The 115,824-nt window shown below is 40.7% G+C and overlaps 2 protein-coding genes across 9 annotated transcripts; one reads left to right on the plus strand and one right to left on the minus strand.

Moving 5' to 3' along the window:
• Positions 1 to 42,455: 42,455 nt before the first annotated feature.
• TMEM114 (transmembrane protein 114) lies at positions 42,456 to 89,557 on the minus strand. 3 transcript variants are annotated; one of them, XR_008579366.1, is made up of 8 exons: positions 89,323 to 89,557; positions 88,116 to 88,196; positions 78,629 to 78,766; positions 74,580 to 74,819; positions 72,003 to 72,052; positions 66,992 to 67,043; positions 62,176 to 62,272; positions 42,456 to 42,517 (listed from the first exon to the last, which is right to left on the minus strand). XR_008579366.1 is itself a non-coding variant. In XM_054842703.1 (4 exons), the coding sequence occupies exons 1-4, from the start codon at positions 89,504 to 89,506 to the stop codon at positions 74,587 to 74,589; spliced, it is 636 nt and encodes a 211-aa protein (XP_054698678.1). In that variant the 5' UTR covers positions 89,507 to 89,551; the 3' UTR covers positions 73,333 to 74,586. The 3 variants fall into 3 exon arrangements, 1 of the variants encoding a protein (XP_054698678.1); XR_008579367.1 differs by lacking the exon at positions 66,992 to 67,043 and having other exon boundaries at positions 89,323 to 89,551; XM_054842703.1 differs by lacking the exons at positions 42,456 to 42,517; positions 62,176 to 62,272; positions 66,992 to 67,043; positions 72,003 to 72,052 and having other exon boundaries at positions 73,333 to 74,819; positions 89,323 to 89,551.
• Positions 89,558 to 99,230: 9,673 nt separating this feature from the next.
• On the plus strand, positions 99,231 to 112,986 carry METTL22 (methyltransferase 22, Kin17 lysine). 6 transcript variants are annotated; one of them, XM_054842697.1, is made up of 12 exons: positions 99,231 to 99,305; positions 100,205 to 100,249; positions 100,804 to 101,154; positions 103,752 to 104,102; positions 104,493 to 104,533; positions 104,601 to 104,760; positions 105,103 to 105,174; positions 105,748 to 105,801; positions 107,003 to 107,083; positions 108,087 to 108,189; positions 109,000 to 109,168; positions 110,714 to 112,986. In XM_054842697.1, exons 3-12 carry the CDS (start codon positions 100,932 to 100,934, stop codon positions 110,753 to 110,755), a joined length of 1,296 nt encoding a protein of 431 aa, XP_054698672.1. In that variant the 5' UTR covers positions 99,231 to 99,305; positions 100,205 to 100,249; positions 100,804 to 100,931; the 3' UTR covers positions 110,756 to 112,986. The 6 variants fall into 6 exon arrangements, with proteins under 6 accessions (XP_054698672.1, XP_054698673.1, XP_054698669.1 ...); XM_054842698.1 differs by having other exon boundaries at positions 99,232 to 99,305; positions 104,616 to 104,760; XM_054842694.1 differs by having other exon boundaries at positions 99,261 to 99,696.
• The last annotated feature ends 2,838 nt before the right edge of the window (positions 112,987 to 115,824 follow it).

Below are 115,824 nucleotides of genomic sequence, written 5' to 3' on the forward strand. Positions count from 1 at the left end.
ATTAGCAGCTTGCAAAGGATTTGATCTGAAAGCCCAGCTGATGCTCAGATGGAGCAAAAAGGCCATGCTTTCGGGGGGTGCTGGCTTGCACAGCCTCCTCCCTCACTGCACACCCCACTGGTGCTGAAGTGCTGGTGCCAGAGCTCATCCCCAATCAATGCGTGTCTGGTTGCAGCTCACTGCTGCAGGGTGTAGAAAAAAACTCCCCATCTTTTTGCCGTTCTATTATTCTCTTTTTCTTTGCTCCCTTTTAAGAGAGAGCCGAATTTTCCCCACAATAGTAATATCTGGCTCTTCATGTAAGAGAACAGCTGTATTTACTTGACTTAAGAGTATCTTTACTGACAGATTTATCCTTTGCATCATAAAATGCCTATTTGGGCTTTAAAAAGTGCACTGACTGCTTCTTTGAAGCTTGCAGCAATAGGCTGTTCTCATTTGAAAGACGTATTATTACCCCAAAACTAAACATATTATTTTACACATCCCAGCTACCCTGAATTTTTTGTGCCTAAGGGCCTCTGAGCAAAAGGTGTCATTTGGAGCACACAGCAGAGAAAACTCAGTTATGTAGATATTACATTTTTCTGTTCCTTCTGTTCCAGAAGAGCTGTATTCGCATCTCTCACCAGGAAGCTGCTGGGTTTTTCCTATCTGATGGCTAAGTTGTATCTGTGTATATGGTATTGTTACTTTTGGCAGGCACATACTTCACATTCTTAGCATGAAGAACGAGAGCTGGCAGCCAATCGCATTAACTAGCCCCTCATGTTTTGTTTTTTGCCATAAGCCAAGTCCTCGGGGAAAGCGTGTGTCAGGGTGATGCATCGCAAGGCTGTCGGGGAACACATCCAGGCGGCGTGCGGAGCCGGGCAGCCCTGAGCTGAGAGGGCTGCGGGGCCAAGGGACGCAGGGAGACAAGGGGAGGGCGGTTCGAGGCTGGGCAGGCCTGGGCAAAGGCAGCTTGGCTGAAGCTTTGTGCTGCCTGACGGCCAAATGCTGGGCCAGAGCGCTGGGGAGGTGTGCGGTCAATATTGTCCTTACCTTAATCCTGTGCCCTGCTGCCACCAGCGTGACAGCACCGCTGCAGCATGCGGGCAGCCCTGCCAGGAAAGCCTGCAGCCCGAGGCACAGGGGACACCACACAGACACCCCCAGAATCCAGCAGATTTCCAGCATGAGTGATCCAGAGACCGTGGATCTCTACAGCCATAGAAGGGAGGGAGTGGGGTCCGACACCCTTCGGCTCCAGGCCAGGGTTAGAGAAGAGCTGTTGCCAATGAACTGCTTCTGCCTAATGAACTGCTCCTTTTCTCTGCAGCAGCAGATAAGAGCAATTAAACACTAGATTGCAGATTAATGATTACTGCAAAAGCATGCTAGCTCATGGTGACAAATCTGTATAAATATTCACCACGGTGGTAGGCAAGGTGTTCAGGCAGTGATGTACCCTCTGTGTGGCAAATCATTCAAAGACGGTGCAAAGAAAGAGCGTCTGGTGCTTGTCAGATTCATTAATTATCACTGCAGATGAAATTGGAAGAAAGACCAGCTTATGTACATTATGTTGCATTTACCAAAGGTTGTTTTGGGCCCAGCTGCCACCCGGAAAACAAGGCAGGCTCTGGATGTGGAATTTCCACCTTGGGAGGGCACTCGCTCATGGTGTGATGGTTTGCGGCCATGGAATAGCAGCTTATCTTAGAGCTGGCTTTAGTCTTTGTCTTTTTATTGGAAATTATGAGGTGAGTTATGTGATGACACATTATACCCATGACCTCCAGCTCTCACTTTCTGTTCTGTTCACCTCTTGCTTGCTATCCTTAGAGACAGCAAGCTGGACTAAGTAGATTCAAAGTCTGATCCTAAGAATGCCCATTAACAAAGAATGGAATGAAAGAGATGAAATTTCTGTCCCTTATATTGAAGTGCTGACTAAATTATCTTTCTGTATTTTGAAGAATCTGATATACAGCCCTAGTAGTGTTTGAGATATACCCAAAGTGTAAGACATCACCTGTGCTGTAATTTGTATAAACAGGCTTGATCATGGCCTTTTTAGTATTGCATGCAAAACACCTACAGACTACTGGAAAGGCAGAGAAAGTAAGATGGTAACTGGACTGGACTGAAGAAGATCTGTATTTCTGCTCTGATATCTCTGTTTGATCAATAGATTTTACAGAGCAGCTGCATTCTGAGGATTCTGGGGGTTTTTTGCCTTAAAGAGTGTTTGCTAGTGTCTACAAGAACCTTGTGTGAAGCATGGGTAAAAAATTTAATAGATTGCTCAGATATGGTTAAATCTTCAAAAATAATTCAAGGATTCTAGCTGAGTTCATGTCTGAAAAGTTAGTATGAAGTATAACAGTGTCTTAGTGTGCAAAAGATGGATGTTCAGCACCCTCTGCCACACCAGCTGCTGAAACATCTCTCAGGGTGGACAGGGTAGCCAAAATCATGAACTGCTATTTGGAAGTCTTGCTTTATTTCAAGCAGAAAGTTAACCAATGGCTCATCAACAGTCACAGCTGGATTTGAACTGATATCACATCCACCTTTCAGGACATTTCATACACTTCTATTCACATAAACACGTCCATATAACAGGAAATTTAATTAGATTCATTTCTTAACATGTCAGCTATGTCCCCCATCGAAGGCATTTAAGTCTTTGCAATATCCTCAATAGTTTTTTGATCTGACGCTGAAAACAGACAGTCCTTGAATAGTAGCTTGTAATAACTATTTGAAAAGATGATTGTGCCTCAGAATGAATCATTAAACCCTATAAAATGCATCTGTCACTGTAGTGTTTAAACTCTGCTCCCCCCCCCCACCACACACACCCTCCCATTTGCACTAATTAGTGTGGGATGAGCTGCTGCCTAAAAATTAAGAATTCTAGAATATTTAATTGATTTTTAGTTCCTGTAAATACCATGCCTGAGGAGTCAGTAGTAAAGACCCATGCAAGCATGGCTCATACAGGGACTGCATTTATGGTGCCCCCCCAAGTTAGGGAGGCCAGAGGCGGGGTGACAGCCTTGCCAGGGCCGGGGTGCCGGTCGGCTGATGCAATGTCAGCCAGCTCCATCTCGTCCTCCTCCCGCTCCCCCCAACCTGCCACAGCTCTCGCAGTCCTCACTCAGCAGGTGAGTGGGCAACTGTGTCTCACCCAAAGTTACCCAAGGGATGAGTTAGTTGAGCAATAATAGTCTCCTGGATACACGAAGTGTTTCAGTACATGGTAATTTTTCAAACCCTGCTTTTTAGGATGCAGAAGTTGCCAAAGATTATGAAGTTTTAGTCTTAAAAGTGACATAATGTGGAATCATGCTTATTGCACCCAAGTGACTCTCTCCTAAATGTGTTCAGCTAGTATATAAAGATGTGAGCTCTTTCTCACTCATCAGCTCTGAAAATTTACCTTGGATTCCTGCTTTGTCATCCATAATCTGTTTTAAAGGCTCAGCTGGGCAAGTCATTACCAGGAGCCTTATCCGGGAGCACAGTGCACATGAAGCACCTCGGCCCCTCGAGGGCTGCTCTAAGCTCTGCTCCCAGCAGCCGCGGGAGGGCCGTTTGCACCTATGTCTTTGACAGTAAAAGTCCCCAAACGCCTGATGCTTTCCCACTGTGCATGCCTCAGCACTACTGCATGTGTCACACCCCATCACTTGTTTGGGATTTGAAATAATTATTTGTAATTAGGGACCTCTTTCCCAGCTCTGCGCAGCTTGAGATGGGCAGCCCCCGGCTCACATGGTGTGAGCAGCCAGGAGGTACCAAACACACCTGCACCGAGCATGGTAGAGGAGGATGCCTGGCACACCACGTTAGCCCCATTCGGTCCTCATTTCTAGTGGCATAAATGGACCCCCAAAAACCTGTTGTTGACAGGACTGCAGGCAGAGGTAACAGCAGACACGTTTTGCAAGTTACTCTGCAGTGTAGAGAGCTGAGCACATGCTCCCAGCTTCTCAGGGAGCCAAGAGCAGAAGCATTCAGAGAGACGGGTGTAGCGGAAGTCCCATGCATATCGGGCTTGTTCTTGTATTTATATTCATCATGGCATTTGGTTCAAAATCTCTGCAGACCTAACCCCAACAAAGTCAATGGAGCGGAGAATTTGGCTATTTTATTTCATTTAAATTATTGTCAGAGTTTTTTGCTTGCCTCCTCGACTTCCCCTCTCCCTTTGCTAGGACAGCTGCTTAGCTGGGCTGACAGGGTATGGGGCTAAGAGGGCAGGCCCAATTAACTGTGCTGTGATCAGTTCTTCTGTCTTAAAAATCCCACACGCTTCCAAATTAATTTAGGATAGATTCAATCACAGTCATTTGCAAGGTTGCTGGGCACTGCAAGGAGCAATCTGCTGGTGGGATTCTCATTCTTTGCAATGGCAAGTTGTGTAAGTTTGCCATACCATAAAAAGCTGGAATTTAGACCCGATGTGGCTAAATATGTGTATCTATTTACATTGAAGCACATGTCTTGATACCCTGGTGAGGTCAAAGGGCTAATGCCAGACAAGATGATGGAAGAACTGCTTTCATTTATCTACAGCTAGGGAAGAGTAGGCATAGTGACTCGGAGGAGTATGTCTTGTAGCACAGCAACCTTCCCAAAGGTCCTTCCTCATACCTCCATTTCCCTAAGCTGTGACTGTCCACAAAGCAAAGCTATCCACCGCTCAGGGTGTCCTCTCTCCTTTTTCTTGTTACACCAATCTTCAGGAAATCGAAGGCTGAATGCCAGCCTGTGTGCTCTGATTGCAAATGCCTTGTGCTTTGCCCTATAAAAGAGACGTGTCCTCTTCAGACTAGTCTTTAAGAAGCCATGCTTTCTTCTTTACGTCCTGCTTTAAGTATCAGTTCTGCTCTGCCATGTCCAACCAAGTTCACCAGCTTGGACCACCTGTTATATGGAACAATTCCTAAATAGAAACATCTACCTGGTGAAACTGTATGATCTCCTTGCCATAACCCTTAATGGTTGATTCCCCTGCTGCCTTTTGTTCCTTCAGGGTCTTTCAGCATGTGATTTCAAGAGTAAACAATCTCTTTTTTTTTCTATTTTGTTTTTACACCTAATTGATGGCAAAGCTCTAGTTCAGGACATGGAATTTCTCTGGACATCGACCAGCAAGAAATAGGTGCATTGGAATTGCCTTTTCAGTTTAATAATTACAATGTAATTTCTATTTTTCATCTGCCATGTAGCTACTGAAGTAAGGAAAAATTGTTCACCTTTTATTAAGCAGAAAGATTGTTAAGCCATCTTAGGTAAGGCAAGCCATACCACTACCACAAGGAAATATTTCTTTCCTCCTGGTCCTGACTCCTTCCCTCACACTTTGCGCATTCAATGGGCTGCAAACAGTGACCTGAAGGCTGCCGTGATGGTGTGCTGCAGTGCTGTACATTGGTGCACACAAGGAGTCATCATTGCCTCAGATGTATGGACATGTATATATGGACAGTGAAACCAGGCTCTGGTTTAGGGTTTCTCTCTTAATAGCTCTAATGACTTCAAAGAATTTGCATCCACTTGGCTAAAAAAAAAGGCTAAGGGTGACTGAATGAATGTAAATGAAGCAACTCCTCATCCTGTATTTCTTTATCTGCGGAGCAGTTTATAAATTCAAGGTAAGTATATCTTTCCACCAGCTTTGCACAGTTCTACTCTCTCAGGGTGAATAAATTTTTTTGATGGGTGAGTTAAAACATCATTATTTTTTTCATTATCATTGTCATCAGTATAAATGGCAGAGGTATAGGGTTTTTGCCCAAGCTTTTAAATTTTCATGACAATTTTACTAAGCTATTTTATATGTTATTAAGCACACTTGTGATTTGTTTCAACCTATACCTTAATGTGATGTTTTAAGTGAGTGTTCCCAGAAGAGGGCAAAGGGAGCCTGTACATAGGGGACCCAGCTGCGGCCTTGGGCTCCTCTGCTGCTGGGTGCCAGTGTTAGGGACCACAGACAGAGATGGCCACGGTGCCTGAGAGCGCATTTTTTTTTTCACTGAAGTTTTCTTCTGAGATTCTTTTGAAAATCTCAGCCTAAGGGATTAAGTGTTGATCATTCTTGAGACTTGGGACACCTGTTTTGCTAAGACTCAAAAGCAATGGTTTTGTGAAAACAGGATCTGTGCAGGTTTCTGCTGGGGGAAAAGAAAAAAAAAAAAGGCTGCAGATTGAAGCCCTTGTTTACCCAAACACAGAAATAATTCCGTCTTGTGGCCATTTCTAGAAACCGAGGTCAACGCTTGTACTTATTTTTTTGAACAAGACTTTTCAATGTGGTTTTACAGACAGTTGCTTTCTGTAAACCATTGAAAGAGAGCAGGGACACCGGATTTCAGCACAACTCACGTGGTAACATTTGACTGAATGGGGCCCTACTCCTGAGTGAAAGTCTACTTTCACGGTCTTACACTGTTCCCAGTAATGTATTGGCCATATTTCTTGGTAAAATACTGATTTCTGTAATATGCAATTCAATTTGCCTGACAAATCCTGACTGTACAGTTGTCTGTTGTCAGTTTATAACAGCCACAGATCTGCCTCTCTACATCGATAAGACCACACGTTCCAAATGTTGGGTTAGTGCTAAGTCTGTAACTAATGTACATGGGACTTTGCAGGAATCTATTTTTTCTTATTTGCAAAGGAAACTCTCTGCCAATAAATTTAGATTTCTGCTTTCCCAAATTTGTCTCCCATAATAAATTTGATTTTTTTTCTTTTAACTGTTGTCATGTAAAAAAAGTCATCTTGCATGTACAAATTACTGCTCCCTTCCCTTCTCCCCAGCCTTCAGATTTCACATAAAGGATCAAATCCTGAGCATTTTTCTCAACTCTTGCTGAAGTTGATGGGAGCTTTTCCTGCCAAAAAACTTTCTGAAATGTTCAGAGACTTCAGGATTAGATTTGAGTAGCCTTCCGAGGGCAGAATAATGCATCACGCTAGAGGCAGATGCTGGCCTCCTAGTCTTATTTGACGTGTTTCCAGTCTAAATATAGAAGCTTCCCCTTGCTCACCACAAGGATTGTTTAATTTCCTCCACATTTCTCTTCCCTTCCCCATGTATTTTTGTACTAGGCATTCAACGTGTGTGTTACTGTTCTTTACAAAAGTGCCAGTTATCTATCAGGTTATTCCCCTCCCCTTCACCTCAATAATTTCTTGTTTTTCTGATAAGAGATTTCAGGCAGGAAGGTTTTTTTTTCCTCTTCTTTTATGCTATACGCTATGGTGTGTCCGCCAGGCCCTTCAGATCTAAAGCACACCATTAGAAAAACCTAACACTCCATATCCCAAATGGGTCACTTCCCAAGTCTAGTGCTGAAATCCTTTTAGCTAATACTGTTCAGGTGACTTAGTACTAAATTATATTTTAGAAAGATATGGTCTGCCCTTTACTTTTTCATGGGGCTACCATTCAGTCAATTTTAAAGCTGTAATTCTTTTTCAGGGTTGCCATGGAAACAAGTTAGTGTTCCACTGCTGCCTTGTGAAAACGAGAAGAGTGCTCATACATCATTTTACTGCTCCTGGGTCGTTATGCAGTGTTGCTGTTCCGGGCTTCTCCTCTCCTACGCACGCGTTAGCAGGGGCAGAGCCTCATGCTGTTTTAGCTCTTCTAGCACCATGAGTCAATTAGTTCAACTGAAGTCATATTTAAAGTGTGAATGCTCCATTCGTTCCTTGCCCCTCGTGCCATTAGCACCAACCTTAATATATGCTTCAGTTTTGGGATTCTTGGCCTTTGAAGAACAGCTTTCCTGAAACCTGGGCTTTATAGCCTGTAGTGAAAGGATTGTACTTCATATCAAGGTTACATCCACACATGGCAATATTGGGGTTAAGGCCTGGTTCCTAGAAGGTATAAATATACTCAGCATAAACAGTATGCCTTACGGACAGTTACAAGCACATCAGCAGAAGATAGACTATAAGCCATGGTGGTGGCCATTATAACAGCAGCTTAGAGAGTGATCAAAATTAGTAGTCTTTCCTTAACCTTTCGAAATCACTCTGGCTACACTTTGAGTATGAAGCTTTTCCAAACCCAAAACATAACAAAGAAACCCCCTCAGGTATCTCCACTGACTATCTTTGTGTGTACTAGACACATACTAGGCATATCCTGTATATACATTTTAGAAAGTTATCTGTAAATAAAGATGTATATAATGGTAAATATGTAATCCTGATATTCCATTTGTGTTCTTATGCCCTGCCTAACACCACAGAATTTAAATATTTTAAGTGGTGTGGTTAACAGCCATCACATCTTTTTTTTTTTTTAACTTTTTCGCAGAAAAAAATTGTGCAGGGGAATATTTTGGAATTTGGATATTATTTTTTTTAAAAAAAATATACTACTGTAAATTTTTGTTGAGGAAGGCAGAGCCAAAAAAAGATTGTTGTTGCTTTAGGAGTTCATGCCACAGATCAGAGAGTTCTTGAAAAATTGGTCTTTTCTCAGCATCCAAGAAAATATTTGATTAAAATCTTTCTTATGTACTGTTGAAAAATCTGTTAACTTTTAAGATAATAAAAAATTATTTAGGGTGCAGTTGTGATGTTACTCTTTTACTAGCGTTGGTTAGGACTGTAATTAAGGTAAGCATAGGGGTTATTTATAGGGGAAGGTGCCACATTTAAAAACCAGGCTTGGTTGAATGTAGACACTTGAATGTAGACAACAAACACAGCGAAATAAGGCTCTTTCCTGTGCCACTGAGGCAAAGCACCATCAACAAGATGCATTAAGGTTTTATCCTATCATCTTATCATTAAGTTGATGGCTTTCATTTCACTGATTAATGTTGATCAGATGTGAGGCCCCTCTGTTAAACACTGCTTTAGCAAAAGTGATCGCACTGCTTTTGCAAAAAATAATTAATGAATGAAAGGGACGGTGTGGAAGCATGACATATGTGTGCTACAGCACAACAGCAAAGCTCTACCAAGTATGCATGTGGCTCAAATGAGGACGGTGCTCCTTGTTCTTTTCTATTTAATTTTATATGTCCCTTCGATCTATATCTTGCTTGTTGTAACACACAGAGAATTGGAGTCAAGGAAATTTTTCTCCTGGAAAACATTTTTCAAATTTCAGCTGTTTCTTCCATGCCTAAAATCTATTAGGACTTTTTCAGCAGTTGTGCACTCAGATGTGCCAAAGCAACTTACCTGCCGCCTTGTTATCGGGTGTATTCAAACAGCAGTGTTTTGCCAGGCTGTGGGAAGTTACACCCTTATAGCAGCCAGATTAGGAGCAGTTTCACTCCCTTAGGTACAGTCACCAACACCTACACCACTGCTCTCCTACCAACAGCTAGATAACAGTCCAGAGGCTTTGTGAATCCCGACACTATTGATAGCTATAAAGTAGAATTTTCCACTTTACAGGGACAGAAATGTGTTTGGATTTGTGCTTAGACACCGTTTAATTTAGGGTTAAATGCACCACCTTGCTTGCTAAGGACTATACCTTTGAAGAAGGGCTGGAAAGGCTGATAAAAAGCATGCTTTGCTAAAGAGTATCCTTGAAGAAGAGCTGAAAAACTGATAAAAAGGAAACATCCTGCCCCAGAAGGTGCTGAGAGCGGAGTGATTGCCAGAGTCCTGAAGTCAACAATAGCTGACAGTAACTATGGGAAAGGTAAAGGTGGTTGGAGGAGATCATGACCACCCACCCAATTAAAGGACTATGCAAATTACACCCACCACCCCCCCTCAAGGAGCATGCATGCTAATTTAAATATTCTTGACCAATAGTAGATGATATGGTCATTACTAACCAATCAGCATAAATTTAGGTGGGGTTTTCTAATCCTGTAACAAGATAAATATGTTGTAGATTCTGTGTGTAGTGTGATAGCTTTGTGGAATTACCACCTAGCACCCATCTCTGCACAGACAAGAAATAAATAAAATACTTCTGCGCTGTGTGTATATTGGTGTACTGCACACCAGGTAAATGATTCCAACTTTGGGGCAAGAGTCTGTGCTGCCTTGCCTGCAGCACACAGCTGGTGGTTACTCCACCTGCAGTCTGGGTCATGAGCTCTAGGAAGAGTGACAGTCTCAGGTTAAGAAGTGGGCCTGAATGTCATGATTATTTGTCTTTCTTTTCTGAACATCTTCCTTCAGATTTGGTGACCCTGGTCACCACGATTCCTCAGAGTACCAACCCCTGTATCACTAGCTGACAGACACTGGCAGACAGGAGTGAAGCACAGGGCCAGGTGCTTCACTGGAGTACATTGTCTCGGTTCCTTTATCTGTCCAGTGATAGCCAACGAGATGCTGCGAATGTTAAGACTACTTGGAAGGCACACTGACTTCACCAAACACAAGATGCTACCCACTTGAAAATTGCTGTTCTTCAGTATTATCAAGTGCCAAATGTACCTGAAATGCCTCTCATAGCAACGTGCAACACCCATGACTCTGACCCAAACACTCCTCAGCTACCATGGACTCTATGTTTGGTAAAAGATGTAGGAGCCTGTGTAAGGTGAACGGGCTTATGGCTGCATCATATAGATGCTGCAGTGTTAGATTTTGTTAAATGTTTTAGTGCTGCCCAAGCAGTCTTGGACCCACGAAGATAGAGCAAGGCTGCACACAAAACAGCCTGGTGGCAGAAAAGCTTGGAATGGGACACTGCCAGTCCATCCGAGCTGCAAAATGAAGTTTGCCTGCTTCTAGGAGTAAACTTGACCCTTATAGAAAGTGACTACCTTCATTTTATGAATGTAATGTACTAATAGCAATTCTTGGTATAACCTGCAGGGCTGGAAATAATGAGGGAACTGAATACAATACTCCCAGGGCATGGGCTTAAAGTGATAACTATTCAAGCGTAGCCTTTGACTAATGCAGTTGCTCTTGCACATCAAATAATGTCAGAAATGCCACACTTCATAAGAAAGGGCTATAAAACTTCATTGTGATCTTTTAGCCCAGAAATCCATGCTCAAAGGACTAAAAAGTGTTTAAATCTGCTGTATTACGTATAGGGAAATGGACACAGGAATGAAAGATATTCCAGGTCACCTGCATTAAAAACGTGTTCTCCCTGGTCAGTGTTTTTACAATACCACGTCCACACACATTGTGGGGTGGTTTTTTTTGCTTGTTTTGGTTTTTTTTTTTAATCTCTACAATTTTGTTTCTGCAATATTGTATTAGCCAGATAAGGCTACTGGAGGGCAGCCAATAGAGTGATACTTAGGGAACAGCATGGATGCCTCTTAAAGCAGTCTGAATCTTTTGCTCCAAGCAAGCCATCTTGCAGCAGTGATGCTGATCCATCATGAGTTTAGCCATGTTGGCAGCCAGGATAGCAACAGCTGAAGAAAATGCAAACACAAGCATTTTCTGCTCAGCAAAGGAATAGGACATTGAAATGCGTCCTCAGCACTGATTCTTGCGAGGGGGGAAAAATAAAAAATAAAAAAACCCAAAAAACAAACCTGCTTTTGTTGTGATTTCTGGGACAATTCCTGTCATAATGATAGAGTAGCAGAAATAGTCATTCAAAGGCAAAAAAAAAAAAAAAAAAAATCCATCTCAAGCATGAGCACAAGTAGCATGTATGCTTGCCTGGTGTTTGAGCATCTAGCATGAAGCGCCAACTGTAATTCGCCATAGACTTACAGAAAACACAGTAGCTACCAACTATGCCAGCTGAGTGAGGCCAGTGCTTTTCAGGGCACATTGGCCAGTCAGTGAGTTTAACAAGACATTACACCCTCTATTCCAGGTAAATGGTATTGCATTCACTTAGACAGCAAGATGATGGGGTTTTATCTTTTATAAAAAACTATTCTGGTCTCTCTTTTTTTTTTCTTTCTCATGGCTGCTAATTGGTATTGACTGATAGATCAGGTAAACGAATTTTTCATGTTTACCAAAAGTCAAAGGTGCCTACCAGTGTAAAATAGAGTCTTTTTATTTAATTAAGTTCAGGCATGCTGTTGTTTGCAAGTCTGCTGCCACTGCGAAAGCAGCACTTCCCTAAATGATGGTAGAGCACATTTAGTGCTAATCTGGCAGGCGCCTTGCTTGCTTTAACCTGCAGTCCTTGCTCTGCACAAAGCTCCTCACTTGTAACCACACGCTCCTCTCCTGTGTCCATACAGCACCAGCCTAATGGGACTTCAGTTCTGGTAAACTCTGCTGTAGCAAGTAAAAAGCACTGAGACTATATCTACTTCCTTTCATGGGTTTTTCAGAATTACAATAGCATTTTCTAAAATGCCACAATTTGCCAGCAGTTGCATTACATCTTAAATATCCTGTTTTCTCTACACATTAAATAGGCAAGTTCTTATTCCAACTTAATGCCTGACTTCTGTTAACTTGTCCTGTTCATACAATGCATCCAATTCAGCAACACTCCATGTACTTAGGGCCAAAATGTTATTTATATACAATGACCCTCCAAGGATGTTTTGCAGTAATGTTAACAAAAAAAAAAACAAAAAAAAAAAAAAACCCAAACTTGTTTGCTCCTCTCTGCAGGTTGTTGTCTACTGCAAATAAATCCTTAACCTCATCTTCCCTCCCCAAATATGTAACCACAGTTTGCTGCAGTTCTGGCTCCTGCTATCATCAGTAAACACTAGGCTGATTAAATCACTGTTGCTGAAGGGCATTTCCCATTCTGGGGCAGAGGGTTCCCCTGCTTGTGTCTGAAGAGAGTCTTCTGCTGCATCTTTAGCAGTCTGCTTGCTGCCACAACGAGATGGTGACGCCGCAATGACTCTGTCTCATCTATCGCTTATAGTTGAGGATTCTTGCTGTTGTTCACAGGAGCAGATGACGGGCAGGACCTTACCCACCATGCCACTGAATGCCAGGGCAGAGCTGGCCCCTGGACTCTGCTGCCATGAGCCCCAGCTCTGTCCTTCGGTGACTTTTGCCAGCCCCAGATGGTCCCAGGGAGTGTGCTGGTGCTACAGGACTCATGGCATGCTGACACTGATACTGTGGCCTGATGTGCTCTAATGCAAGGCATTCGTTCTAAGTACAAGAAAAACCTTAAAACTCCATTGATGCCTGGGTGGTTTTTTTTCTTTTTTTGACAAAACAAAAAATATTTTAGCATCCAATTGTATCATTCCAGTCCCAAACTGGATGTTCATCAGTGCTGTCAGACCTTCCACCCTCCTCTCCCCTGCATCCCACTCTGGGTGTGAAATTTCAGCAAATATTGTACAGCATTTTGCAAGGCATTTTTTTCAGTTTGGTTATCCTCTGACAACAACAGATTCTTCAGCTTTTTTCCATACGTCCCAATCCAGCTCCAGGAGTAATGTGGGGCTGGGGGAAGTGGGCAGGGCTCTGCCCGGGAGGTTGGGGCTGATTGCGAGGAACTGCCATCCAGTACCTGTGAGGATCCCATGAATGTCACAGCTTTGTTTTTTGCCTTTCAGTCCTCTACATTTTTTTTTCCTGGACATTATTCAATACGGAGGCAATCGTTTGCTCTCATATTTATTACCCTTGGCTCTTCTCTGTTATATAACCCAGCTAATTTTCAAAGTCATCATCTGACATATATGGAGATACAAGCTAGGCACAAAAATGTTCTGGGCAATGTTTCAAAGCAGTGGCAAGGCTTCTTGATGGCAGCAAAGGCAGCCTCTCATTTTTTCCATCTTGAAGTACCCATTGTTTTGCTATATAAAAGTAAAATTTATTTTACCACTAATACTTCCTGTCAGTAGTGAATGAAGTTAAAAAAAAAAATGAGTGATATATTTCAAGGGCTGTTCTTCTCTGAAGCCTGAACATGGGCAGTATAGTGACTAAAATTCGTGCTTGTCCAACACTTGCTGGAGTTTACCCTAGACCATTGTTACAGAAACAGGGCTGCATTTACAGCATCAGAAGGTATAGATACACAGAAGGGGGGTGTGTGTGTGTGTGTGTATATATATATATAAATTTTGTAAAGTTTTCTGAGTGAAATAAAACCAAACACTCCATAAGAGCTGAAAGCAGAAATCTCATTTCAAACTTTCTCTTTAGGGTACTGGGTTAAACCCAGCTAGATGGCCACATGGTGTGTATTGATATACTTTTTCATCTGATGAGCTGCTAAGCTACAAATAAGTCTAAAGCTCTTGAAACATCTACCTCTCAAACACTTTTTTTTTATTATTGCTGGTTTCTTTTATTATTGTTGTCTTGGCATGTACGAGGTATCATCACAGAGCAGGGTCCCAGTGGGGACAATTGCTTTGCAAGCACAGATAGTGCTATAACCACTGTGACTCAGGTGTTGCATTTCCAAGCTAACATAAAACTGCCACCAAGAATGTGGAGTCAGCATGGTAGAGAAAAGAGAATGAAAGAAAAAAAACTAAGCCTTTAATCTCAAAGGACCATGTTGTGCAATATTAACTCTTAAAAACCTGGTAAGGGAAAAACTATTAGGAACATCATTGACTAGAAGGCTGCAGCCAGAGAAGCTTTCAAAGCATCCAACCTGGGCCAATGACTGGAAAAATAATATCCGTATGCCCTATGAAAACACAAGCTATGCAGTAGAAAACATCTTTCTTTGCCATGTGAGTCATTTTTTCCACTGACTCTTCTCATATACCATCAAATATGTATGGTTTTGTAAAAAAAATTAGTGTGTGTCTATACAGACATTTACATAAAAATGCCTCATTTTAAGAAAAAAAAAAAAAATCATTCCAGATTGTTACTGGACTGAATGCAGTCATTAAGCATTATACACTGATAGCTTATTGTTCACTTATGTGATAATTTTACTTCTAATTATATCTGGGTAATGAATAAGGACAGTTAAGACTTTAACCTATTTTCAGAAACCAGAGTTCTATCAACATGCAGTTATTTATGCTAATGAAAATAATGATCTTTTTATAGTGCTTGTCACTGAAATGGAATGATGTCCTGCCAACTGTGCATGTTTGCCAGTGGCTACAAATTAATCAGCTAAACTGGAGTGGTAATTGGAGTAAAGACAAGTCAAGGGGCAGCAAGGCCAGCTCTGGCAGAAAAGCTTTTGAAGATGAATACCCTGTTCAGCGCACAAAACAAAAGAACTTGTTTATATAATGCTGTTGTTTAATTAAATCTAAGCAGCTGTTTCATCAAGAGGTCTCTGAAGATAAATGTGGAAGGTGATGGGCAGGGGAATCAAAATGTGATGATGATTGTGTTATACTGGGTTACACTGTACATTTGCCTCACACCTGCCTAATGAAATGATTTCATAGAGCTCCTGATTACAAACTGCAGACAGCCACCTGAGCATAACCCCTGCCACTGAATACACACAAGGATCACATTTGGAGATGTTGGCTTCAGAGCTCAGTGTTTAACTGGGCATGTATAAAGCTCTACCTTGAGTGTCCACGTGTGACTGCCCATGACAGATGTCCCTGTGTACAGACACTGAGCAGATAGCTGACAGCCTCAGTATCCTCCCTTGGTTTGTTTTGGCTCTCTGTTGTAAGCTGTAGGAGTGAACCATGGGAAGTGCTTGTGCCTTGCTTTGCTCAAAAACAGCCTCTTTTTTTTTAATCTTCCTTTTTTTCACTTTCGTAACTTCTTGCCACTTTCTCTGCTGAGGTTGCTTATTTTACCTTGTATGCACAACTAGTAATTGCTTTGAGCAAGACATCTAACTAAGTAGTGATCTGTACTGGACATCTCTTTCCCATCAGGGATGGATTCCTCCTGACAACTGCAGAACTGTGGCTGGGGAAAAGCTTGCAGTGAATCGTGATGGTCCCTTAACATGGTGCAGAAGAGGGACGGGTGAAACTTCCTAAAGTGCCTTCTTCACAGGCTGAAAAAACCTTTCTGTTCTCCTTGATGCGGATCCATCCTGGGAGGTTCTTCCTGTTCCCTGCCATCATCCTACCCTGATCTTGTGCCAAAAGCTAAAGCAATTATATGGGGGGGAGGGGTGTGTGTGTGTGTGTGTGTGTGTGTGTGTGTGTGTGAGATCCTTAGCTGAGGGCTCACAAGCTGTGGTTGGTTGGGTAGGAATGACCAGCCATGGATAGGAGCCTGGAAATCATGGAATCACAGACTGGTTTGGGTTGGAAGGGACCTTAAAGCCATCTAGTTCCAACCCCCTGCCATGGGCAGGGACACCCTCCACTAGTGCAGGTTGCCCAAAGCCCCAGCCAACCTGGTCTTAAACATTTCCACAGGTCCTCTGGGCAACCTGTTCCAGTGCCTCACCATCCTTACAGTAAAGAATTTCTTCCTAATACCTAATCTAAATCTACCCCCTTCAGCTTAAATGTTGTACAAATAGTAGGAAATTGTTAATTATTCATGCATATGACATTTTAAAACACACTTTTAACCTCCGCAGTTGCAAAGGAAAAATTGGGTAACAAGACAATAGTCTAATGTAAAGATTCAGAAACCATAAGGCAGAGAAAAAATATGCCAGACTTTCACCTTCCCCAAGCGTCCCACGATTTTCTGCATTGATTTTGCATTAACAAAAAATTCAGAATTTTGCTCACAAAGGAGCTTGGGATCTGGATGCTGAAGGCTTCCCTTGTTTTTTGGTCCAGTCTGCTGCAGCTCAAATCTCATCGGTAGCTGCAGACTCCTCACATTGAGAAACATGGAGCTTCGCTGATGCATTGGTCCTCGTGGGGCCTGATAACGTATGTCTTGCATACGTCTAGTAAATATTTTGAAAGGACTTTTCATAGGCTTATTATTAAAAAGGCATATTTTGTTGAAGGGTCTGTTTTTGGAATGATGACATCCTTAAGTATTTTTGCAATGTAAGTAATAATTAAAAACTGGCACTGGTTGAAAAAAGTTTTCACAAGGGTTTCAATTTCATCCAGAAAATGATGTTTCATAACAGTCAAAGCATGTTATGGGAGTATTTCATTTGGATTTCCTTCTTTTATTTTGTTCAGACGCAAAGAATATTTCCTCAGTGATAGATGTGGAAGCCTTTTGTTTAAAGATCAAAAATAAATTTCCAAATTTTAATTTTCAACAAAATGCATTACAAGCTATTCACCTACTGTGAATCAGGTAGTCATTTTCCTCTGACAAACACAAAATGCTTACATGATGAGAAACTCACCCTATCACACACTCTATAGGATCTTTGTTTGTCATTCATTCCAATTTAAGAACTTTCTATAGCCCTTATAGAAGCTGCCACTGCTGTGCGTTGTTAAAGGCAGAGACCACATTGCATCCCAGAAGACACTGCAAGTCATTCCCTTGTGAATATCTTTTTTTCTTTAATAGGTCAACAATTTTGATCTGTGCTGGATGGGAACAAGACAGGAAAAAGGAGCATGCTAGTACTATTTAAAGAATGTTTAACACGCTACTGACAAGTCACTTTTCATCAGGGATCACATCAGGTGTCTTGGTGCTGTTAGAACCCAAATCCTATTTCTCTTGCCATACAACACTGCTTTCAGTCTGAGAGGGTGTTTTGTGATCCTTAAATTCAATTGCCTTTCCTCAGTGTCTCAGGATGGAGAACAGCAAGTATCCTGCAGCCCTGTGCTCAACAGCTGCAGGTGTGATTCTGCTGTCCTTTGTGGCAATGAAGGTGAACTTCTGTAGGATCGGGCCTTATTTGAGTAAAGCAGTGTACCGTATCATATTAAATTGGCACCCCGACTGCTTCTGTGAGCTTGGCCTTGTGGAGTTTTCAATAAAATGTGAGTAATTATTTTATAAGGTGTATAAAGAGCTTATTCAAGGCACATGCTCATTAAGCTCTTTCAGTTGTTATTAACATCAACCCCTAAAGGACAACAATGGTAATAATGCGATATGGGGCTGAAAACTGTGGCATTTAATAAGAGAGCACAGTGGAGTGATTTAAAAACACTAAGCCTCTCTCACGGCCTTCTGCTAGGGCCAGGAGAACGTGAATGCTCGGAATTAGTTAATGATTCTTATATTACACTTGGACTAATCGGGAAGCTTGTTATTTAACTGGAATGAATCTAGCATTCTAGATCAATTTTATGGTGATATATGAGAATGAGTAGTCATTCCAGACCAAAATTAAAAGGCAAAGTGAAAGATGTGCTCTGTTTCAAACAGCAGAATAAGCCACCATCGCGCAAGGGGCCTCTGGTGGCCCTCCAGCTGCAGAGGGGCTGGGCAGCAGCTCTGCATGTGTGGGCGTATAGGAAGGCTTAACCCGGTGCACCCAGCAGAGAGCTGAAGGGTGACTACACATGGAGGACTGATGTGCTCCCCTTTGTCCTTCACTGCAGCAGAAGAACAGGTCAGATTTAACAGGCTGTTCTAAATTTGCACTGCAGGAACTGGGACCAGATTCAGTCCTTTAGGCTCCTGCATCATGGCGGTCCCCAAATCATCATGGCTCAGTGTTGTCACAGCTGTCCCCTGGGAGCTCTCAGAGACCAGTATGAGGTCCTAGACCTTTTCCTCCCTCCAGTTTGGAATTTCAGTCTCTCAGCTTAGTCTCTGTCCTTCCAGCAAGGCATAAGGAATATGTAATATCCTCTAGACCACCCTGTTCTCACACACATGATCCACTGCATTCAGAAAAAAACAGGGTAATTCTTCCCTGACCCAAAATTCATGAACAGGAAGACTCTCTGAAGGCTTACCAATGAATTCTGCACTTCAGAGGAAAAACAAAACACATGCACACTTTATTTGCTTGCAGTCCTGCAACCAGAGCAGCCCGTCACAGCACCTGTGGCTGAGCCCCCCTGCCCTTCACCTCTGCTATCCCCCCTGCCTGAGCAGCTGCACCAGGCATGTCTGCCAGCCCCAAAGCCTGCTGCCTCCTCCTTCAGGGGGGGATAGGAAAGGCACTTTGGTTCCTCTATTCACAACCTGGGCTTCCTCACCTGCCAAATGCACCTGACAGACACACCAGGCATCCAAGTCCCCAGCTCGCCCGGCTGCTCCAAGGACAGTCCCTGTGTAAGCATGTTCAGTTAGCTCAGTAAGACCTACAGAAAACTGTGCCCCTGCAAAGGAGAAATGCTCTGCCTGTATAAGGACTGATCTCCAAGCCACTGGGATGCTATGTACAATGACAGCTAACTGGCCATCGTCCACATCTGCACCACAAGTTTGACCATTTCCTGAAAAGCAAAGGCCAAGGGGCAGAGCTCATTCCGCAGAGACAGCTCTCTGGGTATTGCAAGTTTAACACCAGTCTGGAAATTTTTTTATAGGGAGATGAGGAAAGAATAGGGGAGGCAGAGGAAGACTGTTAGAAGTGGTTGATAGCTGACAGCTGAGCCAGAGGGGAATATGGAAACCACAGTATCAAGCCCCACTCCGGTGCTACTCCTGTGGCGCTGTCCTCCCTGTCACCTCCAGCACCTCCCAGGAGACCTGCAGACACTGTCACCTGCTGTGGCCAGGGAGCAGCAGCTCAGCACCCTCGTGGCCTCACTCACTGTCCCTCACCTGCTGCCGCCCTCTCTCCCATCAGGATCAGCAGCAGAGCTCCTCCTGGGCAGTACAAAGAGGTGGCTGCTAATGAGCATGCAACCCTGGAGTCAGGGGGTGGACTAATAACAAAGGTGAGAAGAAACATATGCTTTCCTCAGCTCTCGCAGTGCTGAGAAACCTTTTTCACATGATGGATAGGTTTCATCCACAAGGGCCTGCTGGAGCCCAGATGGAAAAGCAGTGCTGTTTCCCCAATTGCCTTGTCTCACTCCCCAGCCTCAGCTCCTCGCCCAGTAGAGGCTGTGCACAAAAGCCACTAATCAAGTTAAAAAGCCAGCTTGCAGTGCCAGAGGAGGGGCTGGCAAGAATCATGTAAAGAAGATTAAGTTCAGGAATGGGAAGGGACAAGTAATGAGGGTTAGAAGTTGTACTGATGGGTCTCTACCCATTTAGCTGCTCCAAGGTTAGCTTCTCTGTTTTTTGTTTCCTCTGGTGTATCTTTAATATCCTTCTTCCTCTCTGATACAAATCATTGATTCCTGCTTAGGTACTCAGCGCCTGTAAGATTTTAGAGCAGAGCTGAAGGCTACAAGGTTACTGAACAACAAGCAGAACCTGCTTTATTGCCAAGCATTTAATATCCTGTTTCCAACAGTAGAGGCTTAGAGGAAAAGTATGGCATGATCCTTCTCCCAGCATATCCACTGTGCCTCTAGCATAAAGAAGGTGAGGAGAGGGGGTAGGTTCAGAGCCATCAAAGAAGATGACATCCTTCTCATATTAGTCCCTTTTTCAAATAAATCTGCACCTGAAAAGCCATTCATAGTTAAACAATGCCAAAACAGTTTTCACAGTTATGTCCGTCACTTATCACTTGCTCATTCCTGGATAGTCCTGCAGTATTGGATAGTAAGTAAGTGCAATGGGACAAAGAACTAGTCTCAGACTTGTCCACAAAATGCCTAAAAATTTGGACCACTATAAAAAAAAAAAGTATTTATACATATATATTGTGCGAAACAAGGGGGTTTGGGGTTTGGTTGTGATTTTTTTTTTCAAGAACTGATGCTGGTTTTCTACCTTTTGCTTATATTTTTTATTAAGCTCTTTGCTCAAAGATGGAATTTTTTCTCATCAAAATTACTCCTCATCATCTGCAAAACATTCTGTCTGGCTTTGAGGAATGTCTTTTGCTTGTGACCTTCAAAACAGAGGTCACATTGTCCAAAAATTATTTTAACCCTGTTACTTCTAGGATACATGCAGGTTTGTAATATGGAAAGCTGTGCATATTGCATATTCGTCACAGCTTGCCAGTGGCTTCACACTGCATACCATCATTTCTACAAAACCTACAAAACCTATTTGTGATCAGAGTGTTTTAGGACAGGGGTTTCTAAGGGTCTGAGTGAAAAGCTGGTTTCGTTAGAGAGGACATAGTTCGAGGAATTTAAAGTCGACTGTGGAGTAGATTTTGTAATACCATGAATTTGCAGCAGCTCATGGTCCCTATAGCTCATTTTGTGGTGTGATGCCTCTCAGGCTACTCGTGCTCTGCTGCTTGTTGGTGCCAAAGCAGCACAGATGGACCTTCCACCCTTTACACACTCTCTTCCCCGCACCTGGGTGCCTCTCCGCAGTGCCTGGGGCAGCTGCATGCCTCAGCCCCAGCCTGGGGCTCCCTGTTCTGCAGCAGCCATGTGTCCAGGCTGGCACTGTCCCCATCACCGCTTGCACGTGGCTCTGGGACACCTCACTTCTCAGAAGTCCACAGCCTCGTGCTTGTCATAATCACTCCCCAAGTTATTTCCTCATGTGTAGGGACAGATATGGCTCTGGTTCAACAAGGTATTTAACCATCTGCTGAACTAATCAGTTCCTTCAGCTGGAATTTGCAGACTGTGATGCAGAGAAAACAGCCTGAGCATTCATTGCACCCCACAACAACTAACATCAAACCTTTCCCAAGCAGAGAACTTGCTGACTTCAAAATGAATTTTGTGTCACCTCCAGGGTGGCCACCTGGTCAGCAGAGAATTCCCATGCAGTGCGGCTCTCACAGCACTGCCACCTGTTTGGTTGAAGCTGCTGATTGTGCTTTTAGCTCTGGAAAGCTGCAGTTCATAGTTTCAGCTAAGATGATTGTCACTGCACCTGAATCACAACCGACTCCTCTACACCAAACTTCTGCTCAGCTAGGATTTTTTTCTACAGCTGAAAAAAAAAGGCTTGTTTTGAATAGCATCTCAATTGATATTCAAAACAAAGATATGCATGTAGTTTGTTGTAGCTAAAGGCTAAAGATTTTTATTATTAAAAATATTTCCAGCTTACCATTTTCCATTCTCAAGGTGTTCATTTATGGACAGACCATTATGTACTATATTTAGCAGTAAAAGTAAATTTGAAAAAAATTACATTTTAAAGTAAAATGTGGTGAAATTTATTTACCTAGAGAAACATTTATGTAGCTATAGATCGACAGGCGAGGGAGATCATAACATCTCAGGGCCCACTTGTGTGTGTGAAAACGTATGCATGAGTAAAAAAAGACAGTGCTGAATAATATATACATAGAAATCCAAGGGACAAAGACATTCAGGATGAAACCAATGCATATATTTTTGCTTATATTTACATTGTATTCAGAAAAGATCATAAATAAAAAAAAGACAACTGAGAGACACAGATGCATGTGTATACACATGCCTGCACGCAGGACTGATGGCAAAACGTCAGAAACTGACTTTGCCACTAAAGAAAAATCCTCACATATTTAATGCTGAGTGGTTTTCATTACCCTTTGTTGAAGGCATCTTTTTCTGGTTGTAAAACTATTTTAGCCATCTCAGTTGCTAACAAGTGTCTATAAAATGGGGACAGTGTTTCTCCTGTTAACACTTTGAAACCTGTACAGGCAGCTGACAGAGAGATGTTCTGTAAGAGCTGGATGCAGACGTTAGGTATTTTCTTAGATCCTAAGCTCCTCTAAAATCAGATCATACCATATGTCTTAACGTTAGGACTCAGTTAGACCCTGCGGCTGAATGCACTAGAAACCCATGAAAGAATCAGAGAGAACTGCTACAGATGCTCTTTGCTGAACAAATTACCAAGCTGTGCCCCGGATGAGCAACCTCGATTCATCTCTGTGTGCAGCGGGGTAGGAGCAGTTAAAACAGCAGCAGCACTTCATGGGTTAAACTGATGAGTCCTGAAGGCTGCACTATGCAAACAATGATGTAACTGAATAGCTTCAGTGAACTGAGTGAAACTATTGACACATGTGGTGGCAAGAACGAGGTCTGCGGCTAATGCCCAGGACACAGGAAGAGAACGAGGTAAACCCATGCCTGCCTATGGCTCCCCTATAGTAACTGCTCAGGGCTTATATTTCAGATATGAGCAGAAGCCTTTAAAGTCTTGCATAACTCTGCAAACAGAATTGGCTGCTTTCCTAGTTTTCCACATACTACAAGGAAATGACACTGGCTCAGGGGTAAGACATTTGTGCTCACCTCAGCAGTGTGGGCCTCAGAGAAGGCAGCAGATCTGGCAGCCCGTGTGCTCCAGTGACCCCCGATGTGGGACAGGCAACACTTCCGGCTTGGCACCGCAAACTCAGAGTTTTAACCACTTGGCGCTTTATTAGTTTGGTCTATTTTGGGGTACCTCCATTTTTTTCAGGTCCACCTTTAAAGAAAGCAGATTTTTCAGACAATGAGCAATTAGCTTTTGTGAATAAATAAATAATGCTTTCTAAATTGTTGCTGGTTTCCCACCAAAGTCCTCATTTATTTCTGAGGATATAAAGTCCTTTCAGCTTGGACTTCCTTGCAGTTGTCCCAGCAAACACACAACCAATACGCCACACTGCAGTTGTGTAAATTGATCTGAGCTCTGGGCACACTGGGCAACTTCTGAGGGTGCCACAGATTAGATGGTTGTGTGTGTGGGTCTGTATCTGTTTCCTCACTTGTGATGCTCCTAAACACCATAAGCTGGAAATGGAATGCCTATCGTAAACCTTTACTTTCTGTTAGTTACATGGGAAAAAAAAAAATCATCTTGTTTAGTCCATTTTTGCAAAGTAAACTAATATAAGAACAACAAACAACTCAGTTTCCTTTGAGTTATAAATATTCCTGGGCAAAGAGCACAAGGAACTCCATGCCATGCATGATGTTCCAATAAACTGTTCAATTACAGATAATAAATAATAATGTATAATAATAAATAACATATAATAATAAATAATAACAAATAATAAATAAAAACATATAAACCCACATTGACTGTGGAAATATTCATATTTTGCCATAATTAAATGGAGCTCAGTCCAACTTGCTATAGCAGATGAACAATCCCTAGGGAGCTTTAAGGACTGTTGGGTATTAGAAGGTCAGGTTTCTTTTAGATCTGGACATCCTAATTTAATTCCAGCTAATGCCTGATGTATGAATAATTCATTAGTATTTCTCAGTTTGGAACTAAACTTCTCAGAGAATTTAGTAAGTGTGAATGTTGCTGCAGTAAACATATGCCGATTATTTTTTTAGAAGCTAGAAAATGAGGTTACTCCTAAAAAAGTGGGTAAAATAATTAAAATGTAAATTGAAATAAATTATTCACACTACTAAATTTAAATAAATGACTCGAACACCTAAACTCAATTAAGGCATGTTGTTAGTTAGAATACTCGGTATTGTATAGCAGATGTACAAAGCCAAGAACTGGCACCAAAAAAGTGTTCAATGTGCATGAATGTTTTATCGGTAACAGAGTGTATACCCTAAGGGCCTTGAATATTAGATTAAATTATACATTTCTAATAAAGAAAATATAAATGAATATGGAACAAATGTCGACTTTCAGCTTAAAACACCAAATACTTCTTTCAAGAGTGAGCTTTACCATTGCATAACAGTTGCAATATTATCTTGTTTAATGGCTTAAACACTGTTGTCAGCTAAATAGCTGTGTGTGTATGTACGAGAAGGCATAAGTGCCACTGGCAACTGTTGTGTAGTGTTATGGAAACCATTCTAAAATAAGACCACATTTACTGTCACTTCAAACTCTTTTAAAATTTTAATAGAAATAACATATTCAGCAGAGGAGACTTATTAATTTGCTGTAACTCTTTTTTTTTTTTTTTAATGGCTCAATTGCAATCACAAAAGCAAGCTACTGTCAAAGCTAGATACGGGGAGGGAATATTCCTAGCTCTACAATAGGTGCCTAGTGTCAGGAGCAGGACTGAGGGGGAGGAATCTGGCAAGCGTTCAGTATATTTTTTTTGCTATGGTTTTATAAAATACGGTATCGCATGTTGAAACTTCATGTATATATAGTATTTAAGCCTACGGCCTAAGCTCCAAAATAGAAAGAATTCTTTGTTTCTTTTTTAGGACGAAGAGGGGGAAGAGCAGCTATAAGGAAGCTTTGTTAATGGTTAATGTATTTGACATGCCATGCCATCAGTCATATTTGGATGCACAGCCTGAGTTCAGACTTTGTGTGGGAAGGGAAGTTTTAGCTGCGCAGAGTGAGCAGGCAGAGGCCCCCCGCTGTTGGTACCCACTTCAGCTCCAGCAGCCGCAGCATCCTGCACTCGCACGGAGGTCAGCACAGAGCTGGGCCACGTTGTGACTCGTGGGCAGTTTTAAAGATGACTAGAACCACAGCACGCTGTCATGGTGCTTGTGCTCGTTAAACCCAGCGTGGACTGGAAGGGGGGAACGATGTGACCACAGAAAGGACACTTCATGGCAGAATGCACAACGGCCTGCAGTGGAGTTACCAAGCAGTCTCTTTGCGAGAGCGCTTTGCCCTCACTGGCTATTTTGCTTGGTTACATTACTGTTCAACTGCTGAAGATGTACACATAAATCCAAGTGAGACAGAGGAGATACAATCAGAAAGAACTTCTGAAAGACTTTCTCTAATCAGGTTTGAAGTTAAGATGTAAGCCAGTTTTGGTCCTCTGCAAAGCAACATAACAGATACTGAACTCAGCCCTAATTGGTTCTGTTAACCACCTAGCAAAGCCATTGCACATTAACCATTTTCAATTACAGCAGCTGTGAGTAAAGATCCAAACACAAGTGCAGGTGAGGAAAACAGTGTGCAGACATTTTAGTCCAGGGAACCAAACTAAATAGGGGTATTGTTTTGGGAGCATAACATTGGGCTTTAAGGAGAGGGATCAGTGGGGAGTATCAGCTCGTTCTCCCCCTTGAACTGAAACAGCGAGCAGCCTGAACCTGTGCCACGTAGAAACAAATACTTAAAGCAGCTTATTCTCTCAGCCAGAAGCTGAGTGAATAGGAGTACTGCAAAGAAACTTGCAAAATGCAGCCTATTAAGAAGCCACGCTCTGATCCTTTACCTCCAACATCAGCACAGGTTTGAAGCTGCTCCAGCACAGAATTCACTGGGGAGAGCTTCCCCTTGACACCAGGCCACTTTGGGGCAGAGCCCACGGGGTCTGAACGATTCCTTTGTAAGTCCTACAGACCCCATCAGACGGGTGATAAGAAGAGGGTTAATGCTCTTTGCCTTGGCAGAGGACACCTCACAGCTGCCTGTCCTCATTTCAGGGACTGCCAGGGAACCCTGCCATGGGGGAAGGAGGAGGGAGGGGGAATTTGTGCCTGGACCCAGCTGGAGTGAGTTGCCATATCCCACAGGGAGCTATAAAACTCCTCTGGTGAGGCTGGCATTTCTCCTGGTTTAACCCAGCAGCCAGGTCTTTCCTGTAGGAAAGATGAGGAACCTTTACCAGGAAGGAAGACTTCAGTATCAGGAGTGAATAAATCAGTTTTATATGTGATTTTTGCTCATCTTTGATGTGCTCTTGAATAAAGGGAACATACCTACATCAAGGACCAGTCTTGGCCTCGTTATTGACATCCAAGTGATAATAATTCAACTAATGTTGCTATATGCAAGCAAAATGAAGTTTCAACCAGTACAGTATACAGTGGTGCCTCAAGAAAGTTGGCTTTATAAAGCAAAAAAACATTAGGAGTAAAATCAACTAGAAAAAGGAAATAAGGCAGAAAATAAGAGCTTTGCAAGCTTCTGCTTAAGAATATCATATTTTAACAGGAGAAAAAAGGTTGTATCTGTGTAAAAACACAACAGAATAAGCTCAGCGTAGTAAATCAAAAACCTCTGCATCAGGAAGGAAGTGAATACAGCCATAAAAGTAAGTCTTACCAATAAGGAGGAAAAAGATGAATTTCATAGTAAAAGAGGATAGATAATTGACAAAAACCCTAAACATGTGTAGTGGAGAACATTAATAAGGGAACGGTTTTAGCAAAACATTTCTGGAGTGGAAAAAAAATGAACTTGAAATAGACCAATAGGTCTGTACCCAAACAGAAATAATAGATACTTTTTATTTAGTAACTATGCAAAAGAATTCAATAAAGATGTCTGTTCTGTACTGGGGAGAAAGGATGATGTATTTGTTATATGATGATGGTAATATACTTTCTATTCCTACTGTAACTAAAGAGGATATTAATCAACAGCTACTGTAGTTAGACATACTTAAATCAGAAGTTCTGGGTAATTTGCATCGAGGAATTTTGAAGCAGCTGGCTGAGGAGCTTTTTTGGCAGCTAATGTTGATTTTTCAGTAACTTGCGGACAGAGGAGAATTCCAGAAAACTTAAAGAATGCTAGTTCCTTGTTAGTTCATTAAAAGTATGAGCAATATGGCTGAGATAACAGAGGTTGTCAGGCTGACGTCAGTATGGGAAAACAAAGGAAAAGCTCATATTTAATTCAATTAACAGAGACTGAAAGGTGCACGCTACTGTTAATGCTGATCAAAGTATGGAAAATATATCTTCTTGAAGTAACATTAATCTTAGAGAGATTATTAACCTCGTTGGTATAGGAAGAGCATTTAATAAATATACTTAGGCTTCAGTAAAACATTGCTATACAGAAGGCAAAATAAAATCATGTACTTAGAAAGTATAAAAGAAAATAAATCAATAGGTGTACTAAAACGTCAAACAGACTACAAAGATACACAATAACTTGGCTATAGAGTAAGTAACCGGAAAGGTAAAAGCCACCAGAAAGCAGGAGCCTCTGCTGAACAAGAAAATCTATAATAGAACCCAAATTGCTTCAACTTTAAGCAACCCAAATTGTGTATGTTCCAGACATCTATTTCAAGTTGCTAACAGTGAAGCTTCCGAAGCAGAGGAACAATTTAATGAAGGTTGTGATAGTTTGCATCACTAGGAATCTTTATATAAAAGGTGGATATTTTTTCCATCTGAGGCTACAGTTCAACTATCACTACTGGGAGTTAATAAAGCAGACAAAACGTTTCAAGCCCAGCAGGAAATGCCGTTTGCCCCTGTGGCTCTGGATGCTCTGTTGGGTTACAACATGTGTATTACACTTGGAGATCCTCACCTCTCCTAGCTTGCTTTCTTCTAAATGCTTTTTTTTCCAGCATGTGGCATTGACTCTTGCAATAGTATCCTAAAAAGTTTATTTATAATGTACTAAAAGATGCAATCCTTGTAGCTGAATCAAATTTACTGTAGCAGCATTTTGGGTGATGGAAGTGCAGTTCTCCAAGCTTTGTGAGTGATGCTTTACTTGGCTTGGGGTTTTTTATTTGAACTTAAAAAGAATGATCTTCCTCATTTTACATGAAAGAACAGTGGAAGCAGAAGTGACTAATTTGATTGCTCATGCAGAAGCTACTCACACCAGCTCCTAGAAATTAATATTCTTCAACATTAGAAGATGATACAAACTTCAGGCAGCTATACAAAAATCAAACCTCTTTCCCAGGTGAATTTCACCATCTCAGTCTGTGACTCTTAAGTAGTAAACAGATGCCAAGCATATAGGCTTCAGGGACAAATCAGCTGACCTATAATGATTCTTTAAGTCCTCCCCATTTTCCATCAATAGCATATTTATTGATCATAGAGCTGGCTGGTACTGAATTCCTCTGGAGAAATTCAGTATCAGAAAGGTTAAGAAAAATCTTTAAAGTGCATAGCTTAATTTTCTGGTCTGTTGTCATCAAAATTGAACCTCTGAAACTGCACTTTACTAACTAAAAAGGAGTCTCTTCCCTTGACTTGAACATCTTGGTATTGCCACTCTGGCTGCCAAAGTAAAATCTTCCCTTCTTTTTAAACCTACTTATAGGCAGGTAACTCAGCATGACTCCCCAAACTCACATCACTGTTTGGGAGCTAGGATGCATCAGTTCTTCAGGAAATTAATAATCTATGAATTATGCCATCTGAGAAGACTTTAGTGAAAATGTCACCACTATGATGCCTTACATCTGTATAAGCTTCCAGTGAAGACAGCTGCCAAATGAAAGAAATAAGCAGTAAGAATAAGGAATGAGAAATATCTTCAATTTTCCCCTCCAATTACTTGGTCCATCTGCATGCACATCAGGTGTAATGTTCTAGCATTATTGCAGAAGAATTGGTTGTGACTCACAAAATAGTTTGAGAACACTCCAGCAGTAATCACTGTCTTAGGAACAAGCTGAGAAGCAGTCGCAAATTAAATGGAAAGCCTGCTGACCCTGACCTATCATGCCAACGCTCTACATATCATTTTGGTGTATAAACACTATGAGAGGCAGTCACCCAACACACATTGTAATGCAGGATGGTGAAAATCTGGAGAGCCGATTCCCAAGCAGCTCCATCACTTGATGGTCTTAAGGGTCTTTTCCAACGTAAATGATTCTATTCTATGATTGTTTGAACACTCACATTCCCTTTAGATTCAAAAGTATTCAAACAAGTAAAACCTGCATTTGCAGTATACATTTCATATGCAGTTATTGCTGAACACACATACACAGTGCATACGGTACATTATGTCATACACCATGTTCAGTATATGTATATTGAAGTTTGCCTCTTCCACTAATGCTTAAACTCCATTGCCTGATGATGTATTGCAATAGTACATCACTGGAGTGATGACGATCTGATGGTATATTACCATCATTTATTACTGGAATATCATCACTGGCATATTATTGCAATGTATCACCGCAGCAGCAGCCAGCAGGAATATAGCTGCAAGAGAGTCATGTTATATGTTTTATTAATTCCTAAGTGATAGTTGTAGAATTAGTATGACACGGAATCAGCACATACCCTGCTTGCTTCTTATTCACATACTTGCAACATATATTTTGTTTGATTTTTTCAGCATAGCCTGTTATTTTCCAGATGTGAATCATTTCCTTGCTGAAATTTTAGATTGAGACTCTCATTTTGAAAGTTTTGTTAGCCATTATGAAATAACAAGAAACAAAAGAAAATGGAAATCTGATCTTGACTGTCTTGTTTTATCATCATCTGTATCATGTATTTTAGGATGATTTTTGTGGCCCTGACTAGAAAATTGTTTTGTATTACCCAGGGTGTTATACAAAGACTTATAAAATGGACAAGCCATTAAGGTATAATACCCACTTATAATTTTTTTTTTTGGTTTTGCATCTGCACGTGCATTTTAAAATTCAGTATCTCAGTTGCTGCCAAAAATAAAGTATAAAACCCAGTATATTCCTGCCACTCAACCATTCAAATTGGCAAAACGATATCAGATATTTAAACATCTTCATGAAAACAGAATGTGCTTTCTCCCATCAATGTTAATTCTGCCTATCTCACTGTGCTTTGCACAAAGCAAGAGTGTACTTATATCACAGTCTCTCTTCCACAGTCATTGCCTGAAGGAATTCTGAAAACTCTCCTGCAAATGTCCCCTAGATTTATTTCATTGTACCACCAGAAAATAATGTTTGCTGCAAGCTTTATATAGAGCAACTTCTGCAAAGTGATCTCAGTATCAGCCTGTCTGATTCAGTCAGGAAGATTCTGGTTTAGTGAGTGATAAGGCTCCTATCTGCATCCCACTAGGATCAGATGGGGACAGTGGATAACTACAGTTAGTTCCAGCTACTCACTGGAGGGCTGCATTAATCATATCTCTGCTACTTCTGGCCATTATCTATCAGTACATAAATATCTTCATCTTTTTTAGTATCATGTATTTTTAGGCTAAAAAAGTCTTTCTGGTAGACCACTTCAAATTTCCATCATTCATCTCTGATATATCGTAGTAGAACTATAAAGAATGAAATTTAGAGATATGAGTGCTGTATATTTTTTAAAAATACTGAGCTAGTTTCAAGTTGCTGCACTAGCTGAGACAGTCAGTTTGCTTGACTGTGATTGTTCAAGACATAGATGGGCAGGAACAGGCAATCTTGGACAGGACCCACCTATGTGGTTGATAAGATGTAATACCAAACTAGAGGTAAGCCGTAACAGCACAGCACCTCCTCTGGAATTAATTTTTGGCTAAACCCAGCACCGTGATAACTGTAATAAACCCTACACACCGAAAGATTCTGAATAGTAGAGCAAACCATGAGAGAAGAGGTGGGGAGCAGTAGATGAGAAACCAGAGGAATACAGACTCTCTAGAGAGATGCTGAGAAGCACTTCAGCAGGAAGCAGCCCTTCTAGTGGCACATCTGGCTGTGACCAGCTCCCCAAGAGCAGCACTCAGGACTGGACACTGTCACTGAAAGCACGGGTCATGCTAGTGATAAAAGTGAAATGCCAAAGGTTAGAGCAACCTGCTGGAAAAAAATTTGTTGCTGGAGAAAGACTGCCAACATTTGTTAACATTCTCCTTTCCTCCCTCCCAAGAAATGGTTAATGCTTATGTAGCTACACATAGATCAGGAGGTTAACCCTAGCATGTGCGGTGTATTAGGTAGGACAAAAGTGCATGGAACAGCAACATCTGTTTAAAAAGACTGTTTCTTGTTTATCTGCTGCTTGTTTATCAGCACATCCACTGTTGACAAAAATGGATTACACTCAGCAACAACCCTACCCTAGATTAGTAGATTGGAAGCCCACGTCCTCTTGCCTATTGTCAACTAGATTGTCCCTTGCAGAACACAGTGACTTTCCCAGGACTGACTACTATCATAAAGGACATTCATTTAATCATGCTGCCTGACACATTGCAGAGAATTCAGTAAAAACTGGTCAAAGGGATACAGAACTAATGGAAATTTAATGCCTCTTTCTTCTTTTTTTTATATGTTGCTTGGATGAAAGTGTTTAAGCTCAGCCTTAGATATTGATGTCATTCTCTGACATCAGTAGCTGTGCTCTTCCAATGCAGTCTGGCTTCTGTCATGAAAAGAAAACATCTGGAGGACTGCACAAAATTTGGCATCCCTCAGAAGGATGTTTAAAACCTTTTGTCTTCTTTCCCCTCAAGACTCCAGTACAAGACTCAGAAAGGATAGGCTGAGAAATGAAGGAAGGTTCTAAATGCAATTCTAATTAGAATTTAAAAAAAAAAAAAACACAAAAAAAACCCCAAACAAACCACAACACTTTGTACACTACTACCATCTAGTGAATTAAAGGAAAACAAAATCTTCCTCTGAAGTAAGATGAACCATATCTAAAGGTGTGAACCTTCACCACTGAAGTCACTGGCAAAAGTCCCAGTGCCTTTACTCGGAACAATCCTTAATGGAATAGGCCATATTAAACATCAGGCATTTGAACTTCAAGTGCTATTACAGAAAGTATCAAAGACTGTTACATATATTTGTGATCTAGATAATTGCCATAATTTGTCCAGAATAACATTGAACCAAAAGAATTATTAGCAATTACTGCTTTAAGCCAGTGCAAATAGGTTCAACTGGATGAAAAGGCGCATTTTAAGACTGAAACAAAGGGAAGTTTTTTCATGGGTGCTGCATTTTCTGTTTTAAATTAACTTAAACCTTAGGAAAGAGTTTTACACAGCAGCTTTGGAAACCTCAGTTCTGCATTTATGCAAAGAATTTCTCCATAGAGTTTGGGGGTTGGAACTAGATGATCTTTAAGGTCCCTTCCAACCCAAACCATTCTATGATTCTATGAACTTGCCTTCTTGCTCTTTGGTGCTTTCCCAAAGCAGGAAGAAACAAGTCGTTCCCATTCAGTCTTTAGCTCTTATTTAATGGGCATTTTTCTCAATTAGATTGGGACATGCTAACTCATCTCAAGTTGGTTACAACAAAATGTCAGTGCTAACATCCAGTGTTATTAAAACCCACACTACTTGTGACACTTGCTTTTGCAGAGTCAACATTTTATTTACCCCAAGGCATACTTTCACTTGCAACGTCAATTAAGGTACAAAGTGTCAGGATTAAGTAATCTATACCATATTTGCAGTACTTGACCCTTTCTTTCCTATCCTATGCCAGGAGAAATCCCTTCAAAAATGATCTGCAGGTTAGATATGAAACGAGATGACTTATACCACTGCTCCGCTGCCCTGTGACTTTAAGCAAGATGTCTGGAGGTGCTAAACATAATCATGGCACACAGAAAAGCGTAACAGAAGAGGGTTTTTCAGCACTTCTGGAAATGAAGGTATCAATTTCACTTTGATTCCTTTTACCTATCTATAAGCATGGCTAGGAAGAATGCAAGGACCTTAATTACCTAATATTAGTAATACAAATGCATTTCTATGCAATCATGCTTTAATCACTTTCACAATATTTATCATCATTAGTCTCATATCATAGTTCAGCAAAGACCTTAAGTGTATTCATAACTCAAAGCACCACTGTTTTACCTTTTACTTCTCAGCCTTAAAATTAGGGACATTATTTAAGGCTGAGACTAGAATCTGATCTCACAACAGCCCTGCTTTTCCCTAATTCTGCTGTGTTTTTCTGGAGCTCAGATATGTTCAGAAGATAATCTTTCTAACAATGAGGAACACCTGATGAATTTCCTATCTGTTTTTTTTTGTTTGCAATTGAAATTGCTTATGTTAAAGCTAGCTGCAAGCCAGCTCTGCAAAACCTTCTGCAAGACAGGTTTTTGCCACAAAAATTATTCTTTCAGTAATTAAATCTTGCATAAGTTTGATATTTTAGAAAGACTACAATTTATATATCATAAAAATCATACTGTAGAGGAAGAGCCTTAACATTTTATTAATATTACTTTCATTTTGAAAATAGGTCCTTAAATAGTCTATATTAGGGAATATAATGTTGAAAACAAAAATCAAAACTTTTGCTTTTTTTTCCCCTGAATTTTCTGTAATGTAGGTTTTCATAATATAGGGGGTCTCATCAAAAACCTAATTTTGATAACTTAAAATCTTCTGTGAAATCACAGTGTGTACAGTCCTCCTTGCACAGTCCTCCCAGCTTCCTTAAAAAATTCTCCGTTTAAAATTCTCCAGATCTGTTTTAAACATGTTAACTTCACCCTCACAATGGCTCATGTAGCATTTCACAGCAGTGCTGGGTTGCTGGCTGGTCCCCCCCGAGCTGCCTGTAGTGGCTCACCCATATTCATTTTGACTTGTACTTCGTGTTGCTACATAAAGCATTATTTTTTCTTTCTTCAGGGCAAATGGATGGGATCTGTAAAGCAAGTGATTTTGAAATGCATCTTAACTTCCAGATCAGCCTTTGAGAAATTAATTTCCACTTAGTTTTTGGAGTCGTTCCAACTCATCCTCATGAGTGAAATATGGGCATCAGAAGGTGGAACAGAAAATACAAAGCTAATGATCTGGTTCATGTTAGTTAGTTCTCTCTTAATCCTTTGAAAGATTGCATTTCCCGTCTCTGGAATTTCCTCTCACTGACGGTTTTTAAAAGAAACAAGACAATATTTGCCATGCATTATATATCAAGATTAACTCAAGAAGCAAAGATGATCTATTCACCATCCCTATAAGCCTCTCATAATTAGGTCTACCAGCTTTCAAGGACAAGACCGTCTTAGCTTTTCAAGGACAGGACTGTCTTAGCTTTAAGAATAAGAATTCCCACTGAAATTTAAACTGTTTCCCAGAGTAAAGTTAGAAAGGACAAAGGGACCTTATCCTCACCCCTTATCCACATGTCATTTTTACTGGCCTGAGTCCACAAGAGCTGCAGACTTGCAGTCACTTTGCTCCTGAAAAATGGGCACTGCTCCTTCCCAGCCAGCCTTGCACTGCAGCTTTCTTCAGTTCTGATCTGCCCTACAGCAGGGACTACATTTAAATTCCTACACACTTCAAGATTCTCAAGTCTTGTAGGCTTTTCGCAAACCAGCATTGCCTTCAGCTGAGCCATCTACAATATTTTTTGCTAAAAGATCCCTCAGGAGGGGGAGGTAGGAGCCTGTGCTTGCCTTTGCAACAGCGTTTGATGGATTTTGCATTATGATACTGTGCAAGGCAAAGACCTGGTAGTTGATCTTGTGCATAGCTATATCTTGGGAGGTCTCTGCATTTCTGTCATTAGTGGGATTAAGAGCAGGTGATGCAATGTGGTATGGCTTGGTGGCCCATCAGTTAGATCAAGCCTGCAGCAGGCTTCCCTTCTGAGAACCTACCAGTCTCTCAGAGAAGCTTGTCCTGAGAGTTGAGCACCTTCCTCTAGCCCACAGGCTGCTGCCGTGACACAGACAGGGATAGCTGTAACCTCTGGAAGAGTAAGGGGGGTTTGGTCCTTTTGAGTAGCTGAAGTCCACCCACACTTGTCAGTCTGCTTTCATCCTCGTGCTTACTCTCCCCAGCCCCATGCCAGGCCATGCATAGGAGAGCAGACATCGTACTCCCTGTCCTTCTCCAGGAGCAGCCTTGCTCCCCTGGGCCAGATGCACAAGTGCGTGCTCAGCACTGCTGCTGCCTACGGAGGGCTGTCTGTGGCCTAGTACAAACCCCAGGGGTGATTCCTATGGCTAGGAAGTTTGAACCACCTCTGCAGGCTGGCTAGACTTGGTTTTGATGGATATCCTGAAAAGATATTCAGTAGAAGTGCTATCTGAATGAGAAATGATAATTAAAACAGTATCAAGTATTCAAGTATTTCTCCTTCTGGCCCCAAATTTCCTCTTTTGTCCAGCCAGCTCTCTCGACAGAGATACAACAATAATGTACTAATGGAAGTTAATAGTAGTATTACTGATATGCAAAGTTAACAAACAATATTTGTTTGATGTTGTGAAATGAACAGTAGATTTACAGCGCTAGCAAGATTTTCTGTTTACTTACAAAAATGGGAGGGAGGGTGTATTTGCATGAAACCATCCCAGACATCATATTTTTCCTCTCATATTTACAGTCCTGGAGACTGTTTTCAGAAATTCATCCTCTTAAAGAAATAGCATCCTATCACAGTCAGATAAAGAAGGGCAAATTTGAAGAGACAGTCTATTCAATTTTGTCACAATAGAATTGCAAGCACTTTTTTTTATACTATTATTTCAAATGTTGGGTTGCAAAATTCAGTCCAGCTTCCAGTTCTGGTAATCAGAGGCTGCAAAGGGAAGAAAATTCATTTGTTCATTTTCAAACAGAAGGAAGATTTGGGTTTTTAAATTAATGAATTTTTCTTGGAAACACCTAATTTCAGTCTTCATTACTGGAGATCAAGCTTTAGCATGGAGAGCCTTTCATAATTTCTCTCAAAAAAAGGCAGCTTTTGTTCAGATTTTCGGAATTTCTCATCTTTCTTCTCCCCTCCCTCCACCTCCTATTACATTATACAACTGGTGGGGCTCTTAGACTATAAAATAAGACATTAAATCAGAAACCCTGTGTTTGTCCTACTTTCTTCACTTTTCTACATTCAATTCCACACTTAATAGCAGGGAAGACAAAAGAAGGAGACATTTTCAATACTCAGACCCCAATAGCATCCCTCTGGGATTACCTGCAGCTCAATACATCATTCAAAAGCAAAGATTAAAAGTAATAGTCACGTTAATATTATTTCACAATCCACAAACATAAATCCTCATTTGTTATTCATGAGCTTATCACACACACCTCTTAAGGAACAAAATACTGCAGCATGTGCAGAAAATGGTAACACAAAGTAAACAGTGAAGGAGAGGCAGACAACTTTATAGCTCATTTAAGGTAAAGATATTGCAGGTATGTTTGCTAACAGATTAGAAGTGCTCCTGCCTGGCTTTGACAATGCAGCATACAGTAGTATTTATTGTCTCCCTAATCATTACTTAACCAGATTCCAGTCCTGAAGTGCCCGCATCCTAAGCGTGTTGGTTTTTTGTGATGGGTTCACATAGAAATAACTTTTCTGTAAGGGATCTGAGGTGGTAGAGGGCACCAGTGCCTTGCACACACACACAACACCCCCCCCTTCATGTGGGGTGACAGAGCCAAGTCTTTTAAATGCAACGACTGAGATGGACTCCTTTCTCAAGGAAATTCAGAGCTAAATCTAAACCTTTTGCCCAACACCTATCAGGATATTTCTGCTTTCAACACAGAAATGAGCAGCTGACCTTGAGCACTGCACGTTTCCTAGGCTTGCAACATGCTGCCTTCTGCACACAAAGCTATTCACAGAAAGCTTGGATGCAGAAGAGACTGCAAGACTCACTTGCAGTCTAGCATGGGTGGGCCCCTGTCCAAACAACCCGTTGCTGGCCACAGGCAGAGGCAAATTCAAAGCCCATCTCCTTCAGGTGCTAACTCATCACTTTAATGCCCACTGTCTGACAACTCAGCTTTGAAAAGTTCAAAGCAAAGCAAGCAGCACTCTGTCCATGACACGCATAATCTGCTTTTGCTCTGTAGCCATGCAGTTTTGAATCACTATGCGTGAACCCCAGCTAGAGTAAACATGTACACAGTCCTTCTGATGGTGGTTACTGTAGAAACAGAAAGGAAACTTTCACCAATGTTTCTCTCTTATTTCCCAATAAATAGCAGCATCTCCCCTAGATACTATATCGATCTCTAGTTGTTCAAATAACTACTATTATAGAAGTAGATGAACTGTCCCCTGATAGACCTGTCAGACTCCCTGCTGATGAGAAGGCTTCCATGCAATCCACATCCACAATTGCTTCGGAAGTAGACAACTGACGTTCCCTCCCTTTTCCCCCTCCAGCTATATCCCTGTAGCTTTTTTTCAGTTTCCTCCATCTATGCTTTTTTAAGCTGAAACTTGTTTTGAGAAACTGCTTGAGTTGTGACAGAAACTTTTGAGCTATCCCAGTAATTGGCCTGCCAATACAGAAGGGAGAGGTTGAGAATGACAGTGCAAGGAAAGAGAACCTTGAAAACATCATGTCTTGGGAAGCTCCTATCATAAACAGGGTCACGTTATGCGAGCTTGCCATGCATGTGCAGTGCTCTGTGCAATGAGTATTTCCTCTCAACTCAATGTCTTCTCACATATTTATAGATACAGAGTTTGATTATATATATATAATAATCCTATTATGCCAGTCTTTTGTATTTCTATAACTATTGCAAACCATTTTCTCTAGCTGAGAAGAAAAGGCATTATATACACAGCTTGTTTAATTGGAACTGTTGCAAGTTTGCTGATGAAGACTCAAACATTGAAGAGTTAACCTAAGCAATCAGAATCTCATTATTACCTAGAACTACCAAGAAACCTAACATTCATCATATGCTAAAACATTTTATTGTACAAGGTTTAAGCAAAAATTAGTATAGGCCATATCCTCAGCTGTTACAAGCCAACAAAGTTGCATTGATTTCACTGGAACAGCATCGCTTTATGGAGCAGAGACTCTGGCCTGCAGCAGAGCTGTCCTAAGCAAAGACAATTTGCATTCCTCCTAAAAATAATTAATTGAAAGCTGTTTGGTAACTTTCTTGACAGATGGCTAACACAGTCCACTGCCTGATTTTCTGATGCTTGTGGAGTGACCTGACTGAGACAGCAAAGTTCTTAATACTTCATCACCTTGGCATCTAGGGAAAGATTCAGGCAGCTAGCTTTTAAATGTGTCTTTGTTTCCTTAACTGTTTAGTGAAAGAGACAGGGAAATGGTACTGCTTATGCTCTTCTTTTCTTGTGGCAAAAGGGATGAAGGAACACCCTCCTGAGCAGGCTTAATGGCACACAGTCTGAACATGGCTGAACTAGAGCTGTCAGCTTTCCTGTGCTCTTGTTCAGTCCTCCCACACCTGACCTGATGCTATGCAGGAGGACGAGGCAACCTGCTAGACAGCACCACCTCCAGCTTCCCAACAGCTCTCATCGCATCAAGCAATCACCACCCTGAATGTTCCTGCAGGAACGGCTAGCAGTGGGGTAACTGGGAAAATAAGTGTATTCATCTGTCACCTATACATGCCATTAACAAAAGCTCATGGATGGATACTCACCTTGATGCTGTTACCTCTGTAGTTGTCCTTAAATGGGGTAGAAAACTGGAAGAGTGGAAGTCTATTAGATTGCAAAGGAGCTAGACACACTGATTATTCAGTTTCAAACTTTATTATATAGAGTTGGGCAAGAGAAAGGTTATAACCAAACTGCGACAACAAAGCTTTAAAATTCTTCAGGTGTTAGCCATCTGCTGACAAGTTTGCTATTTAAACTGTCGTTTAGCAATGTTTTTGGCATTGGAGTTTTCCCAAGTGTATTTCTCTATTCATCTTCCAGATAATGAAATTATCTGCCTGAATGAGGCTTAAAGAAAGACTTATGTAAAGGTTTCTGATATCTAGACACATCCCAGTTTGAAGCTGACTATTCCAGCCCTTTCCAGGATTAAAAGCAAGTGCTCATTCCCAACCTTTCCTTCTCCTCCAACATAACAGACCTCCCTTTTCCATGCTTCCGGTTTTAAATGTAAAAAATATTGCTACTAGTCAGATATTGGAGCCTGTCCCTCTTTTGTCTTAAGAATGAGCAATTTTAGTGTAGAAACGACTGCTTTCAGACACCAGTAAGAATCAGCAGATACATCTCCAAGTTTTTTGGTTTTGTTTAAAGTGACATCTGCTTGAAAATTTTCAGGTGTCTGGAAAATTACAATAGGTCTCCTGGGAATGAATTAATAGGCCACAGACATGTGAGGCAAAGCTAAATGCTAAATAAAATACCTCACCTAGCACTGCAGTTCATCATGTGGGTTCCCATACCTGCAATAAACCTCTCCCATCTGTGCCTGCCGATACAGCTTTCAACCTTCTCCAAGGAGGGAACTCCAGTCACAATAAGGTTGACCCTGGCACAAATGCTTTGATATTATAAAGTACTCAATCCATTTAGCAGGAAAATTGCTGACTCTGTCTCTCAAAAGTAGAATGAACAGGCAAGGATTAGGTTTTTTTAGTTACTAAACACTCCAGAAAGGAAGACCTCCAAAGCCTGTGGGTGGTAATGCACTCTGTTTTTGCTAAAAGGCTACCAAATTGCCCAGGCTGTAATCTGAAAAATGCTGTTTCAGTATTTGGTACTTGATTACTGTTAAGGGAAGACTGAAAGATATTCTAAGATATAGTGTGGTCTCCCTGTGTTTATACTGGATGCGTTGAAGGATGGAGGGAAATGTCGCTAATGCTGTTTGAGAGTCTGACTCAGCAGTGCACGGCTCTTCACAAAGTGTTGGGAGACCCATATTTAACTTCAGAGGTAAAGACAGCAGGCTTGGAAGGATGGCTTGAGCTCATCCTAGTACCACCTCAGCTGTGAATCCAGCCACCAGATTCAGTCATTCAACACAGAGGTGAGCTGTGGCATACGGACCAACAAGTACCAGCAACAGGAAGAGGGCAGATCACACTATCACTTGTGTTGTTGGTTAATATATCAGTTACTGAGCTAGAGTCATGCTGAGATTACATCTCAGACCCACACACACCCCTGCCCCAGGGCTGGAGGGACCCCAGCATATCTGGAGGGAAGGTTGCTTCCCTTGGCAGCGAGTGCAGAGCCTCCATCTAGCAGGGAAGGATGTGCAGATTCAACAGGAGCCTCACAGGTGTCATAAGAAGTAAGACACAAAGGCGAAAGGGCCCAGGAACTTCCGAGCTGAAGGAAAACCAAACAAATGGAGATGGGGAACAAGGTCTGAAAAGGGAGAAGAGCTGTAGGGGGATAAGGAAAGAGAAACTCTCCTTACCAAGACACATTAATTAAGAAAACAGAGGAGTAGGTCAGAGTTGCAGAAAAGAGGGACTCTTTTTTGCTCCCACATTTAATAAGAACAATTAAAATAATTACCCAGCTAAAACAGTGTTCATTCTATGGTGACCACAGAGTAGTTTGGCAATCCTGCCAAATTCTAATTTCACATGGCTTGTAATAATCTGCCACTCCTTTGGTGATGCCAGGTATTGTTTTTACCGGTTGAAATGCCTGGATTGGCAATTCAGAAAATTGCAGACATTGACTTCAGAGTAGTTTCCTCCACAGAAAACACAAGGCAGCTGAGCTTAGCCTGCTCATTCAGTCCAAGCCCATAAGCAAACGAAGGGTATTTTTCCTGAAGGATGCTCAGTGCACCCATCCCCAAACCAATAAAATTCTTATGTACCGGCTTAACATTAACTCCAGTGAGCCTATTCACATCCTTAAATTTAAAGTCTGTATATAAGTACTTTTCTAGACTGAGCACTGGAGTGCACATCCCACGTCAAATCAAATCTTTACTACATGATTTGCTGCTCCATTTTGTGCATATTAAAAAAATCCCTTCAACTCTCTTTTTACATTTTTATATATCTATCATATAAGATTCTTTGAGATTCCCATATAAAATGCTTATATGAGTGAGATTTCAATTTGACAGGCAAATTCTTTATTCAGTCCTCGTCTGCATCAGTGGTCTGCCTTAAAAGCCAGACATTAGCCTACTCTTCTATTGTGTACCTTTAAAGAGTGATACCACATGGACATGACTGTATGGCAGCTGCCCATGTGGCAGGAGCTACCAACCAACACTGCAAGAAGCCAACAAAGAGCTCCCTGCGCATTTAATACTCTGGGGGTGGGTGTGTCGACAGAATTCAGCAGAATTGTACTGTTAAGCCAACCAGCTTTTACAGTTTTTCATAGGCACTTGATAATTACAAAGGAAGATATGTTGGTATTTAAGACCATGTTTGCCTGATGTTTGATTACTTCACAGAAGGGTAGCAATTCCAGTTCATGAACAGCAGCAATATACCAAAATTTGATTCAATTCACAATTAACACTCTAAGCTTCAAACTTCTTGCATGAAACCCTGAATGACAGCCTAGCTGGCTGTATCAGACCACAAACTCTAGTGTCAGGGACCAGCAAGAGCAGGGCTGCTCCACAAGTGAAGGAAAACCAGAAGGCAAGGCAGAGCAGCCAGGCTCTACCTGCAGCAACAGGCACAGACCTACAGTGCCTGCACACAGCAGGCAGAACTGATGGTTGATAAGAGGGTCCATGAAGAGCCCCGGACCGGGGTAGGGATGAGCTATGGGCAGAGAGGGAGAGTGGAGGCCACAGAGGATGTTCACAGCCATTAAAGACTATTAGTGCCCCCAGGCCCAGACATCTAAGTGGCTGAGGAGCCACAAATGGTGAAAACAAGGTCTCCAGGTTCTCACTTACCAGGCAGGTTGCCATGAAGCAGAGTTGCTGAAGTGTCAGGAATCAAGGCAGAGATCTATAACTCTGGCCTCTGTTTTAGAAAATCAGATTATTTCCATTAAATTTTATCAAACTGGCTAATGGCCACAGAAACCCCTTATTTTACCTCTTTTTCTCTCTCCAACCAGCTTTATCTATAGTCCAAAGGACGGGAGTGTTAAGAGTATTATTATTTATTCTCATCACCTCCCTCTTTGCAGACATCAGGATAGAAACTGAATGAGAAGCAGAGCCCAGAGTGCCTGCATGCCCCCTAGCCACATCACTCAGTCCGTACTTGTACCTACATTTCCATAATCAAGGATCATGTAACATTATATGCCAGGCATGACTTATTTACTGTTGATTGCTCAGTGAAATAATTTCTGAGTTAGAGTTAGCCTTGGATCTTGTGCAAATGTCTCTATCTTATTCAAAGCACCACATTATTACCCAAACTGAGCTTCTGCTGGCTGGACTTCAGATTTCAGACTTGCTCTATGGTGAGACTGAACACTGCCTCTTCGACATCTCCAGAAGTGTGATTTTGGTGAAGGAGCCATAGGCTGAAGAAAGAAAGAAAAAGTTCCTGACTTTTTTTTGTTGTTTTTCAAGTCGTTTTAATAATTGATAATTGTTTGAAGCAGATGGAAAAATACTGAATTTTATGTGGGAAGCTTGGTGCAAATAAAGGACAGGTAGAGATAGGGATTTTTTAGTAAAGTCAGTTTGGAACCCAACTCTGTAATTTGTTTGATGATGGCCATCACATATGTTATGCATAACTGAGTGCAGTTGTGTGTGCATGTGTATATAATACATAACTTTTTAGTTTGACAATATTGATTGAAATCCTTTCAGTTTGATGAATGAGTGCATTATGCAGTAAACAGTGAAACTAGCCCTGATGAGTCATTGGCAGGATTTTCCCAACTTTTGAAGGCATCCGCTCCCATGGGCTAGAAGTCAGAAATGTCCTCCCAGCATGTCTGCTCGAGCTCAGGTTTTGACTGTGACAAGACAAGCCCAGGTATTACTTCAAGCCTGTCAGTTCCCCCCACCTCTTCAATTCCCTCTACACATATCCTAACATACACATGGAGGATCAAGGGATGGAAAGTCTCTCCAGGTTCATTTGGACTTGCAATGCAGCTCTTTCATGTTAATTTTCCTTTTCCTTTTTCTTCACCTCAATTCACTCTGACGTCTTGCCACAATATTGTCAGTCTCAGAGAAAACAAGCCAAAGCAGATGTGCTGAACACATGGTCACCAACAGGAGTAGTTCCCAAGCAAAGTTAGCATGTGAAATCATTCCAAAAGAAGGATGTCTTATCCAAAAAATAATCTGCATCTGCTCCTGTTGTTTGGTGGATTGGAAAAAAAAACCAAAACCTTCCATATCTAAGTTTACAGTTTGAATTTATCCAATGCTCTGAAGTTAGAAGGGTCTTGATTTTAGACAGTCCCCTCTGACACCATTATCATGAATTTCTCTTTTGTTGAATAAGAGACATAAAACTTTTCTAGTGTTTTTTTATAAACAGTATAATACTCCAAAGGCACTTTTTGGTTTTGTGTCAAAGAGGTTACGATGGATAACTCCACATTTCTGCAGATACTTTAAGAATATGAAATCAGATTTAAAATATCATTCTAATTAGAAAAGGGTCCTTTGCTTATAATGTTTATCTATAATTTTCTTTGTCCTATAGAATTTAGGTGACTAATCTTAAACTCAATTGTGAACTCATCCAAAGGCAATGTATAGAACAGTAATACATTTTTACTGCAATTTCTGTTCCCTTTGAGATCTGTAATCACTGAAAGCGGGAGAATACAAAGTAAACCCCCTGAAGAGTGAGACACATCTGGCAAGCTCTAAAGATAAGCTCAACCTGCCAAGGAGAGAGCTCAGAGCACTGAGGTCTGGCTTGGGTCTGAAGAAAGATGAGGCAACAACTTTCTAGCTGAATCCTGAATTTTTAGCTAAAGTTCTGTACTGCATAAGCCCATTAACTATTCTCCCTGATAGAGGCCATCACTGCCCTGCATTATAAATAGAACAGGTACAGCAAAGCAAACCATAACAGTTAAAATAATGTGATAGCAAAATCCATGCCCATGTTTGGGAGGAGTGGCCAGGAAGCTCAGACAGTCAAAACATGCAGCCTGTGAATTTATGAGGACTTTTCAACTTGAGCACAACACCCTGTGAGACTTGCCTATTGCGACGATTTGATTACCCATACATTCAGATTGAGTATGCAGCACCTGTTAAAATACAGAACAAAACACTTCCACCAAGAGCATTTGGTAAATAAATGACTTGGAAAATATTATTAAGCTCAAAAAACAACATTTTACCATGTTTGATTTGCCACCAGATGCTGTGGGATCTGAAGGTACAGGGGGAAAAAAAAAAAAAAAAGTCAAACAGTGGCAACGAGAGACTAAAATACAAGGAAAAGGCAACTTATGTTGTGAAATTTGGTCATAAATTAATGCAAGGCTCTTACTCTATGTCATGTACAATAAACCCAGCCTATTCATGGAGAGTAAGCACCCTGGCAGTCTTTGCCACATACCTTATGAAAGATATTGCGTCTCATTCAAACAGTAAATAATATATTAACATGATACTACTTTTTTGTAGTGCATCGGCTCGCACGCTGGGACAGGTTGATGTACAGATTAGTGGCAAAGGGGCAGCCTCTCCTGTTGAAGACAGCTAATAAGCCTTCAAAGAGTGTTTCTTGCTGGGAAGATGGATGCCAGTAAGCAGCTGATAATAACACCAGTTAAACTTCCATCTTTTTGCCCCTTTCCTCTTCTCAAGCTGAGGAGGAGGGACTGTTAGTATAAACAAGCAGTAACATTCCTCTTAAATACTGTGAGTTCAGCAAATGTGCACAGCACTTTCAGGGCTCCTTCCTATAACTGATAAACATTTGCAGGTTCCCTTTGAGAGTGACAGGTGCATGTGACTCTTGGAAAATTCAGTTAGAAATGTTAGTAACATGCCAAAGACATGGTTAAAAATGAGCAATGGCCATTGAAGAGAGACAGTAAGAGCTGTTTTTCTTCCTAAACCACTCTGCTTGGCACCTTTTCACCCTAAATGGAGTTCACAATGGGGCCAACCACCCCATCTCAGTCCAGACAAGACCCTAGGGAAGGCCATCATGCATGGTCCAACTGTCCTGCTACAGCCTGGAAAGAGAGGTAGCATTCTCTAACATCTCTACGCTTCTAACAGAAGGGCATTCTGCTTCTCAAGCACGCAAGTGTTAGCATTGGACAAAACTGAGCCTTAGTATCACTGAATTCTTTTATTGTTCTTAATCTCGATCCAGGCCCCAAATTCAGATATAGCTCTAGACACCCACAGTAGAATCATAGAATCATAGAATGGTTTGGGTTGGAAGGGACCTCAAAGATCATCTAGTTCCAACCCCCCTGCTGCGGGCAGGGACACCCTCCACTAGACCACATTGCCCAAAGCCTCATCCAACCTGGTCTTAAACACTTCCAGGGATGGGGCCTCCACAACCTCTCTGGGCAACCTGTTCCAGTGCCTCACCACTCTAACAGGAAAGAATTTCTTTCTAACATCTAATCTAAATCAACACTCCTTCAGCTTAAACCCATTACCCCTTGTCCTGTCACTACACTGCCTGATAAACAGCCCCTCACCATCTTTCCTGTAGGCCCCTTCAGGTACTGGTAAGCCGCAATTAGATCTCCCCAGAGCCACCTTTTCTCCAGGCTGAACAACCCCAACTCTCTCAGCCTGTCCTCATAGCAGAGGTGCTCTATTCCTCCGATCAGCTTCGTGGCCCTCCTCTGGACTCGCTCCAACAGCTCAATGTCTGTCCTGTACTGGGGGCCCCAGAGCTGGACACAGTACTCCAGGTGGGGTCTCACAAGAGTGGAGTAGAGGGGCAGGATCACCTCCCTCGACCTGCTGGTCATGCCTCTTTTGATGGAGCCCAGGACATGGTTGGCTTTCTGGGCTGCAAGCGCACACTGCCGGCTCATGTTGAGCTTCTCATCAATCAATATCCCCAAGTCCTTCTCCTCAGGGCTGCTTTCAATCCATTCCTTGCCCAGCCTATAGTCGTGCTTGGGATTGCGCCGACCCACGTGCAGGACCTTGCACTTGCCTTTGTTGAACTTCATGCGGTTCTCATGGGCCCACCCCTCCAGCCTGTCAAGGTCCCTCTGGATGGCATCCCTTCCCTCCAGCGTGTTGACCACACCACACAGCTTGGTGTCGTCGGCAAACTTGCTGAGGGTGCGCTCGATCCCATTGTCCATGTTGCCGACAAAGATGTTGAACAGTGCCGGTCCCAGTACCCACCCCTGAGGAACACCACTCATCGCCGTTCTTCACTTGGACATTGAGCTGTTGACCACAACTCTTTGAGTGCGACCATCCAGCCAATTCCTTATCCACCAAGTGGTCCATCCATCGAATCCATGTCTCTCCAATTTAGACACAAGGATGTCATGCGGGACAGTGTCAAATGCCTTGCACAAGTCCAGGTAGATGACATCAGTTGCCCTTCCCTTATCCACCGATGCTGTAACCCCATCATAGAAGGCCACCAAGTTTGTCAGGCACGATTTGCCCTTAGTGAAGCCATGTTGGCTGTCACCAATCACCTCATTTTCCATATGCCTGAGCATAGTCTCCAGGAGGGTCTTCTCCATAATCTTACCAGGCACAGAGGTGAGACTGACCAGCCTGTAGTTCCCTGGGTCTTCCTTTTTACCCTTCTTAAAAATGGGGGTTACGTTTCCCCTCTTCCAGTCAGCGGGAACTTCACCAGACTGCCAGGACTTCTCAAATATGATGGCAAGTGGCCTGGTCACTTCATCCGCCAGTTCCCTCAAGACCTGCGGATGCAACTCATCAGGTCCCATGGACTTGTGCACCTTCAGGTTCCTTAGATATTCTCGAACCTGATCTCCTACAGTGGGCGGTTCTGCATTCTCCCAGTCCCTGCCTTCTGCAACCTGGGCAGTGTGGCTCAAGCATTTGCCAGTGAATACTGAGGCAAAGAAGTCGTTGAGTACCTCAGTAGGTTGAGCTAAATCCGCTAAATGCCTTCAAACTGAAATACATATAAAGATGTTATTTCTTTAAGCTGATATGGTTCTCACTACTATCCACAGCGCTGGTCATAGCGGAAAGCACCAGAGAAGGCTGCCTAGGAGCACATCCTTCATAACCAGCTCAGCTGGCTGCTGAGACCAACACTAGTTACTGTGCCAGTTTATTCTCTTCTGATATTTTTCCTCTCTTTTTATTATATTTGAGCTGAGCTTTACTCCAAATCAAACTGACTCCAACACTGGCAAGGAGGTAAGACCTCCAGCAAATACATGATCACAAACAAAGCCTATGTGTGCTAAACAAACCAAACTATGTTACATTGAAACCAAGACACTCACTGGAGTCCTTTCTGTATTCCAAGTCACAGAATACTGCATTTGGCATCCCGGTCCCCAGGAAAGATGATGCTAAGAAAGACTATTTCTTCAAGTACTCAAGTTTTAAAGTTATCTAGTGACTTGGGAAGGAGAGATTTCCCTGCCCCCCCCTGCTTTAAAGTGAATGCAGGATGAGGTTATATGACTACTTGGAATCAATGCAGGTTCTTAATGATGCATGAAATGAAATATTGCTGTCTAGTGCACAGTGAATATTCAGTGTTCTGCTCTATGATAGATACATCCTGTGCTGATCTGACGGGAGAAACACCCCACACAGCAGCTGCAAGCTCTGCCCTGCACCCCAGCCCATACTTTGTGTCAAATGGGTTGCTATCTTCTGCTGCTACACACTCTTCTCTAGGCTAATACATCTGGCAGCCAGTTAAGTTCCTTTAGCCAAGAGGAAAATAGAAAGCATTTTCCATGTCATGGTTCCTGCTTTGGGAAAACAAAAGAGAAATGGATCTTATGGAATTTGTAAACAACTACATATCTTTATCTGGGACCTCTGCAGTCGAGGCCTGGGTTATTTGTACATGGTACTCCATCTTTTTGCCCTTTTAATACCTGTGGAAACATTGCCAACTGAGGCTGGACCTAAGTGGATTAAAGCACTGCTCAGTGAGGGCCAGTGTATCCATAGTTCAAGTACTGAGTTTCTGAAAGCTTTCTTACATCAGAATGGATAAGCAGCATGGAAAGGGTTGAGTTACTACTTACAGAAGATGGGAGAAACATATGTACTTGTAAGAGACATACTGGAGCGAGAGCAGGGAAACAGCCTGTGAGTATAATATAAACCATCCATAGGTTTGTGTTGTTTTAAAAATATGCGATGCTTTATTTGAAATAGAGCAAAACTTTCACAAACTGCTCAAGAGTTAAACCACTTCAGGGCTTTTTACCAAAGAAAACTGGCCAGCGAAGATATAGTAAAGTGGAACAGGACTGTAGAATAATAGTCACTACATAGCTTCTGAACAACAGTTGCCTTTCCAAAGGCAAAAAGTCTTTCTGGATTTGTGCCCACAAGAAGTATTACTCTGAACAGTTTGTTCTGCTTTAATTGTGCTTGCTTTCTTATGCAGATAAGTGGCATCACCTTTGTCACTCTTGTGGAATGAATTTGGTATAAGAGAGAAGAATTAGAGAATTCAACAAAAAAAAAATTGAGAATAGAAAGGTGTAGGTTTCCCTTCAGTAGAGTCCTGTCTCCAGTATAATTTCCTCCTTCTTCTTATAGAGGTCACACAAGTGACTAGGGGAGACAAGCCTTTAAAGACCTAGTACCAAAACCAACCCTCTATCTCATGCAGGTTGCTGCGACATTTTAGATTTGTAACCTGAGCATGACCAGATGGCTCTGAAACACTGCAGGCAAATCCTAAAATGAAGGCAGAGAGTTCAGAGAGAATCTGCATAATTTCAAAAAAAGAAGTTATTGCCCTTTTGCCTGTGGCATAACGAGGCAGACAAGGGCAATTGCAGCAGCAATCTCTGGCTCCCAAGGGGCCGTCTTTGCACTGATTTCAGGGGCATCAGCTGGTTCACAGCAGCAGCCAGGCAGGATTGGGTCAGATCTGGGAGGAACACGCATGGGACAAGCAGTGGCATGGGGCACTGGCAGCTGCTGCCTTCTACTCTGTCTTGCCCAAATCAGCAGGACTGCTTCATCTGATAAGCCCTTTGAACAGTCAACAGTACAGCACCTAATGCAACAGGAGAACCTATCCATGGTGCCTTTCATATTTAATGGTACACACAGATTTCCATATTCTTCCTGTTTCTGTTGGATAAATAATCTGGATGCTCCTTCCCATTGCTCTTATCCAGGTACAAAGATCAGTGCAAGCTACATGCTGGCCTCATCTTTTCTGCTGATCAGCTCTATTCAAAATGAAAATCCAGCCAGAGAAAGAACACCAGGGGCTGCTTGTTTGGTATTCCCTCTGTGATTACACCAGGGAAAAGAAAAGGAGGGACAACAAGATCAAATAATAGGAAGCCAAGACCTAATAGTAGGAGACAATAAACCTTTTTATCCCACAACTAGTGCAGAAAGTCAGAAGAGGAGCTGTTACTGAATTGCAATTTGTTCTTTCCTGTCCCTTGTCCAGGGAAGATTGTAGTTTTATTATCTTATTCTCAAGTGTTTTAGACAGTCTATGCTAATTCTCCATGCCTTCCTCCCCACCCCCATCAATTCCTGCTCCTACACACCCAACTTCAGCTTTATCTTCATCTTTTAAAGCAGCTTGAGTCGCCATTTCAGACCCTCCAGATTTATGGTTAAAATTAAAGTTTTGGCAACCCTCTGTCACTACGTTGCCCATTACTGTGGTACAATATAATGTAATTAATGTTTTTATGTTTAAGGAAGAGGAGGCACATATGTTCCTCAGCTGCTGATGAACAGATTTATAGGTAACACATCTGAGTCAGTGCCCATGTTTAGACATTAGCCTGACAGATCACTAATCATTTTCTAAAAGCTGTGCACCACTGCCCTGCTTCCCTAGATTTGCAAGCAGGACTGTGCTGGGATACCATAGCGAGATGATAGATTTCAGGTGACACAAGGGGAGGAAGCAAAACATCAGTAAATGTTTCAGCATATCTATCTCTTCATAAGCAGATGTTCTTGCTTAACATGTACCATTAAGCTAGAGTACACCGTGTGCTTTCTTAAAGAGAAACTCAGCCTGCTCAGGGTAGGCAGTTTGCAAAGGCACCTGAGCCAGACTCTGTTCTGGCCCCAGAAACTCAAGCCCTTATTCAAGCAAAATCCTCTCCATGGAAGAGGGAAAGCTATCACATCCACAGTTGCCCAGGAGGAGTGAACTTGTAACTTAGATGGATCATTTCCATCTGTTGATGCCATTCCCATTTTGATTAGACTTAGCTGAGGGGTACAAGTTTCGTGGTGCTGGAACAGTGGCAGGTGGCACCCACCTAGGCTGAGTGTTCCCTAGCAGAAAGACAGGACACACAACTAGAAGTAACCAACCCTCCTGCTCCCTCAGGAAGGTGTTCTAGATGTCTGTCAGAGCACCGTCCAGTATCTTTGCTATAATACAAATTATGCATATGCTTAAACACCACCAGTTTTCACAGCATTTCTTCAAACTTGCACTGATCCAGGGCAAGGGCCCAGCAGCAGGCTGACCTTGACCAGACACCCACCCAGCCACACTCACACTCCCCCTCCTCAATCAGCCTATGGGGAGAAAATAAGATAGAAAACCCCATGGGTCAAGATAAAGAAGAGAGATCACTTGCCAATTACCATCACAGGTAAAACAGACTGCAGTTGGGGAAAATTAGAGCAGGACTGTGAGAAACAGACAAAAACCTAAAACACACACATTGCATAACCCCCTTCTTTACTGACCTCAACTTCACTCCTTCATCCTGGACTCCTCTACCTCCTGCCCCAAGCAACACAGGGAGATAGGGAACAGGGGCTGTAGTCAGTCCATAACAGCTCCTCTCTGCTGCTCCTTCCTCCTCACACTTTTCCCCTACTCCACCATGGTTTCCTCAAAGGCTGCTGAAGACCCTCCTGCTCCAGAACCTCACACTGTTTTCCTCACTGGACAGGCAGAGCTTTGCCCTTTCTTACATCTGTTTTCCCAGAGGCACCACTGACAGGCTCAGCTGTGTCCCAAGGTGGGGCTGTTAGGCAAACGGCTGGAGCCAGCTGCGTCCAGCACAGGCAGCCCCAGCCCCTCCTCACAGAAGCTCCTGCCAACATCTGGACAGAGACACCCAGTACAGTGCTACACGTTTAACATGAAATAAATTGGAACTACATCCGCATGGATAACTGCAACAGCAGAAGTGCAGTGGAGAAAGTCAGATCTAGAGCATACTGAAGCACACAGCTCTGCTGCACCTTCTTCTGCTTATACCAGTTTGCACTCAGCGAGGCTGCAAATACACTGATGGCCTTCCCTGGTCAGTGAACTAAAAGTGCATATGATAAATATGTGTGATAAATACAGAGATTTAAAAGAAACAAATGTCTTGCAACAGAGGAAAATCTGAAGCTTCTGCCTGCTTTGCAACAGTCAAGTTTTCCTTTATATTTTTTGCTTTTGGTTTTTTATGGACTCCAATAAAGGGAGTTGGTAACCTGGGAACTTTCTTTTCAGTTCTGTTCTTAGGGGAGAACATACTGGTAAAAGGGGGAGATTCAAGGCCTCATCTCACTGTCCTACACACCAAAGAAGGGAATTCCTCTTCTTTTGAAAGGTGCAAGACTAAGGTCTCATTGAGGGATTTAATTAGCAAAAAAACCTGTGAGTTTTCTCCTATACTTATAGCTGGGGGCTGCTTATGCATGTTGGTGAATCATTCTCTACTTCTAAGCATAGGCTCTCTTTCAGAGCCCAGGGTATTCAATCTACTGACTACTGACTTAATGACGTTAAGAAAAAATAACGCAGTTTAAGAAAATCTTTGCACAGAGCAGATTTGTTAACCTATACTAAAGCTCATTCCGGGCACTCTCATTCAGAATTAAAGTGGTTTTAACTCAAGTTAGTGTTTGAGTTAAATCTAAATTAAATTTGAATTTAAATCATTAAATCTGCGCAGGGATTTAGTGCAGTTTACACAATCAATTTTAAGTTCATACCCTTCATTAATTTGGATGACTATCATACAGTCTTTGCTTACTTAAAAATAGTTCTAATGCAGTTATTAATATTATAATACTCAAACTGGGTTATTCGTGAAGAAATAGGGAGTTTGGGCTTTCTTTGAAGTTTCACAAAATGAGAGTAGCTTGCTGAAGAAACTCATTTTGTTCTCACGCATATTAAGGGCAGGAAGGGCTTTTAATTCCACTTAAAGAGCTTCTGTGTTGTCACAGCCAGTAAAGCAGGCAGAAGGAGCATGGCTCTTCCCTCATTAGCCTCAGCCAGGGAGCCCGGGGCTGTGTTACACTCACATGGCCACACTGCCTCCCTTCCCAAAAGGGGTGGCATCTCTTCCGCTCCAGCATTAGGTCCTGCCTGCACCCCGCTCACTCTTTCTAGTCCTCTGCCTGCTTTAGTCCTGGAAGTGTCCCCAAGCTGGCATTGTGCTGTGAAGACCACATTAAGCAGGTGGTGGTAGGTCTGCAGTCAGCCTTGCCAAATCTGCTCCCACAGCTTTGTACACGTAGACATTTGCACACCTTCAGCCCACCTCCTGTGCTAACCCCACTCTACATTACCCTCTTCTGGAGACAAGAACCAAATGCGACAGTGTACACCAAGGCTGGGCAAGAAACACAGCTCCTACCTCCTGGAGCAAACTGCGCCACTAGAGTAAGGGTTTACGTGGGCACCGTGGATCCATCTCTGCCACAGAGATTATAGTGCCTTTGGAAAATGCAGCCTTTTGTGTAGACTCCCGAGTTTTTCCCCTTCTCCATAAAATGCCAGCCATTTTTGATTAAAATCCCACCTGTCACCAGATTTCAGAGGAATGCAGAGTGGATTAATTTTACAATATCAGAACCAGCTGCTCACAAAAATAGCTTTCACTCTCCCAAGGTCTACTAATCATTTCAGGAGACAAGCATAGAAGAGGATATCTCAGCTGACACTGGAGAGCACAAATGTTGACACAAATATGAATCTGAATTTTCTGACAGTAGTTGATTGTGTTGCTTTAGAAGGTTTAACAGACATGCCACTCAACCGACAAGACCCTGTTTAATGCTTCACTTTAAGTATTTGTATGATCTTAGGGGTTGTCAGTTCTGGGAATTGCAGTTCTTTGAGAGCAGTTTTGGCAATCTCCCTGTATGTTACACCTGTATAAGGACAATGCCTGCTTCTTTTTCAGGCTGGCCTGCTGATAATCCGGAATCACATGACATCTACTTGTAAGAATGGTTGCCAAATCTCTTTTCTGCTTTCCCTGCTTTATAGCTGCTAGTTTTCATCAGTGCCAAGTGCTCATGATACCAACCAGGTGTGTGCAAAAGCAGCAGTTGTGTCATGTGAGGATGTGTCCTGTCTATGGTCTCTGGAATTTGATGTCAGATTGCTCATGCTTCAGGGCCTCAGACTAGAAATCCCGTATTAACCTGGTTTGTGTTGTTTCTAATTTTCAGTTGATCAGGGAAATCTAGTTTCAAACAGTTCAAACAACATTGGAATGTTTCAATATAGTCTTTTCTCTTTTGTTCTGCCAAAAATATCTGACATGAATTTGTAGATAGTCATAGGTCTCCTCAAATTACAGTTTGGGGCAATGAGAATATTGGGATGAAGGCTAGCCTCTGTCTAGCAGAAGTAAACTGCTGTGTTATAAGTCTGCATTTGTATATTGCTTGCTTCCGGGGATCTGAAATTTCATGGGAATGTACTGAAAATGATTAAAAATTAAACTTTGTATCTGTTTTATATGTTTGGCATTAACATTGTCTTTCATTGTTTTCTAATAGCGATAATTAGGTGTTGCATTACTCTAGGGTATGCCTTGTAGCACCCCTGGGAGGGCTTTTATGCACAAGATAAATACTACTATATACATAAAACTAAATTTTGTTGAGATAAAGCCTCTGTGGTTTGATTTGCATAATGTTTGCTTTCACCTTCTTCCTCCAGACCCACAAGAATCTTTTAGAATTTCCCTTTATCAGCTTTTTTTATTCCTCCTACATCTGAGTTGCCATTTATCTCAGACCTTTCTTTCTACACCAGTGTCATCCTCACCACATAGGTGGACTTAACCAAGCAGTTAATGCTATTACATTGTTGGAACCTCATGTACCGGACTGTGCTAGTGCACATCAGCATCAGCAAGGATGGGAGTCTGACAAGCACATGGGAACTGTCCCATAGGGACCAACATCTGTTGATCTGTAACTGGTGTGTTCCCAGTGTCCTGTTAGAACAAACGACTGCAGAGGCGCACTCTCCTCACAGTAAATATGACAACAGACATTTTAAGTGCCTAACAGTGAGAGCTATGAAAACTGCATTCAGCCTGATTCAAGGAAAGGCTGGGCCATCTCTGTATCGATTAGCATCTTCTTCCACAAGTAGTCCTTGTGGTCACTAGTGCTCTTTAGTGGGTACAAGGAGGAGGAGGAGGTAGGCCAATAGTGATGGATATCTGCAAGTTTTCAGCATTTCTGGACACCAAGAGATTTTCTTAGTCTAATTTCTGGTTTCCAGTTTAAAATTCCTGGCTGCTACATGATAATCTGAATTCTTCCCATGTATCTACAGAGACATAGTGTCATAAAATGCTCCGAAGTGAATGACTATTCAGTTCTTCCCCCTGCCCAGAGAGATGGACACAAGGAAGCTAACTAGATCCGTTAATGTCTAGTGAAGCTAGGAGAAATGCAGTAAGAATACTGCTGTCATACATGCCTATTTAAGAAATTTTTAGTTATGATTCCTAGATGCTTTAAAGTGGCTCATGTGTTCCTACTTTTAGGGTTTACAAGACTAAAAAATTCACTCTCGACAAAACTTGGTGCAGGCACCCTGGAGCTCCAGGAAAGTATCTATCTGATCTGAAGGTCTTGACTACAGGGACACAGGGATACTAATCCTAACTTTCAGCAATAGGAAAATGGAGAAAGTGATGAAAGCTGCAGGTAATAATTGTCTGAGCATGAATTGTAAAAGTATATCTTCAGTATTCAAAACCCCCATGAAAAAAACACATAGATTGCTGAATGTTATTTATTTAGTATTATTACTATAGCTATTATTGTAACAATCAGCATGAAAGTCTAGAGCTGAGTGACCACCTGCTGTTCGTGTTGATGCTCAATTTGCAAACAGTCAAGTACCATTTGGTTTGTGCCAGCTTGCTGCATTACCTCAGCCATAAAAGATATTGTGTAACCTAACAGCAGCTTTTTAACTAAAAATAGGTGTTCTGCTTATATCCAGTAGAAAACTGGTATTTAATGATTACAATACAATGTATTCAGATTCTTTCAGCTGCTTCAAGCTGAAAGAACAGCTTTTTCAGCTGCAACAAATGGGGCAAGCCTCCTTAGAGGAAAATTTAGTAACACCAGCAAACTCAGAGACAAGACAATTGGACAAATTTACTGCTGCCATAGCACTGTGAAAGGCTGCCCGTGTGACCTTGGCCAAGCATTCAGATGTGGCTTTAGAAAGGTTGAGCGTCTAAAACTCCTCCTGAAGTTACTAGCAGGCCCAGGGTCTAAGCACCTATGAAAATCAGAACTTTAATCTTCACCATTTGTCATTCTGATACCACACAAGGGTAAAAGGGATCTTTTGTATTGACCTCAGGGAGTCAGACCAGGCCCTCGCTTACAGGGTCCAGTCTGAATTCTCAGATTTTTATTTTTCTTATGATGACAGATCACCTGTCCAGAAAGAGGTCAGCTAGTGCAGTTACCTGAGAAAGGAAGTGTGATCTTGTCTTCAGAGTGAGAAGCTGAGAGTCAGAGCTCTTGGGACCTGCTATTATAACACATTGTGGCTTTGGGCAAGAGGCTTCACCTCTGTCTTTCAGTTAACCTGCCTGTAATACTTATATCACCCAAGCATGGTGATACTTAATTGTTATTTATAAAGTGCTTGGGGATCACTGGAGATATAATCATCCAAAAATTAAAACCATGATGATTTCAGCAAAGGTACAGAAGAGGGAATCTGTGTCTGAGCAGACAGAAAAGCCGTTAAGATCCCTGTTGCCTCTGCTTGGGCACAGAATGTGTTAAACCGCAGCATGCAGAGATGTTTCTTATTCATTAACAGCCTTATTGTGTGATGAAAGGAAAGCCAAACTCTGCGACCATTTTGCTGATGTTAAGGATTTCATACACATAATAAATTATACGTGAACATTGTTGCCATGCATCCATCCCAGAATTCAGACCCTCAGGGACTCAATCATGCTGTTCTCCTGTAGCTAGGAATATAAATGCACTGAAACAATGAGCTAAATCTACACGTATCTCATCAGTGGATGTTATGAAGATAACATAAAAGGGGAGTGAAGGAATGTGGACCTCGCTCCCTACCTGATGGGGGGAAAAGGTTACTGACCTCATCATCTAATGTAATAAACACCATCCAGGTAGGGAGCTATCACAGAGCCCTGAGCAATATGAAGCCCCATGGAATGAGATACAGCACACTACATGCAACTTTCATAAAGATTTCCGTGTGGGTAGTTTTTGTTTTTGATAAGAAGAAAGGGGGAGGCTGTGTGCCCAGTCGTGAAATATGGGCCAGCAGCACCAAGCCTTTTCTCACAGCACCCTCATGTGCTTTCAGCAGAAAATGCTCTGTGTCACAGGGGGAATGCTGTGTCTTTCAGCAACACTGTAACTTGTTGAAAGAACTAATTTAAATTAAATAGGACAGCCAGTACATATTAATTAAGTATCAATTGATTCTTAAAAGAGTACTTATTGAGGGTTCTCAAGTTGGGAAGGGATAAATCTGGCTGTCATGTAATTAATTCAGAATGACACAGGCAACAAATGCATATTACATATTTTTCCTCTGAATATTAACTTGTAAAGAATGTTTACATATCCAATTAACATTTAACAAGATAACCTTATACTATGTTAATTAGCTATCTGCTAATTAAAAATGTACCAAAATTAATATAGACATTAGGCAAGTCAACTGTATGACTGCTTATGCATAAGGGGAAATCAACATGAAATATTTGGAAAAGCTCTTTGAGGCAAAATATGGGAGGATCTAGACCTAAACCAGCATATGGCCAAAGTAACCAAGGAGCAGTGGGGTTTACTTTTCCTTATGTACATGAGTAATGAACTCCTTCCTGGCCACATATCATCCTAGTGTTGTTGGTCTCCATGTCTTGGAAGCCTTATGAAACTAGATTGGATGCATCTCTTGTTTTTGATCTTGAACATGGTGGATCAGAAAAAAATGGGGATTTTGAGAGCTATGTGAAAGACAAATAAAAGTGAATAAGAAACTCAATTGTTATTAAACTAAACACCTTGCTTGAACTCTTAAATACATCAATACTGTAAACATCTGACCGGCCTCTGTGTACATATTAACATGTCCTCCCTGCAGACTATAATAAACCAACTGCTCAGTGAACAATGAAAGGAAAATGAGTGGTTGTCCCTGTGTTTTAAAAGACAGAAACAGTTCTTGCCCATTAAAATAAGACACTGAATAATAATTGTGTTTGTGTCTATTTCACTGATTTTAGCATTTGAGCACTTGTTTTGGCACCTGTGAAGAATTATATACCCCTGATGGAGGGTCGTTTTCTGAGGCAACCTGCCTTGCCTTTATCAGTAATTGCAGCTAACTGGAAAATCAAACTTGTTTTGATTCTAAAATGGGTTGTGATATTCTGAAACATTGTAAATTGGCCTATTTTTAAACAAAGCAAATCTGAAAAGCAAAGCAGAACTAGAAAAAATTCACTAAGACTTTGTCTCCTCTTTTGCAGATAACAGACCTCTTGCTTACAAAGGCCCACATAGTAGAAGTGCAGCTTCCAGCCAGCACACAGATGTGAATAGTTGGCTATGTGGATACTTCAATGTACTGTAAACCTTTGGAAAAGTGTCTTAGACTCATCAGTTTAACAGTTGACTCAGTTATGTCTACTGCATGTGTTTTATTTCTGAGTGTATATGTGCATACATGTATGTGTACATATATACACATGCACATCTGAATCTTTTTGAATGATTACTCTCTTTCTGAACCGTAGCACTGATTAAAGTATCTTGAGATATAACTGATCTCTTTAATACCCTTGTCAAGCCATTTACGTTCAACTATTACAATATTCAGTTTTCATCTGGGTTTAATCATAATACGAATATAATTTAATCCCTTTTGTAAGATTTTTAAGACCTATGTAGTTCAAAACCTGATAATTTGTAATAGAAGTGAAGAAGAGCAAATGCAAAGCACAGAATTAAAATTTGATAAGGAAAAAATAAGAACAATTAGATAAATGCTGAGATGTAACAGTGAAAGGGAATGGAGGAAGATGCCACAAGAAGTGCGAAGGAAACAACTACAATGTGAACAGGACAGGAGGTGGAAGGTATGTGCAAAAACAATGGATAAAGCTGAAAATATAAATTATTCTGCAGAGTTTAAGAATGATCAGCAGAAAGACAAGGAGGACATGGGAGGGAGAGATGTCACGTTCTCGTAACGGAACTGACTGTGCTAATACCCCTGCAAAGCGTCTCAGCACGCCCCTTGTAAATGAGATGTTTTCAGAAGCCTGAGGAGAATCGGACGGAGTTGACAGCTTATGTGGTCAGAAAAGAAATCTCTGGGTGTAATCTGTGGCCCCTCTCTGCCTCCTGCTGCTCCCTGAATCTTACAAGAAAGCACAGTCCTCCTTAAAAGCCTTTTCTGTGGACCTAGGTATAGGGACCTGTGAAGAAATCTGAAGATTTTCAGCATACATGCACTACTGAAGAAGACTGTCAGTCATTCCATGGCCATATTTTCAGCTGTGTTAATAAGGGAATGACCAGTTCAATTCCAGCTTGATAAAATCCAAGCAGCAGGGATAAACAGCAGTATTGGGCTGGAGAAATGTAACCAGATGTTGGAAAGGTACAGAAGAGTGCTGAGCCCAGTGAATAAACAGAGGCTTCTAGTCAGTAGCTATGAAAAGGAAGACATTATTGTTGGCATTTCGAAGTACTTGACTAACAGAAGCATCATTCACTGCTAAATAGCATGGACAGGTAAGCTTGGCTGATTCAGAGTGAAAGAGAAAGTCAAGCTGAGCATCAAGCATCACATAAACAGGATGTTTTCTAATAGTAGAGCAAGATTTCTTGGAAGAACATGAAGAACTAAAGGACAAGCTGAAATTAGAAACAGACCCCACATGAAACCATGAGAATGCAATAAGTCATTCTCATCAGGTTACAGAGAACTGAATCTGCAGTGAAGAGGCAATGCTGCAGTTACTGCTGGTTAAGTGTAGAGCAGTTAGAGATGCAGAGTGATATAGCAGAAGGAAGACTAGGAGTCACAGTGGTGCAGATCAGGAGCCAAAAGCATTGGCTCCAAATGCCTTGACAAATACAGAAAGGGAACAGATAGAAAAGGAGTTCTCGGCAGCACCCTGGAATGGAATCATTCTGTGACTGGCTTTTGGCACAAGGTGGATGCGCTGGCTGATCACAAGCTATTAGAAGCTATGATAAAGAAACAAATGCTCAATGCTTCCATATAACTACAGACAAAAGCACTTCCATAAAAGGTGAAGGCATCATTCGGGAAATCCAAAGCAGTTAGTAGAAAGGATATCCTTTTTAAGGTTCCATGGAGAGGAAGAAGTTATGGGTTATATGGCTGTCTGAGATGAACATGACAGTGGACATGCTAGAATTCTAGCCAGAAGGAAAATATTTTTCATTTCTCTTAAAGAGGAAGGGGAAAAGATACTGGCTAGGCCTTGACCCTTCTATTGATGAGCTGCTAAATCCTGATTTTAGATTTGTAAGCATTGCATGTTTTACATCAATGAAGCGCACAGCGGTTCTAAGTCCCACTCCCCACAGTTTGTGACTGTTACCTAGGACTGATATCTAGGATGTGATTCTAGAGCACAAGGCTCTAAGAGCAAAACCATTTTTTTAAGAAGGATGCAGATAATTAGCTTAATCTGAGGTCTCTTCGGGCGTTAGAAGGTTTTAGCAGCTTCTAGGAAGACCAGTTTTGTCCTTCACCAAACTCATTGCAAAATTCAGCTTTTAACTGTGGCTTCTCAAGGACCTTTCACAGTATATACTACAGCTCAGTGATCAGTAATACATTCTTTAGGAATTAATCTAATAGGTTTTGCTTTTCTAAAAGACTGCTTCAAAACCGTGGAAATCAGTATGTTCCCATTCAAATTTTAAGTCACTGCAACCTTTTGACAGATTAAGCACTTATTTGGAAAACAGCAAGCAGGTAGCCAGGTATCTACATTGCTGAATTCTGTTTCCAGATCTAGGAGAGAAATATCAGTTTACATGTGAAAGAAATTGTCAAATAACCAGGCACGGTTATTGCAGTGGGGAAGAATGTTAGCTTTTGGAGGGTTTCTAAATGTTTTATTACGATTGAGCCTGGTCTGAGATTTGTGATCAGCTCAGAAAACCTCAGTGTTGTTTACAGCCTCTGAACTACTTGTATCTTTCTTTGGGCTGTTCTGGTTCTGCGTATTTTGGTGTGAAATATAGTCCTGGATTTTTTGGGGGGGTATTAGTATTCCAGTAATTTTGGACAATGAGCTGAAGTAACAATATCATTTACTAGTCATTTTTTTGTTTTAACCGCCGCCAATCTTTTAACATGTGCTACTTATTTGAGTTCCTTGGTCTCTCTGGATGCCATTTCCCCCATCTGAACAAGAGAAATAATGATAGGTACTTTACAGATGAGTCATGAAGTATAGTTATGCTCATGTTTGTAAAATACTTTCAAGACACTGAGTGGCTTGGCTTGGCTTATAAAACTCTTTGCTATTATTAGATGTTCTGTTTTCCTCTTTTCCAGAAATACACATGAACATTTTAAAACAAAGAGGGGGAGCTGCTACTCACTTTTAAAAGATTATGTATGTACATAATCTGTGAGATCCCTCACTTCTCAGCTGATCTATCCACTTTCTTATACTCCTACCAATCCCAGAAATTGCACAATGAGGGTTTTTCAATTATATCTCTACTCAGGGGGAAAATTTTAACTGAGAATGTCCCTGGAAACAAGGGGGCATGAAGTGGAATGGAAAGACAGACAAATAATAACACTTTTCAGTCCTAACACACAAACATTTCTCACCTATCAGGTGTTTTTAAACCTAGAATAATTGGGAGGAGTGGGCTGCTTGAGATTATTAAAGTGTTATTGTTTCTTTTACGCAAAACTGTGTAAACAGAAGCAATCTAAGATTTCAGGTTGAATTACGTGTCTTTCAGTGCTTTTCCCCAGAACTCATAGTAAATGTATGGTCTCTTACACCTCAACACAGAGCAGGATGACTCCTATTTGGAAGCATGATAGCTGTAGTCCCAGAGGAGACAATAGTTATTTGCTATTTATTGTTACAGACGGTTGCATTACCAGAGGGATTTAAGGACATTTAGCACAACACATGCACTCTATAACTGAGTGAACATGCCCTTTTGCAAACACATCTTCCCCTCTCAGTGCCGCCTGGAGCACTGAAACTTTCAGGCATTGCCTTATCTGCGATTGCTGACACCTGTTCTATGGGAACAGATAATTCTAGAGGCCTGTCATTTTCTTCTCCAGCTGCCATCTCACCTTCCAGTCTCCTAAGGGCCCTGTCACCCTTAATCACAGTTCTCTTTGTGATGGAAACCACAGGTGAAGAACCAGACAGGTTCCAGACTTGCCCACAGCACAATTGTTTTCACTTTATTCCCTGGGAAAAGGATGAGGAAAAAATGGGGAGACAAGGGCAAAAATGCAGATGTACTACAATAGACAGCTACACCAAAAGCAAATGAGCATGAATAACTCTCCTGTTGGATTTTCTTCCTCATTAATTCCTTTCTCCATGTGAGTTCAGGTATACTAATACTCCAGGCAAGGATCATGGTGTCATAAGGTTTGGGCTGAATTAAGTACTTGTCTTCGCAAGACTGAGAAATGGATTTTCATTCAAAGCTCTCCAAAACTATGTATGCCAGTTCTACTCAGGGCAACAACAGCAAAACTCTCATTTACCTTTGTGGACCCTGAACCTCCATTTAGTCTTCAGAACTTTTTCAGCCAGATTTTAAGGTGCTCATCACACATAAAACCTTTTCTTCCATTTAGGTATCTACAGGAAAACAAAAATAAAAAACAGAAGCCAGTGTTAGGACAGTGCTGGCCAGACTTTTCCATATACATCCAATACATTAAATCCTGGGAAAATATGGCTGTGCTGATGATGTTAAGCCTTTTGTAAAATCTAGCCCTCAGTAATAATTCACTGCTTCTAAATTAGGACTTAATCTAATGTATGGATATTGGGATGGTTACATGCCTTTGAGAAGATGAAATAAGATTTTGTAGAGACTAGGGCCAATGACATAAAGAATTCCTTCAAATTTCACAGAGTGAAGGTTGGACTGGGTAGAAGTTACATTAATCATTTTTCAGGTTCACTGTTTTGGCATCACAGCTCAAATGTTTTAATCCGATCAGATCCAGCATTCAATTAAGGACTCTGCAGAAAGAAGCAAACCTCACCCAACTGCTACCCAAAATAAGATTCAGTCCAGGTCTGCTCAGGATTCAGACCTCAGTCACCCTGTCCCACACTATGATTTGTGGTGGGAGTTGAATACTGTTTTCATTGTCTAACTTTACATCACAAAGAGCTATGCAGCTAAGTTAGAGAGTGATACTCTTTGAATGTCACTCCATACCATTTTTCTCTGCTGTCACATTAAAAAACAATGAAAGGCATGTTCTGGAGTATTGTATGCCTAATTTAACAAAAACTGTAAGAAAATGTGCTGTGCTCCTACTGCAAGATTATGTGCATTTGCTGAAACTACACTGTGCTTGTTAACGACTTGGTAAAGACTCCTATTACCTTCAGTGGTCTTTGGATCTGACACTAAGTGAGGCAGCATAAATAGATCAGGATTTGGAGGAAGGTTTAACTGTGCACCATCAATTTTATAGCACCTTTAAACCAATATTTACAATAGCTAGCATCAAGTGATTCACTATTTAAAATGCTCCCAAACACACTATTGACAAACCTGCAATTTGCCTTCCATCTCAAACTCTGGATGGGTATTTTTGGCCCTATCTTTTTTTTATATATTGACACTTAACTTTTTCAGCACAGAATGTATATTGATGGAGCCATCAAGAGAGCAAACACATTAAACCTAAAACAACAAGCAAAAGCTCTAAATAATACAAAGCTGAACCTACAAGCATGTATGCTGAAAAGCTTTAGATAACTGGGTCTGCAAATAGATCCTCAAGCTTCCATTTGGGCTCATGTAGCAAACAAAACAAAAGCAAATCTTGCAATTATACAGACAATAACAATTTATGGTGTCAGGTCAGAGCCAGACTTGGCCTCTCTGGCTCCAACTATTCAGCAGTACGTTATTCACACAGAGAACTTGAATCTGCTCAGAGCTGCCTTGCTAAAAACTGCACCAGCAAAGTATCTGCTAAAATTTTTGTCCAGTAAAAATCAGGTATTGTTGGTTTAAATGATAATTCTCAGCTCAGCCAATGGGCAAGGCAAAGCACAGCTCTTCCTCAGCCCTGCCTGGGGAATGAACTTGCAGTCAATTAGGCTCAAGAGCCAGTGGGCACCAGGACATTATTACACAGCAGCTGTGACTCCCCAAGACTCCCCTTTCTCTGCCCAGGTTTGTACTTGAGAATCTGGCCCATCGTTTTTGTCAGATTTCTTTCATCTGTTATTTGTAGGAGAGAAAACGGCTGCAGGTCAAGTATACTTAGGGCAGTACAGCAGCAGGGATCATCTTGACCAATGCAAGGTACTGCAAGGTAGAGACCAAGACATCTGAAATTACACATCCCTTAGCGGCACAGGAGTAACACACAAAATGGAGAACAAAAGTTGCAGGCAAAGGTAATGCTATTTTCTCTCAAAGTCTGAAGGAGGATGGACATTTTCAGTCCTCTGACTTCGATTCTAGACTTTGATTCACTTCTGTGTCCCTTCACTTCTTCACTCAGCTCAGCAATCTTGAGGCAACTGTTTTGATCGCCAAGTCGTGTATGTTTTCTCTTTTATAAATCATCCCTGTCTCAGAAGGATGCAGTGTTACAGCCCAGTCGTTTGCTTCAGGAAAGGGTTTCCTTCCCTCTGGCAGTATGATCTCTTCTCCTCTCATGTTTGTGAATCTGGGCTTATGAAATAAACATTGGTTTTGCAACCTCAGAAACAAAACTCCTTGTTCTTGTGCTGCATGAAGAATTCTGGCCTGATTTTAGGCATCTCAAAGGATTAAGATCACGGCTGGAGGTTGCAGGATAATTTCTTTTTGGAATTTTCTTCCTTTCTGTGACACAGGATCTACAGCAGCACTCAGGTTGAACATGCAGAGGCTTAGCTTCTTCACACAGCCAGAGAGATGCAGGTATTTCTGTGTCTGTGCAAGTGTTCCTAGTGTGGGAAATGCCAGAACTCACCCTTACAAAGTTGGCATATGATTCCTGCTACCTTTAGGAGCGTACAAGGGAAGAAAAGAAGAGTGCTTTTCTCAGGTTGTATCTCTTCTGCAGACTGGAGATGCAAGAAAACATGTGAAATAACTGTAATAATGACAAATCAGGGTATCATCAGGCAAAACAAAGTGGCATGGGAGTCATCATGTACCACACAAGCCTGGCAGGAACACAGCTACTCCATAATGAAATTTGTCCCTCAGCTTTGCTGCTAAGCCAGATGAGTAAACTTGGCTTCAGTACCTCTACATAGCACCGCCATGTCACCTGCAGCTGTAGTGTTGCTTCCTCCTTATGATCCCAGATCCATGAATTGCCAGCCATGTGATGAATTAATATGCCAAGCTGGGCTGCAACAGTAGGATCTGATAAGTACAGCTATCACTGATGCTGCAAGCGCAGTATGAAAGCCCATGGATGAGGAACTATTGCTTTTAGTGCGTTGAACGTTACAGAAGATCCCACAATGTCCCTACTTGCTAAATTGTTTTCTGTTAAGTTTATATATCTCTTCTATCATCAAATCATAGAATCTTAAGGTTGGAAAAGACCTCTAAGATCATCGAGTCCAACCACCAACCCAACACCACCATGTCTACTAAACCACATCCCAAAGTGCCACGTCTACACTTTTATTGTTAATTCCTCTCAACATCTGCTCATGATTTTATTTTTTATTTTATCCTTCAGCCTCTTCCTTCCTACCCTCTACTGGAATTGTCTTTACTGGCAGTTTCATTCCTTTTGAATTGTTTTCTGTGAAACTTTATTGAAAAAAGAATTAAGCCTCCCCATTGCACTCAGACAATGTGGCAATAGTTGAAAACCTGGGAAGAAAAGCCATGTGAGGAACTAGGAGTATTTCTGTATTTTTAGTGGCAAGTACTGGAAGGAGGAGCTTAGTGCTAGTCAGCTTATGTGACTTGACGTAGTTGTTGACACAGCTTTCTTAAGAGTGTCGCGCTTCTGGAAAAACATCATTGAGACCACTGGTTGTAACTGCCTTTTTAGGCTTAACAATCATGCCAAATTCTCAAGCTCTTTATTTCTAAAATTGCAACATAACACTCCAAAATTTCCCCTTCATTTGAAAGGAAGAAATGCTCCAAATCTAAGAAGATATACATGATGTTGCTCCTACAGTTATATGTGAGCACCTCATATCTTTAATTTCAGTCCTCAGAGTAATGCCGTGAGGCAGGGTATGGTGTCATTGCTGCAGAATTTGATCATCAAGAGGTTTAGTGATTTATCACAGTTCACACAGGGCCTATGAAGAGCAGGCAATTCCCTCAGGATCTCTAAGTCCCTGGCTAATGACCATTCTGGTTTTACACCTGTAAAGAGAAAATATGAAAAATCCTTTTTGCACAGGTGAAAAAGCGAAAGAGTAACAGGTATGACCTCCCTTCAGTCCTGGGAAGAAATCCCCCTTGACTTCCAAAAGCTCCATCCCTTGGTTTGTAGCATGTTTTCTTCCCTTGATTGAAAAGGCAAAGAGAGTCTCCAAGTCCTGCTACCTGCTCACATAAATGAGTCTCTTTTGATTCTTCTGTGTGGAACAACAGTGACGTGCAGTGGCTGCTCAGGCAAAGCACAGCAATATAGAACCAGGAATGCTGTTATCACAGGGACTGCTTCTGTGCAGTACAGTTACATTCATACAAACAGCTACCATTTAGTTGGGTGCCCATGTCATGATAACGGTTTATAAATCAGTTTGGTGAAATGCCAATTTATGACTATGTGTATTGCAAAACCCATTTCAAGCACTGATTTATACTGTATCCTTATTTCTCTTGTAACAGTGCTATTTAGAGGGTAATAACATTTTAACCAAATTAGTAGAAAATACTTGTATTGACTTGCAGTGCTTGTATGTGTTACAACTGACAGTGCGGGCTAAAATCTCTGCATGTAATGAAAGAAAATCTGATGAAAAATATTCAATCTCTAAATGAGCTATTGGGGAAATTTGTTCAACTTGAGGCAACTGAGTGGGAACATTGCCATTAAAGAGAGTGAAGTATAGAAACGGATATCAGTTAGCCCAATGTCACAAAGTTAGTTAGAGGCTAAGTAAGATTTTGGGGATGCATTTGTCATATGGAGGGACATGCTGCTTTCTAAGAGTCTTTAGTGTTTTAATGCCTGTCATGTAGTGTAAATTCCAAAGCAATTAGGAGTTACAAGGGGATTTGCTATGTGAGCAGTTTGCTCTCTGTGGGATTATTTTCTGAACTCCTTGGGGCAACCATTCCCACAGGCAAACCCAAGACAACGGGGTTAATCACAGGGTTAGCTGGTGTTTGAAAAGACTAAGGCTTACCTGTAACAAATTCAATCCTCTTCCCAAATGGGTGAGCGTACAGTTCATCAGGCTTTTGGAAATAAAATGGCAGAGAAGCAGCTTTAGAAAGAGTGGGTGTGGGAGTTACTACTCCAATAAAGAATGTAGAATTGCTCAGGGAAGGATTGATGAGCTCTAGACAGTGTGTAGGAAGAGGCCCTTGAAGTTAGAGAGAGCAGCGTGAATTATAAGACAGATACACCGGTTGTTATGGTGACAGAGGGTCCTGATGCACTGCTATTACTGCCAAGGAGGAGTAAAAGGACTTTCTGGTGAACAGGAGAGCAGGAAAGTGAGCCCAAGACAGACTCTGAAGGGCAGGTCTGTGCCCAGGAGGAGCTTGGGAGCAGGAGCATGGCTTTCCTATTGGATATCTGTACAGGCAGTGGACTTTTTTCTCATGTTGCTGATGTAACAGCCTCCTGGCTACGCACACAGCAAGCCAGAGACCCCCAAGGGGGAATAACAAACCTTACTTTCAAGAGGAAGCCAACCCAGCAGAGCTCCCTGCAAAGAGTTACAGTCATGTGTCTCTGCACATTAATGTGACAAGCAAGTGTTCACTAAAGTAGGACAATAAAGACGCTGTACAGTGCCTTTTTGTTAATCAGCCCATTCAGCAAATATATTGCTATTCAGCTGGCTTATTAACACCAACTTCCACAAAAGTCAGGCAGAGCAGTTCCCTTTAAGACATGGGCGCCAGTGATGATGTTTCTTCTGCTTGTTTGCACCTGTTATTTCAGTGATGCCTGCAGGACAGTCACTTACAGCTGGTGCAAACCCTCATTGCTACTGTGTGCCAAGTGCCTCAAGACTGACACAGCATGTCTTGTTGATGCATATGATCAGGGGGACTGAATGATTCAAGTCAAGATGTGTTTTTTTTAAATTGTCACCTGTTCAGCAAAATGAAACTTGCAGTAGTAAGTCCTGTCACTTGGGTGTTTGCATAAATTACAGTAGCAGCTTAAACAATGAATATCTGAGTATGAGGCAATCCTGTAGGTCTGAGTCTAAAAGATAGGCTTGTGAATGTCTTGACTTCTGTTGGCTGAGAAAGCACCCTGTAGCCATTTCTTTCTTCATTTTCATTAAATATTGCATTATTCCTGAATTTTGAGAAAGAAATATTTACACTTTTATGCTGCACACTGTATTAACCAGGTCTTTTATCTTTCTCTTCACTGAATGAAACAGGCTCGGTCTTCTCAGTTACTTATGTAGAACTTTTCCTTTTTATCAGAAATGCCCTGAACCAAATGAAGGTCCTGTCATACGTGAAGCTTGCCACAAACAGGAAGGAAATACAGCTTCCAAATCTGCTGGTTACAGCTGTTGCCTTGCCTGTAAAGTACTGTTTATAAACAGAAAGGCAGATAACTCAAAAGACTTGTTATTGCAAGTCCTACAAAATTTGTTCCTTCTATGGATTTTGCCTGACAGTTATAAAATTCTTTTTATGTGGTTTTTTTGCATAATTAAATGCTTCAGTGTATAATACTAGTCAAGTGGGAGCTGTGGCAATAGAAGGTTTATGATGCCAAAGGGTTTTCACAGTGCTGATGCAGCCAACTCCAAAAGGCTGTGGAAACAGAGACTCCTCCACACTGCAATTGAGTCCAGCCTCTCTGTATGCTGCAGGCATTACATACAACATTAGGTTATAAATATTTGAGAAGGCTAGGTTGGATGGAGAAATATGTTAGCTCCATCAGCAGCCAGATGTGTTGTCCTGAAGCATAAGCCATTAGCAAATGCTGTACAGCTATTGGCAGACAAATTCCTTTCAACACCTAGGGAGCATTACACTGAGAGAATCCCAGCCTTTGATGACAAGTGTTTGCCTTGTCCATGGCAAAAATGAAAACAGTAAAATAATGAGCCAAAAGCTCTTCAGGGAACTGTCTGCCATCCCTCCAACCCCAACCAAGGAGTCTTTCAGCTAGCTTTGAAATGAGTGGCATAAGCAGACTATCACAAGGACTAAGATGCTACTTTTTAATACTTCACTGCTCATCAGCTCTGGTCTGCTCCAAATGAAATATTAAACCAAATAGTTTAAACCATCATGTGAACAGGACCAGGCTGAAGAGGTGGCGTTCTGAATAAATGCATTTTAATTCTCAAGAGTGGTGGGAGATGACTTGAGACTACAAATGCATTTGGGTGTGACAGCTTGGCTCATAAGCAGTAACTCATTAACTGATGATAACTTACCTACTTACAGTCCCATATCCCTTCCTTTCTGACAGTTTTACAAGTATTAACTTTAGTGCCTTGTCCTTTATGGTGATGGAACACGAAAGTTCCTGTAAGATCACAAAGATGGGTTTTCTTAGGTAATAGGCTGAGAAACTAGGTCACACATAACAGATTTCAATCTGTCAATGCCACTTTAGTTACGGTAGGGTATGGCATTGCATCCCTCTTCCTTTCCCTCTAATACCTGACTCTACATACCTACAGACTGTTAACCAACTGCTGTTCATCTGTTTGGGGACCACAGTTCAGGGATGAAGGAACTATCCCCAAATAGTGTTCATCCAACATAGAAGTCTAGCAACTCAATCCTGCACCACAGCTAAGAACATTTTTTTACAGGAGATGCTCTACCCTAGTAATTTGGCTTGGAAGAACTACAGATGTGTCTGAATAGTCTATGCAGAGGTATATTTGTAGATCTGGAGTGGACAATGCTGCCACAGTTCCCAGGAAAGGAAGACCGAAACTAGTAAGCATACATTTCCCATCACCTGACATTTTAACTTAAGATGGCCAGCAGCTGGAGATGTTACTAACAGATTCAGCAGTTTCTAGATGAGATTCTCTGGGCTATAGAATACAGGAGCTAGGGCCTAGTGAGCATGACAGTCTCCTCTGCTCTTCAAGCCACACAAAAAATAGGATGTATGGAAATGAATGGTTTCTTTCCAAATACAGTCAACTGCTTAGTGTAGCCATAAGATGTCAGTAGAGACCACTGTTTCTGTGCAAACCATTATAAATGGAAAAGGTCTCTCAAGTCAGAGCATTCAAACTATATTTATTAGCAATACAAACTAGTGGGATGTGACCCAGCAGTATATATTGCCACTGCTAATACGCATCCAAAGATTGAATGTGACAGTGATATGGCTGCTAAAATGACTGGCAAATAGGGAGGGAAAAGTTTGAAGGCCTAGTTAGGGTTAAAGCTGATGTGTAAAACATAGCAGAAAGCTATTACAGTAAAACAGCACTATGTTTTAGTAAAAGTAAAAAGATCCAATTTTTTGTAACCTAACTTCAGTGCAATCCAGTAGTTAAAGACCTGTAACCTAAGCCAGGGATGACTAAAACACTGGGGGTCAAACCTGGCCTTCAAGGTAGTTTTGCCTGGCCTCCAAGAATATCTGACCAATTTCCTGTGAGCTTGCAATTGCTGGGTTAACGACTGTGCCCACTTAGTAAAAAAACCGGGAGTACTGAGGCACAGGGCAGTCTCTCTTGAGCATGTTTATCCCAATTCTAGGAACAGTTTGAAACTCTAGCACAAATCCAGAGCATTCATTCTAACCTTTTTGGTCCTGAGCTGGGGCAATTTGGCCTGTTAATATGAAAATGACAGTCAGGAGGCCAAGGGACCTGTGATTTTTACTGATATATCTTGGCTAACTGTGAACCGCTTCGCTGCAAGGAATTTACAAAATGAACCAGAGAAAAGGATATCTGTATTTATGAAGTAGACTCAGATTTCTTCAGATTTAATTTTTCAGTTTTAAATAGTTGAGACCACTGGATTTCATTTGCAAAACAATGCAAAACAAGTGATAAAATTAGAGGCCGAGATTACTTGAGATCCCAAGGTGTCAAGCTTGGGAAAACCTAAGTCTTTTGGATCCGTCTCATGGGCTAGTTCCAGCTTTCCTTAACAGCTTCAGTAGGCAGGCACTCCATGCCTTGCTGTGGTCACCTTAGTGGAGAGGTTCTGGGCAGATTCTTGCTCGCCTTCGCTGCTCGCCAACCGGGCATGGACAGACCATGTCCTGTTTGGTCTCCAGCCTGCCATCCTTTTAAATTTGGAAGGAGGAAATTATGAATCACGTGTGTCTGCATAGTCAGTCAGGTCTATTTGCTTTGGATCAATGATCAACAAATGCATGGAGCTACTTTAACTGAAGCTCTGTCTGAACCAATACTGTCCCCTTGGTCATCAGAGGCAGGTATACAGAGACATCCAAGCTGCTCTGCAGGAGCCAGTTCAGGAACAGCACAGACCCAGACTGAATCCTTGCGGTTTCATGTCTACATTATATTCACCAGCATCTCCTCTAAATGTCTTGTGTATCTGCAGTTTTTTCACCATCAAGGATTCCTTTGACCTCCTCTATCCTTCCTTGCCATCCCTTGAGGAAGCCTTTAAATTAGTGACTAGCATTGGCCAGTAGTTCTGTGCACTCTACCCGCTCAAACAGTACTGCCCTGCTCAGTACATCTGTTTTTCTTCACTTTAAATGCAGCCAATTACCTATGAGTTTGCAATTCACCAGAAAGTAATGGGAACAGTCAGCTTCCTCATCTCAGTAACACATTTTTGGGAAAATACAGCAAAGAACTGGGTATTAAATAAACATTAGTTTCAGTAAAAGGAAGATCCTGATAAGGTCACTCATATCAAATTACATAAAGTCCTTTCCAGCATGTTTTCCTTTTCTAGCACAATTTTTCAAAATGTTCAACGCTTATTTGACTATTGCAAACCATCTTTTTTTCTTTGCATTCAGAAGGAATTTCAGAGAAATTCAGGGGTTATGCAAATATTAAGGAGCAGAAGATACTCTTTATTACCATTGTGTCAGATATTGCAGGAAGCCGGAATGAGAAATTTAGGAAAGCCATGGAAATGAGAATTGCTCTAATTCAATAACAGATTCATTGGCTTTCTAATTAGATTTGATCACTTGAGTATTTTATATTGCAGCTGCATAAGTACCTTATAAATACCTACCACATGTGACACAGGCACTTCAAAAGCATCATATAAACTGTAGAATAGATCTGCAGAAAAAGTTAAAGAAAAATATATATCTTAGTTCTTCCATGTCTTGGTAAATAATTCCCAGCTCTGAGATGTCATTTTATTTAATTTTACAACATTCCAATCCACTGTAAAATAACATCTGTAATAAATATTCAAAAAATAACTCAGATGATATTTTACTGTTACAGCTTACAGTAATGTCTGAGTAACATCATACAAATTGTACTATAAATTGCTTTGCCAGCACCAAAACATAGAAATATTACATTTTACATAATTCACTTAAGCACATGGAATTTTGGCTACAAAGATTTTTTTTCCCTACACTTCTCATAGAGTTGATTTGGTATGCTTGACTTGTAAAATGACTCAATTACGCAGTCCCATCATAAGGCAACATGGAAAATATGTGAAAACCAATGTGGGAGCAAGTGAGAATTACGAAATTGTACTGGTTATTCACAGAATTTCTCCTGCTCAGTCTATTCAGGATTTCTAGCCTTATTTAATTCTGATAACAAGCAATGTCTGCCAACTAAGGTCTTAGACTGGGATTCAGAAACTCTGGTTTCATGTGACCTTGGGTAGTTTTTCTGCCTCAGTTCTCCATTCACAGCATAGTAGTAATAATGTTTCCTTCTATCTCCAAAGACTGTAAGCTCTCAGAAGCTCCCTGCCACTATTTTTTGTAAAGCAATTGGTAGTGTGGGACTAAGATTAGAGCTGAACTCAGTAAGACTAAATGTGCAATCTTTAACACAAGACACAATGATAAAATTGTTCTGATATTTAACAGAGGTAGGTAAACGATGCCCTTTGCACTACTGGAGGAAGTACAAGGGACTTGTCCAATGACACAGCGTGCCTTGCTGAGACAGCTCCTGAGTCACACACAGCCTTCAACTGTAATATGCTGAAGTCCTCCAGAAATACATGATCTAACAGAAATGTAGTGGAGCTGTTAACACATTCAAGTCTTCATTCAAAGCCACAGCAGTCATGGGAAGATTTCTTCATTAACTTCAGTGGGCACTAAAGTAAATTTTCTCTTAGAAGCTATTACCCAGAGGAAAAACTAATAAAGAAAAACTAGATTGCTTGGCACCTAAGATGAAATTCAGGTATCCTGTGTGTTCAGTTTTGCTCAGCAGTTTTCAGCACAAGTTAAACATATTCTAGCATGAAGCATGTGCACAAATTTGATTAAAAGGAAGCATCATCAAAATTGCTAAGTAAAAACTGGGAAATGCATCAGATACGTCTTCTGCATTACAGAATTAAATTAGGGCTAGTAATAAGCTGAAAGAGATAAGTATGCAGCCTGAGCATCTGATAGATTGGGGCTGGCTACAGTAGCTAGTTAAAACATTTGGAAAAGCAGCTGTATCTTTCTCTTGCAGTACATTCACCATTGCACTGCACCTGAGAACTTCACCATCAGAGTCACTACCATCTGCTGGTTAGCTAGTATCAAGTCATTCACAGTATCTAGGCCTTATATCCTTTCATTTTATCACAGCATCAAAGCTCATTTTTAGAAAATTACTAATTTCTTTGTTTTCACCCTACAAGTAATGATTTTAGTTTCCTAAAACATGATGCTGTGTCTCCCCTTAAAGATTACAGATAGCTGACATGGATTAGGCTTCTGGGGTTCTCTGGTTTCTCAAATCATCCCATTTTTGTCTGTTGTCACAAAGAAATAGTGTGATTGTGGTACAGGAGAGAGGACAGCCTCTTTGGGGACACATGAGGGAAAAGAAAGATCCTATAAATACAGAAGGTGTACCCCAGAGTAAAGATTAATGTTCACCTCACTAGATCTCCTAGCCATGCCCTAGTGCTGAGGATTCTCACTGGAGTTCTCAAAATATTCTGAAGTTCTTCCTATTCTGGATCTTTATTTTTGATTTTACTTTGCGCAACAAAACCATGTTAAGTATGCAATATTAACTGAGGATATTTACGCCTCACACTCTCTCCCTGGGTTCAGGTGTATAGACATCATACATCCCTGCGTGCCCCCAAAGGCAGCAGGAAGATCACACTACCTACCACAAAGTAGCCATCTCAGTGCAGCTCTGCTGGTAGAGGCTGCCAACATGACTGGAATCCTAGGCATACTTATTAGGAGTCTCAGAGGAGAAACCAAATGTTAAGTATACTGTGAATACTGGCCTGCGAGGTACTCTGAGGCACTTTGCTGGGACAGCAGAAGGAAGAAAAGCAAGCAAGAAATCTGCCTTGTTCTAAGCAATGAATGGAGATGTCTTATGAGCTGCCAGTTGAAATTATTTTGGAAACACTAGCACTGCAATGTACTTTCTTCTAAAGTCACAAGGGTTTCCTTATTGACAACACTTGAAATGTTTTACTGATTTATCAGTATCTTTATGTTTTATAGATAACTGTGAGGAAAAGAGTTTATGGCAGCTGACAAGATACTCAGTCACAGCCTTGGCCACTTTTATTACCCCTAGTGACAAGATGGACCAAGCAATCCACATTTCTAGTCTCTGCAGAGTTCTGTTGTTGCAATGATACCTGTAGTTCACAATGCCTGTTCATGTTGCCGTTTCAGACCCACAACTCTTGCTGCCAGGAGAAACACAGCCCCGGTGAGCACTTCTGCAACAAAGGAGATCCAGACTAGTGCCAGCGACCAGCCAAACCTGATGTCGATTTCTACCAGGAGATCCTTACTCCTCAGGAGGCAGACAGCTTCTTCGAAGGCAGCCGCTGAATATGCAATATAGACACTGATCCCAGTAAGTGTAACAAGAGCTGAGAAAGAAAAACATATTCAGCTAGTTAGCATCCACTGCAGAAATTAAAAATAATTAATTGAATATGTCTTAGGGCTCCTTTGCCACTCTTTCCTATCTAGCCAGGCCAGATTACCAGTTAGCCTCTGGTTACCTTTGAAATCTAATTGAGGCTGTTTTCTGGGGAAGGGTGAGAGGGAAGTAAAGGGAGGGTTATTCCTGTTCATTGAGTTTAATGTGTTCTCACTGTTAAATACTGAATCAAAATGTGTAAAAACAAGTCTCTCACAATAAAAATCTAGTCACATCTTTTACAGATATCTAACATATGTGCATCCCTGTTTTCAATACTGTATTATAATGCATCCTGATTTCTCATTGCTGTGCACCACGTACTGTTGTCCACCTCTATGCAAGAAAGCCCATGGAGACAGAGATTCTTGCATTTCAGGTCAGTGATGTGAATTTAGGCTGTTTCCTGATTTTGAGTATCGTAAGTTTTGAGTGTTCAATGTAAATGTGTTGGTCTTTACTGTCACCTCCAATCAAGTGTTAACGGAGTCATGACTATTCATCACTTCCAAATAATTGAGCCAAAGACATCCTTGGAGCAGACTAAATATAAATTAATAAAGGCACTCAAACAAGAAGCCAGATGTTTTCGAAATGAAAGGACTATACAGAACCTAGCAAACTTAGGGAATGGCACATCTAGCACAAGTACATGCTACATCCTGGGCCTGGCATCTATGTCACTCAAAGGACATATAATAACTAAAGTCATAACTTTAATGGATCAGTGGCAGGAAAGGTACACTAGAAAAGCCCTGGATTAAAGGACTGTATGTACCCCAGGGAAAGTAGATACTGGAATGCTTGTAGGACAAGATAGTGTCTTATCTGATTCTGAGGGAGAAAAAATTTGGCCTGGATTCCTGTCAAATCACAGTGTAAGTCTAGATGAGTGTATTGGGTTTGCGTGGCAAGGTTTTGTTAGTGGGAGGGCTACAGGGGTGGCTTCTGTGAGAAACTGCTAGAAGCTTCCCCTGGGTCTGATAGAGCCAATGCCAGCCGGCTCCAAGACGAACACGCCACTGGCCAAGGCCAAGCCAATCAGCAACAGTGGTAGCTCCTCTGTGATAACATATTTAAGGAGGAAAAAAAAACACCTTGGGAAGCTTTTGCAGCCAGAGAGTGAGAAGAAGTAAGAAACTCTGCAGACACCAAGGTCAGTGCAGAAGGAGGGGGAGGAGGTGCTCCAGGCACTGGAGCAGAGATTCCCCTGCAGCCTGTGGTGAAAACCGTGGTGAAGCAGGCTGTCCCCCTGCAGCCCATGGACGAAGGATGAGGGGTGTAGAGATTCCACCTGCAGCCCACGGAGGACCCCACGCCGGAGCAGGTGGAGGCACCTGAAGGAGGCTGTGGCCCCATGGGAAGCCCACACTGGAGCAAGCTCCTGGCCGGACCTGTGGACCCGTGGAGAGAGGAGCCCATGCCAGAGCAGGTTTGCTGGCAGGACTTGTGACCCCGTGGGGGACCCACGCTGGAGCAGTTTGCTCCTGAAGGTCTGCACCCCATGGGAGGGACCCACGCTGGAGCAGTTCATGGAGGACTGTCTCCCGTGAGAGGGACTCCATGCTGGAGCAGGGGGATGATTAGAGGAGTCCTCCCCCCCAAGGAGGAAGGAGCGGCAGAAACAATATGTGATCAATTGACCGCAACCCCCATTCCCCATCCCCCTGTGCCGCTGAGGGGGGAGGAGGTAGAAACCAGGAGTGAAGTTGAGCCCGGGAAGATGGGAGGGGTAGAGGGAGGTGTTTTAAGATTTGATTTTATTTCTCATTCCTCTACTCTGTTTTGCTTGGTAATAAATTAGATGAGTTTCTCTCTCCGTTCAGTCTGTTTTGCCTGTGATGATAGTTGGTGAGTGATCTCTCCCTGTTCTTAGCTCAACCCACAAGCCTTTCGTTATACCTTTTCTCACCTGTCTAGTGAAGGAATGGGAGTGATAGAGCCGCTCTGGTGGGCACCTGGCCTCCAGCCAGGGTCAACCCACTACAATGAGTCTACATTTTTGCCAGAAAGACAAGTTTGAGTAGAGGCGAACCAAGACAGAAGAGTACTGCGTTATCCAGCAGTCAAAATTCATACTCATATTACTGATTTTAACCATGCTATGATGTCTGTACCTTATTCTAGTCCTCTGCAAGGGGGGAAAATAATCACTTTATATGTTTTGTCAGCAGAAATGGAAATGACTGTTTTGTTGACATTTTCAACAAGGTACGCCGAGTACTGTGATCCCTCTTGAATGTGGCCACATTTCCAAAAAATAGGGAAGCATATAGGATATCCTGGGATGTGGAACATACCAGTTCTGGTATTTTCCAAAAACCTCAAGATTCTGGAATTGCATCACAAAATATTTCTTTCTGCTGAGACAGAACTATCTAATCAATACCGAACTTCATGAACTGGAACATTCTATACAACTGTGCATGCCCATTACATGCATCAAGCCTCAGTGCAGCTGAAACAACTGAACAATACTGCCTGAGCGGGAGAACAGTCTGGTCTCACACCAAAGGCCACCCTACAGTCTGCTCATGCTGTCCTGGGAAACAGCACTAGCTGCATCTTCAGAACATATTCAAGCACCCCTCTCCTAAAATTGTCTTTGTGTTTTCTTTCCCTTTTTGCAATCCCAAGTGTCTTAGAAAGGCACAGTACTCCACTCCTCAGCAGGATAATCGTGCTTTGCACTTCACAGCTTTTCATCTTTCACTTGCTATTTGGAGCAGTTTTCAAATAGCCTAAGCCTTTTTAGTGAGTACAGCTTTCTGATGTTCTAAGGAATAGAAGTTACTTTTTATTTTTTGCAGAAGAAAAGCATAATGGGGGATGTTGGTCTTTATAAGAGCATTTCAGACTAAAAAAGTCAGTCAAGACTTTGAGACAGCAGCATTTGCTTCCAGTAATCTCTTATCATTCTCTTCTTAGAAACAGGACTGTATGGTCAGGTGATGAGGGTAAATATTGAGGATCCCCTTTTCTGTTGGGAAAAATTTCTGTTTCAAATTACATTGTGAAACACTACTCAAAATGTATTTGGAGAAGAAAATGGAGATGGATTTAAACCCAGTTTTCCTACTTCGACAGAATGTTTTTAGTTTTAATTCATAAATGACTTTCTAAAACACAGAGGCTTTGGTTATAGTAAAAATATTAAAAAGCAATATGTAAAAGAACATTACTAGCTTCAAATTGAAATGTTACACTCCAACTAAAATAACTCTTTGGGGTTTTCTCTTGCGACCCACAGTTTGGGGGCACCATCCAGTTCAAAACTAGCAGTGAAGCTAACCCAGGAATGCCTAGCAAGACCCTTTTCAGGAACATGCAAATGCCTTTGAAAAAATGCCAGTTTTCTTAATATTTGTAAGATCTGTGCAAGGCTATCAAACCCTATGTTTTACTAATTCCAAAGTCACTTCTCCATTACCTTGTCTGTAAAGAATTTGGGCGCTGTGCTGAGAAGGTATTAAATCTTTAGTGTTAATGGGCACAGCAAATGCATTTTGTTTAAAGTGTGACTCTCTCCACAAGGACGTATGGTTGTGTGTGATTATTTGTCTTTCCTGACTCTAAGTGGCAGCTTTCTATTCCAGAATCCTGTCAGGAGCTGAGCAGACACCAAGTGAATGAACACCAGCATTATTCTGAAAGTAAACTCCTTCTTAGCTTTTTTTCCCCTGGAAGACAAAGTGATATTTCCCAGATACAATTTCTTATTATTTAAAATGGTTTAGCTGGGAGTTTATATAGTACCTCCAAAAAGAAATAGCAGTCCCGTCATTAGAAGCAGTAGGTAGGCCCTGGCAAGAATACTGATGAATCCAGTCATTCCTCCAAAAATCATCAATATCAGGCTGAGGGGCATCAGGATGACAAATGTTCCATGCATGTCTGAAGAAAAATGAAGACTGTTAACATTTTAATATTTTATTATGGTGCCATTGGACCTACTAATAATTATTGAGTGAAGAACATCTGATCAGGATCAAAGCCTTATTATGTGCTGCGCAAACAAGGAACTGGACAATCTCTTGGGTTTTCAGTTTAAGTTGGCAGGACAAATATATGGTATGGAGAAAAAGGTACCATACAGAGCAAGCCCTTCACAGCATCACAGCATGTGTTTCAGTAACCACAAGTATAAAGGCTATGTCTACATGGATATATTTAAGCAACTAAACTGTTCTCAGATATTAAGCCTAACTGGATAGCAGGTGATGCATTGCACATCAGGTGGTCACTGACAACCTCAATAAAAAGTAGCTGTTTATCTGAAACATACAGATCACAGTGAGTGGCATTGTTTTGTTTGGGAGGTGAGATCCAGCAGATGCTTTGGTTAAATGCTGTATTTTCTATCACATGTCCTCTGCTGAACTGATCTAGCAAATTGTTGACCTTTTCTTTTGTTGCAGCTGACCATCAACTAGAGGTAAATTTTCCCATCCAGCTCTGATTCTGTGTCTGTCATTGTTTTCTACAGCAGCTTCACTAAGTACATTAACCTATCCTGGTTGCTTCCTCCCATGCTAAATGTTTTACATTAGTCTTTATTGATGCCTATAACACTTTAATAGCTGTGTAAACAGAGGGTTGCTATGTACTTTTTCATAGCACACTGTTTTTTCCATCATAAACATCTCTGTGTCATTGTTCCCTCTCATGCAACCTATTCACAACTTTCAACCCAACCTTTTCTAGAATAACAAAACCAAAAGTAATTCCAGCTTCCAGTATCCATTTATTAGAGTATCAATCACTACTAGAGTGAAGTGCAGAGTTACTCAGAAAGGAAAACTTAAAATCCATTTTCTGAAGGGCTCCGGGCTTCAGTGTCTCATTTAATTTCACCGAGGAACAACAATACACCATTAGCCAGTTCCCAAAGAAAAGGAGTCAGTTAAGAGATCACAGTTTCTGTGTGATCAGATGATCAATTTTTTTAAGTCACTGTCACTGCCTACTGAAGTGGAGGTACTCCACCTGCCACTGGCTAAGGATCCGGCTTATCCTCTACAATATCATTATAACAATAAGACACAATTGTGTATGTATCTCTGTTCAGTTCTAGAACCTTGGAAGGTTAGGAACAGCATGCATGAGATCAAGACAGACACTGTTGATTTCTTTACTTGACTGGAATGTGGTTTCAAGACATAATTATTTGGTTTCTGTCGTACAGAACATGCTCACAAGGAAAAATGTGGCAAATGACAAAGTTTTGGGAGGTGACCCTATTGTTCTTCCATTTCCTTTTATTTACGCTGGTATTATATTCTCACATTTACTCCCACATATGCCCACATCAGGATCAGGTAATGTTCCAAAAGCACAAATTCAGCATTCTGCGTTGAAGGGAACACTTTCTCTCCTAGCTTCTAAATCTGAGGATACTCCGTGGGCTTTTCTTCAGCAAAACTGGCTATGATTGCTGTTGCTGGCTAGGAAACTCAAACCTATAGCAATTCTGAGACACTAACAATCAAATTAATCTTCAGCTTACTGTGTATAACCAGTATGTCAAAACTGTTTGCAAATCTTAGTGGAATACCAAGAGGAGAAATAGCCATGGAACTTAGCTCAGAAGTTTTATATAGTTAGAAGTGGTTGTCAGGGATATGATGCAACAAGATGTGACAGAACAGAGATTTCGCAGACAATTTAGTTCTCATATTCTAGAGGCAGCAGGAACAGGCTAGTCTTCTGCCCCGTTTGTGCTTCCTGAGGGTATTAGGCCTGATTTTGATCCCCCACCATTTTGACATCCATGCGTCCTCTTAGATTTGGTCTTGCATGTAAGAGGTAAAGAGGCCTTAGGGAGATAAAATCTGATGCAATTAACACTTTAAAAGAAAGAATGTAAGAATGGTGCAACTCTGGCCTCAGACCTGGCTTTGCTGGGAAGGAGGAAACATAAACAAGCTCATCACTGGGCCTCTGCTTTGTGATTTTCCAGGCGTTCCTCACTAGTCAAAGTTGCTGCTAACAAACTGTACCTCAGGACAGTAGCACTAACAGTTGCTGTTTCTTTGACTTTCCTTTTCATGGTGTGATTTCAGCTACTGCAGCTAGGACTGTAACCTTAGCCAGGACAAGTGCAGGTGAAGAAGATAAGGCTCTGAATGTGACCTTTTCTTTTGAAGCAAAGGGAAAACAAATCCATACTAGAGTATTCTCCTGGGGAGTGTCATAGATTACATTAGTGATCTGTGACAGTTGCATGTAACATCGGAATAACTCCGATCTTTATGCCCTTTTCAGTGAAAATACAGGGTTTAGGGATATCTCAGCTGAAACCCACAAATCCCACTGTGACAGAGCCTCACTTTCCCTACACACAGCTAGGATCACATTTCTCATGAATCACCTGCAGCTTTTTTAAAATCAAATGTTTAACGGATTGTATTTGGTTAAATAGCACTTTTATCACCTCCAGTGTTCTAGTTCAATACCTAATACCCATTTGTCCTTCTTCTATGAAATCTGCAACTGCCTGGGAAACTTATTCTAAAATGCTGCCATGGAAACCACTCAGGAATCTGAATTCATGCCATCTGGCATATGATATTATGCCATTATATTCCTTGATTAGAGGGACAGAATTAGTTTATAGAAGGACATGACTTAAAATATCTTTACTGTGTTTCTGCCTTCAATAATCATCTGTGAAAGAAGTTAAAACATTAATTTTGCGGTCATTTTAGTGTTTTTTTAGGTTGTGTTGAAATACATATTTATGCATTACGTATTATACATACAACTGTCTTCATTTTGATGAAATTAATTTAGTATTGAAAAAAAAAATCCAACCTAAGCACTTTGCACAAGAAGACGTATGTGCATTTTCTTGTAAAACAGAATTCAGTTTCCCACATCTGTTTCTCAGTGCCTGAGTTCCCTGTCAGTCCAACACAATAGTTTAATCTTGAAAATACTGAAACAAACTGATGAACATTTAAAAAGCACTCTAGTATTTTTGTAGCAAAAAATACTTTAATTGCTTGATCTGAGTTAATAAAGTTTTACATCAGCTAGCCAAAGCTGTTTTACTGGAGGTCTGACCAAACGTCTGCAAGAATGACATCTGCAGTGTGTGTCCAGAGCAGTGAATTTGGCAGACATCTCTAAATTACCACCCAACACAATTGTCGATGAGCTGTTTGTAACAGAAATCTGTGGAATGAACTAGAAAAATTGAATGGTGTCAAAAGCAGCCAACTGCAGGTCTAGCAGTTTTGTTAATCATCTCCTGTTAACATGCTGGAGCTTAATTGTTTCAAACTGACTTTGGATTTGTTTGCACAGCTTATAGTAGCAAATAGTATCTAGAAATCTGTAATAGTCATCTCATCAGAAATACTCTAAAGGGCAGCAGCTCAGAAGAACTTAATTAAGGACCTGTTTATCTTCCCTAGCAGTAACTAAATAGCCAGTTAGAAAGACAAAAGCCTCTAGCTGAAACAGAATGCTGGCAGGAGCTAAAACCAGGGGGGCTACTCTGGAAAGACTTGGCAAAGCCAGGAAGAAACAGCGCACTGAGAAAGCCTGACCTGCTTGCAAGAAAGGAAGGAAACAACTTAGAGAAACAACAAGCAACAGAAAAGAACTGTTGTATGTGACTAAATGTGAGACTTCCGGGCTTGAAACCCAGGGATACAAAGGCCTGGATTCCTTCCTGTTCAGTAAAGATGATGGTGGATGAGAGCTCACAGGGTTAGGGTACCCCAGGATAATTAGCTAAGCTCTGGACTTTGTGTTACACATTTTGGCTTTGTGCTCTTCTCACATAACAAGTCTCTGAGCTAAACTGGAAGACAAATTGCATATAGTAGAAATAAAATTATGCTAGACTTAGTACAGGTGGGCACTGACGAAAGCCTTCAATACTAGGAATGGGTAGAATGATAAACGTACGTGGTGCACTGTGGTTCACATTCTATTGCTACAATACCAATGAAGTTGAAAATGAGAACATTCAGCAGAAGTTGTCACTCATTAGGTTTCAGCTGCAGTGATGCTAAACTTATCTCAGATTTCTGTATATATTTATTGTAATATCTACTGTAAGTACCAAAGCAAATGTTCTCTGGAACCTCTTTTAAGGACCACTGCACTGTTGCTCAGCAACAAAGCATATCAGTTTAGGTATACGCCAACCACATCAATTAAGTTAGAATTTCTTTGTACATCATTTGGGTCTTATCTCACTTGCCTCTGAACTGGCACTTGCCAGGTATCCCAGGTCTAGCTATTTCCTTCTGATAACTTAAAACCAAAAGGAAAAACTGTGAAGAACTGTAAATCTCCCAGGAAAAATGTAATGGCAGCCAAAGAATAAGGCAGTCTGGGATTAGGAGCAGGAGTATAAACATGTAACTCAGTAAAAATGAAGCAGGCCCATAAAGAGTGGGGAGAAGTATAAAAGCAGCTGGTTAGCAATTGTTACAGGGTCCATATGCTGTAAGGAAATCCAGCCTAGTTTAACTGTACTATTAAACTAATTTTGCTGAGGAAGAAACCAAGGCAGCTATTACATTGTAACAAGTGAGGTATCAGTAACTGCCCATACTGCAAAGATTGTTTCCCTACAGGAAGCACTTGCTTCCCTGAAGGAAGCACTAACTTGTCTGCAGCCTCATGGTTCCAGCTACATTGATGTCTAAAAGAGAAAAAATAAAAATACTCTGGGGGGAATAATTTAAGCAGCTGTGCATGGGCAGCTGCACGCTCCAGTCTTGGTTTTATAACAAGAAAAATGTTATATATAACAAAAAGAAAAAGCCATATATAAGTGGAAACCACATCCATTAACTGATCATCTCTGGATGGCTCAGGAATAAAGGAGAGCACTAAAAAGTCACTTGTAATAGGAAATCAATCACTGGCCATGATGTTCATGTTACTAACAAAAGATCAGGGTTGACAGAGGCTTAATCATACCTTGTAGGTACCTAATGCAGCTGGTTTGTGTGTCAGGAGCAAACCAGGCAGCCATTAAGAAGTAGTAGTTCCTCTCATGTTATTTTTCACAACACTAGCCCCACCTCTGCAGTGTAGGTGGACCCTGCACCAGTTTGGGGTGCAAAGCTAAGATTCATAAGAAATTATCTGTTTTAAAATTTTGCAAGTGTTTGCATCTTTGGTCCAAAATGGCCTCTTGTATTTTGGCCAAATAACACGTTATAGATGTTCCTTCTTTGTGGCAATTTAGTTCTAACCTATAAGAGGAGGGGGGGAAGTCACACACAAAAAAATCTTTTTAACAAGTTTCACCACACTTTGAATAAACCTTAGCCACAGCTTTCCAGGATCAGCAAATAATGTAGCATTTAGTTCAGAAGAATGTAGATGGAAGTAATTTTTATGTTACCAAGCAGGGGTCACTATCCAGCCATAACTGAGACACATAGGAACAGGCTACTTGAGTTTCCAAAAAGTCAAGCTCATAGAAGAGTTTTGACAGGATACATTAGTATCCAGCAAACATATTACTTTCTTCTTTTCACAGTTCGTCTGTCCTGCAAGAAGTACTTGAACCAAGTTCAGAGTACAAATTGATTTTGATCAGAAATGTTTACAAAATTGTGCATTTTGCAGATATTACACTGGTGCTGTCTTTAGCTAAATCTATACTAGTATTTACTAATTATTAACAATACAGACTTTGGTAAATGAAAAATATTTATGTTAGAAAAATGCCCAAGAGTAACCTTTCCCCAATGTAACTTGTTGGGGTTTTTGGGGGACTTGGGATGCTGTGGTTGTTGGTTTTTTGGTTTTTTTTGAAAGAAATTATTTTGCAAAGATGCAACTCTTGGGGAAAACTTTTCAGTAGATTAAATACTGTCATTCCCTCCACACATCAACTTCCTTCTCTCTGTATATGATCCTCACTATCTTATATGTGATTTTGAATGTTATGTTTCTTCTACTGGAAAATGGCAAAGCTTCTCAGAACTCCTGATGCAGCCTCCTTTGAAGTCAGAGTGACATCCTTCTTTTACCATTTAGTGAGAGATGGATTCAGCTCATCATGAAAAAAAGTTGTTCTTTCTGCTTGTCTGCCATAGCTGGCACAGGAGAACGTATGGTGAGACAAGATATCTGGGGTGTCTGCTGACAGATTTCAGTTTTAAAGGTGACTTTCAGAGGACTATCTTTAATCCTAGTGGTCACCAAGAGACCCTAATAACTGCCTAAAGTGTGAAAGTGATACTTTCATTTTAATCCTATATGGGACAGAGAAAAATGTACATCTCCAGTAAAATTTGCAGAAAATTCAGAAAAGCTAGTGGTAGATAGTCTCGTGGTATATTTCTTTAGACAGTGGCTGATATTATAAACAAATATATAGCCATGACATAATGTAACCTGTAGTAGGAAAATATTTTATATATTGTGGGTTTGAGGCAGAGAGAGAGGGTATATGGCCTATGTTCAACTGGAGAGAGTGGCAAGAAAAGAAATGGAAGCTTAATGTACAGGAGGAGGCATGCTTGTGTCTAATCCATTAGAGAAATTGCTCAAGAGTACTCCCATGATGCGAAAATACACCGTACTCTCAGGCTTAACAAGACCTAGGTTGATTGTCTTGAGTAATATTGCTGGTAGCACAGAACTTTAACTTGTACGTCCAATGTTTTTTAATTTACCAGGAGCTCTATTGAAATACACAATGAGCCTAAAAGGCATCTGCTGGGGATGAATGAGAGAGAGATTGGAAATGTGAAGGTAAGGAATGTGAAGGGTTTGTCTTCTGGCAGCGACTAGCGCTTCTGTTTCCACTTAGTCCCAGCTCTTTGCACTCAGGTATAGACTTTCTCTCACCTTTTTGGCACTTGTGTCTAGTTAAGACATGCCAGGATGAGTATGGGGACTCTGAAGAATGGGGCATGGGATTCCCAATGTGTTACCTAAGTGCCTGCATTAGCAAACAGGCCTTCTAAATCTTTTTAGGAATAACTGGCAAAAGACATGTTTGATCATGCCAGAGCTCCTGAAATTCAGTCTGCCAATCAAACAGTGAGAAATATGGGTGTACGGCTAGATGGAATGAGAATAATTCCATGTGAATGTGCCTCACACAGACAGGTGCACAGGCACACAAAGAGAAAAAAAAATATTTTTTTGAAGTAACTCATTAAAGCTGTGCAGTTAGCCTGTTTGCCCCATATAGCAACACATGAAGAAATTACTGTAACTACACTGGAATCCACAATCCCAGAACTGTCCTCTAAAACTATAATTAAAATGTGTTGTAGATAAAGATGAAGGTTTGCCCTGATCTGCCTAAATATGATTCAGTGACCACAGTCAGAAAATATTTAAGAAAGAAGTATAAGGCTGAAGTATAAGGTAGTATCTCAGTACTTAACAAACCTAGATGTCACTTAGAAATATCTGTATTTCCTAGGAGTAAGAAGTACTGACATGGCACTTCCTATGTTCACCTGATATTGCTGTGCATCTGTAGCCTTATCACACTGAAACTGCATTGAAGCTGAACATCTAAAATATCAAAAAGTTCACTCTGTAGGGCATTCTAATCAAACCTAGTAGGTTCTTTCAATGAAAGTATCTTTGATTTCTTATCTCATCATTTTTAGGCAGACTATGTCTGCTTACAATAAAATCTGCAAGTGTCTTTGCAGATCTGAAGTCTTTGTCCACCTAAAAATAGTACTTGAAATGAGAGCAAGAGACAAAAAAAATCTCCGAGGCTCTGAAGAGTCTGTAAACATAGTTATGAATCCAATTTTTACTCATATTCCCTATTTTCTTACACTTCATGACTATCAAAGAGCTGTCCTTTGTTTCCAAGCCAACATAATTTTTACAACCAAAAGAGCTCTGTATAGTCTCTGCTTTTGTTTTTGCAGAATTCAGCTTTCATTGAGGAGCTGTAATCTAAAATCTCCTCGCCTGAGAAAAATTACAGATGTATCTTTTGCAAATATGAACACAACTTTTGAAATGCTGATAATTTTATCCTGAAATTTTAGGCTAGCCCCAACATAATAGTTGAAGTGCCCACAAATAAAACATCATCAGTCTGGTTAGGTTCAACTAACTTTGAACCCTCAAAGGCTTAAGTGATCCAGCAGACAATCATTTTCACTGATCCTCACAGCTTTCAGCAACATCAAGCAGCTAAGGCCCTCTGTCTTAAGGAAGATTAAAGAAATGGCACCTTTCAATTTGAAAGCACAGAGAGACAATCTGTGCTTTTAGTCTTGAACGTGTCAATATGTTTGTACGGCTGTTTCAGTAGCTTACTTTACTCCTACTTTAACTTCCCAGTTACAGTTGCAACACAGCTACATTAGCATCAGTACCTTGTAGGCTCAATTTGCCATGTTTTCTGCACTTTTATTTATATCATTAGATGCTGCTTCAAGAGACTAAAGACACTGTAAGTCTCTCTGAAGGGTTGCTCAGGGAAATGGCTGGTTTTGAGGGAGAGTACCATTTTAAGACACAGGACAAAAGCATGTATTCTGCTTGCAAGGGGAAAATGACCAGGGTGAGAGAGGAGAGGTCAACAAAATTTAAAAAAAAAAAAAAGAAAGCCCATATATAAGTGTGTATGAGTGAAGTATCGTGCAGAATATGATGAAAAGAAGTTAAATCATCTGTTAGGAGAAGCTTAAAAGTATTTGTTTAGTTTGGACTTTCTCAAAACATTCTGACATTGATAAATTAATCTAAAGAAAAAGAAGTAAATACCAGACAATGCAATTAGAAACTTAAAGTAACCTTTTTGAATGCAATGTTCTTCAAAGTCTTTGAACACGGCTTTTAGTCATTGATTTATTTTCTTAAGTTCCCGCATACTTAAGGTTTTTTCAGTGCAAGGAATCCCACTGAAAGGGTAGATAAGTAGCTCTCTTAAAGATTAGTTTAAATGTGTGCTTAAGTATTTTCAGTGATTAAACTCTTTTGAGGGGGTTTTGAACATTCTTCCCTTTTATTTTTAACAATTGTGTACCTTCCTGAGCCATTCCAGGCAGAAACATCTTGCTCCTGGGGAAGAAATTAGCTGAACTTGACATCAAATAGATCGTTATTTCAACAGTAATCCCACTTAAAGACCACATGCAGTGGCAGATATTGTACAGAAGCAGAGTCAAAACACTATCTCAAAGAGCTCCCCATCTAAATCAGAAATGGGACCTTGTAAGTGGCCAAGGAGGGAGGGAAGGGTGGATGGAAGTATGGGAATAATATAAAAGTTACTCACACAAAAGCTGTCTGTGTGAATCAGTGATGTTTGCATTCTCATGCCAGAAGGGGTTTATCAAAGGGTAACATTCGCTCCTCACTGATAGAGAAGGGAAAGAACAATGAGAAAAAATTATACTAAAATACCTTATTGCAATATATTTATTTTTTTAATGTATACATAATTCATACAATATTATCTGCTTTAAAAAACAGCAATTCCTAGGCAGCAAAGGAAAGGAGGGGATTTTCAGTACCCAGCATTGGCCAGTTTCTGGCTCCAGGTACAGCAGACGAGAATTCCTTTAACCTGCTCCTTTTCCCCTGCTCCACTGGAAGTTAACATCCTTTCTTGCCTATGATGCACAGTACTTACTCCTTCTTATTAATGGTGGAATCAAAACCAAAAATAATATGCCTGGCATGCAAATTAACCTAAATAGGGAAAGTCCTATAATATCCACATAGGGTTTATGGATCTTTCATTAAAATCCATAACTCTGAAATACCAAGCAAGATCAAATGCAACACAATTACTTGGTGAACTTGGGCAGTCTTTAGTCACTTACCTTTAGTTGGTAAGAGATTAAGTAAATTTTATTTATATTTATATTATTTAGATGTAAACATTTCAAAGTAATAATATTTATACTTACATTATCTATATTAGTATTACTTATATTATTTATGCATATAAACTATATATTGTTTAATTTTATTTTCGTTGATATTCTTGATATTATTCTTTACCATTTTAATGGCTTTAACCCAGAACTTTCGCTCCTTAATTACCCGAGTCAAATGAAAAGACATCTCTTTCCTTCCAAATGGTTAACGTTTATTAAATTAGGTTGAATTAAAAGTTAATGCAAAATTAGGTTACAGTAGCAGAAAATTCGCTATCCCCATGTCTCCTTTGGCAAGTAACACAAAAGATACTCGACAAAAAACTGCCGACGGGTAAAGGGCACCGAAAGGGGTGCGGACTGTTTTTTTCGGAACAACTAAAGCCAAAAAAGCAGCTGCCGCAGCCGCCTGCTCGGGCTCCTCCGTGCAGCAGTTACTGCAACGAGCCGGAGTCGCCCCCCTTGCAGCCGGGAAGACTCAAAGCCCGCTCCCACCCCGCCGCTGGCGGACACGCGTGGCATGCGGCGCCCCGCGGCAGGAGAAGCGCTCCCCGGCGGGGGGCGGGCGGCTCCCCCCGCGGCCCGCCCCGCGCCACTCACCGCGGCAGGTCCGCCACAGACCCGAGTGCGAGCTGAGTGCGTCCGTGCCGTTACGGGACGTCTCCAGCTTGGAGGCATCGATGATGTACCAGAAGTCCGTCGCGATGGCCACCACGAGGAAGATGAAGCTTGAAACTCCCACCAGGGCCACGAAGAGGGAGAGGACGCCCAAGTTAACCTTCATGCTGCCGCCCGCCGCCGCCCCGCCTCAGCGAGACCCAACGGTCGCGCTCGCGCTGTCTCCTCAGTGGCCGCGCGACGCTCGCGACGCGCCTCGCCGGGACAGCGGGGCCCGCCGCGAGTAGCCCGCCTCGAGCCCCGCCCCGGCCGCGCGGCGGGAAGGGCTGTCTGCCTCCGCTCCTCACCGGGCGGAGCGGGGAGCCCCGCGTCCCCCCCGCAATACCTCGGCCACGGCTCCGAATTGCTCCCCGGGGCGCGACCGGGCCCTGCTCCTGGCCCGGCCCGGTCCCGCTCGGTTCGCTTTCCCGCCCTGTCAGCCCCGACCGCTGGCCTTGCTCTCTTCCCGAAGGTCTGTGGATGAGTGTGTGTGGGGAGGGGGACGCTTAGCCCTGCGCGGTTACGCATGGACAGGGCAGCCCTTTAAGATAAGGCTGCCTTCCTCGAAAGGGACACCTGTTAGAAAATACGGGGAGGGGGGCATGCAGGTAGCTTAGGCAGCTTTGGAACTCTCTGATGGTCTCAATCTCAGAAGGACAAAAGTTTCCTTATTCCAAACACCGCTGTCCTTGAGGAGAGAGCGGAAGCTAAGGTCTGGGGAGCAGTAACATAGCTCATGTTCTTACAGCCTTTCTGTTGTTGTCTGTATTTACAAGAGATTTCCTCTTGTTCTTTGCCTTCCAGATGCCGACCTCAAAAGGATAGATGTAACCTAATTTGAAAGGTGGCGTGAGAGAAGGCAGTAGCGTGGCAATTGCTTCCTGATGCAGTGATGTCTGTACCCTGCTCGGGATCATTTCCCTGATCAATGTATCACTGATGGAGGGAAGGACACAAGCAGTATACCCTCTTCCAAAAACTTTGGAAGGACAAATAATTAATTTCCAAGAGCACACATGTTCATGCAGGAGCGCCTAAGCCACATGTCACCTAGCCTCCTGCTGATCTTCAGTCCACTGAAATCTGTTCAATAACAAGGTAAATTGCAGTAACACAACTTTGTTTTAAAATCTGCACAGCATTTACTATGGAGTTTTACTGTGTCACTTCACTGGCATAAAGATACAGTGCAAGTAGGGTCAATAGGGCATCTTGTTTTCTTACTTGTAATTCACTTCAGGCCTTCCAGGGAATTGCTAAGTAACTCCTACTCATTAAAAAAATCATTCTCATTTATCTTCTGGCAGGGACACAGGGCAGAATGTGTGACATCATTACCTGCCCATGGCAACAAGCTATCATGAACCAGTAGGGTTTCAGCAGTAGGATCGGTTAAAAGGAAAATATTCCTTGAGAGAGAGTTTATTTAAACACAGTAATCATCAGCACTACAGACCATATTTTGGTCTGCAAAAGTACTGAAATGTGTACATTGCTGGGATTATAGTAGTCTTTCCATTCAGGAATACGCTGTTAAGCAGCTATAGCATTATTCCGAGCTTTTGCCATCTCTTTCTTACATCTCCAAGTTGTATTTATAATACATGAAAGTGCCTGTGTAGTTCTACAAACTAAGCAGCTGTTACCTTGTTGTAATTGTGATGGTCGGGTGATAGAAGTCATATAATGTTTATGAAGCAACATGAAATGTTTTGTTAGACTAACTGATGCAATAAGAAAAAAATGTCTAGATTAACTTTACAGTAAACAAAAGTTAGAGTCTACTAAGTCCTGTTCCTTTTGTCACCAGACTGTGATGACAGAAAAGTTTATGTCAAGAACAAATCACCTCTACATGGAGGTTTAATTTCCACATCAGCATAATCTATTTAGGCATTTGTGCTCATGCTAAGGAAAAATTAATTCATACAAAGTCAGAAAACTAAAAAAGTAGAGTTCATCAAAACATCTTAATGTATTCATTAGGAAAGGTTCATAATGAAGGAAAAAGCCAGTAGTACAAATTAGCTTCTCCAAAGATTTCATTTCCAATTTACTGACGTTTCCAAAAAGAACACGACTCTGAAAGTTAAACTAGGATTTTCAGCATAAAAGATTCAAAATTTTAATCTAAACTTATCTTTGTGGTGAAGGAGTAATTCACTTTGCATAGACAGACTAGGTGTTGCTTAGATCTGCTAACATCAATCTGCTGCTCAGGTTTAAAAGAGAAAAGCTGAAAGGCAATGAACAATATTACAATTTTCAGATTCACTGCCCCTTGAAATTACCAGCTTCTGGCTGGTTGATCTGAGGTTTGACCATTACTTTCTGATTTAATATTTTCATCATGCAGTTGTACACACCCATTTTTTGAACAGCCACAACCTGAAGTGAATTTAAAAGAGGACTGACCAGTCACAATTTATCTCTGACGAGAGAGTACAGGGCATATATCACAGTGTCCTGTCTCTTATTCAGTATTACCTGATCTGCCAAAGAAACCCATGGGGTATAGACATGTCATATTGAATTAAAAGGGGAATTACAGGAGGGACATGCCTGAAGTACCTAGCACAGATTAGCACAGCCAACTTTGGGGTTTTTTTCAAGTCTTGTTGTAAATTGTTTTGATGGAGAACTAGTTGTTGAGGGATATTTCCTTTTGAGCCAGCTGGCTAGATGATATTCTGTGACCTTACTGCAACAAATTCTAGCAATTTTATTCTAGCAAATTACAACAACAAAAAATTCTGTAGTAGCATCTATCATTTCACTTACCATTTACCATGGAAGCATCTTCTGTCTACACATACACAGCACCATCCATTTCTAAATGTAGGTAGACTAATAATATCTCTACAGTGATGCTTGCATGGGCAGTGAAGAATCCATGGTTAGTGTTCTGTTTTCATTTGGATGGTCTATAATCTTTGTCATGATGTTAAGTGTAAATGTTTTAGTCTCAGGTTTAGTTCCACAGGAGTGACTTTTCTCCAAAGTCACTCAGGATGTATGTGGCCAAGAAGGCTCGTTTTAATGAAGTCATTGCTTTTAGATAAAGATTGCTAGAACATGCAGTGGAAAAATGAAGAAATATAATTATCTGGCTTTCTGATACAGAAAAGGAGATGAGTATTTGTGGAGTATTAAAAGCAGTATTTTTGAACGGCAGAAATCAAGTATGTACTTTTCTTTACAAAGTTCATGTTCTAATGCTTAACCATGTACAGAAAGGGAAAGTGCTGGAAAGTTTTGTGCAGTAGCTGCTTGTCCGATTAGAAATAAACCCCACTACATGAGGATTTTCTGCAAGCTGTGTAACCATCGGCAAGTGCTAGCATTTGATGTGTATAGGAGCACTGGCAAAAAAGGAAAAATATACCAGTAAGTCCTGTAAACTCCAGACTGAAGTAAGAACATTACCAACTTAGGGTGTGCCCCATAGGGTCTCAGGCAGTTGCTTTGACTATGTGTACCAAAACTTAGTATTCTGTTGTCTTTAGAGAGTTTAGCTTTCATCTAAGCTATAAGCAAAGCATATGAGGAAGGTTCAAAACATGCTGAATAAGCTCCCTTGACATTCTTTCTTAAAGTATGTGTGTGTTTCTGTATTTTGTCACGTGATACCTAGGCTTCCTCCTTTGGACTGGGGTGAGCTGTAAGTCCCAAGTTTTCCTATTTTCACTATGTGAGAAGATAGAGTGTGGGAAAGCTTTGATTATCCATGCTTATGCTTGGTGATACCATGAACAAAAACTGGGCTGAAGAAATGTCTCAAGAGGCTAGTTCAGATAAACTTTGTAGTTAAGATTTGCCAAATGCTTTTCTCCTTGAAAGGCAGTACAAAACACTCAATAAAGATTAGTCACATCTCATCCTTTTGAAAGTTCTTGTCTAGAGTAAAAAAAATAAAATTCTATTTTTTAATCTAGCTTTTCTTTGAACAGGGAGCTGATAGCTGTAAAGTATGCAAGACAGTTAATCCAGTGCTCTGAACATACAAAGTGTTAGTTCAAGAATGTGAAAGAAAAGCTCCTGGTTTAGGCACTCTACTTCTAATCCTACCTAATGATATCTGAAAATGATCTCATCATTGTTGTATTGAATATAAGATTTCCTAACGTTTTCTTCTGGGCTTGATCTCCAACACTGTAAAACACACAAAGATCAATGCTGTTCTTAAGTGTCACTTTTCTCAGTTAGTAATGAGGCCTCCAAGTCATCCACATGGCAATCCCCAGTGATAATGACACTGTGTTTCACCACGGGACATCCCAGTTCAAATATTGTATTTAAACATACCCAGAAAGGTTGCCGTAGCCTCACATCCCTCAGATACACAAGAAAGATGCCAGACAAAAAAGAAATTAGTATTAAAAAGCAGCAGCTGGTCTCATTTCTCTTCTCTTTAAAGTTGTGCACTCTGGAAATTGATTTACAGAGCACTGTTTTGAATTCTGACATGGCTACATACAAAGAACTGCATAAAACTGAGAAGCGTAATTTGATTTACTGTAAATTGCTGTAGGAAACACAAAGTAAAAAAGGAGGTTTGTGTTACTTAATCTTAGTCAAGCAAGTATTTATGTAGCGTGTCAAGCAGAAGAAGATGTATAGCTAATAAGAGCGTATTGAGCAGGTAGAACAGATGCTGATAAGCTCAAACACTGAAAGTGACAGGCCTAACAGGGACAAATACCATTCAGAAAGGCTAGGGAAAAGAGGGCACAACACAAAGGCAAACAGGGAGGAACCAATCCACCCAGAACAGAAATATTTTTTGACTGCTGAAGAAGTATGTGGAAAAAAAGAGCGTGAAAGAAATTCCCCCTCAGTGTCTCAGCACTCTGACTTCTAGGATGCATAATTTTGGTCTCTAAGAAAAAAAAAATGGAGCAAAGCAGCTTTTAAAATAAAGAAATCATGTTAAAATATGGGACTTTTATTTCCATCTTGCCCACTGAGACTTTCACAGGGTGGGCCTTCTCCTTTTGCCTTGCCATACAGTCTTGAAGTGGCCTCCTGCATTGCAACACTTTGCACAGCCTTTTCTAGGTCCCTTGGTGTGTCCCAATCAGCTCTGACACCCAGCCAGGCTCTGTTCTCCATCCATACTCAGGCAGGAAGTTCCCTACATGTGTCTTTCAGTTGCTGTTTGTCCAACCTATGTGAATCCCAGCTGAGCACATCCATTTGGCCTCTGAAAGGCTGCCGTCTCCTGCTTCTTCCACAGGATCTAGTGGTGCGTGGGTAGCAGGGAAAAACAGACAGACGTGTAGCAACCACTGAAACCTTCCTTCTTGGACTTTATCCAGACATTAACTACCCAGGCATTTTTTAACATAATAAGGCCCCAAGTGCTCAGTATATGGATGAGAATTATAGGAGTCTTAGACAATAGCCTGATCTGAACCCCCAAACTGTGATCAACGGTCATATTAACAGCCTGCCTCTAAAACGGATCAGGGAAGAAATGAATGAGGTGGATGTGATACAAAAACTTTTCACAGTATCAAGGTCAATGGTGATGCTAACCTGCTTAGTTTAATAAAAGTGTCTCATTTCCATTGCACAGTTATGGTTTGTTACAGAGTAAGTGAAATACTGCTCACTTGAAGCAGATGATAAATGTGACTGTATGACTTTGCTTCAAGGGGATTATGGGACACTCTTACAGTCTTAATACCACGTAGACAAGATGGTGGATTGTATTAAGCAACGGGAACAGTACCATTTTTTGGCTAGCCCAGCTAGCTCAAAATAGGATCTCTGCCATGGTATGTGCAAGCAAATACAGAGGAGAGGCAATGAGAGGGAGGTGAGAAGTGCTGGATGGCAGAGAGGAGCAGGTCTAATGAGAATCTAAAGTGAGATTAAATGACCCCTGATGATGATGTGAACAGCCTGTAATAAACTGCTGTATTATCTAATTATTACTTTGTCTTGAATAGGCCCAGTTTATCTCTAGCATAGACTTCTTGGGACTCAGTCAATGGATGAAATTGGCCCAATTCATCATTTAAAACAAGCAGTTAAACCTCTGTAAAGCTGTGTGGTATTTGAGGTAAATTAAAATCTTTACCTTCCTCTTTTTCATATACTACAGGTCTAAGGCTGAGAAATGCCTGAGGCTGATTCATTGCCTTGTTAGGCTGACAGGCTTGAAAAAGTATTGAAAAGTAGTGCTGAGCAGAATGGATGGATGGAACTTTCTCTTACTTTCTGCAGCATTGATCAATGTTAAGGTGTTTCGTAAAATTTTAAGAGAGCATTTGTATGGAGCACGTAAATATAAAATATTTTTCTGCAGTTCCTCACTGTAATCTAGTGTAGAGATACTGATTTAAAAGACAAATGATGATTCCTGATTGTTGCTGAAGAATTGGAATAGCTTTTGTATTTTGTGGATTTGATGTGCTTGGGAGTGAAGGAGGGTTTTTCATTTACCTTAATTTTGCTCCTTTTCCCCTGACTAAAGAGACATATTTTTGGTGTTTGCAATCATAGTCACTGGGTTGACATTGTTCTAAGAATCACCTGAGGCATGACATACATGCCTCTCTCAGAAAAATTTCTGTGCAACTCAGCTTGTGTTGGACGTGAGAAGTCGTGATGGCGTGATGTTAAAGGCATGCAGATTATTGTTCTGAATAAGCCCATGGAGAAAAATGCTATAGTCAAAGAGTGTGAATGTATCTGATAAACAACCACAAAATAGTTAATGAAAAAGAAATCACTGTGGATTGTAGCTCTACGCTGCTAATGTCAGTGCTTTGTAATTTAGTTTTCTTGCTGGTGAGGCGGTATGATTCTTAGCTTCCCCTGGGAAGAAGAAATGGATATTCAGGAAATGTGGAGACAAAAAAGCTGACAGCTGCAGTTGCCCTTTTTAATCATTTTTCAGTTATTCCTCTCATGCACTTTTCAACTTCAAGCAGTTATTTAGGAATTTTTAACCTAGTGAGCAACACTGAACTACCACACATGTTTGGAGAGCAGAGCAAAATTCTTCACTTATTTATCATCTAGACCAACAGTCCTTTTATTCGCTGTGTTGCCTGACATTTCTCCATGCTGCTAGATGGCTTAAGGAACTTGTCTCAAGTACTTTGCATATCAGCATACCAGTAAACAAGATGTAGTGAAAACTATTTCAGCATATCTCCTTTTAACAGCTCCAGTACAGTAGGATTGAAATGGGGGCTCATACATTTTTTTCTACCTGTCAGTTTTCACTTTGTTTTGTTTTTTGGGTTTTTTTTTTTATTTTTTGTTTATACTGACCTAATGAAAGCACAGAATGTGCTTCTGTCTGGTAGACATATCGTGAAACAAGACAAGCAAAGAGATAGTACAGTACGTACTGGAAGATACTGTGAGCTATCAGGAATCTACCACTGCACAGTACAAGATCAAATATGTGGTGGTGTATTAATTCATCTAGTTATTCCTATCTGCTTAGAATCAGCTCTGTTCTCTTATCTGTTCCTAAGGAATTAGATTTTCCCTGTGATACATATTTTTCAGGGTTGTCTATATAGTTTTCTTCTTCTCTGCCCCTCTTGCAGCAGTGCTGGCATTTTAGAAGACACTCTGTAAGGAATTGTTCTAGCAATATCCTTTGGGCCATGAAAGGATTGGGCAAAAATCATCTGGGAAGCAGTCTTTTTTTTTTTTTCTCAAGTGCCCTAATTCCTAGTGTGATGTGACTACGGGATACTCTTGGGTTGCTATCTTTAAGCAAATTCCTAGCTCACATGGCTGTGAGGAAGATAGGAAATGTAACCGCAGTGCACCCCAACCTTTAAAAAAGAGGTAGATCTCAGGAATTTGCTACCAAAGCCCTCTCATGCGTAGTACAGAAACTGCATCTCCAGAGATAGATTGTCCCTAAATAGCTATCATTATCACCCACATTATAATATCTGCAGCCACACTGGCTCCTTTAAGACCTTCTGCAGCCACAACATATTCCTGCTTTGCCTAATGATTATAAATATATGTGAAACAAGGTAGCTGCATTTTTTAGAAATGATAGCAGCTCCCCTTCTCATATAATGTGCCTTTGTGTTTAAAAGATGTGTAGTGTAGTGAAACACCTAGCTTTTTAGCTCCTCCTCTAGTAATACTTCATCTGCATACCAGTAAGTGTGTCTTGTTGCAAACTGGTAAGATTTTGTGACAATCTGTTTTGTCTGCATATTGTAAGCACTTTATAGCAGTGGGGAATATGCCAGCAGAGAGAGACTGCAGTAATAATTTATGTGACAACGTATCACCACAGGAAGTAAAGTAATATTCTGCTCTTTCACAGGAGTCAGATAAAAGGAAAACAAATCTCCAAAGCATTTTTTTCAGATGTTCATCCAATAGAATTCCCCACAGAAACTCCAATGAGAGATCTGAATGGCCTGCTGTGTTTTCCATTTCATTACCACTCAACACTCTCTAGACTGTAAAAATAGGGAAAGATTACTTCATTCTCTTAATAATTCTTAGCCTTTATAGGATGCAGATGATGAGAAACAGACACCTAGAAATAAATACAGACTGTGCATTACATTCCAAGTTTTTTTTCCAGTGTTACTTCTTTAATTCTTCCTTCCCCACAAGCATCCACTCAAGAAAAATACAAGGATCATCTGTAGCAATTGACATTAGTATCATATAACAAGTAATTAATATGTAAATGCCTGCTTTTGAACTGGATCCTCCTGCTGAAAGATATGAACAACTTCAATAGCCCTTGCAGAGGAATTTCACTTGAATACAGCTGGGAGTTTGGAGTATCTCTATGTCTATGATTTTGCGCAGAGAGCGGACCGCAGGCTATGGTCAGCCGCAGTGCACCCAGCCGTACTGTGCCCGCACACCACCTGCGGCCTCCAGACAGCATGGCTGGGCTACACAGCCCCGCATTCAGTGCCAGAGCAGCAGCCAGCTCTCGGCTGTAGATGAGCTCAGCTGTGCAATGACTACCTAAGGCACTGAGATCCAGAATGTAGACACTCAAATCTGCCAGTCAGCTGTTTCCTAACTCGGCAAGTTAGATAAATTTCTATTATTAAAGTTTCCCAAAGCACTCTGGTATGGTGTTCCTGCTCAACACCTAACTCAGTCTTCTGTTTGTTTTACGTGGTTCATGATACCTAGTTAAAAACTCTGCAGAATTAAGCAGCTAAACCCCCTATCCCCCAAATAAGGGAGCAGATACCGCTATTGCTTCATCTAACCTTACAGTGGTAGCGGAGTTCTGACATTATGAGCTGAGGAAGAAATGCCCACTTGCCTCCATATAGGTTTTTCCAGTTTTTGTTTTGACATTGGCGGTTTTGCATGGAATTACACATGAACTGAGACAGGGTAAGTAATGCTGAAACCAAGTCGTAAGAGAATGGAAGTAAGAAACATGGGTTGAAACTCTGGGCTGCTGCCGTGGATGCTTTAGTGGCAAGACTAAATTTAGCTGCTGGTGTTTCCTGACTCCCCAGATAGATTCCTACCTCGGGTTTGTGCTGGGTAATTCTTAAATAAAGAACTCCATGAGCACAGGGGATTCCACACGAGCACCACGGCACCATTTGCACCGTAAGGGGACGACTGTTACGCTCTGCCCGGCAAACGAGCGAGCAGCGGCTCACGGCAGTGAGCAGGGCAGGCACTAGGTATGCGTAGCCGGGGCCTTGTGGTGGCTTCAGCAGGAGGAGCTCCCAGCGGCTGCCGGGGCGAGCAGCCTGATCCCGGCAGCACAGAACGCAGCTCTGCACCAACGGTCCCTGGGGGCAACGCCAGCCGCCCGTCCCTCGACCCGGGCCCGGCCCCGCAGAGGCTGCCGGGGAGCAAGGCGCTGATGCGGCGTCAGCTGCGCGCCGGAAGGAGCCACCGCCTCCGCAATGGCGGCGGGAGGCGCTCTGTGGCGGCAGGTGGGGGCCGTGGGAGAGGCGGGGTCGCTCCGCCGAGAGGACCCGCTGGCCTTGGTGCTTTCGTGTCCGCGTACTTCCCGCAGCCATCCCTCGCCTGCGGAACCGCTCCGGCACAGCCGCCCCGCCTGGAGCGGCTGAGGGGCTGCGGCCGGCCCCGGGGAGGAAACCTGCCGGTGTTGGCACGGCTGGGGGACTGCTTGCGGGCTGCGCTGGCGCTACCCGAGCAGGAGGCGGTGGCTTCTCGGGGAGAGGCGGCTTTGGCTGCGGGCGCTGCGCCGGCCATGCCGAGACTCGAGGCTTCGGACTCTGCCCTGACCGCAAAACGGTGCCCAGCGTTTCTGTGATAGCGCTGCGTTGGCTTGTCTCCTCCGCTTTGTTGGTTTGCGTCAAGGTTGGATGTAGCTTGTGCACAGGTTTCTGGTGGCAAAGGGCACGTTTGGAGGCTGGATTAGGTTTTGCAAAAGTTAATAGAACTTCATAACTAAAGTTATGAAGGCTGCTTGTGTAACTTTAAGCATTTTAAGCCTATATATTTATGATTTTGTGCAAGCACGAGCAGATAATTAATTTAGCTTAATCTTCCAAGATGTTAATGCCAACATAGGAAATGGCATCAACAGTTTTTACATAAGGAGTATTAGAGGTGCTCATAGCTGGTGAGACCTGGGTGCCTTTGTTAACTAAATCATTCATATAATGCTTTATGATTTGTGTGTGTGTGTGATCTAAGCTTGTAATCTCAGTTTTTAAAGACATAAATTTTGTTTTCAGATCTATGGTTCATCAGTGTTTCACATACTCTTCACAAAATGTCAAATTTTGTAGAGCGTAGGGAAATAAATGTCCTCTTTATCTTTCTGTTCATAAGAAGTAATTCATTTGTTTGTGCCTTACAACAGAGAGACAATTCAGCCTTGGACATTGGACAATGAGGATGATTTCAGGTGTTTTTATTTTTTTTTCTGGGGAAGAATAAAGAGCACCAAAGACAGGAGGCATTAACTGCCCAATTAATGGAGGCATATAAAAGGAACTGAATTTTCTCCAGGAAGGGCAGATACTCCTTTTACAAAATTTGGGGGACTAACCCGTGATAATACATTTGGTAATCGTGTCTGTTTCTGAGAAAATTCAGAGATTCCTGTGAAGAACAAGATTCCTTAAAATGGTGAAGCTGTGCACACAAGGCTTAATGTTCCTTTGAAGACCTTGGCTTACCATTGTAAGGCTTGTGCGTTCATGTTAACATCTGTTTTTTTCAGAGGGGGTTGTTTTTAACACAAGCTAATTAGTAGCTCTTCCTAAAATATGTGGTGTCTGCCAGTGAGCTACTAGCAATTATGTATTTGATGATTCTTGGGAGCATTGTAAAAGACAGCATTGGAGCATTGCAGCTTTATTGCACAGTGTAATCTGATTTTTATTTTCTAAAATATTGCTGGAGCAATGTTCAAACAGTGTCAGGATGTCACTAAAAGCTGTCCGTGTTTGATTTTAGGTTGAATACCCTGATGTGCAACTTGCTGTCTTATTGGAGCATGGTGGAGCTTGCATGATCACATCTTGCTAGAGGTCTTCTCAGAAACTATGTCATGAGGTTATCTTGCTGACCAAAACTTTTACTTGATGCCTGTTAATAGAACAGTATCAAATCACTTTGTGACAGCACTTCATAGGGGACTATTTGGGTACTGTACATGTTCCTCTCACCAGCACATCATGGTAGATGTAACAGAGAAGGAGATGGATAACCCCACATTTAAAAGTGACACTGTACTTTCTGATGTTCATTTACACTGTCCAAGCAAAAGGCGTCTCATGGTACGATTGAATGCAGTTGGACAACCAGGTAATGTATGTTTAGACTGATGGAGCTGTATTTTAAGTGTACTCATATCTTTGTAATGTCCGAATCCTTTGAATGGTTGATATTATTCATTACATATTTTATTCCAGTAAGAAGCAGAATCGCATCCTACTCAGTCTTTAGGAAGAGGGCTAGCTGGATTCTCCTCATGAAATTAACTTCAGAAATGAAAACTCTTAATGTAGAATTTGTAGACAGACTATCTTAAAAAAGAAAAATTACTTTCTGAGAAGTAGTAACCAAATTACCTTGCTTGCACGTTTAATTTTATTTGTTCGTTTACCTATAATCTCAATATAGCACTTTGGGAATCATGTTAAAAAGTTGGGATGTTTCTTCCGTACAAACAAAATATGAGAAGTCAGGGGTTTTAAATAGTGTAACTTAAGTTTAAAATAAAAATTATCAGTAATTAATTTATGAATTTTTATAAAATCTGTCTGTGATGATTTACTATCTATTCCAGAGGAGCCTAAAAGCTTTATTTGTTTTTTGGTTTTTGTTGGTTGGTTGGTTGGTTTTAAAAAAAATTGGCAAGAAGAAAGCTGAGAATAGCAGTGGTTTTGACTGACTTACATAATTTCAAGAGCCAAGGCTGTAGTGGAAATGAATTGGCAAATGCCTCTGACTGATTGCCAGCTTGTAGGTTTCTATAAAGTTGTCAAGGAAACTGACCTTGAAGCTGCTGGTAAAATGTTCTGTAGAAAAGTACTGCTCCTGCTGTGACGGAAGTGTTAATTGTTTTTTCAAACCCAGTTTGACATAAAAAGAATAATTTCTGCAGCTGTTCTAGCATATGACAACGTAAAAATGATAAAAATAGACTTGACAAAGAAGTGGATAATAATTTTGACCCTGATCAGATCAAAACCAGGTAATTAATGCCGTGGTGTGTCTTCATGCTGTTGGACATTTGTTTGCTGCGATTTTGCTTGATACAAAGAACCTTTCAACAGAATGAAATGACAGCATGTGCTACCTACTCTGAATGTACTTGGTCTGGGAAATTCCTTTATTTATTACGACAAGAATTGGATTGTAGTATGACAGCTTTTACTCTAGCTAATATGACAACAATCTACTACCGTCACTGCTGGCTTTGTAGGGAATCTCATGGGGATTTAGTCTCTGCTGCTTTGGGTCAGTTTTACCTTACACCTTTTGAATATGTAGAGGATCAAAATGGACTTGGAGAGCAAAAGCATTTAATTCATTGATGGCATCCTCTAATTTGTTAAACATTCAAATCAGTTTAATCTGGTTGTCATGCAAACAGTAGATTACTTAATTTTTTTTTCTTGCTAGGATAGGCAAAGATTTTATTAGATCTAGCTGGAAATGGTCTCTCCAGAGAAGAACTTCTCTCAGGTTACGGTAGATCAACTTTTAATGTCTTGCTTTCTAAAGAAACTGGAGTAGAACTTCATAAATTGTGAAATTGTCGAAAGCAATGGTGGCAAGCACTTTCTCCTTTCCCTTTTGGTGTGAATGAACATAATTAAGACATTCCTCTTGGAATTCTGCTGGTAGTGGCCTTTTTTCACTAGTCATATTCTTGGCTATTTTTTTCTCAAGTCTCAACACATTGTGTGTGATTTTAGAATAACGGTGCTGTGTACCATTACTGCCTAAGATGTCTACAAACACGATTTTGTAGCAGAGTGGGTGAATCAAATTCCGTGGTTCCGTGTTCCATGACTGGCCCATTCACTCAAGCGCAGTGCGTAAGCACTGCTGTAGAGCTGAGATCGACTGTAGATAGAAGGACAAATGTTTGTTCTTCCTCATGTGCTGTATTCAGACAATTCAGATTCCTATAATTAAAATTGCCAGGTCCATGTTTGGATAACTTAAAAATTTTTACTAGGTGCTGAAGTCACTGGATGATGGTTGCAAAAGGTTTTTAATTGTTTTTTTTTGAGAATGATGGCCTTATTCATTTAATCTCTTTAAAGATTAAAAAAAAACCAAAACAAAAAAACACCCCCAAGTGTCAGCATGTCCATCTTCGGCAAGCTGTCTCCTGTGAGCTTATGTCTGCTCTCTCATACTCTTACTAAGCTGGTTTCAAGGCTTGAAGTTGCTTGAATTCCTAAAGACTTTTAAAGTAGTAAAAAAAAATTCTGCTTGCTTTTTACTAGAACATATTTGTTTCTTCTAAGATAGGAATTAAAGCTTAACCGAAAGAAACAAATTCAAACTTGTATTAATTCTTCTTTCAATTTGGTTTGAGCTTGTCTCAACAGACAATCTTTTGGAGGATGTAAGAAACCATCCCTTCTGTCAATTATTAAAATAAGCGTTGCTAAATCAGGTGAAAGTGTACATTCTGACTGCGTAGATGCTGAGTCAGCCAGTAGACTGTGAAAGCGCTTCATTTATTTCTACTGACAGAACTTAATAACAGAAATATTTCTTTGGTGCAAATTGAACTGTATTTCAAGTTATCTATATAATTTTTTATCCTCTAGACTTTTAATATGTGAATTGCATACCCAAATTTCATGCATGTGGAAGTTGCATATAGATTCTGTTCTTATCCGATGTTTAACTTTTTCCCTCCCTCCATGTTCTTACAGTATTCCTGTCATATTTCAAACTCCTTTGGAACACAGAAGATTCAGCATCTGAGAAACACGTGAGAGAAGCTACAACAGAAAGAGAACACCAGTACAGAAGTGCAGATGAACTGTGTGACAAGGACAGGAATAATCTAAAAAAAGAAAGAGAATTAAATAATGAAGGACTAGAAACTCTGCTAGACAATGATGGAGACTTGGAAGTAGTCAGAAGACCTCGAAGTGCCTCTGATTTAGAAGCGGAGGATCTTTTGAGGGATAGAGTGTATCCTGTAATTCTGATGAAAGGGAAAGAAGATGGTTTTGAAGATGAAGAACAAGAATGTACTTGCAGTGATGTTGTTAAAATAGGTAAATAGTAGGCTTACAGTCAAGGAGAAATGGAATAAATATGTTTATGTAAAACAAAAGAAAAACAGATTTTCTTTAGAAGTGGAACAGCAGTTGTTAAATGAAAGGAGATAATAAAACAAACATAATACTGTGATATTGTAAATATTTTAAAAATTTACCATTTTTCCCCAGAAGTGATTTGGGCATTAGTATATCATGGGAAACTTGGTGCTCCTTAGTTAAAGTGGGGTTTTCAGCATTATTTAGCATTATTATTATATAGAGTGAAGAGTGTTTAGTTCTATATTTGAAAGGGAAGCATCACTTGATTTTCAAATTTGCCACTATGGAACTTGATTTGAACAACATTTTGAGGTAATTATTTCTGCTCTGCTTTCATTTTCACAGAACATACTATGGCGACCCCCTTAGAGGATGTTGGTAAACAAGTATGTATTCTGCCTTGTAGTATCTTGCTGTTCATGGATTGTGCTTCAGAATTTACGCAGTTTTAAGTGCTTCTATCCACAGGTCTGGCGTGCAGCCTTTCTTCTTGCTGATTACATTCTGTTTAAACGGGACACATTCAGGTGTTGCTCGGTGCTAGAGCTTGGAGGTGGCACTGGAATTACAAGCATTATCATGGGAACAGCTGCCAAGAGAGTTTACTGCACAGGTAAGGCAGTTATTTTCAGTTAAATATTTTCATGAAACATCATGAAGCAGTGCTTTCATCCTGGCACTTTCATCCTTATCTGTTCAGTTTTATGTAATACCTTTTTATTAACATGTATAAAGTGGTTTATTGAAAAATAACAAGAACTTTCTCAAGAGATTGAAGAAGCAGTACTACTAAGAAGGATACCAGGGAAGCAGTCATCAGTGCATAGAGTTGCTCTGAATTTTTCTTAATCTTGTCAGCTTGAGAGAAACTTAGAGTATTAGGCTGAGAGGTCAGAGGCATGCATGGCCCATGCAAAATATTCTTATTTTGAATATCATTATCACTTTTTTCCAGATGTTGGTGAAGATCTTCTGGCCATGTGTGAGCAAAATGTTGCATTAAACAAACACCTGATGGATCCAGGAGGTAAGCGCTATACAGTCAGTGTTTGTGCGATTGCCTATATATGAACCACTTTGGGATTAAACAGCACATTCATTCACTACCTGCTATATTCACAAGTAAATTTAATTTTTTGTCTTGGTTAAAAGTGACTAATTCAAAAACAAAGACACGAGATATCTATATGTGGTCCATAATGAGACAGCTTCCTTTTGAGAAGAGCAAAATACTTACTCTTTCTCCTGTCATCATTTAAGACAAGCTGTAGTTCCTATAGTCATTATGTTAGTTTCACTGAGGTACTTGGGAGGATCACAGGTATTCAGGTGCCAAGGGTCACATAAACAGAGTATAAATGACAGAGATAGAACTCTGGAAGAGAGAAGTATTTTGCAGGTGAGACATGTAAAAGAGAACATAGGTTCTCTTTCTGACCTTGAAGTTCATCCTGATCTCTTGTGAGTGGTTAACTGGTTTTGTACTGTAAATGACTTGATGTTCAACTTTTCTTGTTTCATATGTCCTCATAATAAATTTTCATCACTTGTTTCAGTACGGAGGCCGTTTGTGACTGATGTGATCTTTCTTCACCCACAGGAGGGGAAGTTAAAGTAAAAGAACTGGACTGGCTGAAAGACGAATTCTGCACTGGTAGGTGGTAGGTCCTTTCAGATAGGGTTTGGTGTTTCGTTTTGTTGGTTGGTTTTGGTTTTTTTCCTTTAGAGCCATCAAGAAAAGCTTATTCTGTTGTTTATGAATTAAGTCCTCCAGCACTTAACGCCTCTGGAAAAATAGTTGAAAGTACACAATTGTCTTTGGGTGCATCATTGCCATGTGAGTGAGTAAGGAAGAGTTTACTGATAGGTTGAGAATAGCCAAGTGGTGGTTGTCTTCTACTTAGGTCGAAATCCAGAGGTGCAAACCAGAGGTCTGTTATGGGGTGATAATGGAATCCAGGCACAATGACATGGATTTGAGCTACTGGAATACAAAACTATAAAAGGTGGTGGGGAGGGTAGGTGATGATTTGAAGATGTATAAATCCTTCTTTCAAATGTAGTGGCGAATGTGTTATATTTTAAATATTTGCCAAGGGAATGTGTTCTGCTGCTTTTAGCAAAACAAAGGCACCTAACTTGAGTAACATTTAAAGTGCAATTAATGATAGTAAAGCAGATCACTAAAACTTTCTTTCTAGTGATTGCAAGGTCAACACAAAATTGTAGCCCTAGGTTATATGAAGCCTACTTTATAGCTTGTTATATCATCAGTCGGATTTGAGGTAATGCTTCTGAAAAACAGAACAACTATTTAAGCAAGTGGAGACATCCTTTACACATTCAAAAGCCTCTCTTGGACCCCCAAAAAATTCTGGTTAATAAAAATATTTGATACTGCCAGTTGAAAAGGCTTTGTGTTTTTTAGACTTTCAGAGAAAGCTTCTCTATTTTAATTTAAAGTCTAAATTTTAAAAAGCACGATGAATTAGGAAGCTTAATCAAAACTTAAACGAAGATGCATTTTTATTTTTTTTTTATTTAAAGGGGTATTTATTTTAATCTATTTAAATCTGTTGATCTCTCTACAGAGTAGTAATTGGTTGTAAATTCTAAAGTAAAAGAAAACGTACTCTTGCCAGTCAGCCTTGGGAGGATTTGACATAACGCAGAGAAAGCAAAGGACTGCAGGGAACTTCAGAGAATGATTAGAGGGAGGTTTTGATTTGCCTTCAGTGGGGTGCTCCTTTTATGGAGTAGCAGATGGATGCAGGAGTTAAGAAGCTTCTTTTTTCCAGCTGTCAATCATTTGAGACATTCAGTCAAGTACACCAAAGCCATATTCTTTGTTACAGATCCTGAAGCTCCTTACAGCTGGTCTGAAGAAGAGATTGCTGATTTGCATGACCACTGTACTGTGATAATGGCAGCTGATGGTAGGAAAATATGAACAATAAGCTTTTGTATCAAACACTTGAGCATTATGAGTAATCATTTAAACATACCTAGTTTACTATTGAAGTCTAATAGGTCAGATCCTTGCTTAATTTGTCAAAGCTCTGCCTTAACTGTTTCTGCCTGTATTATTATTTTTTAACAATTGTATTTACATTCTGAATTAGCAATAGGAGAACAGATGTTGAAAACTACTAGCTTTTTCTTTCCTTTGGTGTGCCAGTTATTTGTGACTAAATAAACTACTCAAAGAATGTAATCACAATTGATGAATTTGACTTTAAGAAGAGTTTTATCCTACCTTTGTCTTGCATCAGATAACCTCTATGCAAATAATCATAAATAGGTGGCTAGACTAATACATTCTGTAATGTGAAAAACAGTTTCAGATGCTGCACTTGCCCATAGATTCTATGCCTTTGGATATGTCTGTCTTTTTTATTTTTCTGCTCTTTTTCTTGCTTAAGTGGAAGACTGAAAAATGACAAGCTATCTTATCTGTATAGGAAATCCATTGTTGTTTTGATATATAAATAAAGGAGTGTTAGGTTTAGTTCTGATATTGAAAGGTGTTGCAAGACTGCTTTCCAAGGAGATACGGTTATAATGGTATATTAGTTACTGCTTTTTTTGTATTTTTGTAAGAAATGAGGCCATATACATTGTGATATCCTGTCTTTTTTCAGCTTTGCAGTAAGATATTCCCAGGCTGAGAAAAATCTTGTTAAAGTTTTGTAAGTTGTCTGACAGAAATGATTCCCATTGATATGAGAGAAATCTTCAAGAAAGCCTTACATAAATAGCAGCAGTGGATACTATTACAGAGTCAGTTGTTGCCATTAAAAATATACTTTAGGTTTTAGTTAAAATAATGACTTGTTTGATTAAAATGATCAGACTAAGGCCTGTTGTTTAATACCTGAGACTTAAGTAAATATACACTTAAACACATCTATTTTTATGCTCCTGATCTTTTTTTTGTAGTGTTCTATGATGATGACCTGACAGATGCCTTGTTCAGAACGCTGTATAGAATCACACACAACTTGAGAAATCCTTGCACAGTTTACCTAGCATTAGAAAAGAGGTAAGTATTACCAAGAACTTAAAATAAAAAGCACTAAAAACTTCATGTGCCTTCTTTATTTGGAAGAAACATCTGATTTGATTGAAGGTCAGCTTCTGATTTTCATTGTATTAGTTGATCACAGGCTGCAGTATATGCTTAGGACAAGCATTTGTTTTTGTATGTGCTTAATTTTTATCAGTTCAGAATTTGACTTCCACAAGAGTTCAGCTTTTGTTGTTCTACCTTTGTTTTGCATCAGATAACCTCTGTGCAAATAAGGATAAATATGTGGCTAGACTGATGTATTCTATAATGCCTAACAACATTTGCTGTATGTTTTTGGGTCATAGAGTGGAATGAAGTGGCTTAGAATTAGGGTCTATGCTTCCCAGCTTGAGTACCTCTGTAACAATTTCTCTTGTATTTTCCTTCAAGGAATTGTTGAATGTTTTTAAGTAGTCATGTGTTGCAGTCCATTCATAAACTAATATTTAAATAGGCTTTGCTTAAATCTCTGGAGATTCATAAGCAATAGCTATTCATATGATTTGTTGCCAAGTGCTTGTCTGGGAAGCCAAGCCGATGATTCTGATATAGCAAAGTGCCTTAAAATCAATGGAAAGATTCATCCAAGCGTTATTGTGTATTGATGCTAACATAAGTCTTGTCTGCTTTTCAGGAATAACAGAGGGGTTACTTTACTTTGGCTATCGAAGTTAGTTAACTACTCTGAAAGACACACATTTTCCATTAGCTGAGCAAAGTTACATAGCTATTTAATACGCCAGTATGGGAGAGATGTTTTAAGTTATAATATTCTCTTGCCAGGCTGAACTTCACTTTAAGACATATGGATGTTACATGTGAAGCCTACAGTCATTTTAGAAATACTCTAAATGATTTGGAGAACCTCCAAGATAGAAAAATGAAATATACTGTGGAGCCCATCAAGCTCGATTTCTGCCAGTTTCTTGTTTATGAACGAATCGAGCAATTGGTAAGTCATATTCATTAAAATAAATGTAATGTATTGGGCTAATCATCTCAAATTAGTTTTCAGCTGTTTACTTAACGTGAACTAAGAACAGGAGAATAAACATTACCTTTTTGTTTATTTTCATTTAGCTTTTTGTTACTCTTGTTTGTGCTTACATAATCTATACTAGATTGACATAACATACCCTTTTCTATCACCAACAATACAGTGGCTTAGATTGCACTCATTTCCTCAAAGGTTGAGAAACAATCTCCATTACTTTGTAAAGTAGAATTTTTGCGATTGACTAGAAAATGGGACCAATATCTCTTCTCATTTATTTGCTTGTAGAAGAGCTTTATTTTCATAGTTTTAATAATTTCTTTCCCAGTTCAGGGTTCAGGAAATAATGCTCTAATATCTATGAAGAAGTCGATTAGCTGTAAACTTCTGTTTTTTCAGAACCATGTCAAATATAATATTTGTGGTTATCTAATTACCTCCCAAGCACTTATGGTTCTCTTCCTCTATTTTTTTTTCCCCAACTGTCTGCTCATACGAATATTATGCAGGGTGGCTAATAGCTTGCTAGCTTCTAGACCAATACAATCTAACACATCTTTTTAGAGAACTTGCAAATCTTGTACTGGATTGCGAATCTGTTACCCAGAAATTAGGTTCCTGTAGTCAACATACTATTGCTCTGTCTTCCGCAGTATGTATGCATAGTAAGATTACAGGGGCCACAGTTAGTTCATGAGATTGATTTATTTTACTTAATGCTTATACCCTCAGGCATAAAATGTGCATGCAAAACTTTAAAACAAATTTTACAAGTACATAAATGTAACCTGGATTAAACCTAAATGTGTAAACTCATTCCCTAGCCTTTTTGCAGAAGGCTACTGGTCTTGGAAATATATGCTTTTTTAAAATGTCTGGGTTTTATTTACCATGAAGCATACTGCCATAATAACAATGTCATGATGAAGAATATGTGATAGTCTGCTTAATAATCTTTTGTATCACAGACAAAACGTATACTAATTTATTCTACAGAAATAAAGTGGTCTGGTTTTCATCTTCATTGTCCAACAGATTGAGAATGGAGTGTGTGTTTGTATAAGACATGCATTTGTGAGACTTCGATTCCTCAGTAAATGGAGTATTTTTTCAGTTGTGTTTTTACTATCATTATTGAAAGTATTTGTCAACACAGGCTAAGAAAAAGAGCAAGATTATCAGTAAAAATACTGCCAAAGGTCATGCAGACCAGTGAAATAATTTTTAAACAAATTATTTGAATGATACTATTTATTTATTTAAAAAATCATGCTACAAGAATGGAGAAATCAATTCTATTGTTCTGTCTCAAAGATAATTTGGCAGTTGTTCTAGGAGATTACATAGATGGATTCAGTATCCATCCACAGATGGATACTATCTAGAGATGGAGGTATAGAGTGTGTCTTAAAACTTGTCTTCAAGTGGGCATGTTGAACTTTTCATAATTGCAACCTACTGATCTGAGAAAATACCTGTATGTATTTTTTCCCACTCCTGCAGGAATTATGGAAGATCATTGCTGAACAGCTGACAGGGACATGAGAAAATAGAAGATCTTTATCTAAGGATAAAGGCTTTTTTGATGTTTCATTAAAAAAGAATTTTCATCCCAAGAAAGTATTATCCTGGTAGAACTGTGTTCTCAGAAAGTACTGCTATGCATATTTGTTTTACTTCAGTAAGTTTTGGTTTTGGCACTTAGAACTTGGTTTCTTTGATGTTTCTTCTATGAAACTGTTTAATGTTGATCTTCAGAGTATGTGCTGGATGCCAAACAGTGGCAGTGACGCAGTGACTTGCTCTTTGTGATTAATGACTTAGGTTTTAGAGTCTGACAAAGAGGTATTTAACCTTTTCCATGTGGCTGATTTGCAGATGTCATGCATTTTCCTTTTTAGTTTTCTGAACACGGACACTGTTCTTGGTCTTATCCCAGTTCCACATTATTTGTATTTATGGACATTTGTGAAACAGTGTTCTGGTCAAGACTTGTTTGTCTTTCATGGACTTTTCTTTAAGCAATCTGTTTATGCAACTTAGTCCTTAATTTTCAGTTTGTCCTACTAAATGATTCAAGTTTAGGGCTACTGCCTGAACTGCAAGGAGACAAGATGTGTTTTGTTTGAGTCTCTAAAAATACTCCACAGAGGTCTTGGAGCTATATTGTCCTGCTGGAATTTTAGGCTATTCTGTCCTTGCCGGGTTGAAGGTGGGAAGGTACCATGTGAAGTGATATGCTACTGCTCTTTGAATGTTTGGAATTCCAGCCTCAAGGTATATGTGCGAGGCTGGGGAGAAGGAGGTGATCAAGAATGTTTTGCCCATACAAATTGGGCCTTTGGTATCTTAGTCTTTGGATTAAAGTACAACATATTGATCAAATCTCTCCTGTGTTGTTAATGACAACAAAAATCTGTTTGTACTACTTATAAATTTTATGTGTACTGCTATGTTTATATTACTTGCCATATGTACACTGTCACGGAGGTTCTTGTGCCTGCTGAATTCTTTAGCATTATGAGAGTGTCGGTGATGAAGCTATTCTGGCCTGTGACTTGTGGGAGTGTGCATACGTTACATTAGAAGCATCTAGTTGACTTCTTGAAAATCTGTTTTACATTTGGTTGAGTTCAGTTGTTTTAGGTCAGTTATTTCATAACTTGCTTATGTGTGTAAAGACTTTTTTTTTTGTGTTCTTTAACGAGATGAAAGGTTATTAGTTGATGATGCCTTTTTCCTGTGAGTATAGTCAAAGTAAAAATTACATTGTTAGCATATATATGCCTAGATTAATACAGAACTTCTCTCTCAGAACCCTCATTTGAACTTCAAAGATATAAAACTATATTTTAATCCAAAGATTCTCAAACTAGTGTACTTTTTGTTCGTTTTGTAATGTTATTAACTTTGCTGGATTAACTGAAAACAACTGGTTTTGAATGTAGCTCCTTATTTAAGTAGTAATTTTTTTGAAGGCTGTAGCAAGAAATTAATTTGAACTGATATGAAATAGCATATGCAGTTAAAGAAGATTTTTACTTGTGCAGGACTTCTGAAAGTCTTTGGAATTATCAACAGAAACTCATCTGGTTAGAGGGATTCCGTAGATCTTTTAAATGTGTAATTCAGCCATTTTTCCGCTGCTGGCTTAAATTAACATATGGAAAAGATTTTTGTACTTGTATCTTTGGTTGAGTAAATACAATCGTCATGGCTGCTTGGGAAGCAAGCTGAAGTAGAATATCCTCCTAAAGAAGCAAAGTTAACCTTTCTATTGAAGGGAAACAACAGCTTTGAGGGTTCAGTGACTGAGATCTAAAGGCCAAATTGCAAATTTGGATGTGACCCTTCTCACTGATGATAAGGAATAGTCAAAAATACGCAACAATTCTGAGAACACAAGAATCACAAGAGTCTCACAATGCATTAACTTTGTGGTGTTAATGAGAGATAATATAGCCTGTCTTGCCAGAGAATTGTTCACTGCTACTTAAGGATATTAAGTATGGATGCCACCTTCTCAATTTCGACTTTAATCATACTTTAAATGTGTCGTATGTGGTAGTTGTTTTCTGAACTCATCATGCAAATTTACACCTTTAGCAGTTCCTTGTTTATTCAGATGATTAAAAGTGGGGAATTGTTTAGTCTTGAGCATACAGATTATGATTGGAAATCAAGTTAGTGCCTAAAATGATAATGCCCTTAGCACATTATCTGTGTTTATGTAATCAAGAAGGCTTTTTTCCTAATAAAGTATGATTTAAGAAATAGTATGTTCCTGTGGTGATGTATCTAAATTTTGAAAAATTGTCACAGGTAATGTGATCTTAGATTTATTTTCTTTTCAGTCCTGTCTTATACTTGGTTTTTTGCTCTGTGTTAGACACAATTTGCCATGGTTTTTAGCCAGATGGAAAGGAGAGAAAATGTGATTGTGAGAGGGAGAAGATGTTAGTATGTGTACAACTGTCCAGTGTAAATTGCATGAGGCTTTCAATTCATGCAACTTATGGAAAAGTCAATTGATTCAATATCAGGTTGTGTATGGTCTTCGACTTGTGAGCTACTGTGAAAGAGTTTGCATATTTCACAGTAAAACCCTTAAGAACTCTGCTGGCCTATTCATATATTTCTTTTTGATCACCTCATAGCTAATAGTGAAAAAAAGGAAAATTAGTAAATGTTCCAGGTCAGTGTTGCCCATTCCTGCAAGTCCTTCATTTCTGTGAAGGGGAAGGAAGAGAAGGTAGGTGCTTAATCTAAAATTTATTAATGTTTCTACTGTGCTGCGGAGCTGAGGTTGGAAAGATTTCATTTGGAAAGCAGACTTTATCCTCTGCTAAATAAAGTCATTCTGCACTTGGGAGCGCTTCTGGATCTGGTTGGCATAGTTCAGTCGGTCAGCCAGATGGGTCGTTTTGGGGGGAGAGGAGAGCAGAGGAGGTGGAGAGGAACGTGTGGAACTCTTGCAGTGCACTTATTTCTGATAAAAGAGAGGAGTGTCACTTCTTGGGAAGCATGGTAATGGATGGACACGTGGTCTTCCAGGAGGAATCTTGTTTGAAGCAAACTGATTTTTACTTTTGTCACTGGTGGATGGTGAAATAACACGTGTCCTTTCTCAGTCCTTTCAGATGAAGATGGCAGGCATCCCTGTCCTGCTTTTACCTTTTCTTAAGAGGAACACGAATGATGTAATTGTAGATATTGGTCAAAAGAACTTGAACTTTTGTGACATTTGAATGAGCATTGCAAGCTGATTACATTTATTTCTTTTCAATCTTTTTGATGCGAAACTTGGAGAACTGCTTTGTTGTGAGCTTTTATTCACGGAAGTGAACTTCTGTGTGTGATTTTGCAGTAGAAAGAAAAATTGTTTAAAATAATCTCTTGGTGGATACATTATGTATATTTATTATCTCTGTGTGTTCTCATGTGTAGGTGGCTATTCATAGACCATACTTGTAGCTCCATCTGCTGTACAACACTTTGAGTCAAAACATTTTACAGTTTGTTAAACACCCTGTTCCTTTCTGTTTTAACAATATTGTATTTTGGAGTAACAGTTTAGGTTGACTATGTAGTTCTGCATTTCTCACCTAGACTTGCAGATGGGTGTATTAGAGATGAAGTTACCACGGAAATAATCTTGAAAAAAAGTAATGTTTAATTACCTACTTTTTAACAGTAGCTTTAGGAGGCTGCCTCCAGCAGTTTTGGATTTTCAGGAAACATTATAGGAAGAAGTAGGCATAATTTTGTGTGTGTGGTAGGGACTTCTCATTCATTAGAAGATCAGGACTTAAACTGGATCTCAAAGTTTTATAGCATCAGTCTCATGAGATTTTCTAGTCATTGACTTGACTGTTGTCATGAACTTCTATGTACACCGCTAGCTTCAGTTCTTTTTTGCTTTCACCAGAGAATGAAGGGCTTTGTGGTTGCATTTCTAGGTGGTTTTTGGTTGGTTGGTTTGGGTTTTTTTCATTCTGGTGGACATCTTGAAATTTGAAGAAATAATTTTGTGTGTTTGAGATTTCTACATGAAATCTCTTGCATGTAGTCTTTCATGTCAAGATCAATAAGCCAGTGGACTCCAGCATGTTTTGTTAAGGAACCAATATAATACTTGCCTATGTCTAGTGGGACAGCACAGTGTGCTTAAAATAAATTATGAAATTGATTATTTCACAACAATAAAAGTGACTAGAGTCAATTTTGGAAAGACTTAAATGCACTTTACCGATGACCTTGCAGTATCATATGATTTTATGAACATTTATTACACTGTTTCTGAAGCACAGACGCACATCTTGCTAGAGGCCTTCAATAGCATAAGGGGAAAAATAGCAAAGAAGATTATTTTACTTCTCCTGGTGCTATACAAGCAAATCATATTAATTACAAAAAAAAAAAAAAAGGGAGAAATCCTGGATAGAAAATGAGATTCCCTGAAAATGGCAGGGGTGGGGGGAGCGATCCATAGTGGTCCTAAAAAGCAGCACAAAGAATTTCTAGAAACCCAGAGGGATTTGGAGGGGCAAGGGGGATTCCTACAAAACTGAAGGAAATCCCAGAAAGTAGTGTTGGAGCTTTCCTGGAAAGCCAGGAATTGTCGGGAGATGCAGTCCTACACGGCATTGTGGGGATTGTCAGGAAGCAGCACAGGAAACTCCAAGAAAGTAACGGGAGGTAGGAGTTCTTAGGAAGTAATTGGGGGCCTCCTGGAAAGTAATAGGGGAAATTCAGGAGCCCAAATGTCTAGATGTCTAGATGATGCATACGAGTAAGCTTGATCATGATGTTTGTTTTTTTTTCCTTTAATGTCCTTTTATGTAGAAGTACTGGCCTGTCAAAAGATGAAGATGCAAATTATAATGGTGATGGGGAAATAAAAGGGTAGATTCTTGCAGACAGAATGAGGAAGCGGATCCTCAGTTTTATCACATCTACGCAGTTGCCCTATTTCTTGTATTGAGCAATGTGTTTTCAGAAGCAGCCTTTTTTATGTGCGTGGAGTTTTGGCTGCCCATCTTTGAAGAGCCCTAGGAGTCTAAGTCAAGTTCATGGGTTACTGTGCAGGAGCTGAATCACAGTCTGTCCATCTG

This window comes from Grus americana, chromosome 15, assembly GCF_028858705.1.
Source record: "Grus americana isolate bGruAme1 chromosome 15, bGruAme1.mat, whole genome shotgun sequence".
NCBI classification, from domain to species: domain Eukaryota; kingdom Metazoa; phylum Chordata; class Aves; order Gruiformes; family Gruidae; genus Grus; species Grus americana.

Bases quoted from the DNA above. Each gene is read 5' to 3' on its own strand.
- TMEM114 (XM_054842703.1), bottom strand. From the start codon at position 89,506: ATGAAGGTTAACTTGGGCGTCCTCTCCCTCTTCGTGGCCCTGGTGGGA. The intron at 88,197-89,322 runs GTGAGTGGCGCG...CTTCTCTATCAG, and splicing joins TCTGTGGCGGACCTGCCGCG to TGAGGAGCGAATGTTACCCT. The intron at 74,820-78,628 runs GTACTATATAAA...TTTCTTTCTCAG, and splicing joins ACTGCTATTTCTTTTTGGAG to CTCTTGTTACACTTACTGGG.
- METTL22 (XM_054842697.1), top strand. From the start codon at position 100,932: ATGCCTGTTAATAGAACAGTATCAAATCACTTTGTGACAGCACTTCAT. The intron at 104,534-104,600 runs GTATGTATTCTG...CGCAGTTTTAAG, and splicing joins TAGAGGATGTTGGTAAACAA to TGCTTCTATCCACAGGTCTG. The intron at 108,190-108,999 runs GTAAGTATTACC...TTCTCTTGCCAG, and splicing joins TACCTAGCATTAGAAAAGAG to GCTGAACTTCACTTTAAGAC.